The sequence below is a fragment of the Parasteatoda tepidariorum genome, chromosome 3, assembly GCF_043381705.1.
Source record: "Parasteatoda tepidariorum isolate YZ-2023 chromosome 3, CAS_Ptep_4.0, whole genome shotgun sequence".
NCBI lineage: Eukaryota > Metazoa > Arthropoda > Arachnida > Araneae > Theridiidae > Parasteatoda > Parasteatoda tepidariorum.
In genome coordinates, this window is record NC_092206.1 from 20,457,282 (window position 1) to 20,581,706 (window position 124,425).

Below are 124,425 nucleotides of genomic sequence, written 5' to 3' on the forward strand. Positions count from 1 at the left end.
GTTTTTATTGAATTATTAAGGTTCAAAAAAATTATTTAAGAAAATGAATCAGTTTTTGGGGTGTGTTGAAAATGACAATTTCAATTGTACCAAGTTTTTTCCCATTGCAGAGTTGTATGTTACCTGTTTCATAGCATGCTTAAAAAATAATTGTAGATACATAGTATCCAACTCACTAATTGCTTTTAAACCGATTATGGGATGTTATTTACTAGCAAATTTATTTACGTTATTTGATAATAATTAATATTAATATGGTAAATTCACTATTATTCTTTAAATGTAATTTAAATGGTATTTGCTGAGTAATTAATACCAAAAAAAGTCATTTGTTATTCAAAAATTTATCTTATTATTTTACCTATACTGTAAAAATTTCCGCATTTAACAGTATCGGCACTCAGGGTGCCGGCACTTTTTACCGTAAAATCCATTTTTTTCGGAACATTTTACGGAATATAACATGCTATAAGAGGTAATTTTTACAGCAATAATTACCGTAAAATCGATGAATCTCTCAAATTAAATAAATATTGCGATAAAAATTACGGTATGATATATTACAGAAAAAAAAAAGGATTTTACGGATGATGTTTTCAAAATACCGATACTTTATACCGTACTTCGATTTGTAATTTTTTACAGTGAACAGTATTAATTATTTACAGTTATAGTAGATTTTGCTGTGAATATAATGCTGCTTCTTTTCAATCTCAATTGTTTAAAAATACAAAATTTTAATAATACTAAAGTAAAGCTATTTTTTGACAGTTATTTCATACTGATTACGATAATAATTCTTAACTAAATTATTTTCCGTATTCCCGTAGTCAAAAATTAATTTCTGAAAATAAACCTCAATCTGTGTGTTCTGAAGTTATGACTAATTCTAAACTGCACTGTGCTTTATGTACTATATTGTAGTAGTAAAATATGCTAGTAAACACATAATTCATTTAAAAATACAGCTTTCTGTAACACAAATCTTTTTTTCTTTATTACTACTTATATTTATACTTTTAGATGCATTCAGATGCAATTTCGGGTTCCTTTTCCATATTTTGCTTCAATGCCGGAAACTCAACCTGCCAAAAGCAGGCTTTTAAGTGAACCGAGACAAAAATGTATTTGTTGTGAAAGCGCTTAAGTAGTAATAAAGCAATTCTCTCGAACATCAAGCGGGTCAGTAAATATTATTTATGTCTAAGAAATATTGCTTGAGCGTAACTTTTATGGGTTAATGTATTATTTTTATTATCTGGGCGAATGCAACGGTTGGGTCTTTTATTTATATTTCCGGCAGCAGGCGAAGTTTTAAGTTCTGAGGTTACGTTCGAAGTGTTAGATTACTTCTAAAAATGACACTAGCGTGTATGCACCATACTCGAACAATGGGTGATTTCACGTAAATGAATTGATACTCATACGCGTATTCTATTATGGCTGATACTTTCTGCTATATTACGGTGATGCAGTGTTCTGATGCATAAACAAGAAAAGTGCAGTAAGTTTCATTTAGTAATCGCGAATACTTTAGTTGAATTCAAGCTGCAGATTAATTACTAATTTTAAAAGATTGTAATTTTTTGGTTTGTATGAATGTAAGTAATGTATAAATGAATTTTGATAAAACGTGGAGTGCAATCAATGTATGCATAATATCGTGAAAAAAAATATTGCTTATAAAAAAATAGATTTGAAGGATTTCGGGAATATTCTAAGGTTGCTGCAGTTAGAATAAAAATCTATGAACATGATGAAAATGTTAATTCACAATTTAGTATTGCTTACTGAAATAATAGTATGTAAACCTTAAATTGTTATTTTTCATAGAGAAATAAATTTTTCATTGAAGTAAAATTATCGTTTTTTCTGCCAAAATAAAATTATGAATGTATGAAAATTTATTATTTTTTATTATTATTACGATTATTAGTATTTTTAAACTTTTCTTTAGTATTTTTTTTCAGTAATTTTATTAATTAATTAGTTACTTTTTTTCTGTTCTTCTCGTTGTACGCTATTTTGAATCTCCAAAACCGTTGGCGCAAAGGCTCTGAAATTTGGGTATCGAATACGAGGAACAGTTTTAGCTCCCAATCCAAAAAATCATTTAAAAATTTTAATTATTCCTTTAAACTGAAATGATTGAAAACTGATTTATTCGAATTAGTTTAACATTAGCCATGGTTATAAATGAAAATTGTTAACGATTCTAATTAAGTTTTTATCGCACGTTTTTTACAGCTTGAGTGGCATGTGAATTGATGTTGCATCACCAAATTAGCATTTCTAAAGTTATCTGAAGCCATGTGTTTAGTTTGTTTAGAGTTGTGTTATTAAAACGTGTTTCCGGGGGGGGGGGAAGGAATAAAGTGCAATTTTTTTCAAGAACTTAATGAATCTTAAGATTAAAACAAACTTAATGAATCTTAAGATGATTTTGTTTAAGTATAAAACAAAATATCTTGAAAACACCTCTACTTTTCCATGGTTCTGTACAAAAAAAGAAATAAATAAAATAATTTTAAGAAATAAAAACTTTTCCATGGTTCTGCACAAAAAAGTAAAATAAAATACTACTTGTAACTTATAAAAAGCGAGTTAAAATATGTTTCGGTTAATTCTCCAGGTATTTTGTTCATTTTATATAAAGTTCATCTTAAAGGTGTTTATCAAGGAAAATTTGTTTTTTATAAAATATAATTATTTTATTTAGATTACTACCTGCAGATCATTAGAAAAAAACTTGACGAGTGCAGCTGCACAAAAAAACAACATTAATTTAAACCACTAACAGATTTAGAAATTTATGCAAGTTTAAAAATCAGAGTAAATTAACAAATAGTAAATTAATATTTTTAAAAAAAATTGCATCATGAAGTATCGACCTTATATCGTATTGTTGCTCCCAGAACAACATGCTTAAAAATTAGCACTTAAAAGAATGCATTTGTCATTATTTCACGTATAGAAGTATCATTTAAATTAAAAGTTATGTATCATTAAGTCGTCTGATGCAGACATAAATATTGTAAAACTTATTACTAAAACGTAAAAAGTCCTCTGCCATAATTACTTTTCCAAAAAGGAACAAATTGCGATTCGTAAAGTCGGCAAGATTTGCCCACTAATGGAAGGTTTGGAAAGACTTGGGTAATGGGTCTACCGGTAAATGTAGAACAAAACAATAACCTTATACACAAGAAAATAATAAGAAAAAAAAAACCACTCTTATACGGTTGGAGCATTATTATTATTATTTATTTTCTTTTTGCCTTCATTCATCTTACGTGGGGTACAGGAATAGTTGGTTGCACATAGGCCTAGTTCAATTAGGCTTAATGGCTAAAGCTTTAAGATGTCTGGAGAGGGGTGGAAAGATCTTAGAATGTCACTTTCTCGCCTAGGTTTTTTTTATTTTTTTTTATGCCACTTGGCTTGTTTACTAAACGAAATGGCTTGTAGTTTGTGTTTAGAGAGGACAAGGGGAAAAAAAACATAGTGGGAATATGATATGATCAGATTTTTAAATTTTAAACTGTGATATTAGTTTAGAGCAAACAAAGAGAATTTTTAGGATTTCTTTGTTTTGGTAATAAATTTTTTTTAATAAGAAGTTTATAAATAATTTAACAGCAATATTTAAAAAAAATTTTTTTTTAAAGAAATGCTTGGTAGTATTTAGAGCGGACAAAATAATTCTTTAGGATAAGTTTTTATGGTAATTGCATTATTTATTTTTTACAAAANTATATATATATATATATATATATTATGTAGTGTGAAGTATCTATTTTCGATTGTTATACTATCATAGTTAAAAATAATGCATCGCATTAAATACTATTATTCTTTTTTTAAAAAATGTTTTCATTGCCATTATCAACTTTTTTTCCCCTTCCTAAAAACAAAACTTTCCAATGAACCATATCATGTGATTGAAAAAACAATAACAAGCTGTCTATTTAAAAACAAGTGTTATTTTGATTCAGCTTTCATGATTAACGGTTGTCGGAATAAAAGACAGAATATAAATAAAATACGATGAAACAACACAGAAGAGAACTAACTTAAAGAATAGAATTAATCCTATCATTATGGAAGATAATTTGAAGCTTCCCAAAATAGGATTTCCGATATTTGTAGCGATAACCTATTACTGGATAGCAAGAACAAGTAGAGCTGTTGCCATCAAAAAAAATAATATTAATGAAAGAAAGGGAATTTGATTGCAAGCTGCTAGGGAACGGTTGGGCTATCCGGTAGGGTGTTGGAGGACAATCAAAAATCTGGAATGGCACACACCTTCTTCGTTCTATTGCAACCGATAATCAAGAAAAAGAAGGCGGATTCGAAGTGAAGAGGAAAGGCGGGGAAAAAACAAAGTGAGTCAAAGTTATTCGATGCAAAAATATTGGCTTTTTATTTTTTTTAATTCCTGCTTGCTTTGCGTGGAATTATTAGCGTGATGTGTAATTAATGATGGATGAAATTCTGAAATGAAGTTTCCTTGATATTTGAAATAAAGTCGTTGCGAATGAAAGCTTATTTCTTTTATTATTATTTTTTTTGAGGAAAAGGGATGTGAACTTGGTAAAAAGTTAACGAGTTCATGATAAAATTTTTTTTAAGGCTATTCCTTGGGCAATATCGTATTACCAGAGTTAGAAACAGATTTAAATCCTTTTAAGGCGAAGAATCCTTAAAAGGAGGACCGTTACACGCATGCGTTTTGTAAAAAATTTTTTTTTTCAATCTTCTTTGTTTTCTGGGATACCTTTTAATCAAAGAAAATATTTTAAAGTCTAATATTAAGCGATCATCTAAAGACACTTCTGTGACGTGTGCATTGAAGTTCATCCCAAACGTTAGTCCTATAAGAAGGCATACCTGGATTATCTTTTAAGAATATGGATACTTTTCCACATTGAAACATAACGTAGTTCAACTTTATTACCATGTTAAAGGGAATCATTTTATCGTTGAAATTATTCTTGAACTAGATTGCATGCTATTATGGTTCATCCTCGACATAAATGCAATTTAATTTAACACCTTATTAAAATTGCATAAAGTTTGAACCATATTATGAAACAACGTTGAAATATATTATCCAAATTTAGAGCGACCTTAATACTGTGTCAAATTGAACCATATTATTGTGAAATTTAATCCTTCTTGAACTCGATTACATGATAATAAGATTTAGCCTCAACGGAAGCATAGTTTAATTTAAAACTTTATTAAGGTTGCATCAAGTTTACACAATGCTATAAAACCACTTGGAAACAGAATTTCGTTCAAATTTAGGGCAACCATTAATGTGTGCCAAATTAAACGACATTACAGTAAAAATTTATCCTTATTATGGTTCCACAGCAACGGAAACGGTAGTTTATTTTAACACCTTATTAAAGTTGCATCGAAGTTTCTCAATATTATGATTCAATGTTTTTTCTGTGGGCTTAGTTACAATGGAATTAAGGATTTCATGGATACCACGTGCCATTAGTACCTAGGATTTATGTCTTTCTTCAATATTTAAGACTAGCAATATTTTTACAATAGCGTCATTTATTAAAACGAAACATGCCTTTAGCAAATACAGCACGTTACGTTATAAGTTTGAGTTAAAGCACATTATTAAACTGTCTCTTTCGAATTAACGTTCTGTAATTTCATAAAACTGTTCCAAAAAATTGTAAATTCCAAACTTTGGTGCGTTTAAATGAGACTAAAAGTAAAGTGTTCGCTTAGGAGTTTGCCTCTGAAATTTTTTTCCAACATTTTAAACGAAGTTAACGATGTAATACCAGAAAGAAAAAAAACGAAATATCTGAAAATTAGTGGTCTACCCTGTCATATGGTTATGTTTCAAAATGTGTTTCGAAATGCGCCACAGTAAAATCTTTTCTTGAACGGTATAAAACGGTAGCTTTTCAATTAGGCTCTAGGTTCCCACTTTTTTGTGCAATGCTGGTGGTCGTTAGATAGGATGCTGTGAAAGATAGTCGTGAACACTAATGTAGATGGAGCACGCAAAATCTGTTGTAATATGTCAGTAGTTGATGTTTCGATGAGAATATCTTAACAGAGATAAGGTAATTGTTGAATGTTGACAATGTGGTTCGTGGTTACCAGTGAATCAAGCTTTTCGCAGCTTAATGATATAAGTATAATGGCAACAAATTTAATTTCCGAAATACATTTTCTAATCTAACTAAGGAGTGGACAGTTTGACCCAAGGGCTAAATTCGGTCCTGTATTGGCCACTGCGTTGCTCCCAGCTTACAACCATTAATTAGTATGAAGAATCTACATAACTAGTTTAAAAAATGTAATTATTTTTCCTAACTGATTTTATAAAATTTGAGAAAACATTAATACTCATGTTTAGCAATGAATTCAAAGAATACGTGAAGTATAAATATTTAAACTCTTAATCTTTTTTTGGACATTTTTTTAGCACTAGAACATGTTAATTACAAAAGTAGTTAAAAGAAATGTTTCAAAAGTTTAAAATGTAAGTAATTTATTCATGTAGGTACAATGAAAATGCATGAAATTAATTTTTTTCCTTAAGAAATTTCAAACTTCTTCCAATTTTTATTTTTGTTAAAAAAGCAATACGTAATTTAAACAGTTCTTCTCTAAATTCAAAATATTAAACTTGCGATACATTAATATTTTATATAAATTCCTGCAAATTTTCAAAAAAAAAAAAATAAATAAATAAAAAAAAATTGAAAAATTGCATTAGAATTTTTTAATAATAGAATTTTTTGTGGCCGAAAAAAGGTTTAAATTGGTAAATTGATTGATTGGTAATCGGATTTTCTGCTACTAACGATGGCTCTAGGTAGAATTTCTAAAAGTGCTTAAGACTTGAAACTGTGAGCTAAAAGAGCCAAATTGCTGTTACGAATTGCTTCAAAGTCAATTGCTTGTCTCTATTCCAAATAACTTTATATTTTGACTTCTGTTTGTCTCTTACTATTAGAAACCTCCTTTAGTGTGCAAAAGACACTGTTTTTGCAATTTATTTCTAATATGTATTTTAATTAATTAACGTAAGAAAAAATTGTACTCATTTACTTATTAACATAATTTTACCACATCTATCTAATTCAAATTCAAGAAATGTCCTTAAAATAGTTTAGTAAAGTTAAAAGAGTTATTCTGGTTTTAATTTATAAAATATAAGTGAATTAGATTAAAAACTCGCATTCAAGCGTTAATTCTTTAATATACTTTCAATGAACAGAAAACTGTCCTTATTACTTTCCTTCATTTAATTCCTTTCGAGAGCTTAGTTGCTGATCAATACTACATCCACTTCACTTTTCTTAAATTGAAAACTCTTGTAAATTACTAAAAGTTAATGTTTTCGTCTTGAATTTATCGCATTTTGTCTTTTGTGAACACTTAAATATTACATCACCAAATTTCGTTATATTTCCATGGCCAATCCCTTTTCATTTAAAGCCTTCTTCTTTAAAAGCAATCAAGCTGTGTATTTTTCTTTCCCCGTTTTACCAAGTCAATTAAAAGTCCGAAACTTTTACTTGGCAAATCTGCTAATAGCGTCAGAAACTTTGCGAATCTCACCTTAGAATGAAGAGTCTAACTTAATCCACTTCTGAGTCCTAATTGAATAAATAAATTCGAACGCGGCCCGGTCGGGCCCCATAATTAATAATGAGCCTCCTCCATTTCGTTTAGGGTTACGGAAAATTCACGAATTCGCTTTTAAGTTAGAAAATCCAAGAAAAGAAAGATTAAATGAATACAAATAGTAAGTCTGCTTCTTAAGTTTTGAAGGAAGAACTAAATTTCAAGATTAATGCTTCCAAGAATATAGCTGAGGCTTTAAGGCAATAATTGCTGCACTTTTAAAAGATGCCTACTAATATTTTATGAGGTACGGGCCTTTAAATTTCCTACGGCTGAAATTGCTAATTAAATTTACCCGGGCATGGTGCTAACCACAACCTTCTCATTAATGAATGATTTCTTGATGGTTGGGGAATGACCAACCATAAATCTTCCTTACAAAATGTTCGTTTTATGATTTCGTAAAGATTATGGCCGTTTGATGGTGGATTTTCGTAGAATATTTGCATTTATTTTGAATTATATTGGTTTTAGATTTACTTTTACTTGATGCTAAAACGTTTATGATATTGCGAATGAAATATTGGCTGAAGTAAATATTTAAAAAAAAAAAAACTTTAATCGTGAAATATAAAGGAGTTTAAATGATTTTAATTTTTGTAATGTATTTGCATGATCTGAATGCAAGAAAAATAAGTTTTATTTATTAAATACATTAACCTAGAATATGTAAACAAAACAAATTTACTATGAAGGGTTCAGAATGAGAAATATCTTTAAACAATCCATTATTTTATTTTTGAAATAGTCTAATTATTCACACTTTACTACGTAATATGCAACCAACCGTGTTTAAATCTGAGTTTTCCTTATCGAGTTAAAATGTTATGAATTTCTAAAGGTCCATACGTTAATATGTAGTTTCGTTGACAAAGTTGCTTTTTCTTGTAATGGAATTTTTCATACATTAATATGTAGTTCTGTTGACAAAATTGCTTTTTCTCGTAATGGAAATTTTCACACATTAATATGTAGTTCCGTTGGCAAAGTTGCTTTTTCTCGTAATGGAATTTTTCATACATTAATATGTAGTTCCATTGACAAAATTGCTTTTTCTCGTAATGGAATTTTTCATACATTAATATGTAGTTCCGTTGACAATTTGATTTTTCTTGTAATGGAATTTTTCAATGTTCTCTCAGAACTTCCAAATAGTTCCTTGCTCACCAGTTTTTGTTTTATTATTATAAAAAATGTTTACAGATATTTTTCGAAGTTTGTTTAATTTTAAATATATTTGTTTAATTAAATACCTTAATATATATTTTTTTAATACCTGAAGCGTGTTTTTCATAGAAATCTTTTTTAGATGAAATAAAAATTTAATGCCTAGGTACGTTATATTTTTATACGGTTAACATAACCATTTAAATTTATTTAAATACCTATAAACTACGTATTTGGGTGAAATTTTAATTAAAAGAATTAAAATTTGTTCTTAAAAAGCTTTTTATTTATCAATATTTGAAATCTAACTTTTGACTATAACTTAAAATCTAATTATCCTTTTACTTCCAAAACATCACACACAGACTTCTATTAATGCTTGCCAATATTTAGTTAAAAGTTAAAAATGATTGAATAAAAATTGCACTTTTTTTGTATTGAACATCCAGTGTCTCCTAAGCAATCAATAACTAATTTTACGTAGCCAATCGAAATAGATTAAATTTATTTACAAATATAACTTATTTTTTTCAGCCCTTATGCAAGAAAAACAAATTTAATGAAAATATATTTTATATGGCTTGTACACAAGAAAAATAAATTTGAATTTTTTGAGAGAGATATTTTATAACATATCATTTATCGAAGTTAATCAAAGGACCAAAATGCTTGTTTTGTCGCTAAAGCTTGCTAAACTTTACTATCTTTTAATTATACGGTATTCTTATTCTAAACCACATTATTGTAATTTTTAAACTTGATTACGCGATAACAAAATTTAATTTAAGCGAAAATGTGGTTCAATTTAATTTTTTTTCTTTTAAAAAAATATTCTGTTTTTACCATGTAATCTTTTTTTTTCTTCCTATGTTTTTATAAATTTTAATTATCGGCGTGCAGGTAATCGCAATCAAAAAAGTTTTGATAGTAATTCCTTATTTTTGGAGCAATTTTGACGGTATTTTATACTAATACCGAATTTATATAAAAAGAAATATTATACAATGACTTCTCCACCAACAAAACAATTTTCCTTGAATTTCAATATAAATTTCTGTATACTTACAAAGTGTATAAAGTAAAATTTTATTATTTTTCTGAACTGTTATTTTTAAAAATCAAAATTTTACAAGCTCTCGAAAATGAATCACATCATAAAAAATAAACTAAAATACATAAGCTATGTAAACAGCGATTTTCAATATAAATTATTTAAAAAGTCTGAATAATTCTGATTTAATGCACTAAAATAAATAGATATTTCTTATAAAGCTTACTTTTTTATGTATGTATTATTAAGCAATTGAATAAGAAAGTTCCAAATCCTTTATTGATCCTTTGCCAAACAAAACGAAAACGTTCAATATTTTATGAAAGCCTGCGTTTCAGTTTACTTACTTAAATTATTTCTAAAGCCTAATCTTTTCCAGCAAGTTATTTTTCCCGAGTAAAATAGAGAGTTAAAAATTCCAGGAATATTCCAGGAGTATTGAAAACTGGAGTAGAAGATGGCAAATTACGTTGTATACATTATGCAAACGATAATCACGGAGATCTTAGTGTAACAACGTGGACTCGCCTACGTTTCCGATTGTTTTGTCATGCATCGTCGAATATTATCGTCACGGAAGAATGACCCAGCCTTAGTGGGAAGGGATCATCTTAAAACATATCCGCCGATTTACGTTTTCTGGTTATTCGAAACGGCATTTAAATTTTAAATAACTGGATCTGTTTATTCGGTGAGTTTAATTTCAGCACGAGTTCGAATTTTAACTTCATGTTAATTTAGTGTATTCTTTATCACGAGTTAGTCCCATATTTTTCTTGAACGAAAAATAAAGGAGTTTTCAGATTTGTGGAAAATCTAGGTAACTTTTAAAAACAAATGTTTATTTAAGCCCTAATTGTGAGATTAAAAACTGCAACTGCAAAGGAAAACTAAACTAAATTAATAAGAATAAATAAATTAATTAAATTAATTAAAACTAAATTAATTAAAATTATTCTGGAATTTAAAAAAAATGGAGCATAAAAGTAATGAATCAAAAATTATTTTTATTATAGTGTAATTTTCTGAGCTTGGTCTTAAGTTTAATTACTGGTTTGGCTAAAAATGATAGATGATTTGAAAAATTGAAGAAAAATGAAAAGAGAACAATGTGTGGAATGACACGTTATTATTGCTAATTAATAAAACTGTGAAACACTTTTATAAATAACCTCCATTTACAGCAACAACTTGGTCTATAAACAACGCTAATAGATGTCCGTGTTTATATCTCAGTTAGAATGACATGCAACAGAAAATATAGTTTTATATTTTTTCCAGTCAACCAACTCCATCTGGTGGCGATCTTTGGAACTAAATTTAAAACTCCGTAAGAATAAATAGCTAGCTGTCTTTCTAAACTGAACTTTGTGAACTACAAAATTTTAGCTTCGTTTGTTTTTCTTTATTTTTGTGGTTGTTAGTAATTGTTGTCGTTTTTTTTCCCTTCCAGATATTCAGTATATTTTACTAAAATTTTATTTTCTATTACTTTTTATGAATAATATTTATTTTCATATATCATCTTCAATCATTGCATGGCTAGTTTAAGATCTTCTCCAAGAGTTTTCAAAATTTACGACTTGCTGGTTTTTATTTTTATTTTATTAGACTATCTTGTCTATGGTCGCTTTCTTGTTCGTTTGTTATCAAAAAGATATTTGTCCAAGATGTTTTTCAATTCTTCGAGCTATGTGGACACCCCTTAGACGTTTTAAGCGTTTAATTCGCGCATTCACACACCCCTTAGACGTTTTAAGCGTTTAATTCGCGCTTTCACATTGAAAATGCTGTTTTAAAAGAAGTTTACAGTTTTAAAAAGTCAGGAAAATAAGAGCTGTTACTTACTCGCACTACAGTCTGCAATTATAAATCTTTCTTTTAATCTTACGAAATTTCAAAATTTTGTTTTTAGATGTTTAAATCTTAGAATCTATATTTATTATTTTGTAATTAAAAATTCTTAATGATTTGTACAGTTTAATTATTTAATTATGTGAATTTAATTTGAAACAATCAATTTTACTCAGATCTTTTCTGATTATTCGATTTTCATATACTAGATCATACTAGTAACTGACCACAATTGTTTTGTTTTTTCGCATTTTCAAGAATAGTTTCAGGATACACGATACATAGTTTAACGTAAATGATGATCTTAATTGAAGGTAAAACTAAATTTATATTACGGAAAATTTAATAAATTTTATTAGCAGGCTAAAAATGATAAATTTAGTTCACTGTAATCGATAATGTAGTCATCGTTTTAGATTCAAATAGTTTCCGATCAAAACCTAATTCGATCGTAAATTTTTATATACTCCCGTATAAAGAACCATTAGAATTTTTTCTTTCTTTTCAACTAACATTAGCCATCTATTCTTATAGGTAACGAGTGAAGAAAGAACGAATGAAAAAAAAAAGGCTCTCTGAATTCAATTTGATAAAATGACAAGGCAATTGTTAAAAAAATGACATACGTTATCCATCTGATATTTCACTTACTTCGGACCCGTGCTGTTGGCACGATTTTATTTCTCGCCAATATTTTAAAAAAAGAAAACTAAAACTTTCGTATTTGTTGTAACATTATCTTCAAAAAGCAGACTACTAGTAAGTTGAAAAACGAACGTATTATTAATTCCAATATAGCAAATTTTGAATACTAAATGAATGAAGTTATTTTTATGCTATATTTGTTTTTCTTTTCATAATATATTTTTGTAGCTTTGAGGCTTCCCAATTATGAAACGAATATTTAGTTTAAAGACATTTTCAGTATTTGTTTTAGAGTTGAAAGTTCAGAGGTGAGAGGCGTAGGTGTTCTGAAAAAATTACGTAAGCAAATATATTTACTTTAGTTTACGGCTGTTTCTGCGCTAGATGTTCCAGTATTAGTTTTAAATGTCAAGGAAATTATTAAACAAATATTTTTTTTAATGAAAATTTTAAAAATTTCTTCATTATTTGACCTATTAATTATCTGTGTAAGTTAAAATTTATTCTAGGCAAAAATCTAATTAAGTCCTCACCATTAGTTACTAGAGCAATTAAAGTTTAAGTGGCATTCGATTTGGTGTAAAGTTAACAACTGAATATAAATTCTTGACCAATTTTAATCCACAATCTCACCTGAATTAAGTGAAATTGAATTTTAATAGCATAAAAGCTTTGAGCGGCAGTATTGTGTCGAACGCACCACATACTGAAAGTAATAAAATTAAACAGTGCAAGCTTTTCAAAAGTAAATTAGTTTCTTTGAGTTAACTGGAATTATTTCTGGATTTAAAATAAAAAGTTAACTCATGAAGAGAAAAGTCTCTTTGAAAATGTAAAATGATTTAGCTATATTGTCTATATCTATAACAGCAATCTATACATTACTTTAAATTTTTCTTAAACTTCATGATGATTTAGATATTCTATTGTCGACTACTTTTTGGCTGGGGAAATGCATTTTAGATACTTTTTTGTCAGACACAGTTTATAACATTTGATCATTGCTGTATTAAATTACCTAATACCAGGAACGTTTGGTATAGTACAACTGTTTCAAGCTTTTGTTTACTTAAATTCGACATTAACCTCTTGCTACAGAATGTGTTGCTGTTATCTATAACTTGGCAATACTGGTCGTTATCGAATTCCGAACAGAATTTAGAGTTTTTTTTCTTCCAAATTGAATAATCCTTTGCAATGCTATTAAAGACTGACTACGATGCTATTAAAGACTCTAGCACTGCTTACTACGCAGCTAGCTGGTTCTGGTTATATTTATGGAAATGTTCTTTTCGCTTGGATTGCCTGAGATCGAAGCAAATGATATAAACTAAAGCACATGGAATTTGTTAGGAGAAATAAACACACTTCCTTTGTGCATAAACCAAATAAACTGGAATAGTGAAAAATGTTATGTATAAAAATCTTTGCGAACGCTTTACAATACAATTGACGCTCAGTGAATGCATCCATCAAACTTTAAGAACGCTCCATTTACTAAATTCTGCAAGCATTCAACCGTAGGGGACAAAAAGAAGGGCAAAAGGAAGAGAAGATTTGAGATATGAGGGCCCATAAGTTAGGTATCCCTAATGATATCAATTGCCCATAAATAAAATGCCCCTTTTCTTTCTTTTATCTTACTTTTTGAATCCAGTAAACTTGTTTTCGAAACCGAATAAATTGAGCTGAATTATTCCAAATGGTTCCCTTTTTTTCAGAGTGAGTTGAGAAATTTGAATTGATAGTTCTGATAATTCACGAATGCTGGTAGAGGTCACAAAATAGAATGAATAGTGTGCTTCATTAAATGATGAAATGAAAGCTTTAATTTAAATCAAGAATAAATTTATTAGTATTTGCCTATTATGTTTGGAGCAGCGTTTTGTTATTTAGCATTTTGAGATGTTTGTTTATTGGTATTTTTTCGAAAAGAGTTGCATGTTTTATTTGTCAAAATATTTAGTTTGCGTCAAATAATTTCGGAATTTAGAGAGCGCATAAAATATTTGCTGAATTCGCGAGTGGATCTGACGATCTTGGAAGTCACAGATAGTAAAAATAGTTTTGCTTCATTAAATGATAAAATGAAAGCTTTAATTTAAATCTACATTTATGTCTGCTTTATTTATATTATTTATCTATTATATTTGTAACAGCGTTTTGTTATTTAGTATTTTGAGATAAAATATATTAATTGATATTTTTCAAAAAGAGTTGCATATTCTATTTGTTAAAATATTTAATTTGCATTAAACAATTTCTGAATTCGGTGATATTATAAAATATTTGCTGAATTCATGAATAAACCTCTTGCTAACGGAAGTCACAGATAGTATGATTAGTTTTGCTTTCTTAAATAAAATGGAAGCTTTCAATTAAATCTTTTAGAAAATCATTTTGTATGCCACTACCATTTCTGAATTTAGAGAAGTCACAAAAGATTTACTGAATCATGGAGAAATCATTTTAGAGTCTCCTGAACAAATAATTTCCTCACGACTCTGTTACATAATTGGCGCTTAAAGAATTTTATGGACCTATTGGCAGGAGCCAAAATATTTATAAAGAAGCGCTTTTATATTTTTACTATTTGAAGCGCTGCCTATTCGTTTTTACTTTAATTTGTGCGACCTAGGTATAATTGCAACCTCACTTAATTATCTGCAATAAGAAAATTAAAAAAATGTATGGTGATTCAAGACAAGTTTGCCCTACTACTTAATAGACCCTCAGATTTATTCACCCTCGGACATATCCATGCATTTCCTTTTGCTTAAATGGGAATTTCGTGATATAAGCTTTTCCTATTGGAGCAATAAATCGTTTCCTAATAAATCTTTCGTCAAAATCCCGGGATATGAATTAAAAGGGAAAGGAGGGACAGAGCTAGAGGTGATTATACCCTGGCATGCTGGTATGAACCCTCCTTCCACCCTTGCTGCAATTACTCCTCAAGTATTGCGTCTTGAGAATGATATCCCATTGCTACTAAGAAGCCGATGAGGCGTCCATCATGTTGGAGAACAAGACCATAAAAGTTTCCACTGAACGGGGCCCGCACGTCATGTTTAAAATTACTTTGGCGAGATATTCAGCGGTGATAAAATGTAAGGGTAATTAGAATTAACGCGATAAAATAAATTTATCACTTAGGAAGTTAAGGCGCTTCCACACGACATTCAAATTACGGCGCGACTCAGGCGCGTTTCTCGTCATCCTTCTTTGTAGAAATCATGCTTTATGTTGGCTTGACATTAAACATTGCATTTAAACGAGATTATAGGAGTTATGAAGAATGGAGACATTTGATGGTTCAGTTTGGAGTGTTCGATACTCAATTTCTTATCAAGCAGTAATGGTTGAAATTTGTAATGAATTGTCATAGTCTATTTTGCACTAGAAAGTTTCCTATGTTTATTATTTGCACACTATGATTTTATTCGTTTGTATATTAAACATTTCGTTGGACGTAATATTATATGTTTAAAACAAACTCCAATAGTCTCATTAAATTTATATTAAATGAAGATTGGTTTTTGGTTTAATTTAGAATGTTCGATAGTTATTTTCCTATCTAGCAGCAGAATTTTGAAAAATTGCATTGCTTTAGTCTGTTGGCATCAAAAACTATTCTATAATTATTTGTACGTAAGGATATTTTATGTTTGTATATATTAAATAATAAATTATATTATTCCTAAAGTAGATCGATTTTAGAATATGATTATTTATTTACTATAATTTAAGCTCCTATGCACAAATTTTATTTTGAATTCAAATTATGAAAATTAGTTTAACTAAGAGAATGGGAATTGAATATTTAATGTGAATTATTTTAACTGTAAATTTGATGAGAGCATTTATAAAAAATTGGAAATTTATTTAAAATGGGAATTTCTTTTATCTCTCCTAATAATAAATGAATCTATCTATGTATTGATTTGTGTTTAAACAGTGAATGTTAGAGCGTCAAGATAAAGATGTTAGATTTTTAAAATTTTCCATTCATGAAACTATTTTAACTAGTCAGTGAAAAATATTTCTTCACAAGTTTCGTAATTACGCAAAATAAAAAATGCTCTTTTTTAATGAAGTGTGATAAGACTCGTATTTTAAACTTAATACTAAAAAATTTTTCGAAAGTTAGTTGTTTTGATGTTTCTATTTATTTCGATAATTTTTCCTTTCACTGTTAAGAAAATATAATCGTTCTATTCACTGTTAAATTCAGTCAACTGGTATTTTTAGAGTCAGGATTATGCATTTCTAGCATTCAGTTGATGTGATGTTTCGTAAAGAAATATATCTTAATCTAATGTAAATGTCTCTTTAAAAAAATAAAATAGAACATCACAGTTTAAGCTTTTTCTTTTTTGAGATATGATTCTTTTTAAAAAAAATAGCTACGTCCCATTGGACTCACTTGTCGCAAAAACGCCTGCTAACTTTCATTCCGTACTTTTTTTTTTCAGGCGAGTCATATTTTTTCTGAGAAAGATGAAAAAAATGAGGAGAATAACTCATTATTATGCAAAAGAAGGAAATAATTCTTGGCGATAAGGAAAAAAAAATGTTAAGAGTATGAATCGGTTTTGGGAAAAAAAGTATTTCTAAGCGTAAAAAGATCCTGACTTTTTTTAAATTCAAAAAACAACTTGCGCTAAATAGAAAATAAGATATTTGCCGTTGTTTAAAATTCTAGTCGCGATACAAAATTGCTGAAAAAAAGTTGCTATATGTATATTTTAAACTTTGGTTTAATACTCTGACGACTACAGTATTTTTTTGTTTAGTTTATTCTCATTTTAAAAGTTTCTCGTACCGAAGCTCCCGGATGTAACTCCTACCGTTGCCATTTCAATAAAATGAAATAATACGAACAAAGGCAAATACTTATGATGCCAGCAGTAAAGGAGAAATAACGATATAAAGAATGTTGCCATACTTTTGTTCGTGAACATAATTTAATTCGTTTTCGTTTACTACAGCGAAAGAATTTCTGTTCTCTTTTTAAAAAATTCTAGAAAAATATATTGCTCAGTCTTTTAAACAGTCAGTGGCGACAAAGAAGGTATTTTTTTTTTCACCTTCATCCTGTTCTTGGAATGAATTTGTAGAAAATTACCATATTCACAGAGTTATCGTTTAAAGGCGAAAAATACGGCAATCGTATTTAAATTCCAGAAATAGTGAATTCTTTGTTGGCCACTCTAAGTTGGTTGAGTTGAAATTTATGATCTTTTCCCAGAAACTTTAATTCAATTTATCATTACTCAGAGGAAAATTTTCCGTTTAGATAGTTAATTAAATATTTAGAAAAATTGATTTTTGATTTTGATTTTAAATGTTTATATACAACTGTAATTCTAATCATTCTATGTTTAATAGATTGTTACTTCTAAAATTATTATTGTTATAAGTTCGTAGTAATTTATCAATTATTTTCGAATCTATTTTGACTATATTTTTGGTGTACTGCTTCATACTTCAAAATCTCCCTCTTTTTTTGATATATCAGCTGTATTTCTTGAGATTCAGTTTATCAGTTACTGATCTTTTACGAACTGTGCTGAATCTCGAAAATTTAAACAAATAGGGATATATATATTTTTCATTTTTGAAAGCAGCAGGACAATAGTAAAATAAAAATTCAAATTGTATTTTGAGTTATGTAATAATATGCATGCAATGCTACCAATTACATTTCATGTAATGCCACCAAATTATGTTTAGAGCTATGTAAGGACATGCGTGAAATACTCCTAAAATTATGTGTTGAGCTATGTACGTGGAATGCTACCAATTATGTGTTATGTAATGCTACCAAATTATATGTTAATTGATGTACTAACGTACATGGTACACCCTAAATTATATATTAAGGGATGGAATAATACACACGTGATACAACCAATTATATGTTGTGTAATAATATATGTTTATTACAACCCAAATTATTACTTGATTAAACACTTCATTAACTTAAAAAATAAGTAGATTAAAATAAAAGTCGAAATGTTTCAAATGTGCAAAACTTAGTGCCCATTCTCAAGACTTGCAAGATGTGAATGAGAAGAAACAATAATTTTGTTTTATCTTTTCTCATTCACATCTGGAAAGTCTTGAGAATGGGCACCTATTGTTGCGCGCTTGAAATCTGTTCACTTTTATTTCCATCTGCCTTTCTTTTTTTGAATTATTTCTAAAACAACCAAGTTTTGTTTATAGTTATGTAATCAATATACGTTTCTTGTTATTAAGTTGTATAGGGAGCTATGTTATAGTATAAATAATACAGTTCATTCGCCACAATTTCCATTGATTCATCGAGAGAAGGAGGTTGTTATTAGATTTTTCTTTGTTTACGTCGGTGTGTTTCCGTAACAATATTGATGTTTGCCTAACATTACTTGCCAATAAACAAATGCAACTGATTTATAACATTTACATTTAGCAACTACTCTAATGGAAAACATTGTTGCCAATAAATATTGGCAAATATATCCTTCCACTATTTTCATTCGATTTCCGTTTTCCATTTATATTATTCTAAATAGAAGGTTTATATAAATTCTTAGCATAAGATAAATATTTATCGAGCTACTCTTAAGTGTTATTTCGTATTCGTGGACCTGCTGACGGTTACACTATTCCAGAAAATCCCGGGAAAAACTTCCAGATCTGTTGACAAATTCCTCCAGATCACCCCCTCGCTCATACCCCCTCGAAGCTTTTTTTTCCGCTTCATTCAAACCTCTTTCCGCCATAACTGTCTCTCTCTTAGTATTTCTCGTGTTTATTTATGCCCTGCATTTGCGGATATGTTTTCACCCCCACCTATCACTGTTTTTGCTTACGTAAGATGTTCCCTAGTTCTTTTTCTGATATATGTGGAAACGATTTTTTTGTTGTTGTTGTTTGTTCTTAGAACAAAGGAATTTTCCTTCTATAAGTTTGCGGAATTTTTCCAGATTTGTTTTTGTATATGAATGTGTATATATGTATACGATTGTAGCGTTAAGATATGGCGATGTGAATTTTTTGTTGTTGTGTTTGTTTTGCGGATTTTTGTTTCTTAGTATTGCCTTCTGTATTTTGCTTCCGGGTAAAGAATTAGATTTCGTTCGAGTATCCAAACTATGTGCTGAATTATTCGAATATAAATGTTCTGTGTTTTATATTGTCTTTCTAAAAAGACGTGATAGTGAGCTCTGATTTACGTTCGGTAATTGCAAACAAATGAAAAAGTTTTTTTATTTATTATTATTTCACTTTATTAGTCCAAATTAATAGGAAATAAAGAGTTTTTTTTCTTTCATGTTTTTATCTCTACCGGGTTCCCCAAAATCTACCAATAAATGATAGATTTTGGTAGATCACTCTCTTAGGTTAAATTTTTTTGTTAGTGGAAGAACAATTTAAGGTGTGCTTTATGGTATTTGAAAAATTGCGTTTTAAAACTTACAAAAAGACGGAAAATGTTTATATACAACACATATTAACCAGTTGAAAACTGCTTAATTAAAGTGTTTAGTTGGATAAATTATTTTTTCTGCTTTCAGCAGCAGAAATTATAGCTTGTTACATATATTTTGAATTTTAAGTTTCTGGGTATAACTTAACGCATTCTTTCAATTGTGAATAAAAACTTTTATGCTATCATTTAGAATTCAATAAATATTCTATTTCATAAAAGATAAATTTACATACACAAAAATAATATTTTTATAATATTAATAAAAAAAGGTTTTTGCGAGTAGGATTATTTTTCATGACTTCGTATTAAAATCAGCGTTTCGAATGAACAGAAATAGAATTCAATAAATATTCTATTCATTTACAATTCAATGAATATTCTATTCATTTAGAATTCAATAAATATTCTATTCATTTAGAACTCAATAAATATTCTGTTCATTTAGAATTTAATAAACATTCTATTCATTTACAATTCAATAAATATTTTATTCATTTACAATTCAATAAATATTTTATTCATTAACAATTCAATAAATATTCTATTAATTTAGAACTCAATAAATATTCTATTAATTTAGAACTCAATAAATATTCTATTCATTTAGAACTCAATAAATATTCTATTCATTTACAATTCAATAAATATTCTATTCATTTACAATTCAATAAATATTCTGTTCTTTTAGAATTTAATAAACATTCTATTTTATGAAAGATGAATTTACATACACAAAAAATAGTATTTTTATTATACTAAGAAGAAAGGTATTTTCAAGTAAGATTCTTTTTCATGACTTCTTATTAACACCTGCGTTTTGAATAAACAAAAATCTAATTAAGAATAATGTCGATAGCGCTTGAAAGTAATAAACTTAAATATTAAAACAACAAAACTTATTATATAAATATTTCCATTTAACGACCGAGACTTTTTTTATAGTTTAGAAAGGAGTTATACTTTTATTGACTTTCTAAAATTCCATTATCGTCAAAAATGGATTTTTTATCAACTCCCTTTGGAAGCCACTTAAATTCTGTTGAAAGCTTCGAAGTAATTCACCATTAAAAGCATGTCGGTTAGAAATTTTTTTTGCCCTAAACTTTAGTTTTAGGACAACTTTTTCTTACATTTATTTACTATTTAAAAAGGGTACAACAATGAATTTGAAACATTATGAATAAAGCTAAGATAATTTAAAATTATTTAGCTATCATTTTTTTTTTATCAATTAAGCTATTGGCTCTTTGTTATTATTGCATTAGCTTTCATTTTTGTGAAGATTTAGTTTTTGCAATTTGAATATGTTAGATTGCGAAAAAGGATTAAAATTTATTAATTTGTTTCAAATAAGGATGTTAAAAGTTATTATGCATGAATTGTTTTAAAATTTGACACTTATACATAAAAAAATCGTTGAACAAAGGTTTAATCATCCTATTAAATTGAACAATTTGATAAGTATTATGTTGCATTGTAAGTATTTATTAATCCATAAGTGCAACATGGGCATTTATTTTTTGTTCGACAAGTCAAAGAACATTTTTCTATAAAGAAAAAGCGTGGAGAACTATTCTTTAAGTAGCTTCTTTTTCGGAAGAAGAATTGGCTCTAGAATTTTCTTCCAATTTAAAATATCGAACGGAAAAGAAAAACTTACTCGATAATCCATCAATTATTTTGCTTAGTGCTATAACTTTGAGTATCGGATTTGCTACTTTTCAAATGCAATTGGAAACTTTACTGATTACCTGATGTCTTACAGAAAGATTTTATTTGAAGGTTAAATAAAGGTCACTAAGATCGTTATTGCTAAGCCTTTTCGCTTGTTCCAATTGCTCGAAAGAGACAAATATAATAATTCCTGATTAGCCCTGGTGCCTCTGATCGCGCCATTTTTTATTAGTGTTGCCATTCATAGGTACAGAAATAAACTGGGAATAATGCATGTGTTGCTTCAAATGGTTATTTAATGATTAGGATGATTGGATAAAAGTGCTATTGAGTATGTCGTTGGAGTTAAGCCTATCTAATCTAACTTTTTTTTTCTAAACTGTTATTAATGCATTTCGATCCATCGCTTTTCGCTTTACTAAATGTATTAGTCTAGCTTAGGCACCATTAGCTGAATTTTCACGCGCACTAATGTAAAGATTATGAGCTTTTATAGGGAGAATTTTTGTTCTAAATGATTAATGTGATATCTATATAAAGGGTGCTATACTTAGAACGCGCCCGAAATGGAACGGGAGAAAAAAAAATGATCGAGCCATTTTGTTTCTTCTCTCGGCAACGTTACTGGAAATCGGATATCGGTTAGAATTCTTTGAGATATGGTTAACAGGTTCTTTTAACCGATCTTGGTTCAACCGGCTGCTCAGAGGAATTTTAAACGACTAACTCAATTGGTGGTTTGTGCTTCTCGCATTTCTGAGGTATATTTATTTATTTTTCTTGAAAGAACCGTTTTTTTTTTCTTTTTTAAAGTTATTTCGAACTTTGTTCTATCTTTTGAAAGCAATTTTGGTTACTTTGATCTTTTTTATGCTTTGTTATAAAAACATGTACCATCATAAATATCTTTCCTGATATTGACAAGAAATTTTTCTTCCGGGAGAGAAAAAAAATGTACCGCATACAAGCATGATCATAATAAAGGTACATCAGAAAAGTACTTGATGGTATCATGATTTGTTACCTTACGAGACAGAGGCCGCTTGTTCCTACAATACCACTTCATCAATCTGCAAATATATATCTTTGGCGCGGGTCAAAAATTGCTTGGAGTATCATTTATGCACATAGATTTGAAAAATAGATGTGTGGTAAATTTTTTTCCGGCTTTTTGTGCTTTTTTGTTGATTTTATACGATAAAAGCAGCTATGGTTTATTTGGGCCCATTCGTCATATGGTTGGTTCTCTGATTACTTAATTGCGAAACAAAATTGCAACAACTTCGAATACTAATTGCACTGGTAAGATAGAATATAATAGCAAAGGGTCATCTCTTTTGCATCTACGTGCATTTAAAAAAAATTGTGCAGTCTCTGCAACGAAGTCTCTCTACAACGAATCGTTCCCTGTAACTATTTTTAACAGGAACGCGTAACGTTTAAAATATTATCCATTTAACAGAGTAGTTGCTTCCCTATAAGGAATGTTTGTGATGTAAATTTTCTCAGTTTTCGTTATTTTTGAAATTTTTAATAATGTTTATCTATTCGAATTTTCACATTATTGAATAAAGTTGCAATTGAAAGTAGAAATTTTTGAACAATCAATTAAATTTTTGAATCGCCTACATTACTCATTTCAACAAAAGATAAGCAATAATTTCAATAATATGTATTACTTCACTTTTAATTTGAAGTCACAATTTTTCAGACTTATCACACTAACTGAAACTACAAAAATCTTTAACATAAACATTAGTTTCTAACTTAACATGGATTAAATGTTGAAATATTTACATTAAATGAATGAAAAATTAGATTCTTTCAGATTTCTTGGCGAAACTAAGAAGATTAGATTTTGAGCATAAATAGTAAAATTCATTAAAACTGTCCAGTAAATTATCTCAGAACTCAATAAATCTCACCCCAAATCAGATCACGTGCTGAATTGCGAAAATTAAAGAACAATTTGAACGATAAACTTTTTTTTTATTTATTTTTATTTAAAGCTTATGCTTAAGTGATCTGAACATTGCTTAAGAATTCAATGAATGCTTTCTATTCCAGATAATTTTAACTTAGCTCTAAATTCTAAACCTACTCGAATAATAATCGACCAGCTACGCTCACGACAAAAACTGTAATGTCCCTTTTTTGCTTCAATACGTGGAATGACTGCTTATGTAAGCTACTTCCATTAAAATACACTTACAACTTTTCACCTTTGAGATAAGAAATGAAGAATATATATATTGCGACCCCACATCGAGTTGCTTAGATAAAAAATATAAAATAAAAATAAATAAGCAACTTGTCTTACAAAGTAATGCTCCCCAAAGAATTTTTGAAGAAAAAAATGCGTAATACTTGCGATAAGCCTTTTTATGTTATCTTGAAACTTTTTTTTTTCTTGAGTCTCATTTCATTTGCATGTCTTTGTAATTTGAAAGAGGAATTTTTTTTATTCAGTTTCTTTTTTTTTNAAAATTAGAAGCACCTACATTCTACGGAATTAAAAAAAATGGAATATGCACATTAAAAAGGCATTTTCTATCCACAGTTTCAATTGCTTTTCAGCTTGAAAATTGCCCAACAAAACAATGGATTTTATCTCAGTGACTTGTGGTGTGAGATTAATTTTTACGCCTGAAATAAGCCGGAAAAAAAAGTCTGTTTCAACGAGAATATAGATTAAAAATAAAATTTACTTCAAGAGAGCGGAATTAAAGAAATATTGATGTTGTTATTAGTTTTGAAAGAGAAGATAAATTAGATTTAAGTATATATGATATATTATTAAAATATGACATATTATTGTTAGATTTACCCTTTGCTTACGGCCGGTACAATAAGTGGACCAGAATGTCTTCATCATGTTCCGTAAGCCAAAGGTTGTTTCAAGAGAGGGAATAAAGAGGTATGTCGAGAAAGATGTATTAAATATAAAATATATGTTTATTGATATCTTAAGTGTATAATTTGTTTTAAGAGAAGAGATAACATGGAGTTAAACATGTCGGGCTAATTATTGTAACCTATATCGAGATTAAATTCGTAAAAACTGAATAAGGGTTTTTTAAGCAAGTGAAAGGTGATTGTTAGAAAAATGATTGTCAATTTTAGTGCATTTTTATTATTAAATATGCTTTAATATATCTTATTCTTTCAGAAACGGAAATTTTACACGAAACGCTCATGATTCTTTAAATTTAAAATGCGTTTTTTTTTTTTTTTTTTTTTTTTTTTTTAACTTAAAGCTTCATATTACATACTATCCAGCTACCTCGAGAATAGCTCCTGTCTTAAATTCTTGGGTAAAAAACGATGCTGATACGTAAATAATATAATTTTTTAATATGGAATAATTTAACAAATAACATTACTCTGAAACTCAAAAACAGTTAAATCCACATCCTCAATCTAAGTAACTTATCTCTGTAATCAAAGTTACCGGCTGTAACCAGTACGCGATTCTGACATCTGGGGTAAATCAGACAGTAATATGTACAGTTTTATAACATCGTGTTTTTACTCAAGGGAATAACATCTCACTCTTAATTTGCCAATAAATAAGGTTGTTCACCAAGTGAAATCTGTAAAATAAGGCCCCTAATCCCAAACAGATTGCTTTTCATAGAGTTGTCTTTACTCAAAGATTTTCAAATTAAAAAAATTGTCACACCCAAAGAAAATTCAATCCCATGAATATCTGTAATAATTTCATCATTCGAAAAAAAATGCTGTGTTTCAGAATCTGAAGATATTGACAATGATTGTAAGCGATAGAATCTTTTGATGTTAGAATTATTTTCAACCGTTACCAAATTTACACCTTTTCCATTCCATGATCCGAAACTAATTCAAGTTCCAGTTCCCTTTATCTTAATTACGAGTCTGTCGTCTGGCGCTTATGCGAGAATTAATATGATTGGACTCTCGAATCACGAGCTGCGCGTGAAAAGTCTAACTTAGACTGACTGACAAGTTTTGGTCTAATTAGAGCACGGTGCGCTTACGAGGTACAAATTATTATGATTGATATCACTGCAGTTAAATTTGAAAATGCCCTTTTACGCTATAGTCGACGATTTTGAAATTCTCGCGTTAACGACTAAGTTAGTAGTAGTTAAGGAATCTATTTTAATAAGGTTTGTAATGGGTTTGTTGGATTCCTTGTAATTACGGGTTTTTATTTCTGTCTTGGCGAATTCTGGCGACGTTAAAGGGAGCTTAGACATTGTAAGGTGTAAAATGATTAAGTACCTAGAAGAGATTTCTTCATACAGAAAATGAATTCTGCTTCCTCTATATCAACCCATGGAGTTACAAGGGTGCAGAATATGTCCGATTGAGTTCGGAGTATATTCAGGCAGCTTAGGGCAAACCTTTAGATAAGAAAAAAAAACGACAATTTTTTTATTGTAATTACTGACAATTTTCAAAGCTTGTTACTAAAATAAAAATTGAGTATTTTAATTAATAAGGTATAAGAAGTATAGAAAAGTAAATCCTCATTTCCTTTTTTTTTTTTTTTTTTTCGCTGACCTGACAATTAATGCGTATGTTTTGCCCTTTCCAGTAATGTTACATTATTTGCTTTACCAAAACGCGTTTAAAAAGGGAAATTATTATTAATGAAAGAAAAAAACAACGTTTGGTTACGCATATTTTTTCTCAATACTAAATTACGATAATCAATAATGATCATGATCAGATCACGAAAAAAAAATTTTTTTTTAATTATAAAATTTAGTTGCATGTGTTGATTTTTTTTAAGCCTACAATTTCAAAATTTTGTAGTAAAACTGATTGAGGGAAAAATTAAAACAATATTTTGATGAAGCAACAGCAATACATGCAGAATAAAGTTTTTATTTATTTTAAACTGCATAACTTTTATGCAATAGCATATTTATTCTTTAAACTAACATTTTTTTGACTAGAGGAAAAAATTCCAATATTGTACATAATAATTAGGTTCTTGAAAAAAATAAAAATTAGTTATTCACATAAATTTTTGTTATTTCTGCAGTATTTAACCGAAACTTTTCTTAAATTAAATTAAGTTTCTTTTGATATTAGTATTGCATACTATAATTTTTACTATAATCTCATATTTTGTGCGAAAAAAAGTAATTCCATTTGTATGAAACTATTTAAGAATTTGCAACGCTGGTATGGAAAGATAAATTCTTAATCTCAGTTATGGAATGCAGTACTATTCGAATGCCACAGTTCCAAATCCAATTAGTGTTAGAGTACAAGTCGTATAACACTGCATTTTAATCGAATTTACTAGGAACTTTCTACTTTTCAGAAAAGGATCTGAAGTGAAAATAAACTAGGAAGAAGAAGGGAAAAAAAAAGGAAATCCTCAACAAATGCCATAACCGCTTAAATTAAAATAAACGAGGTAGAAATCCAGATAAAAGAAAGGTTAGCAAAAAGCACTTTTGGTAAAAGTTGCTTTTCAGGTAATGGGGTAAACGAAAATAAATGACTATTGAAAAGCGGCTATTTTTAAATGTTCGACCTTAGAACAGGGGAAAAAAATTAAATTAAACCTTATTTATCCAAATGCAAATTACGTTTTCCGGAATCATTATTCATTAAGCAGACGAGAAAATTCATTTTTAAGATTAAAATTTATGGCAACGGTCCGGAGAAATATATATCCCCGCTGACAGACAAAGATTATTAATGCTTCGCTAGTTTTGAAAGTATGATGTATAATTTAGAAGTTTTACAGACGAGAAATTAATAACTAAAATTTTTTTTTTACGATCGTTTTCTTTCTTTTACGGACATGTTTGAAATGGAATTTTAGATCTTTTAATTGTGATTTAAGACAGGAATAGCAATTTCCAATTCCACAAGAGTTATTGTCATATTTTGTTATAATTAAAATCTTTATTTAGAATTAATTTTGAGAACTGCTTTATTTTATAGAAAAGAAAAAAAAGATTCCACGTCTGAATATTTTCCGTTCAATTAAAACTTTTGAACTATCGTTTGATAAGAAATTTATTTCATTTGTAATCAATCATAGTTCGATAAAATACATTTCATGGAAAATTACGGAATGTACTTCCCAATATTTTCCCTTCGAAGTTTAAAAGAAAGTGTTGCGAATTCATTTGCGAACGCTGTGTGATGATTAAAAGGATCATTATATAGCAATTAGCGTCGACGATTTTTCTTCTTACTGTTAAAAAGAGTAAAAATGATGCTTTGTTAAAAATATTTGAATCAGCTAAAATAATATTTGGACCGGGAATAAAAATAATTTTTGATTATCTCCAAAGGGAAAAGCCGAAGCGAATTTTTCTTTTAAACTATTCGAAAATCATTACTAAAGAATTATTCACTGTGTATGAGCAGTGAACCGCGAGCTTCCAGCTTCCATATGCGGCCTCAAAAATCACAATAAAAAACAATTAGATTTAAATGTTGAGAGAAACTATCAGCCGCATTTATTAAATTATAATTACCTCCCAAGCATGAATTTAGTTATGATTTTTTTTATATATATAAAAGCTCGGTGAAAAATGGGCTTAGTAAAAATTGATTATTAATAATGTTGATCATCAAGATGTAATTTAAAATTTTTCGATTAAACACTCTTTGTTCTCCAATATTTTCAATAGCGGTTAAAACAATTAGAATTTAAGTTCATAAAACTTAATTTTTTTGTTGTTAAGCGCATTTATAAATAATTTAAGAAACTTTGATTGTTCTCAATGAAAAAAAAATTAAAGTTCAAAATTTCTAGAAGTCATTACGTTATAGGGTGAAAAATTTGCGGAACTGGTTTTCTTTTTTACGCGGACATAATTATTGTTTACTTTCATAAACACAAATGAGTTTAATATTATTTGAAAATGATTACCAGAAATGCGATATATAATTTTAATGCTAAGAAATGCATGCAAAAATTACATTAAATTCTTGAATAATAATGATAAACAATTTTTGCAGAAAATTATCTGAATAGAAAGAATTTTCATATAATTCTATACATATTTTTTTTATTTTACATGAAAATATTCGTAAATATCTAAAATACGGGTTAAAATAAACTAAAGTGTTCTTTTCTTCTTTTTTTTAGCGATTTAATTTTAAATTAAGCTATAATGGTAGCAAATAAATAATATGCGAAATAGGCAGTGTAAAAATGAAAAAAAGTTAGCATTCTACAAAGGAAGAAAAAAATTTTTAAATTAACGTTACACTAAAAATAAATAACTAAAGTTAATTAAATGATACATATCTTTCATTTTTTCCTGTTACTTAAATTATAATGCAATCCCGTATAAATGAATGAATTTATTTTTGAAAATTTCGATAAGTGCTACTTTTAACTCTTCCATTAGAACAAAATGTTCCAGTCACGAAGATTCATTCGCTAAAATGAAACCATCAAGCTTTTCGAAAACAAAAATATCTCGGCATTCGTGCAACTTCTAGTAACGCCAGAGAGGATTTATTTATTTATCCAAACGAATTATCTCGTTTCACTCTCGAAATTTTGTTTAATAGCACCTTTCCGGGAAATTGCAGAATTTCTAGTCTTCTTGGCAGTTATTGAAATTCGCAGATCAGCAAGCAGTTCCTTTTCCATGGTTTTAGCATATTTTACTATTTCTCTATTTTAACTGTTGCATCTTTAATTAAGTATGCTAATGCAAAAGCATTCATTCACATTTTACATTATTTTGTAAAATTCCATTTTCAAAAATTCTTTTAAAGTTACGTAAATAATTTCGGTATGATGAATTTTATTTGCTTATGCATTTTTATCAGAATATCTGTTTTCGGTTTATATTTATGCAGATGTTTGTTATTTGCTTAGAGTAAATGATTTCAAAATTATTAACGTTCCATTAGCTTTAAAAAAAAGGTTTGTATGCATTTTGCTTGCTGTATTTCATTTTCAGTGCTTCTTTGCTTGATAATTCTTTATATTGTATGCAAGCAAATGTTAAGATTTGTTAAATAAACACTGTTTAATTTGTCTAATTGTTAAAAAAGGTAAATAAAAAAATATGTCATACCTTTCTAAGAGCATTAGTGATATAAGCGAATCAAAAAAGGAATGATAAATAAATAAAATGGTTGATTTTCGTTCTAAAAGTTTCGTTATCCATGTCAAGATATTTAAGTTGTTTTATAAACCAAACGATTTTCTGTTAAACTGCTCTTTTTTTTAAATGTTATTTTCAAATAGAATATAGCTCTTTTCCAAAGATATAATTTTTACTTTGAAAACATAATTTCTCATTTTGTGCATTTAATTGTTTCTTGGGAATATACTTTTCTATTTTAGGAATTAGATTTCTTCGAAGGAATATATTTTTCATTTTTAAAAATATAGTACTTTAACAAAAAATTTTTTTTTTTGGAATTATGTAATTTTGTCCGACTTATAAGCTATATTATATTAGAATGTGTTGTAAGATTGTACCATTAAACTGCACTATATTTTTTTCATTTACATGTCAACATTGTAACTATAATTAAATACAAAAGATAATCTGCAGCACATGGAAATTTCATTAATTTCCAATTGTAGATTTAAACGAAAATCTAAAATTCCACAATTCAGTTTAAAATTACCAAAAACTAAGTACTTTTATCTTAAATCCGTTTCAATCTAATCGAACAAATTCAGTAAAATCATCATTCCATCTTGTGTCCCTACAACCTCATTAGCCCTTGGCAACGTAATTTTCAGCCGATCGATTCTTCTTGGCGCAGAATTTTATGCCAAATTCTAAATCCTTCGCATGCCTATCAATTAACATCTACTTTGAAAACCCCGATGCCTTGTATGTTAAAAGCTTTTGTTTCGCTTTTCGTCGGGGGTTTCTGCGCGAATCCAATTTCCCGTTGATACTCTTCAATATTACGGCTCCAGGAAAAGGGTACAAGAACACTCGGTAATTGGCGTTTGCAAGGGAAGCCAGTAATTTGACATAGAACATAATGAAACGGCAATTAACGACACGTGATTTTCATTACTTGGTCTCTCGTTGGGAGGAGTCCCCATCTTTTATGGCTTGGGCCCACATCTTAATTTGAGTCTCTGTCTCGGAAACCAACTGACACGGTGGCAGCCAATTTTTGATAACCTTTATTGATGGGTTCATTCATGGGAAAATGGCATTTTTCAAAAGAAGCTCTGGCCGTGATTGAAATTTTTAATTTCTCTATTATGAGATCACAGAGTTGTTCTTTCTTTTCGCGAAGAATATTTTTCATGTCTCTTTGAGTTTTAATTTGTGAAAGACTTTATCATCAAGCTCGATTTGATATGCTGACAAAGGTGAATGAAAGGTCTTCCACCAAGGAGGAAAATTTTGTCAAGCATTATTTATTCGAAGAATTTCATAATGATAATAAGGTGTAAAAAATAAGCCACGCAAAGTTGCTCAGCTAGGAAAAACTTCCATTTGTTTTATTTATCTGATTAATTATTTGTGAACTTTATACATAACGCTATGTTTTAATTTATTTCAAGTGGAAAAAGTCTACAGACAAAAAAATTCTGGTTTCGGATTAAATTATTGCCTAATTATTTATTCGGATTAAATTATTGGCTAATAATTTAAATTATCATAACCTAAAAATTCAATCCAGTTTATCTATCATACATTTCTTACATAGAATATCATATTTATTCATAAGTTGTCTTAAATCGAAAAAATGTTTTCTTATTAAATTAGTACCTAAAATTAACCCAGCTTTTTAGTTATCGTGCAACTTCTATAAATAAAAGAGAAGAAGTATTAGTACTTTGTACCCGCTAATGTATAATTATTATTCAGTACTTATTAGTTATTGCATTGCAAAAAATAAAAAATAAAAAAATCGTTTGTATTTTACAGCAAAAGTTGCTGTCACGGCGATTGTAGGTCAGTATTTAAAGCATCTGCCAGCAGGTGCTTTAAAGTTCACTACAAATTTGCTGTTTTGAATATTACACCAGACTGCTGTAAAATTTGCAACAAAGTTTCTGTTTTGAACATTATAGCAAACTGGTGTAAATTTCAGAAAATGCTGCAAATAATAGGTTGTTTCTGATAGTGTTGTGCACTGCCATTTACAGCACGTTGAGGAACTTACTTCAGTCTATTGAAATATTAACAACATTGTTTAAAACAGCAACTTAATAAATTTTACACCTGTTGCTGGCAACAAATTTTATGCATAGTATTTTTTTTTAAATTCTGTATATAAAATTAAATTAATCTTGTAGGCCTACATGCATAAAAATACGCAATCAATGCAATTAATATATATAACTAAGAGAAGAAAGACACAAAAAAAATTATTTCCATATATGCAGTATAATAATACTATAATAAGAAAATCTAATTGTATAAAGTTGCTTATGATAGATTACCAGACACATAATTATAAAAATTTCAACTTTGAAAAAAAAATTAAAGCATTTTTAACTAAAGTAACTTCTATTTAATTGATAATAAACTCGATAAAGCGGCAATTGGTATATCATTACTTCCGACTAATAATTAGTATAACCTAATTTAGAAATTGGTTCAAACCTTGCTCTTTGCCAGAATAATATAGTTCTTTTGATGGATAAGATTTTTTCAAATTACATTCTTCGCTTTTATTGACAGTAATTACTTAATCGTGCTTATTTCCGTTTATTTTTACTATCAATACAATGCAATATTCCATTCGAACGAAGGTAGCTTGTGAAGGCAATATACTAATGACTTGAAAGCCATCAATAAATCTCCTTTTTCCATTCTTTCAAAGAATGAAATGACTAGGTAAGCGTTTACTGAGCACAAACAGTTTTTTCTAACAATATCCCTAACTTATATAGACATTAACTTGCTGATATTTATCTTACAAAACAAGACTATTTAAAAAAAAATTGGAAGGAAAAATAATGGTAATTAACGTTCTTCTCAAATTTGTGATACGTTATTTGTAATTATTTCATTTTGTTTTGGGGAGAAAAAACTGCTTGATGTTATCATTCATGTCCTTAAGTGTTATGCTAACTTCAAAAAATTAGTTTATGAGATTTTTTTTAAAAATTATAATTTAAACTGGTTTATTCTCATTATGTTGAACAAAACCTGGAAAGGTGCGTAGCGTTTTTAAAAAGTGCTTAAAGGTGCTTTAAGATTTTCGCTCTTTAAAAGCCCTTAAAAGTGCTTTTTTCATTGGGTGTTTTAAAAAGTGCTTTTTTTCAAAATAAGATTTTTCCATTACCATGTTGATTTTTGCTACAAATTATGCAAAAAGACACAGTTCACATTGTTCTATTCAGCGTTTTCACAATTAACTCAAACCCAATCAATCTATTTCGGCGTATTGTCAGTCCGTAGCGTATGAAAATGAGATTCGTTTTACATGATTCAAAATTTCATAATTTTTTACAATTGTCAAAAGCAATGCCAAACGTGTTTTTTTGTTTCCGACATGACGGTTAAAACAACATAAAACCGTCAATTGTTAAAAACTTTCCAACCCTCTCTAATTATGATATTTTTTAGAGCTCTAAAAAATATTTTTTGAGTGCTTGAAAAGTGCTTAAAAGGTGCTTATTTTTTGTTGAACTATTTGGCTACGCACCCTACTGGAAGGTTTTGGCGATATTCCTGTAACGTGTATGGAGATTAGTTTAGCTCAAAAAAGTTTAGTCGATGCTTGACTGAAAGATTCTTTCAGAGCAAATCCAACAATACGGGGGCTATGAAAAAGAACAGTTATTGCCTTAAATACACTACAGAGATGTTTAAAAACATATAATAAAGTACTTTTATGACCCTTTATTTATATTACTGCTTACAGGGCATTAATTAACCAAAGTTGATTAAAGCTACAAGCATTAATATTCTATTCAACAACTGAATGTTTTATTTCTGAATAGGTATAATTTGATGAAGTCTTCAATGCTAATGTAAAATCAGCTATTTGCGAGAACGTGACGCTTTAAAGAGAAAGAAAATATGGATATATAATCATTTAGGAGGGAAAGGGGAGTCGAGTAAAAAGGACAAATATTGACATGATTAATTAACAACTCTTTGAAATTCTACCACTCTTCTGCGATATATATCATCTGATAGCATTGAATAATATGTTTCGTGCGTGTTGGTATTCCTGTTTTATTGCCGTTGTCAATTTCCAAGTTGAAAATGTCACAGTGGAAGAAAAGTGTCATTACGTAATTGTAAGTTTCAGTGAGTTATTTTGAATTATTATTTACCTGTTATTATTTTTTAGATATTTTGTTCATGCTGTTTCATATGACGTAACTTCCATTGTCGCTCATTTATATGACGTAATTTATTACCCAATCTTATTCATTCTCCAAAGCATTAAAATATTATACACTAAACTCCATAGTACATTACTTTACAGAGCTAAAATCATTGTATAAATTACTATATATATAGATATTTGGTGTTATAATATAAAAATAATTTCTTTGTTTTGTAAAATAAATCTTTTATAAAAACTAACTTAAAAAAAATTGAGTTACTCTTGCTACAATTTCTAATTTTGAATAGTTTTAGATATTATAGTCAGTTACAGGTTTTTTTTTAGAATATTAAACCCAGAAAAAGTCTTTAAAACGGAAAATACGATTTGTTTTGCATATATGCATCATTATGTCAGTATTCTCTCTCTGTTAGTCTAAATTTTATGGAATTATTAATATTATGTCTGTATAATTCCAGGTTAATAGATTACTGGAATGGGAAGAAATTTTTCTTTTCTTAGTTTATTGAATCGCATAATTTATGATTTTTATGTTATGGATAATCAACGTTGCATGAGTGAACTACAATTTTTAAAAAAAGTGGATCACCTAAGTGGAAACCTAGTTATTGAGTCTAATTACGCTATTTAAATATTTTTCTCGAACGTTTTAAATTAAGTTCTATTTTATACAAGTAGTTTTATTTTCGAATTTTATACACTAGTGTTCACTAACAATCTCATTGAACGGTAACCGTTATTCACTTCCTAACGCTTGAAGCACGAAATTATGATTTAACCATCTAATAATTACCCAATGAATATTCGATTTAACTTAACAAAATCCTCCTATTTACCTTCCTTGGCACAGACTCCAAGTGATTTCCATTTTCATTTGGAAGCCCTTAGTTCAAAACAATCCTTTATCCAGGGTAATCGATGTGTTTTGGAATAGGTTACCGTTATCTATTACCTAAAGAGGGTCAATTTGTTACAAATGGATTCTTCTTTTCTTCCATTATTCATTGTAAGTTGAATATATTTATATCAATTGAAGCTGCACGTGATCAACTGCTATAAATCAGCCATCACGATTCTTTCATCTGTGGGCACGATAAAGATATTACCATCCGAAGAGAACAACTTCAGTGATGTACCGCGATGTGGTGCACTTACATCATCCCAATATCGAACATCACGAAACTCCGCAAAAATCTCGCCAAGACATACAATTTAATGATCCGTGCTTTTGACCTCCTAAACCACACCGAGGCTACTTTGTCGAGCAGAGGGGGTGCTTAAATTCTCTGACCGAGAAAATCGAACATCTCGACTGTTTCGAACTAAAGGAATCAATATCCGGTTTAATCTTATGGACAAGAGTTCGTGCTTCTAAAACGTTCCTAAACGCGAGTGAATAGTGATTGTGTAGTGTAAGATTTATAGTATGTTGTCGACACGTATGGACGTGCAAGCATGGTGGGCGGTGTGACAGGTGCATGCTGTTGATAGTGATTCAGGAAAGATTTGTGACAGAGCTTTTGCAAATAACTTAGTTTCAGTATTGTTTCTGCTACCAACAACAAAGGCCACTTTGGGTAAGAACATGAAAAAAAAAAAAGCTTTTTCCGAAGTATGAATTGGTTCGACGATAGAAACTTAAACAATGGTTCTCTTGTCCGAAGTTAATTATAGCAATTGTCTTCTAGCTGGATATAGTTTTACTTGATTCTTTCAACTTTCTATTTTTTTTCCCTACCTCATTCCCGCGTGGAGAATTATTTTCTGTACCGATATTTTTATTTAAATATTTTCCTTCGATTAATTTAAATTTATTTCTGTCGAATTAAAAAAAAATACATTTTCGTTAACTTTAAAGCATTTTTATTAACATTAAATGGAGTTTCAAATATATTATATTTATTTAAGTTAATTTTAGTTTTGATTTTTATTTTGCAATGCAGAAGGTGTTATTAGTTTTGGATGACTAAATATTAACAAAAATTTAGGCCGTAATAAAAATTACACATTTAGACTGCTGGTCATATGGCGCCAATTTTGTTAAGATATTTTAATAAATATAATAATTTTATAATTTTAAGTTTATAAGTTTAATAATTTTAATAAATATATCGCTCTAGCAGTATTGCAATGCAACTGTACCTTTGATGCTTGCTGTAATTATAAATCTCATATATATAAATATCTCATTGTGCTTGCAGAAGAACACTTTGCCGCGTTAAAGGGACATTTCATCAAATTCAATGAAAAACAGTAGTGTTTTTTATCAGTTTCCCTTTAACGATGGAAAAGAATTGTTTAAAATAATGTTGAACTATATCTATTGTTAAAGATGCCTAATATTTGTTTAGTTTAAAAAAAAAAAATAAGAAAAAAAAAACGAATGGCTGTACTTCGGAATTTTTTAACTTATTCTGCAATATTAAGACTTATATGATACTAAAAATACTATGTTTTTTCGTTTTAAAGAAGTAATAGTCTTCACTACATCTCAACCTTCTCACTTTATTTTGCTATGTAAAATATACATTTGAAAGTATCATGACACTTTCCACATCGAATATGGAAAGTTATCCAAGTTACGTAAAATATTAGCTATCTCTATTGCTCGAGAAAGAGGAAGAGTCTTAACCTTTTGACATCGTTTCAACATTTCATATCAATGTAATGTCGCTGGATGGATGGTTTTCGTCTTGTGTAATATAGTACCGAGTGTCTTATCAAGAAAATATACGATGTCTAAGATAGTTTCATTGAACTTAAAAAAAAGTCTATGAGTATCTGTGAAAATAGACTACCTCCCACAATTGTGACTTTTCTTGCCAAAAACAACGATAACCTCTATGAAGATGATCTCCCACGTGATGGCATTGAAGAGAGCTCACTTTTCTCTCTGTTCTTATCTTTTTTAGTTTCTTCTTTATTTTTTGTTTTATTTCCGGAGAGACAATAGGGAGATTTATTCTCCTTATAATAGTATACTATTTCCTACATAAATATTCGAAATAATTACAATTAGTTTCTAATGTATGGGAGATTGTATGAGTAAGTAATACATGAATTGTAATTAATTTATTAATAGATCTGAGAATATGGTTTAAGTAAGGCTACAATAGTATACTATTTCCTACATAAATATTCGAAATGATTACAATTAGTTCATTTCTAATGTATGGGAGATTGTATGAGTAAGAAATACATGAATTCTAATTAATTTCTTAATAGATTTGAGAATATGGTTTAAGTAAGGCTACAATAGTATACTATTCCCTACATAAATATTCGAAATAATTATTATATCACATTTATAAATTATTTACATCTTAATATTTGGTAATCTTTATGTTCAGTTATATTTACTGCATGAAATTATATCAGAATAGAAAACATTTAAGAGCGCATTATTAGAGTTAATTAAAGCATAATTTAATCCCAGAAGTGCTGAATAAAAAATTTCAGACTATCATGCCGATGTAAGAAACTGTGTCTGACGCAAAAATAAGAACGAGGAAATAAAATGATACTCAACTTGACTGCACATTGGGGCCGTTGAATAAAAAAACAAACGATAACTTAACTAAATAACTAAAGATAACTAAACTAAATTTATTAATTATTAATTAGTTTTTCAACATTATTTATGTTCTATTAACATTTTATGGCAATTGCCAGAAAATGTATTTCTTTATTCATACAAATAAATACTGAAGCTTTAATTTTCTTATGCGCAAATTTGTTGACCAATGTTTGATTTTAGAATTAAATTCCCAAGTTTTTCGACGAAGTTCGAAGAATATTTTTAAAAAAGTTTTAAATAAATAAATTGTATCGTTCTTAACAGACAAAATAAAAATTTCTTCATCACTTTCATGAAAATAATGGGAAATAAAAACACTACAGAACAATTCAACAGTAAGAAATATAATTAAATCCATCATAAAATTCGAAAATGGGGAGAAAAAGTCATTAGGCATTCTAGTGTCATTTTTTAAGCATAAAAGCGAATACTTTAATAATAAATATTTATTTACTTGTTATGAATGTTAAACTCTTTTTTGTACCCTATTTACTATTTTTTTCCCTCTACATTGTTTGAACATCATTGTTGCCAATTGGAGATTAGTAAAATATTTCAAAATCATATGCAAATTTTTTTCCAATTCAAATTAATTTTTAATTGCTTTTTTTACGCTAGTAATCTTTTTAAAAATACAGCTTTATGGTTTAGAAACTAAATTTGTGTATTTTTTTTTTTTTTTTTTTTTTTTTTTTTTTTTTTTTTNTTTTTTCTTTTTTTTTTTTTTTTTTTTTTGCATTCTTTATGAAATATTTTGCTTATTTTAGCAAGGATTTTATGCGCCAAATAAACAAATGAATTTTTTAGTCAAAAGAATTTTTAAAAAAAATGAATAAATCATAACGTTTTGAAATGAAAGGTGGTATTTGAATAAATAAAATTCACTTAAATCTACGATAGCAATAAATGAAAAAAAATTAATCCTCTAGTGACAACACATCAGCGACCTTTTCAAAATACGGTTAGAATCAACTTTTTAAGCTGTGAACATAGAAAATATTCATTTCAAAATTTTCACTTTTTTCATTATGTTTCTCATAAAAAATTTTTTTTATCAAGAATATTTATAAGATCTTGGCAACAATTAATGAAAGAAGTTCTCTTTTATTATTTTTATTTATTTATTATTTTTTATTATTATTATTGGTTATGCTCACGTGTCTCAATGATAAACATTTATATATATATACATTGATAAACATTTATATAAACATTTATATACATGATAAACANTTTGAAACGCTCTTTATCAATATTATCAGTTCAATTCATGCATTGTAAGCGGAAGTAATTTATGTTGTCTTTTCTTAATATGCTGTTTCCAAACAGTTTTGTTTATATTCATAAGATCCAATTTTTTGCGTTTATCAGATTTTAAGTTTACTATATTTTTTTTATAAATGAGTGGATCATATGAATATCCTTTGAAATCAATCAGAATGATAACAAATCAATCAAGATGTGTATAAATCTGGCTTCGCTCTCAAGATAATAGTGCCAAAACATGAGAAGATCGTGATAAATTTCGGTTTTTTGTAAGAATATGAAGTAGGAAGTCGTAGATGTTTGATAAAAAGCTTAAAAAATTCTGCTTTGATCTATCCACGCTGTAAATTTCAGTATTTATATTATTTAATGGTCTATAGGTTTTGTTTTTTTAAGAAAAATTTGTTATTTCAGAAGGAATTTGAAATATTTTTTTTTTGCGAAATATAGACTTAAAAAGTAGCCTTCAAGTTTTCCTAAATTTTTTTTTTTTTAGAAAGCTTTAAAAATATGTTCTTATTACCTCCAAAATAAAAAATTAACAGATATTTTGCCCAAAAACTAAAATATTCAAAATTCTGATTTCTGGTACTTTTAATGTGGATTTGTAGGGCGCAAAGTCAGTAAAATCATATGCAACAAAGTTTCATTTTATGTAAATGTAAACAGCGCGTTGCTAGGACAACGTAACTTTAATTACAATCCCGACGTTCTATATATTGAGATATTAAAAAAATAATTTAGTTATTAAATGTAAATATTTCCCTCATTAATAATGTATCTAATAACTGGAATTACTTATGCGTATAACTAAATATTAATTTGTAAATAACTGTAGATATTAAATGTTATAATTTCATCAATTTACTTTGTATTTATTCATATAAAATCGCATACTATAGGAAGAATAAGCTCCTTCCTTTACAGATTACTAAATCCATATGCCACACTTTTCTGAATATCATTATATAGAATAAAAATGAGGAAATAGTAAAGGAAAATTTGATAAATTATATAAAGTGAATAAATTATAGATAAATATATTGAAACAATTTTCAGTTGAAAGTTAAGTTGTTAAAATTAAGATCAATGAACAAAACGATTGCAGCGAATTAAATCATGAATAAAGATGTCAAAAATCGGCGCTAAAGTTTTACAGAAAAAATCTCCATTGTTGCGTGGGATAGAATATCCGTTTCCGTTCAGCAAGAAATATCCATTTTAATTATTTGATACCATGTTTCATACATATGAAGGGCAATATAATAATAAGCCCCCTTTTTTTCCTTAGTATTATTTTCAGATAGGCACTTTACTAGTTTCTGGAATTTCTGCCAAATAGCAGAGAATAATATACAGAAGCATTTTGCTTTATGTGAATCGGTAAATTTTTGCCGTAGTGAAAGACACTGCTCTTAGCAATTTTTATTATTATCATTATATTACCTAAAGCCTTCCATTTGAAATTAGAAATTAACTTTATTCGTAGGTCATTTTTATCTAAGTATAATAATATATCGTTTATCATTTCATATGTCATTTTTATCTAAGTATAATTATATAATATTTGTATTATATAATTCTGTAGAATTTAGATATTTTACCGAAACATTTAAATATTCGGCTATAAGTTTTAACGTTGAGTCTCTTTTGAAATTGTATTAGAAAGTTATTTTTCGCAATTATACGTTTTTCAGTAGTTAAATATTAATGTACTTCATGTAGCAGCATATAGATGTTGCAAATGTCAATTTTTTAGAGCACATTTCTTTCTTTCATTTTTCCCCCTTAATTGAATTTTTTTCCTTCTTATTTTCTCAATGCTAGCATCGAAATACTGCGAGAACTTATTGATTTCAATCAAAATCGCTATTGGTTAATACATGTCGACATACTGTCGACAACAAAACTCAAACATATTTTACACTCATTAAATTCACGAATAAAAAAACTCATCTTAAACTCTTTTTCCAATTCTTTTTCTACATTCATGAAAAGAAATGATAATTCATTTAATTAATAATTTAATCGACATCAGTTTTATCAATAAATCACACATGAAATTATTCAAGCCTACATTTTGATAAATTATTCAATAATTCTTGGAATTAGCAATGCATCAAAAAATTTTAAGACTAATGAAACATTTGTGAAATAATTACTGTTTAACAAAAAATAAATCGTATTTTCTCAGATTTTATAATTAAATTTTCTATCATCGTCGGCAATTACTGACCCATGCAAAAGAATTTCAAACCTCATTATCAAATCATAGAATAGTTTTCTTTAAAATAAATCCTAGATGAAACGTGCTTAGTAATAATTTTTGAAGTTAAAAAAGAAAAAAAAAAAAAATGTCATCTCGTTTGCTTCAGTCCATCAGCTCCTAGAATTCTGCTTTACTTTTGCAAATTTTTTCTTGTGATTTAAATTAATAATATTTCTATGATGTTGAATAATGATTTCAATTTTATTTCGAATTTAAAAAGTTTTTTTTCTTCTTAAAATACTATTCATTGATATTCAGAGATATTTTAATTAATTAATTCACATTACTTTTTATGTGCTTCTTTACTAGGATTTCTTTAAATCATGTCGTTGTGACAGTTTCGAAAATTAGTTGACATAGTTATTTAAAGAAAAAATTAACATTCAAAGAATATCATTTATTAAATGATATTATTTACTTTGAGGTTTAGAGAAATATAAAGAGGGATATAATCTCGAATTTTTCTGATTGAATAATGAAAGCAACTGAATAAAACATGTAAATTCTTAGATTAAAATTTAGAGTAGTCAAAAAGTATTGAAATAGTTTCAAATTGTTACGATGTTTAATATGTATGCAAATAATACTATTAAAAATATAGTGCAATATTTGGAGTGAATAATCCCAAGAATATGATGCGGAAAGATGAAGGATGTTTCAAATCAGTACATTACCTTAACTCAATTACGTATGTAGATTCTTGAAAATATAAAAACTTCCATTTGCTTCAAAGATTATAAAAGATGGACAAAGTAGACATGCTCGAGGGCTCGATAATAAGCGCCCATTCTCAAGATTCACCAGACGTGAATGAGGAAATCAAAATAGATTTGAAAAAGGAAACGTCAAGTTGCTCGACGAAAAGAAAAAAAAATGTATCTAACGAGTTCCATTAGAGTTTTATTAAAAATTGAATTAACTATAAATGTGCTATCAGTAAAAAAATTAATAGTGTTATTTAGGATTTTTACTTTAGCAAGTGTCTACATTTGTAATGGAGATAAAGTAAAGGAATGTGTTGAAACAGAGTTTAGTCATCAACTAAATCAATAAAATGGGTTGATTTTTTCTTTTCTATTAATATCCCGCTATTATTACTTTTTCCAATTAACTGCCAATATACAGCTAATTCATACTGCTACTGTTCATACTGCCAATTCATAAAATGCAACGTTTGGTTGCTGTGTGTGCCTTCAGCAATTTAAATTCCTTAAGGTAAAAGGAAAAACGATGTAAAGCAGATTTGTGGTGCTATCATCCGCAACTATTGGCAATTGTTAATTGTTCGCGAGTATCCATTGTAAATTGAAAGTCTGTATTTTATGTATCGTAAATTTTAATTTATATTTATATACATAGTATAGTCGTACTTGTTTAAGGAATGGATTCTTACTGTTTATGCAAATAACTTTCGTAGAAAAAGATTTCAACAACTCCGTCCAAATTAGTTGATACAAATTGTCCCAAATACATTTCCCTATGAAATTAACATTTAGCATTGATGCAGCAATTCTTTATAGATATAATTTAAACTGTATTTTCTTCGAAAATCATGTATTTTCCTCTTTCTCGAATTAGCAATAAAATACGTCTTTTTCACGGAATTAGCTACTGTACGATATTAATTAGATTTGTTTCTAAGAGTCATTCCTGTAAGAGTCACTGATATTTGTCATTAGTTTACGAAGAATTAAGACAATTCAAAGTAGATTCAATGTATTACTCCGAATCACTCCAAAATATGTAAGTACCAAGAAGCTCCAAAAGTGCAAAATAGCTTCCTCGAAGCACTTTTCTTTAAGTGCATTAATCAACTCAAATGATCTTTTTCGCTTTTTGCATATTTACTGATTTTATTAGAAGAATTGTTTGCAAGTAATCTTTCACTTTATCTCATTCTTCATATTTCTATTATGACTCCTCAAAATCAAATTGATGAAGCTAGTTTCGCATCAATATCATCTTGAAACATTTTGTTTAATGAACAGTTCTCAGAAATAAACTCCAATTACCATTCATTTACTCATATTTCTAACCTAATGCTGTGATTAATCGATTTTAAAAACCGATAGTTCCACATGGCTACAAAATATGAAACTGCCTAGAAGCTCCAAAAGTGCAAAATAGCTTCTCCAAACAGCTTTTTATTTAGTATCATAACCAACTCAAATAACCTCTTTTACTTTTTGCATATCCACTGATTTTACTTGACGAATATTTTCGCAATAAATCTTTCATTCTTCAAATTTCCATAATGACTCCTCAAAATCAAATTGTTGAAGTTAGTTTCTCATCAGTTTCATCTTGAAGCATTATGTTTTATTGACAGCTCTCAAAAACCAACTTCAATCACCATTCATTAATTATTTCCGACCTCTTGCTGTGATAAATTGATTTTGAAAACAGATGGTTCCAATTGGCTACAAAATATTAAATTTCCTAGAAGCTACAAAAGTGCAAAATAGCTTCTCCAAACACTTTTTTTTTAATTTAGTGCCGTAATCAACTCTAAAAATTTTTTTTAGCTTTTTGCATAGCCACTGATTTAACTAGAAGAATTTTTTGCAATCAATACGACTTTCATTTTCTCTCATTCTTCAAATTTTCATCATGACTACTTAAAATCAAATTGATGAAGTTAGTTTCGCATCAGTGTCATCTCGAAACATTTTGTTTTATTGACAGTTCTCAGAAACCAACTTCCATCGCCATTCATTAGTTCTTCAAGTTTGTTTCCAACCTCTTGCCGTGATTAATCGATTTTGAAAACCGATGAGAAAGAAAGCTTCCTTTTGGTGTATCGATTAGCGGAATTGTGTCCGATTAATAGCTTTATCGATCGATTATTAACAGATGGGTGAGTAATTATCAGTTAATATACTCTCCCTAATCGATTACGCTGACCGTGAAAGCGATCTTCTTAATTAATGTTTCGGTCGTCTTTCGAAAATGTGGAATATTGTTTCGTGTTCCAACGACTTTACGGAATTCCTTTAAGTGTTCGCTTATAGCCGTGCTTAATCTGCTCTGTTTCCAGGCTAGAGCAATTAAAACTATCGAGTTTTAATTAAGCTTTGTGCAAAAGTATGTATTTGTTATTGGAAATGATAATTTAGATGTTTCATTTTGTTTATTTTTTGAAATATAGTTTTGATTGATTGCTGAAGTAATAGAGAAATGTTGTAAAAATAGCCTAAATGGTGCAAATGATTTTGTTGTAATAAAACAGAGGGGAAAATGGATAAAATGACTGTGAAAATTGTGTCAAGTGGTTCTGTAATGGGAAAAAAATGAAACCCCCTTTTTTTTATAAAACAATTTTACAATTTTATGAAATGTAGTTTTGATTGATTGCTGAAGTAATAGAGAAATATTGTAAAAATAGCCTAAATGGTGCAAATGATTTTGTTGTAATAAAACAGAGGGGAAAATGGATAAAATGACTGTGAAAATTGTGTCAAGTGGTTCTGTAATGGGAAAAAAATGAAACCCCCTTTTTTTTATAAAACAATTTTACAATTTTATGAAATGTAGTTTTGATTGATTGCTGAAGTAATAGAGAAATATTGTAAAAATAGCCTAAATGGTGCAAATGATTATGTTGTAATAAAACCGAGGGGAAAATGGATAAAATGACTGTGAAAATTGGGTCAAGTGCTTCTGTAATGGGGAAAAAAATGAAAACCCCCCTTTTTTTTATAAAACAATTTTACTATTTTATGAAATGTAGTTTTGATTGATTGCTGAAGTAATAGAGAAATGTAGTGAATTTAGACTAAAGAATGTATTTTGTAGTAATTAAAAATTGTAAAATTGTTTTGTAAAAAATAAGGGGTAAAATGATAACCAAAAATTGCGTAAATTGTTTTCGTAAGAAATAAAAACGTACTGCGGTTTTATAAAAAAAAAAAACAAGAAAAAAAAGATGTAAAAAAAATAGCTTCGTGAAAAAGGATACGAAATAATTTTGTAAAAATGAGGTAATATTATTTTGCAAAGAACTTTTACATTATTTTTAAAAAACGCAAAGTTAACACTTTCAATTTGAAGGTAAAATGTTACATTAAGAATAACTGAATATTTCGTCTCAAAAAAGAAGCTGAATAAAAATATCATTTTCGAATGAAAAAAAAAGGATGAATTTATTTTATTCCTTTCTGAAAAACGTTTGCCGCTATATTTGATAAAACTTCGAACTTAATTTTTTTCGAATGTAAATATTTTTGTTGTTGAATTAGTTCAATTTTGAATTATGATGATTTTAAGCTTCTCTGTGACTTGTAGACTCTGAATCTAAGCTTAAATATTACTAAAAAATAAACCTATATTCTCATTTTATTTTAAATTTATTAAGGTATGTATGATTAAATTAAGGGGTCTTTCGCAATCAACGTCATCGTCAGTCCCAATTTAGAATGGTTTATGGATTATTTTCAAACTCATAAAACCTTTCTAAAATTGCCTGTAAGGAGCATCAATTATCAAACAATCAATGGTTTATAATGTATAATCATGTTCGTAAATTAAAAAAAAATTTGGACCTCTGAAAAAATAAATAAAAACATTCTTGCTGCTATACCCCGTTGCATGCCAGGGGTTCATGGAGTCAAGGTTTCACAATTATGTGAATGAATGATCGTCGCAATCTAGACAGTATTGCGCACAGACTGCCTTTATTTTCCAGACAAGCTGGTATCCCCTGATCTGAAGCTGGGTGGGCATCAGGCGCCACTTAGGATCGAACCTCAGCTCTTCCACTATGTCAGTTCATTGCCTTAACCATCACTCCTCGAATCATCGCGACTCAAATCTGGACCACACTCACGCGTAAAAAATTCACGTCTCAACAATGATTTTTTCCCGAGTATTTAGGCACTTAAATAATTGCAGAAACAGTTCCTGGCAACCAAAAATGAGTAAACATGTAAAAGAATACATTACAAAACTTTAGCTTTGAGCAAACGTAGCTGTTGGGAATAGAAAAAGAAAGTAATAATGAACGCTTTTTGTTCTAATTGTTTTAAGTAATACTCAGATCCATGCTTAAAATATTTCTAATTTTTCCTTATCTTTATGATTTATTTCAGTATCTGACGATTTCATCTTTTTCTTTTGCATAGAATTTACGTGATAGGCCTAACTACAAATTATTTTTCATGTCTTCATTTCACTTCAAATTAGAGTGGGCACCTTTTCCATCTTCGCCTTTCAACGATTCTTAGAGCATTTTTATCAGATACATGCTTCAGTTGCTATATCACAATTTATCGTCTGACAAACTACTAGAACTTTTATTTGCCTCGAAAAAGAAATTATCAAAATAAAAAAATCTTTATTTCGGACCCCTCCACCCCTTTTTTTTATTATTACTTTTTTTCCACTTGGAATTTCTCGATGACTTTTGCAGATTAGTATGGATGGCAACGGATGAAACAGAAAATTATATCTTCTTCCCGCCAATTTTTTATTTTCTTCTGGAGGAAAGAGAAAATGAAGTCATTATGTTGTTCTTCTTATCGTTTCATCGTAATCGCCAAGGCGTGCAATGGCGGCAGAAATTAATGCTTTGAATGTCTTTCGTACAGAATAAATACACATGGAGACAAAACCGGTGTTCTATTACACATCAAATCTTCGCCCACTTGAGCGCAATGTGCGTCGACGTTCGGTTGCAGTTAATGTGTTTGTTATCGCTGCATGCTTCATGAAACACATGTGCAACAACTCGTTTGTATCGTATGCTAATTTTAATCTTAAAGCTAATTGGGATGGAGAAGCGCCGCGCTTCATTGATAAGTATATATATCCCAATGAATGATTAGGATTTCTTTTTAGAAACTTATCTTTTAAAAAAGCGGTGGACCTTCGCGCATTTTTTAATTTTCTTCAATAGGGTCAAGGATAATCGAATCAACGGTGAGTAGTGGATGCTTTTGTATTTCTTTCGTTTAGAAATACTTTGTATGAATTGAGNTTTTTTTTTTTTTTTTTTTTTTTTTTTTTTTTACCTGCGTGAACTTTGAAAATACAAAAGGTTGCGGAACTATGTTCTGTTCGAAGTCAATGGTTTCAGTTTTAAAAAAAAACTCGTCATTATTAAGTTTGGTTCAGCATAAGCTCAATGAATAACATAAATGAAATTAATACGCTATTAGAATATTCGGTTCAATGTTGATACATGTATGCTGCAATCTTAAAAAAAGGCGTTGAATCGAACCATGATTGTGTTCCAGTTAGAGCATAAACTTTGTTTTCGTTCCAAGTTGGACCATAATATCGTGTAATAAGAATTCGATATTGTGATTCAAGTCAATAGTTTCAGTTTCGTAAAATTAATTATCCAGTTTGATTCAGTTCGGTATTTACAGCATACATACATAGATAAACTCAGCGAATAATATGAATGAGATAAATGTACTATCAGAATATTCTGTACAACGTTGATCTATATATGCTATAACTTTCAAAAAGTGTTGACAATGAACAATGCTTCCATTCCAGTTGGACCATAAACTTAGGTTCCATTTAAGTTGGACCATAAACTTAGGTTCCATTTAAGTTGGACCATAATATCGTGTAATCAAACTCGATATTGTGGTTCAACGCGTTTAAAAATTTCTAATAGTCTACTTTGAACGCATTGTAGAGTTGGTCTGAAATTCCAAGGGAGGATAGTTTTTAAATTCCACGCTGATTCCGTATCCAAGAAATATTTCTTTGAGAACTTCATTTTAAAAAAAAGTACCTGGTGTTACTTAATATTTACTGGAGAAACTACTATGAATGCTTCTAAAATCTGCGATGTTTAAATCGAACCGCTCAGTAAGAAATTTAACGTATTTTTCTGTCTAAAATTAATGAGCTTGTTATATTTCACATGCTAATATTTCACACTAATTAAACTTTGTTACATTGTTGTATTTACATTTCGTTAACAAATATTGTTATATGTGTTAGTGATGAAATCATTTTTTTCTCCTAGGATTTATTCTTGACTGTTCTTTACAATAAATGTGATGGTCCATTCACTTCCAATTGACAAAGAATTAGTGAGTAAATTTTATTGTTCTTGTATATTTGTGTTTTGTAAGGTAGAGATAAATGTTAGCAAGAATCGGTTTCAATAGAAAATGAAAGCTTTTGAGAAAGTGAAAACTAAATATAATAATATCGTTAAGAATTTTTTTTTTTTAAATATGACTCGTATTTTAAGAGAAATAGCTTAAAAGCAAAAAATTAAATAGACTAAAATAAGGACAAGTACGATAAGATAATTTCACGTTAATAATTTCAAGTGAGTAATAGTGTATCCTAAATATCGTCGTGTATCCTAAATATCCAATGAATCCTAACATTGAACATTGTGAACGTTGAATAAATATTCCCCTCATATTTCAGAGCCCTTATGATGATTTTAAATTCATAATTCTTTCTTCACTTAAACCAGTTGAAACAAACTTACTCTGTATTTATACTTCGACTTTGTCTTTATTTCCCTGTCTTTCAACTGAATCAAAATTCTGGGTTATTTATCACTTATATAAAGAAAAACCGGAGTCTTAAGACTTTTTGAATTATTTAAAAGGAAGAATTCTATTGAGATTTGTCATAAACACTTCACTAACCGTTTGTGATTCTCATCTCACTAGCTCTATTCCATAAACGATAGAAATGGTGAATTATACCGCTGACTTTCAGAACAGAGAAGTTGTTCTTCATAAATGTTTCAACACAGGGTCGTGTTAAAGCTTTTATATATAGATACATAGAGCTGTAATCCATTGCGGCCACGTGATAAGTCTTACAACTCTTTACCCCGGGTACAAGGGAATAAAAAAGAGAGAGACCATTGGTCGCAGTCACGAATTTCGCCTATCGATCACTCCAGCACCGTCCTCATCTATGAAAGCGTGATTTTTATAGAAGGTCAAGGTGATTTTGACCGTAATTGATATGTGGTGATGTTTTTACTTTTTGTTCTTTGTGTTTGAGGAAGGGGGCGTTACCATATTTATTATGGGTATGTATACTTTAAGTAATCTTATTCATTCATAATTTGATTTTTTTTTTTTTACCAGCTTGACGACTTTCTGTTAATACGTACTATTTTAATGTTTAATGTACCGTTTATGCTTGAAGAAACATATTTAAGGATTAAACAGTTAATTTAGAACAAATATTGCAATAATCCCCTTGAAAAAAAATTTGATAAACTCTTAAAAAACGTCGCACCTTGTTTTTATTTTTTTTATATATATTCTCTACAATGAATATATGATTTGTCCTATATTTTTCTATAAACGCATATTTAATGTTATAGTATTTTATATTTTCAATATTATGGTAAATTTTTAATTCCATCTTTTACCACATACATTTAATCATTGGACAGTCGTCAATACAAATTAATAAACTAATGTTGATTTGTGTATTAGGATAAATTCTCGATAATAGTTTCAAGTAAGACTTACAACTTGTGGCAAAAGAATGTGAGGTTATACATATCAACAAGAAACGAAGCAAGTAAAACTTGTAGAGATACTTTTTTTTTAACACTTAAACAACTGTTAACTTTTTAACTCTTAAAACCTTAAAATATTTATAAAATTCTGCTTAATTTATTTCTTCAAAAAGTTAATTCCACTAGTGAAATAATTAAAAACTAAACCATTAAAATATTTACAATGTGCATTTATAATTTTGCTTAATAGAATGTTCTAATTTGAATGTTACATTTTTATAATTAAATATAAAGCGTTAAAATAATGTTTCTTGCATTATGAAATTTATTGCGTGGATTACATTACAGTACTTTGAATTTTCATAGCTGCTAAAACCATGATAGTAGTTAATTTCTGTAACTGTAATTGCCGGAAACCCAACAGTAGGCTAACCGTATCAATCAAACACTCATATAAAACACAGCGAGAATCATTATTCCTGCACTAATCTCTTTTATGGCCATTAAGATAATATACAGCTTGACCATAAAATAACGTGAGGTGTTTAGTGCTCCATTATTGGAAAATCCTTAGATTTGGCAACATTTGAATCCTCCTAAAAATTAGATCGCGGAAAGTAAATTTAAAATCGGAAGATTTATATAAAATTATTTAAGCATAAATTAAACAGAATGAATTTCACGTGGTTTTATAGAACGCAGTCTAAATTTAAACTTAGGAGCATTAATGCTTAGATCGTAATGGATATTACGTAAATACGTTATAAAATTACGCAAATACGTTCTCACCAAACACGTTTAATTTGGTACAAAAAAATTCATATTTAAATAATAATTTTAGAAGTTAATTTTACCATGATCAGCTACATACTTTTCTAGTAATTGAATTCTGAAAAATCGCTTACTAATTCTTGTAAGAATCTTATTGGTAGCTAAACTTTTAGACATATTTTTACTTGCTACTTTTTACCATAGTCCTCTAAACTTGCACTTTACTTTAAACTTGCACTCATAAATCTATCTAATAATTTCAAAAATTATTATTACCGTGATTAGCTACAAAGTTTTTTAGTAACTGGATTCTGAAAATTCATTTGTTACTAATTATATGAAACTTGCTGGCAATTGCGCATTTGGCTGTATCTTCACTTGATATTTTTCATAATTAAACCACAATTTGCATTTTCTTGAAGGAAAAATTTAAATTCGTGACTTAATTTTAGAAATTATTGTTACCGTAATTGGATTCTGAAAACTCATTTCTTTCCTTCTTGTTTTTTAAGAACAACCAACGCACATTATGAACGTATTCTGGGTATTCAAATTTATCCCTTCTAAGTTAAATTATAAATGGAGCTGAATGAATGCTTACAACATAAGACGAAACTTTAATTCATCTTTTCAAGTTAAAATCGTAATCTATATGGCAAGTGCCATACTTTTTAAAACTAAATAAATAATATTTGACAAGAAGAGCGCCAATTATCATGTAGAATATTAAGAAATTTATAGTCGCCATTATGCAACTTTTGCATTTATATTAATATTAGTCATTCAGTCTAAAGATTTGCAAGGGAAAAAAAAAAGAAATTCATATGTAGACTAGAGGAAGTCTGGCATTCTGGCAGTCATTGAAGTGCCATTTGCAATAAGTTTCCATCCTAATATACGATTCATTCTGTCCAAATCTGAGGTTATCATATATCATCAAAGCTTACATAAAAGGTTCAAACTTTTGCAAAATTAACTCGGGGCCAACTTGTGCCATCTTGAATCTGCTTTAGTAATGAGACAAAGCAAATACATCAATCATAATGCAGGAGGGTGTGGACACAGAAGAGAGAACCAGGATGGGAAGCCGGTCTGAAGTTGTCAGATAAAGCTGTCAGCAAGAATTTTACCCTGCACTGTTCTTGCAACGTTTTAAATACCTCCTACATGGAAGCTGAAGTGGGTGTAAATGAAAGCATTGAGAAGAATCGAAGTTTGTTTTGGATGATGCAATTCAAAGTTTTCCCTCTTTTGCATTGATTTTCCCTCAATGCTGTGGGCTTGGACTGGGATTAAGGTGCATTTATATTTGGAACGATTTTAGGGCGCGGCGAATTGATAATTAGAGGGATTTTTTGGATTCGCAAATTCTTTAGGTTTGTGGGTATAAAGCTAATTGCGATATAATGATTCTGAAGTTAGATCTATTTCGAAACAATTCAGTACAGTTTGGGTTTTTTTTTGATGTTATGTAACCAATGATTCAGTTACATGATTAAGTTAAGCATTTTTTTTTTATGTTTAACTCTTAATGTGCCTGATATTTATTTATAAGATAATGTCTGACTCTATTTAATGTTTCCTAATACTGATTTTACCAACACAATTAGCATTCATTATGTTAACTGATTGAAAACTTCATTCATTTGAAAAATAAACAAATAAAAAATAACTGTCCGAATGTTTCAGCCTCATCAAGAATAGACACCCATTTCCAAGTTTTGCCAGACCAAATCCTCCTAGCATATATAAGCCAGTTTTGGCTTATAAATTTCACTTTTTATGTCAAAATTTTTAAATATATAAAAGAGTCAAGAGAGATAAAAACTAATTCCAATTTTAGCTGTTATATGGTATAAGGTTACGTTATATATTGATACAATAATATTATGAGAAGTAAAATTACTTTACTTAATTTTTAAATTCAGTTAATTATTCATTTCTTTACGAGTGCAAAGCAATATTAACAAAATTGTTTTGCATAAAATTATAATAATTTCTCATTTTATAAGCAAAATTATATATATATATTTTTTTTTATTTTTTTATTTATTTATTTTTTTTTTTTAAATGTGAATGGGAAGCAACCACGTGGGTTGGCGAGCCCAGCCTCCTTGCAGTTAAATTATTTGTGCCATAATTAAATTTGACTAAACAAAACTTAATACTTTCAACTCGTATTGATTTACTTAAATTAAACAAAGTTAAGAGTAGCAGTTAATCATTTCATAATGTATGTTAATTTCCAAAAATAATACTCATTAATAATATTGAGCATTAAGAGGCAATATTATAAACGTGGAGAACAAAATATTGTGTAAACGTGGAGAACAAAATATTGTGTAAACAATACAATACTATTATAAACAGTGCGATGAAGTAGTATCAATAATTAAAGCAATTTCAATGTGTATTCCATCCCCTAGAATGAAAAACAAAACTCGAAAGGTGAAGTCCATTCAATAATCGTTTGCTTGTTGGGTCACGTCTGCTACTCTGTGTGCCCTGCCTCTTTATTATTAACTGACAACTCTCTGTTCGTCCCCTGTTCAATTCTTCCTGTCCACACCATCTCTCACATGTATCCCTCCCACCCACACAACTGTTTTCGGACGATACATATTTAATAAAGATTCCTTTATTTTCGAGTTTATGCACCTGCGACAGTATGGTTCTTGTTTCTGTTGTTTTGGAGAAAGAATATTACAAAATTTGTTAGGCAATGACTTTGCATTTCAATTTATCTTTTGAATTATGTAGGTCTTAAATGTACTATTGCTGTTTATTTTTGTTTGTGTATTATGCTGCCTTTATAATAATTGTCGCTAAAGAAAATTTAAATTTTAACAATCGACGCACATTTCATTTATATTCTGATTGATAATAGGATCACTCATCTTGAGACTGTGCTTGTTATTTTAACATAATATTTATCGTTAATAATGATTTAATGGAGTAATTTAAAATATTGGAAATTTAAAAATGTCGGCATTTAAAGTGTTTATTTGGAGCCAAAGCTTTTTTTCTTCTTTTTTTTTGTATTTTTATTGTGTTCAGCGTATATTTTTTGTTTGTATATATTTTACTTCAATTATATGTCGGTAAAATAATATTTTTCATTAATAATCATTTATTTGAAAATAAAATAAAGCATGTTTGGTTCCCAAGGGATTCATTTGTTTTTTATTTGTGCTGGCATGTTTTTTTTCTTCTTTATTTTGATAAATAACTTATTTCTATTATTTAATTTGTTATTAATTTATTGTTTGTCGTTCAGTCCATTCTAAGTTTGCAAAATTTTAAATTCATTATATGATCTTTTAGGTTTACTCTTACTTAAGGAATTTGGGGTTTTATCAAAAATTTAAATTTTTTTCAGTGATAAGAAGCTTTTTCACATCATTTTTTAATTTTTTTCTTCATACTTTTTGTAAATCAAAATGATACAGTTAAATTAAAAGACATATTACCAAGCTTATCATGTTTTATTGTACTGTTACATACCTATTCTAGTTATATACTTATTGTGTAATTTGATGTTCATATACTTACAATGTTTTGACTGTTATACTAATTTTTCGCACCAAAAATAAATGAAAGAACTCAAAAATAAAAACCTTTCATTTACGTTAATTTTTTAAAAAAAATTTCTTTCCAATTTATTGTAATTAGATCACCTTCTGATTAGCTTAACTACTTACAGAACATTTTATTATTAAACATTAGCTCAGCAATTTAAGCTAAAATTAATCGGCCCATTTTCTGTTTTAATTTATTATCAATAAAAGTTCAGAATACTGGTAAAGTTAATAGCCAATTTGGTATAGTTGTTGTAAGAGTCGTTGGGCTCAAGGGTTGATGGTACTTATCCGTTATTGTGAAGGGTTAGGGTCCGATTCTTAGTTCAGCCCACCCGACTTCAGATCGATGGATGCCATCTTGTCTGGAGGGTAAGGCCGGCATGTACGCAATGTTGACCATATTGCCCTACGCTTGCCTTTAATCTAGAATTTAAGGAGTCCTTAACTTCCATGACTTCTGGTCCACAACGGGCTATTGTGGGAATACTTAAAAGTTTTAATCCAGTTGTAAATATTTAAGTTTATTGATACACACAATTTTTAAAGGAAATGTCGAATGGATTGAAACTAATGATTTTTTTTCTTCCTGTCGTATAATTTAATCTAAAATAAAAACAAATCTCTATAATAAAATCAGATCAATAGCTAATAATTTTGCTGTTCGCCTCTCGAGTAGCCCAAGCGAAATGCCATTAATACACGATATACAAAGGACAAAAACATTCCCAAATACTGCGCATACATTCGAACATTAATGCAACATGGCCTCTTGATATTTATCCCTTCAAAGGTTCTGATGAGACGACGTTCGACACTACTGAGGCCAAACAAGCGTGCAAAATGAGGCTACCAACTCCCAGGCTACCCACAAAATCTGGAGTACTTCATTATAAAGGCTACGGACGGAATCAGTTGGCGAGCATTTTCATTAGAAGAGCATTCTTGTTGGTTCAATAGGCATGCTTCAAGAGAAAGAAGATAAGCTTGGCTGAATGTACGTGATTTTACGGCGACAATAAAATGATGGCGAATAACAATCCAGATGAGATGATTTCAGTGAAAGAAAGGGATAAATATGAATTAGTTGCAGAATTACGTGATCTACGCGCATATCAATAACGTTGTCAAGTTTTTTCTCTTGTTTTTATTTTAGTCATTATTTTAAGTGTTTTAGTTTATTTACAATGCAAAGAATGTTGCTGATATTTCTGGGAGTTAGTGTTTTCGGTTTATTAGAGAAAGGTAGCTTTGTTTTATGATTTCCATGGCGATGTTTTATGAACTGTATGATTCAAATAGGATAGTTGTAGATTTTTAAACAGAACCCTGATTTTGTTTATTTGTTTTAATTTTGGAGATTTTTTCTTTGTTTAACGTAGAGCTGTTTTCATAGAAGTTTCTGAATGAATAATGAATTTTGCGAAGCGAATTGATACAATGAATGGAGGCGAGTGATGTTAGATTAATTTGTTTGAGTTTGGTTTAAAACAAGTAACCCAAAGATGAACAAATTCAATAATTGTAATATTATAATGGAAAATAAATGTGCGAATTTAATGAATGCATGTTTCAAAACATATTAAACTCAATTCTTCGCAAAAGGAAGGGGGAAAAAAGTACGTATTCAACAATGACAAGTTGGTTGGTGGTTTATAGAGCGTTCGCCTTTCAATGAGATGAACCGGGTTCGATCCCGGCGATGGCTGGTCGATACGGCTTGCACCGACCACAGTACTGACGTGAAAGATCCTCTGTGGTAGATGGATCAAGGGTTTGAGTCCCCGTGCCGTCAGGCTAACCGTGGAAGTTTCTCGTGGTCTTCCTCTCCATGTAACACAAATACGGGTTAGTTCCATTAGAACGTCCTCCACGAAGGCAAATTTCTCCCAATACTTGATCCAGGAGTTCCCTTGTCTTCTGGATTGGGTTCAAAACTACAAGGCTACGGAATTGAATATTGGTAGTCGTAAACCCAAAAATTGGATCCGCTGTGCAACGACGGTTATAAAATAAAATAAAAAATTGGTTGGTCACGGATAAAAAGTTTAACTGCTAATTAGATGAGTTTATCGTTTTCTTTTCTTATTTTTAGTTGAACTTGAAGTTTTCTGTTATCATTTGATTATTTGTTTATTTTTGTTCTTTGAAATGCTTAGATGTTAATTCTTTAAGGACGCAGTTTGATTTTGTAGACAAAAGTACATTTTGTGAAGTAAATTACGATTTATTTTAATTATTTTAACTTCCTATTCTTCTTGTTCTAATATTAATTTTAATGATGAATTTAATACCTTTTAAGATGTATGGCATGCACCAGTATTCCTTTTTAAAAAAAAATGAAGGATTAAAAATGAACGAATTAATTAATGAAGATAATTTAGAACGAAAAGAAACTAATGTAGATCTTTTTGTCTTTCTTTGTTAAAAGTAGAATTTATTATATGACAGAATAGGAATAGACGGGAGTAAATAAAAATAAAAAACACTTTTTACGTATATTAGAGCTAAAATCTAAAATAAAAAATTTAAAACTAATTAGAAAATTTTATTTTTCTACGTAATTGCACAATGTAGCATATTTCAAAATACTAACCCAAGTCACAAAGTCATAAGTTATTTAACTGTAGAATTTTGTTGCATTAATTTTTAGCTGAAAATAAAGTAATACATTTTTGTAACAGCAATGCATTATTCATTTTAATAATGTTAGCCATTTAATAGGTATTTTTCCATTTCGCCAGGGCAAGCGATAAAGTCATGTAAAATTCAAGGCTTATGTAATTTCAATTTATTTTTAATTTTAGAATTTGGTGATGTCTATTAAAAAAATAACAAAATAAAAAAAAACTTAATTTACTTGCTCTGGCGAAATGGAAAATTCATTTTATTAAAATTTTTTTTTTTTTTTTGGAATAATATTTATCTAGTATAAGGAATTATTCCAGTTATTATAAAGCTCCAATTCTTAAAACATTCAATCTTTTCCAATCAATAATCATATTAGCCAAAATCAGTTAGGACTAAAATGAAAAATGACTACTGGTGATCTAAAGCTTTTTCTCATAAATGTTACACTAGTCTAATTTTCTTCGCTAATTCCTGACCGTTTTAAATTCGTGATTTTTCCTATAGACCACTTAAAACGCACATACTTCAGAAATTACATGCTGTAGAACGGAAATAAACTAATAGTTATTCAATACTTGAGACATTATCAAAGTAATCGATTATTTGCTATTTCCAACTGCAGTTAATTATCTCTTTTCGAATATGCCATGTCGCAAATGTGTCGCCAAAATGTTGCGGGCAAGTACTCTACGCTCGCCCATCAATATCGATGCGCACTTATGTACAAATGTACAGATTGTTTAAAAGTGAAACAGGATATTAACTATAAAAATATCGACTCGAACAATCTCTGCTTCGCTTAATGACCGTGGCATTTAATCAGAAAAGTTTTCGCTCTTAATGTCGCCAAAAATATTGGCGAAAAAGTTATGGGCGGGAAAAATTCGGAGTTTTTGCTTTTTTAGCCTCCTGTTTTGCTACTGACTCCGATAAGAGCGTTCCCAATGAAGATGAATCATTATCGGAAAAACTCGTGTCGTTCCTATCGCTTAAAGATATAATATTTCGATTCTTACGGGCTATTTACGGTCCTTCGATCGTTGTAGCTGCCGAAATACGGCGCGACAGGTGATTTTATTCCCGGAATTTCCAATCATTTGTGAAGTATATTATTTTAATACACATTTTCCGGATTTAACGATGAAGTAACGAGTTTTGGGGGGTTCTCATGGCTTAATAGATGCCATTTTTAAAATGAAATGACACGTTTTTCAAACGATAAAAAAGTGAATCCGTTTTTTTCTTAGGTTAAATAAATAATTTATTTACACCTAATGAGTCTTGTTTATATAAAAACTGATGTGTAAAGTTGCTAGTTTTAGATTTTTTATTTTGAAACTTCTAAATTAGATTATTGTAATAACTATTCATACTTTACTGAATTGATTAAGACTGTATTCAGTGCAAGTATAAAACTTCTGGTGGACTAACATTTTATTCCATTAAAAGTTAAATTTTAAAATTTGATTCCGTTTTGCCTGCTGCATAATAGTACTTAATTAATTGTAACAAAAAACTACCTACTTTGTTGAATTGATTAAAAGTATATTTAGATCAATTATAAAACTAATCGTAAATTCAATTTAAAAATTTAACTAATCGTAGATGAATAAATATTACGAAAACTATCTACCTTATTGGATAAATTAGGAGAAACATCAGTGTTTGGAGTAACGGGCAAATGTAAACCGGGGAGTGGTACTGAACCTTTAAAAAAATATATCAGTGTAGGGTGGGTATACCGGGCAGTGGCACTTACCTAGACCTAATATATATTTCTCGACATTTGCCAAAGCGACTATGTGATTGTCAACATTCACCGATGGAAGATCATCAACCAACTTCGGTCATTCACAGTAACATATACAGTAGTGAAGTGATAATTTTATTATTACTTTAAAAACAAATGAAGGAATAGTCGAAAATATCTATTAAAAATAGTTGCGGTAGCTAAGAGACAACACTGTTGTGTAACTAATATTTTTTTTAGTGTGAGCGCCAATCTTTTCACTATTTCATAGATCCGCACCTATACATTTTTATTGCTTTACAATAAAGGGTTTGCAAAAAGAATAACAGTCGAATCTAAGATAGAAAAAAAAGAAATATATAAGAAAAGAGGAAAAAAATTACATACGCTCCGCAAATAAAATTGGAACATTCATCTTCAAACTCCGAACAGAGAATGTGGAGAAAATTCTTTTTCCTGTATTATTTATTTACTTATTTGTGTTTTATTTCGCCCCTAGAACTTTCGAGGGATGATCCCTTGGGCAGTCTTTGCGCTGTTTTGGCCTGGGCTCCCCATATGTCAGCCCTAATGTTTCAGCCTTTGGGCTGATGGATACTCAATGTAACTTCAGAAGTTTCGAAGTAAAAGAACGCATATAGAACTTCTAACCATTTCTTTTTTTCGCCAAACATACATAGCAGATTTAGAAACTTATACTTTTCGAGTTATAATATTTTTTCTTCCCGTTTTAGTTAGGCGGGTGAAGTTTTAATCTCTAGGGTCAACTTTATGTGTAGATTCACGAATTTTTGAATCTCGCGTGGATTTAAATCGGATGAAAAATAGAATTTTTCTGGTTGGAAAAAATTTGTTTATGCATTTTAAATATTTTCCGAAGTGATGTTGTGTTTAAATGTCTGCTCGTTGCTGTTTTAAAATTTATTGTACTGTTTAGATTGATGTCACATATTGAATATTAATGTAATTTTTCAGTTCAGTTCAATATATATTATTACTGTAAAAATACGTTATCTAATAGGCTGCTTAAAATTGTAGAGTCGTTTTAGAAAACTGGAATGCCACAGAGTACACATCATGTTTGTGGTGATTTAATAATGTCAATAGAGAGATTTTGCATAGCACCTGTACTACGTTAACCGCAAAACTCACTTTATTTTCATCCCATAGCAAAACTTTTTTGGAGATTAAGAATGTGCTGTTAAGTTCAAATAGTGTTTGAGTTTTAGTAATAAAACATATTTTGTTACGAACGTGCGTCCCCTTCGTACAAAAAAATTTATTTCATTTTCTTAATTTATATCCTGTTTTTATTTCCTCTAACTAAACTGTAGAATCTCAATGCAGCGATGAAACTTTTAATCCAACTTTAACCTTCTAAATGTACTCCATATAATGAAAAGTTTTATCTCTCTATAACGAATTTTTCAGAAGTCTATTTTTTCTATTTTCGTCATTTTTGGATCTTTTCTGCTCCTAATTTGTGTGTAGAGTTGTAAATGCAAGTTTGTTTATTTTTTCGTGCAGTTTTCAGAAATGCCTGATTCTAAACTATAACGCATAACTATTGAACTACTCAATTTTTTTTTAAAATTAAAAGTCATTATTATAAATTTTAAAATTTATCACACCGACAATTTTGTAGTATTCACTTAAATAATTGTTAACCTCCATATAACGACATTTCCTTAATATTGAATTTTTAACGTGGAACCTATCGAATTGGTTATAGAGAAGATTCAGAGTAATACATTTCTAATTATAAGTTTTTATAAACTAGCCGAGAATCGCGATTTATGCTTTTTACTTGCTGTTGAAATTAATCTCCATTACACCCCTCTTCCTCCAAACAACAATAAGCTCAGTATAAAAATAGCAAAATAAAAGCTATCGTGATCCTTTAGCCAAACATTTTTTGTCATTCGCCAAAGGATGTTTCTGTCAGCAGTATTTGCTTCTACTATAAGATGACAAGCACAGACTTGAAAATAATTCCAATGACGTTGCACTCTGTGCTGCATTAGAAGAGGTGGGTGCCATTGATAAATAACATCGGTTTAGACATTTCTAGAAACACTTCATGGACTTATCCAAGTTAATCCTCATAAGCCAGAAACTGCATTATGAGTTGAGTTGCAAGACGACTGTCAGCTTGATGCATCGCCGCGGCTGACTAATTTTTTTTCTTCTTCTTGAGCAAAAAAAAATATAAAATAAAAACGTCGCACTAGGAAAATGTATGGCAAAGGAATTTTGACACTCGCAAAGACGGACAAATGAGTCAAAGTTATAGATTCCAGCTGTGTTCGAGATTATATATACGTCTCGAAGAAGCAGCACTTAATTTATTTTCGCGTATTGTGAACCGAATCTCTGACCTCTATCCTTGCCAGTGATGAACGGCTCACTAAAAGGCCCATTCTGAAAAGAGAACCTCTTGTTGAAATGGGGGTTGGAAATATGACTTTCACGAATTCTTGGAGCATGTTAAAAGACGTCGCCATTTTTCAAAAAGTCTCGTGGAACTTGTAAGCAATGCTTCACCGTTGGCGACAGCACCATTTTGCAATTGTCTCTTCAGAATACGAAATGGTCCTCGATAAGAATCGTTTGTTCGATTGTTTGCAAATTGGAATATCTTTGGGGATTAAGCCTAATTTATCGTTGGTGGCTATCGGAATAGAAATGGAAAATTAAAATCAAAGAGCAGCCTGAAAAAATTCAATTAGGCGAAAGGAAGTGATGTTGAAGCTGGAAACTCGTTGCGTTTGGAATACTTATCAATTATTTCTACAATTTGTAGATAAATCGTTTTATTTCCTCTTAGAAAAAAAAAAGAGAGACTTAGCAAAAGTAATAGTAAGAAGTAACTTTTTAGGTAATTCTCAAACTGTTTCAGCGAAACTTTTTACTTTTTGGATATATGTTTGTTGTTATTAAATTTACTACCATTGTTGGACTACCATGTTAAATTTTATTTATTTATTTTTTTTTTGAGTTAGTTAGAAAATGAGATTAAAATTTAATACGTATGCACGCAACACTTAATGATAGTTGAAAAATACTGAGACAAGGCAGCAAATTTTAGGTTATTGGTGGTTATTCTTTGCATACATTATGCATACTAATTTAATACATAATTCGAGTTCATTAATTTTTTCTTATACACCAATTATTCCGATGAAATCTATTGTTCATTAAAATTATTTAGAGTATAAATTTAAAAGTTAAAAAAGTAATGATGTTTATGTTAAATTGTGTTTTAAAAGTAATGATGTTTTCATCTAACTGTTTAAAGTAGCTAAATAAAAATTTAGTTCATATCCGGCGAAGGAAATGCTAACTGCAGTGTTAGCTTAGCAATTCTATTTCATTTAACATTTGCAAGTTAAGACATTTTCCGATGATTAGCTAGCTAAAAAAATGCTTATATTATATTTATGCATTCTATTGTTTTGTGGCACGTTTTTACAAGAGAAAAATAGTCCTGAAACAGTTAATTAAACCCTTTTTGGTTGATGAAGGAGTTTTACAATCTGCATGCTTTGCAGAAAATGGCCAAAACAAGGAGTTAAGTGCTCATTTAGCGACCCGGAAAATTTCTTTTGTTTTCTTAGATTTGAAGAGCAGGCAGGAAACATTTTGCTGATGCAGACATGGGTCCATTTAGAAATGATGCAGATTGCACTTCGCAAAGAAGTTATTCTTCCTTAGCAATTAGTACAGGATAACTTACTTAACTTACTTTTCTGTTTCCTAATGCATAATTTGTTTCTGTATAGCTCACAAAATCTTGTTTGGTAAATATTAATCTCTTAAGTATTGCGAAAAATAAAATTGTTATTTGAAAATGTCTTACGGTCTTATTCCATTCGAATAGTTTTTTTTTTTTATTTTTTTTATATTTTTTAGTTCTTTTTTACTTTTAATGATCTGAAGAAAAAAAAATTAAATTTTAATTAAAAATTTATTTTTATGTGTTGCGTTTTATTAATTACAAAGTAAAGTTAGCAAATCACATGGTAAATCAGTTTTTTAATTTGAAACAGTATAATTGAGTGCTTGCATCTCAAGAAGCGAAGTGATTAATCCTAACCATATGATTTAAATCAGATTTAATTCGATACCTGTAAGCGACGTCATGCATATGTGTCGTACCTGATTGGCTACTGAATCGACCAAGATTGATGACGTCAATTGCAGGCTCATTGTATAAATTCTTTTTTCTTTTTTTTTGTATTAGGTCCTGCTGCTCATTATTTAATTTTAGTTAAAATGAAATAATAAGCAATGGTATATTTCTAGAATTACTTCACAGCAATAAATTACCTCTTCATTATTTGAATAATTAGTTTTTAAAACAATGTAATTTTTTTTAACAGCAACCCTTTTATACTGTATTAAAAGTAGCATTTTTTCCGAACAGCTTTAAAGTTGTAGAATAAGCGTTAAAACACCATTATTTGAACTTAACTTTTTTCTAAACAAGTAGCCGAAAGCTGTACTCTTTTATTTATTATCCATGCAATTCCTTAGACAAATAAATATTCCTCCATAGATAATAAGGTTTAATTAAATGCTTAAATTTAAAAGTAACGATGTTTTTCACACAACAAACAAACAAAATTTTTAAGCAATTTATGCTTTATTAAAGTATACATATTTATTCAAAAATACAATTCACTGTATGTATTTACAAAAATTTTATTCAATGTTCCTGCATTTTTTCTACGTTTTCCACCTAAATACTTTAACACTTGTTCAAATATAAATAATTAAAGTCATACGCCTAAATATTGTTAAAGCTATTAAATGAATTAGAGCTTGAATATTATATGACAGGCTAAGGGAAGTAATAAAATATATATGAGTGATTTGAGGAAATAAAATGATTAAGCACAATTTCAAAAAGATTTTCGGGGAATGTTTTTGATGAGAAACATTTCTACGTAGGCAATGAGATGCTTCTGTGTATTGTGCTGATATCTCGCGGAACAACTCTTAAAAGTATCCAAATAGATATAATTCTGAGGATCAATTTGGTGTGGCATTGATCAGATATAATTCTGAGGATCAATTTGATGTGGCATTGACCTTGAATATTTTATGAATTTTGTATATGAAAGGTGGGAGCCTATATATTGATAGGACAGTTTTTCAAAAATGCGTGTTTTGGTGAGAAGCGTTATAATTTCCATGTTGGCAAATAGATGTTCTGAAAATTGTATTTACATCTCGTCAAGATTTCGGTAACTTGCAAAGCAACTATTTAGAAATTAATCTAAAGATCAGTTAGTTGTGGCTTATTACGACATTGCTCAAGCCGTTTTTTTTTTAAAATTCTTATAAATTTTCCGTAATTTTTTTCTTTCTGCAATATAATTTATCTAAATTATTAACATTTTCTTATCCGTTTACTTATACTTTTTTAGATAAGAACCTACATCTAGACTATCTTTAACGCATTTAAACTGGGTAAAAAATAATATGCAGCACGCTATAATTTTAAGCAGCGTTAATGGAATTTACCATCCATCAAAAGAAGCTGCATATTTACCATCTAGGCAAGCCGTTTTTATACTTAATCCTTTCAGCTGGTGATATTTTTCTTTCTCTCAAACCATTTCTTCTTTGAAAAGAAAAACCTCTTCCTATATAATCCAGACTATGCTGATATGAAAAATAGATTAGAAAAGATCCTTCAAGGGCCAAAATCGTGGACTGCGCGAAAACTCTCTATCTTGCAAGTGCATCGGTTTTTACTTCGATGAGAAGGAATACTGTCTTAGGCGTCGCCAAAGTTGGCGATACTATCTCATTCTTTTGGTGAAGAAAAAAAAATTCGCATTACGTTTCTATGCGTAAGGAGATAGGACTGTGCTACAAAAGGGCAAAATAAATTGATCGTGAGGGAACATATTCACGGAAAGAGATAAACGTGAGTCACGGAGAGGGGTATCCTGAGGGCTTAGGTGGACCCTATCGCATCGCCCTTTCGTCAGAATTACCGATAACGGGCCGTGTGTGTGTGCGATTTCGGTACTTAATGTAATGGTATGTAATCTTTTCTCGTAGGCGTTAAAAATAGATATTGTTTTCCTAAATATTGAGTTTTCGTGTTTTCAGAAACAAAAGTTTCGAATTAAGTGTTGAGAATTGATTCTTGTTGTTTAGATGGTATGGGTACTTGAAAGAAAGAACAATACGGTTGTTTAAATCAAAATGTTGAGCATCAAAATTCTTAAAAATAAATTTTGATATTAAACTTATTCGAAATTATTTTCGAAGCTGTTTTCGCCAAGGAAAGTAATAAGCCTTAACTAAGTGCCTTAAACTCCAAGTTAAACTTTAACGTTTAACTTTATTTATTAACTTGATGAGGAGAAGTATTTGGACTTAAGGACAAGTAGCTTGAATATTTAGTGAGACTTTTTGAAGATTGCCGAATGAAAATTACGTAAACAATATTTTGGCGATGTGATTTTTACAAAATGGGAATAGTAGTATATTTCGTTTTATTCTTATTTGGACAAAATAGTACAATAAAAAAATGTTTTTGAAGAAACATCCTTTACAGTAATTAAAAAATAAAATATATTGCTTTCTAAAAATGGTTTCATTTTTAGAATATTTTTGAGCAACCGAATTTTTTTCTTTTCTTCCTATTTTAATCAAATTGAGAAATAAGTCTGAATATATAAAAATTAAAACGATTCATTATTTTTGGGGCGAATGAAACAAATTAAGTAACTAAGTCTGTATCATGTTTAATATCTATTTTCACAGATCAATTTAATTTTGCAATAAATTATAATAACGTATTATAATAGACCACACACATAAGTAATTGATTTATATTTGTCAAGCTTTAAAAAAAAAAAAGAAGATGGATATAAAAATAGAAGTTCATTGCTGCTGTACTAGATGGCACCACAAGTCTTGAAGAAAGATTACGGCGGGGTCCCCACCTTCTGTAAAATATTTTTAAGTGGTAACAAAATTGAGATAAATCTTAATGTTTTAAGCTACAATAAATTTTTAATTTAATATAAATATATATGTGTGCAAAAAAATACCTCGGGAATAATTTCATAATCCTCAAAGCAAAATTTTAAGCTTTTTTCGGAAGTCTTGAAAAATCTTAGCTACCACTAATTTATTTTTTCCAGGTTGTGGAAACTCTGAATACTGTGTTCAAAATACTCATGTGACAAACTACACTAACTGAAATGTTTTTCATTATTAAATATAATTTCATAAAATATATTATTTTCGTCTTAAATTTTTTTAGCTAAAATAACGAAAGCCATTATCTCGTTATATAATTCAAATATTTTATTCATTATTTATTTAATTTTTTTACAAAAAAAATACGAATCTGATTTTGTTATAACTAAATCTTATTCAATATTTGTATGTCCAAATGAGGATAGGGCGTACTTAGCTTATTTACGTTGTTTTTCTTTCTTCAGTAATTATATGTTTGAAACATGAAATCGGAGCAGCAAATAGCTTGTCTCACTCCTTATTATAATTTAGCATTTACAGCATTATTTATTATTATTATTTACAGCATGTAACATAAAAACAATTCAGTAACATCGTTAGTTATTAATTTTTATTCACTAATAGTGCAGTAACTTTGCAGCAATATGAAATTACAGGGAAAAAAATACTATTTGTTTTGAATTTCAGCTTAATATCTGAGATATCTCTTTTTTCCTCTAATAGCTCTCATGGGAAATTAAAAATATCTCAATATTCGTCTGTGGCAGCGTTAAAAGCAATCTTTCACTTGCTCTAAATCATCAGTTCTAAAATAATAATTTAAATTATTATTTTAGAACTGATGATGATGACGACTGAACTGTTAATAATTTTTATTCAGTAATAGTACTGTAACTTTACAATAATATGAAAATTATTTGTTTTACTCTTCAGTTTTATATCTGAGCTATCCCTTTTTTTCCCTTCAATAGCTGTCATGGGAAAATAAAAGTATCTCATTAGTATCCGTCTGTGAAAGCGTTAAAAGCACTCGATCTGTAGCTGTAAATCATCATTTCTTATAACTTATCATTTGACCCCCAAGGTAAAGGCACCTTATTATAATAACTTGCCAAGAACTACTCTTTTTCGTTGACTGAATTTTCCTTGCGGCACTAGGAGCGAGTTATGCTAAGTTTGATGCATCTGGTGAAGAAGTTGATGGCACTACTAGAATATTTTAGGCAGTGGGTAGCGATCATTAGAAAAACATTCCTTCCCCCTTCATCTTTTCGTTCTATCCCAAACAATACGTTCAAAAAGTAACAGTGTAATTGGGTATTATTATAGAAAAACACGTGTGTTCTAAAATGAATTAAACGTGACTGGGTGGTTTGGTTTGATTGGTTTAGATGTCTTAATCAATGGCAGGTGAGCATGTTACACAATGGGAGCAAAAAGGGGGAAGTTTATTAAAAAATTACTTTTTTGTGTTTTTTCTTCTAATTTGATACAGTCTGAGTTGCAAAAAAAGTAACTCTTGAATATGTAACGGGCAAAATTATTGCACGCTTGTGGTAAAATTAAAATAATTTGGAAGCAAGTTTGGCCCAATTTTGTTCTCTGCAATCAGGTGAAACAATGATCTACTAGGCATTTGTACTGAAAACTGCCCGTAACAGATGTAGAGTTTAATGTTAAGTAGTATTTAATACCCGGATGAATATTTTACCCTCATCTATTTAATAGTTTTAAAAAATATGGAACGTTTATAGGGTTGGTTTAAATGTCTTAATCAGTGGCAGGTGACCATTTTATACAATAAAAAGAAATTTATTTATTTGAAAAAAAATTTTTTTTTTTTTACCAACTGTCTGTCTGGGTTTTTTTTCTTTTTCAAAATTGCGAAAATGTTTTGAGTAGTTAGAAGAAAAATAACTCATGAATACATAAAGGGCCAAATTGTTGCACGTGTGTGGTAAAATTAAAACAATTTGTAAGCAATTTTGTTCGCAGCAATCAGGCAGAACAATAGTCTACCAAGCATCTGTACTGAAAACTACCTATAACGAATGCAGATAAGTAGATCTGAAACTTATAGAGGCAGAATATCGGTGACTATACATCTATATGATGTCAGAAATCATGTATTGGTTTGAACAACAATATCGTCCAGCCTCTGCCAAGTTAACCATATCTATTTTATAAACCATATACATTACCATCAAAAAATGAACAATTATAACCCTAAATATTCTACTTTTTAATATTAGTGTTTGAAAAAGCTTGAAACATTGCTTCAAAATCATGTTGAAAATTTAGTCAAGTAGAGTATTGTTTTTTTTTTTCCTTTTTGAGGGGATTTTTTAATTAATATTGTTGATAAAACGAATTTTTAGTTTTAGTAGTATTGTCTTAGTATTGGAGATTTCAAATCTGAACTAGTTTTGCTCCTAGGAACTACAGATTTTTTAAATGGCATTTGGACTTTATTTATTTTTTGTCAAAATGTACAAGTTTAATAACGTTAGACATCGCTTAAATGTTAAGACAAACTTCTCGGAGAGTTAGAGCACATCATCAATATTGAAATTGCGTAGGAACCCAGGTCCGGAAATGTCTTACGCAGCTATTGGCACTTCCCTATTAAAGCCTGTTCGAAAACACATGAGGAAACAGTTCGTAATGGGAAATCACCCTTAGCAGCTTATGACGACATTTCTGGGTATAAGTTCTTAAGCAATTTTAATCCTGGTGATTCCCTTTTAAGTTTGTCGCCACTTTTATTCAACCCCTGTTATGTACAACATTTTTTTAAATTTATTTTCGACAAAAAATGAATTAATAATGTTATTAAAAAAATGGAACAGAAAGCAAAACTTAATTCCCCTGTTATGTACAACATTTTTTAAAAATTTGTTTTCAACAAAAATAAACTAATAATGTTATTAAAATAATGGAACAGAAAGCAAAACTAAATTCCTTCTCCTGCGCTATTCTTAAAATTTTATTGTGTGTGGACTAAATAAAAGAGGAGAAAAAACAGCATCACAATTAATCCAATTTTTTTTTTATTTTTTATAATGCTCCTAAAATTATTTGAAAAGTTTCACTAAATAATTCGTTACTTTCAAAATTTAAGAATGCAATGAATTAATTTTCTCTTATCTGATAGGAATTAATTAAAAATTAAAAAAAAATAATAAAAAAACTTTAAATTTATGCTAATTCCTTAAATAAGAATTTCTTAAACCCTATAATAATCATTATACAAAAAGGTATTATCCATTAAAATTATAAATTTTGGTTTGTTATAATGATTTTTTTTTATTGCATAATTTTTTGATGCGTTCTTAGTCATTTAAAATTCTGTCTGAATATTTGTATTTATAAATAAAAATGTGACTAATGACATTATATGTATTTATTTATTGAAAAGAGGAAGCAATATACAGCACGCGCTATTTTATGATTTCTTTACAACTGAGTAGTATTGAAGAAAGAAAAATTTCTGGAACAAAAAAAAAGAATAAAACAATTTCGCAAAAGAAATCGAAGGAAAAGTCATTAGGGCACAAAATCACAGCATTCCCGGGAAAATTCATAAAACTAGCTGCCCGATTACCCCTCAAGTTTATATATTTGTACCCAGATGGCCGGCTGTTGCATTCGACCCCAGCTCAAAATGTGTATAAAAAAAATGGAATTAAAGAAAAAAAGAACATTCCTTAGAACACCAAGAAGAATCATTTTTATGATTTATTCTGTCTAAAAGCGAATAGCTTTCATACCGGAGGTCATTGTTTCTGACTTCGCTCAAAAAGCGATTAATCACACGTGGAATTGTTGAGCACCGATCGTAATAATGGAGTCTTAAAGGACTTCATTAACTTCGAACAAAGACCAAAATAAAGAAAAAAAAATATTGGGGAGGGGATTGCTGTGTCGTAATTTATGTCCATATCTATATTCGATGTCCAGGTCAAACGACGCCGATCATAAGAAGATGTCTTAATTTCAAAATGGTGTATTCTTGCCGCAAGTGTCGACAACATGATGCAAGGTGGGATACTTAACAGCGTTGTCCGTCGGATGTAAATCACATCGAGTATGACGTCATTTTCGCCACTTTTGCTTAATGAAGATCATAGCTGTATTCTAATTCCTGGAAGCTAGGTTTAATTAACACTTTTGATTTAATGTTCTCATTGTTAATTCTCTGTGCAGTTCGGTCTGGCTGTGGCGAGAAAGTGGTGAAAATTTATGTTTAATGTATTCGATTCTGAATTTATGAAATCGTCTGAGCATGTGTTATTAAAATTGATACATTGTGTTGAAAAAAGTTCGACAGCAGAACCATGTGTTGAGTATATTTCATCTTTATTCATGTGTGATGTTTTTAGATTTTGTAATATTTATGGCGTAATTACGTATTACACGGGATCAGTAATTATGTTTTCTCCATTTAAAAAAATGCATATCCTGTATATATTTAAAAGTGTTTGCTCAAAATAGGTAGTTAATATGTGCTGTGTCTTTGAAGTTCCTACTATCTTGATTTTTAATTATGTTCGATTTCTTCTGATTAATTCTTTATTCTATTTAGTTTTTCTTTAGATTTCATAAAAATTCTTAGAATTTCCTTTTAGAATAATTATTAAATTGTAAAAAGTATAATTATTTTTAGGATAATTACAATAAATATTATAGAATTACTAACTATAAAGTTTTTAGAATGGTTATTTTTTTATGAATTTTTACCATAAGTATAGTTCTGAATTTTAACTGAATTTTTTTTTCTGAATTATTTGATCTGAATTTTTTTAACATTATTTATAAACGTTATAATAACTATTTTAAAATTAATTCGGATATCACATCCTATTTATCTATCAGAAAATATGTTATTAAAATGTCAAAATTAAGTATATGTCTAATATAAATGTAACATAACTAAAGTATTCATGTCAAGGGAAATTTTATAAAAATAATTAACCATGTGAAATAATTTAAATGAGCATGATTTTTCTTCAAATTTTAAGGTTCTACAAAGCTTATTTATTTTATCTCATAATTTTAAGATACAATTTAGTTTTTGAACCTGACTATTTTTCAGTGTTCGGGAGTTTTTAGATCTTTAAAACTGATTTTGTCGAATTCCATAATATGTCACTTCCATTCAATTTTTCAATAAAAACATTATAACCGAATCAATTTAAAATAAATAAAACCTTTTTTTTCATTTTTATTGATAAACCAAAAATTTATTAATCGTATTTAATAATACGATAAATAATATTTCATTTCAGCATTTTCGGATTTTTTCTGAGATTGTATCTTTCTGAACTGAATAAATATAAAAACATATGATTTATCTGAGGTTATATTTAAAAACATATTTCCTTAATTTATTTCTTAATAATATTTTTTTCTCATTCAAATAATTTTAATGCAATCATTTATTAGCCAAGTCTAGAATTGGTATGTACAAATCTTATTTGTTATATGTCACAATCTTAATATGCGATTTTTATTAATTTACTTTTTCCCCCTCCTTTTTTTTTTGAACTGGGCCATTTTTATAGCGGTGGTTCTGGAGTTTTTAGATTTTTAAACTGATTTTGTCAAAAAGTCATTTTTATTGAATTCTTCAATAAAAACATGACTGGACAGATTTAAAATAAATCAAACTTCTTTTTTTTCCGCACTTTTATTGGTAACCAGCAAGATCGTACATTATAATAAGATACATAATATTTCATTTCAACATTTTCGTATTTTTTCTGAGTTTTTATCTTCCAAGAAACTGAATGCATATATAAAAACATCTTTATCCAAGGTCATATTTAAAAACTGTATTTTATTTGTTTCTTAATGATATTTTTCTCTCGCACAAATAATTTTAATGCAATCATTTATAAAGCAAGTCTAGTATTGGGATATCCGTCTAATTAAATCCGACGTTTCTTGAGCAAAGGCAAATTAACTACCAGCGATTTCTAATTCCCCATGGTGGTACTCTCCTTGGATAATTAATCCGATTTCTAATAATTCATGCTCCTTCGCATATCTTGCTTCCCCTAAAACTACTTATATCACTCCAATTTGCGTAATTAGTGAGAAATATCGCTTCTAACTCAACAAGTAAACCCCGCAGTCTTGGTAAATGATAAACAAAACTCTGTGCTGACTACTAATTACCGAAAAATATAACGGGTGCCCCCTTTTTCGTTAATGAGCTCTGCCCGAATCCTTAACTGAAAAGAAAAAAATAGAAAAATAAAATTCTTTTTAGCGTTCTAATGTTATTGGGCGCCGACAGTGGAAAATTATGAGAATTGTAGTGTTAGATTGCAGTTATCGCCGGCAATTAGAAGCGTTTTGAGGAATGAAAAAATGAGAGAGAGAAAAAATGTTTTGCAAAAATTTAGTTGTCTCTTTGAACGAAGCAATTGTTTCAATTTAAGTTATTACAAATCTTATTGCTTGTTTTATTGAAGTGCCGCTGTGGTAATTGTTGCAAAGTAGGAATTTTCGTAATTGCAAGAAACTTCGGGGTTAGTTGAAGAGAAATGAGTATTTTGTAGCTTGGAGCTTTTTCGTCTATTTTAAAGTGGGGAATTTTTTATTGTTAATAATATTTTTATTGAAATAAATGTGTTTTTCTTTAATTAAAATTTTGTTTGCTTGTAAAAATTTGTGTTCGGAGAAACTGTTATTGAATTACTTAATATAAATGCTTATGACTGTTTTTGGAAGGCTCTGTTGTTATTTGAGATAACGTTTTTTAAAGAATTATACCCTAATTTCGTAACACTAAGTTTATAACATTTATTCACTGTTACATTTTGTCCATCTTTTACCCGTATCCCCTAATTATGAAAATGGCTTGAAACGTTAAAATAAAATAAATAAGCATGATATAATGCATGATATTGAAAAGTGACAGATCTAATTTATCACTGATTATCGATACGTTATATCATGGTAATGTCCAGTTAAAATCTATTCCTTTTCTTAAAAAAAATATAAGTGATTTTTTTCTTAACGGAAATAAGATTTGTTGAGTGTTCCTTACCCTTTCCCCAAAGCTTATTCTTAACACTAAAAAAAAATATTCGATTCCAAAGTTTTGAGTTAGACAATCCTTCTAGTTTTCAAATAGATCTTGGGGAAACGTCGTTACGTGACTTTATTTCATTCAAAGCATGACTTCCTTCTGTCCAGTTTTGGAATCCGTTTTTATTGAAATTGAATCGACTTCAGTGTTAGCGAATTCTATATTCCTTGGGGGTAGAAGTGTGAGCAATTCTTTTGACTATATTCGGTGACACGTTCTCTTTTTCAGAAGATCCAAATAGAATATCGTTATAATTCGTATTTTTTTTTATTTTTATGCAAGGCTTAAAAAGTTTTGGGGATCTTAGATTACTAAATGTGAAACTCAAATTTTAATTATAGTTTTTCATTAAAGAGTAAATTTTCATACTCGATTCTTAGGAAGTTACCAGCAACCAGAAGCTACTATAACTCTCAAAACGTTATTATAAAGTCATAAAATTTGTTTAAAACTTCATTATATAAGGATGAAATTTTTATATTCGCCCTCATGTGTGACAGAGCTTCTAAAACCACAATTTCCAGATTAGCAAGCGTTCACACAAAAAGTCTGTCGTTTTTCGAAGGCAGGAGAATCTTCAAGGTCTGCTCCAAATGTCAAACTGAGCAGGCTTCTCCCGAACACATCCTGGACTGTTTGGGACTTTCCAGAGAGGACATATATTTATCTCCCCCCCTTCTGGTCTCGATTTCCTTAGAGTTAACGATCTAATGGACCTTGTTTGACTTCGTCAGGCATTGGAGTATGAGTCGCAACAACAACAACTGGATAAAATTTAAATCATAGAGGGACTTATATAATTGATGAATAAAATTGATTTACTATTTTCGATTAGGATAAATATCTAAATGAGCTAAAAGTTATAAAGCTACTAATGGTTACTAGTTTCTCAAAGGCATACTGTTATTTATGTTAAGATACAATCTTCAAACATCTACCAAGGTTTCATACATTCAATGATATTCACAGAGCTTCACCTAATGATGAATCTAGGGCTAAAATATTTTAATGCGGGGGGGATCATCAATCCTGATTCTTTTAAAACGGGATATACGAAATGATGATTCATAACAGATAAGTCCATTGATTAATCACTAAGTTAGAGTAAATTGTATTAACTTATCTAGGATTTAAAATCTTTAACACATGCGGATTGTTAATCTTGATTTGCTTGATACAAGGAGAGTATATTAACTTTAATTCCTAATAGAATGAGTCCAATGGATTGAATAAAAAATACCAATCAATGGTTAAAAAATATTGAACACATGTGCATTCCTAAACAGCTTGTTTTTTTAAAGCCTTTGAAGAAATATTATTTTTATAAAACTAATATGATGATAGTATAATAAAAATATAGACACAAATATTTTTTAAATTTTATTTAGGCGACATTTAAAATTTTATATTACTTCTTATTTGCTTTTTAAATTTTTTTTTTTTTAATGGTGGGCACTTGGGATGTATTGTCCTCCCATTGGCCAAGAGTGCCGGAACTGCTACTCTCTCCTCGTTACCCAGTGGGCACCTATGGCGGAGCCACGGCAGTAGAGCAGCGTCGCCCACGCTTTTTTAAACATAGCTATGTTTTAATTCTTTTTATAAGTAGGCAGGGCAAAGACGCACAAATTGCTACAATTTCCAAAGAAAAAAAAAAGCTTTTAATAATTTAAATGTGTAACTTTACATAATACTTGAAAGTTTAAATGTGAAACTTGTGAAATACAGTATCAAGGAAACTGTGGATTTTTTTTTCAAACTATATTAATTAAGAAAATAATATATGTTTCATTCTTTGTTAAGTCAGGAAACTGTTTTGTAGCTATAAATAACGAGTGGTATCTTTTCTATTTTTTAAAAAGAATTCTACAGCATTGTAAGATATAAGAAAAACAAATTTCATTCATGAAATAAGAGTTATTTCGTTCCGCAATAATGAATGAAAAGATTTAAATGAAAAAGTAACGAAGCATTAAGGCTGTAGCTAGTAAATGGCCGTTCTTTAACCTTGTTTACTCCGCGTCTCCAAACACACAAACAGAACAAAATCGAACGCACAAAAGCAGAAATCTCGTTCCTGAATCTTGTAAAGTAATTAAAGTGTCTCTCTCATTATATAAAGAAACTATTTGTTGGCGGTTAAAATTCCATCAAATCTTTTGTGACTCAGTTTGGAATCGAGCCAAGCTACGAACAATTGCCTAGACGCTCAGGCAAACAAAAAGATTAAAAAACCACTTTTTAATCTCAAGCTTTCGAAAAAGAACGTTTAATTTGAAAAACCTTATTCCAACTGCTTACGGCTTCGGAAGAAGACAGCTTACTGTTTCCGCTTGTGGCAGAGATAAGTGAAAATTGCACCACCACCAAAACAAGAAAAGGTTAAAATAAAAAGGACGCGAGGTTTATAAAAATTTAGTTTCTAATAACAGTGCTATTATCTTATTACTCGAGCTTTTTTTTTAATTTTATTATTTCTAATTAAAAAATCGTAAAAAAAAGTATCCAATATTTCCCGAGAATTGGTGCATTTATGTTTATGAACCATTCAAATATTTAGGAAAATGTAACAATTTATGTTAATGGATAATTTGAAGATTCACGCTTAGGGATGTTTTTTAAAATGTTTACACGTAAATGTATAACTTAAATATTTCAGGGTTCTTGAAATTTTAAATGATTCATATAAAAGAATGGTTAATTGTTTCACAAATAATGAGCATTTGTTTACTTTATTGATACGTGAATTTATATTTTTGTTCCATTATACGATTAATGTTTTTGATTAGCTAAAGCTAATTACATTAAAAGTGAAAAGTTACATGGCATTATGCTATTCCATTTTATGTGGTTTAATATGGGGAAATACTGTTATAAATTTGTTAGGAGCTCTTTTAATAGTTATAATACAGTTGCAACCTATATACACAACCTATATATACAATACAAGGATAGGATTGAAAAGTATGGAAATTTTTACCATTTATACTAAAGGAAAAATGCGTTTATTTTTTTATTATTGTGTCATTTAAAAGTATATTCATTGGATTATTCGTTTTATAACAGTTATAAATAATATTGCTATAAACTTTCTGTATGTAGTACAAGGGTTTTTCAAACAATGACAAGCTACGAGAAAAAATAAAAAAATTTAAAAACTTTGTATTGAAATTGGCAAACACATTTAATTTTATATACTTAAAATATATTTTCAAATACTACCAGGTTATATTCCATAAAATATGCATAAAATAATTAAATCTATAAGACCTTTTACCGTCATTTTAAGATGGTGATTGATATACATTTTTAACTGTTCAAAGAAATCATTAAAAATTTGTGGTAAATACAATTTTGTTACTATTATTACCCATGTAATGCAATTTCTTTCATTATTCTACAATGCCTGGTATGCTAAAAGCAATATCTTTTTTCTTAAAAAAACTGTGGTTAATCATTGTTTCGCAATAGTTACCCTTACAATTATTACTCTTGTAATACCATTTCTTTTACCTATTCTACAATACCATGTATGCTAAAAGCATTTTCTTTTTTTTCTTTCTTTCTTAGATTTATTGTCAAGAAGGATCGTCCTGTCGTATGCCGTTCTAGCGGCAATTTTCACGTTGCCACCAGGGAGCCATCTGTCTCTATTTCGAGGTCCATTTCATACTCCAGTAGGCAGTGTGTGACCGAATAAGGCCTGGTATTCGAGAATTCTTCGCTCAATTGATTTACAGCATCTTCGAAATTAATGGGAAGCTTATGTAATGCTCACCTGAAAGTTCCAGCTGCAAATGAGCCAGAAATGTCCATGTGCTCCCAAAGTGACATCTGAGGAGGTATTTAGTTCAGCTGACAGATGTCCAAAAAGGAATTCTTGTACGGACACTTCGGGGAAGAGGAACCAACTGGTTAAATCCCCGTGGCCACCAATTGTCTGAAGCGGTCTTCTTTATCTTCTTCAAGGGTAGCTTCCAATTTGGTGATTAAGTTTGGGAGCTTTCAGAAACAATAGGATAAAAAGAAGTTTTTTAGAAGTTTCTTTTTCTTACCTGCAAAGTGATAGAAAAAAGCTTTTCGTTTTTGGAAACAGCTGAAATTTCTTTGAAAAGCCTTACATCTTAGTTTAGCAGAGGTATTCGATACAATTTTTTTACGTGCAGTATTGATGGGACTTCGAAGACTCGAGATAATTATTCTTTTCCTACTTTATGCGAAGCAAAAGAAAAAAGATTCTCGTCTTCTTCTAGTGTGATATGAAATATTTTTTCGTTACTGTGAAATAGAAATAAAGTTAGATATACTATTTAGAGAAACTATTTTTTCTCTCTTTGGACATAAAAGTATTATATATATAGGGCTGTTGATGGAAGTCAATTTGTATAAGATATTTATAGAAAGAAAGTGCTTCAGCTGCTGATTTTTGTTTAGTACTTCTACATATCACTTCGTCGAAATGAAGGACCAAATTAAAGTCGTAATACTCTTCCTAACTCTACTTTTGCATTTTAAACGGATATGTGCCATGAATTACATGGCACCTAGTGATTGCCAATGGACTACAATGAAAAGTAATACATTAGAGCCAAGTGTAATATTAACTTGTCACGTGAGCGGCGTAGGCACTTCAATAGACAGTACGAACTTGAGCCTTATACAGTCATCTCACACAACTGGGTTGACTATTATCTGTGATGATCGATACGTTGAAGGGCGCCTTACAAACAGTTCCTTAGCGCATCTCAAACAATTGCAGTCTCTGAGGTTTGAACGCTGCTCTTTTTCCGAATTAGCTGACGATGCTTTATATGGACTCACGTCACTTAAGAACTTAACGGTGCACACTGGAAAGCTTGAAGGAACTCGAACCACTTTGACCATCGGGCCGACCACCTTTATGAAAGTTCGAGAACTCGAGAACCTTGATCTTGCGAACAACAACATCATTATGCTTCCCGAATATCCATTCTGTGGCCTTATTAATCTTAAGCTTTTGAATCTCAGTGGAAATGGCTTGCAGGATGCAAAACTTCTTGGCCTGGAGGAACGCAAGCTGTTCCCTTGCATTCCAGAACTGCAGATGTTAGATTTATCCCACAACCGCTTGAAATATCTTACAGATGAAGTGCTTTCGTCCTTAAGAAGACTGAGAAATATATCTTTCAGTGACAATCATATTTCTCAAATGTCACCTTATGCTTTGATAGGACTACAAAGGCTCCAATTTATTGATCTGTCCAATAACAAACTAAGTGAATTCCATCCACACTTTTTCCACCATTCCACAGAACTCCGTGAAATATTACTCCGGAACAATTCCATAGCTGGTTTCCCCTCCGCTTTGTTCCGATCCCTGTCCCAACTCTCTCATCTAGATGTGTCCTATAACATTATTTTCGATTTACATTTCCTTCTAGACTCCTTCAAGAATCCTAATAAACTAAATGTGCTAAATCTTAGTTACAACAGAGTGAGAAGGATAGAAGGAACGCCATTTCAGACTCTTGTAAACTTGCATGTTCTAAATCTGAAAGATAATTACATAGAGTACATAGCGGAAAAAGCTTTGTCTCATTTAATAAGTCTTACAGACCTAGACTTAACTAATAACAAGCTTAGACTGATCGAGGCTGAAACATTTTATGGCTTACTAAATCTGAAACAGCTATTATTAACCAATAACCACATGGAACTAATTCATTCGGATGCATTCACGAATCTTACACATCTACATTCCTTAAGCCTAAAAAACAACAGTTTGACATCATTCCCAATCGCTATAAACAAGATGGAATTTCTACACGATTTAGATTTATCCATGAATTCTTTATCGAATGTTACCAATGATACTTTAGAAAATTTGAAGACCCTTCATACTTTAAACATGAAGAACAATTTCATCGGAAATTTAAGTCGGGGTACCCTTCGTGACCAATACTCGTTACGTGTGCTGGATCTTTCAAAAAACAGGATACAATCTTTGGAGCATGGTATATTTGATGATGCAATTGAGTTGGAACATATTGAATTAAATGATAATCTTCTAACTGACATAAATGGTTTATTTATGAACCTACAAAGTTTAAAGTCACTAAATGTCTCTCGAAATAACATAACATGGTTCGATTATGCACTGGTACCTACTGGTCTTATTACATTGGATATGCATTCTAATTTTATTGACAGTCTCGGTAATTACTTTGAAATGGAAAGTGTTCTTAAACTCAAATTCATGGATGCTTCTTTTAATAGAATACAAGAAATTAACGCAGCTTCTTTTCCAAATGCTTTGGAAATAGCTTCTTTGCGAAACAATTCTTTGAACATAATAAATTCTTTCACATTTATGAGCAAAACCAACTTGTCTTCGATGGATCTACGTAATAATAATATTCAAAACTTAGATATCAATGCTTTGCGACTACGAAGTGTTCCGATTCAGAAAATGTTGCCCGTATTTTATTTATCGGAAAATCCACTGCATTGCGACTGCACCATGGAATGGCTGCAGCGCATAAATAATCTGGATGAAATGAGGCAGTACCCCCATATCGCCGATTTAGATGATGTTTTGTGCTACATGACGTTTCCACGTCAAAATGTTTTGATTCCGATTACAAAAGCCAAGTCGAATGAATTCTTATGCAAATACAGAAGCCATTGTTTCGCCCTCTGCCACTGCTGTGAATTCGATGCTTGTGATTGTGAGATGGTTTGCCCTGAAAATTGCACTTGTTATTCTGATCAAACTTGGAATACTAATATTGTTGATTGTAGTTCCAGAAGGTACTCCCGCGTTCCAGCTCGAATCCCCATGGATGTGACGGATTTGTATTTAGATGGAAATGACATGAGCCAAGTTGGCAGTCATTCCTTTATCGGACGCAAGAACATGAAAGTGCTTCACATGAATGGCAGCAATATACATGCGATTCGAAATAGAACGTTTAACGGATTACAAAATTTGCAGTCCCTGCATCTGGAACACAATTACATATCGGTCATCCAAGGTCATGAATTCCTTAATCTCACAAAACTGCAAGAATTGTATCTGTCCTATAACCGTTTGTCAGTCATCAATAATTCCAGTTTTACACACATGAAATTCTTAAAAGTTCTATACCTGGATCACAACAATCTTGTTGATTTTCAGGTATGGAATCTCAACTTCAATCATCGTCTTTCTCAAGTGCAGCTTGGGCACAATAGTTGGACGTGCTCTTGCGACTATTTAGGAAATTTCCAGGACTGGCTCCTAGTTTCTGGATCTTTCGTACTAGATCGTGAAGATGTGAGATGCTACAAGAACCATTCGGCTGGCTTGTATGTGACGGAATTCAATTCCACCGCTTGTTCCAATCACAGTGCTTTAACCTATTACAAAGCTGAATTTTCGGGTGATTACATACCTGTCATGATATTAGCTCCATCCTTATTTATTCTACTAGTCTTCTGTTTGATTCTATTCTTCATCTACAACAGTGAGATGAAAATATGGTTTTACAGCCGTTACGGTATACGATTATTTCAGCGGAATAACTACCCCGCTGAGAATGAAAAACTATTCGACGCATTTTTGTCCTATTGCAAGAAAGATGAAGCTTTTGTGTCACAAATGCTTGCTCCTGAGCTTGAAGATGGTACTTATCCGCACAGACTGTGTTTACGATACAGAGATTTACCGATGGCTGAGTACGTTGCTGAAGCCATTTCGGAAGCAATTGAGTGCAGCCGCTGTACGGTTGCTGTAATATCTGAGCAATATCTGAAGAGTGAATGGTGCATATACGAGTTGAAAGCTGCACACCATGAGACTCAGATTAACCGGCGTCATCGAGTCATTGTGGTTCTTCTGGACAAAATCAGTTTCAAGCAGCTGGAACCGGATGTCCGGATCTGCTTGAGATCTGCTACGCTAGTTCATTGGGGTGATAGGAGGTTTTGGGAAAAGCTTCGGTTTGCAATGCCTGAAGCTAGACTTCACAAAGACAGTGTCAGTTGCAAGGATTTTAAAACTTCCTCGCTCCGAAGATCCTCGATTACGAATTCTGTAAAATTGGTGTGATGTGATGGGACCGTATAGGGTTCAACTTAACATGCCTGTGATATACATAAATGTAAGTATTACGATTTCTCTTTGTTACTAACATTTATTATGTTATTCATTTTGTTATTTATTATGTTATTCATTGCTTACAGTCATTGCAAAAATAGTCGTGTCAGTTATGGGAGGATAAAAAAATATGTAAGAAGAACACTCCTTTTCCCCACATGTAGATTGTTTAAGCCTGAAAATTTTGTCGATTTAAATATTTTTACTAAATATTACTAATATTGTAAGGAATTTCGTATATACTAATTGACGCGTTTTGAATTCTTTTTCCTTTAATTTCAATTCTTTAATAATACATAAAAAAGATTTTAGTACATTTATTTACCATTCCTTTAATTTCTTATATTTATTTAATTTTTATTTAAATTCCATTTGTTTAATAAAAATCAATATTTCAAGAAAAAAAAATTGAGTTTTATTTAAAATTAAGCTGTAATAATTATTTAAGAAAATGAATTGCAAAAAAATAAAAATTGAATACGTAGTCAATGCACTTTTACAAACTATAACACACTTTAAAAGAATTTAAAAAAATGTTAAAATTTTTTTCCTCACAATTCGAACACTCATTAAGCCTAGTTTATATACATAGTCTCTACTTATTCACACTTTAAAAACTGCTAAAAATAGATACTTCCACGTTTGAAACACAAAATTTCACTTTCAGTTGACGTAAAAAATTAGGCTCAACGCTTTCACAATCAAGATGGGGAAAAATAGAGAAAAAGCAGTGGAAAATCCATCCAATTTTCCCGAAATGCACGCAAAATTCAAATCCTGGTTGAAAGTAAAAGAGTCGTAAAAGTGAATTTTTTTGTTTCTTTTCATTTTCTTTCGAACCACCCCTGAAATGTTCGAAGGAACAAGCACAACTCGAAACAGGATGTTCTCCTGGTTAAAAACTATAGCAGAATGAATTATGTATGAACAGAAAGCTTTTATCACAAATTGCCTTCTTTGCTTCATACGTGAACGCAAAAAATGAAAAGCAAAAAAAAAATGTTAGTAACTCAAGTTAAAATGACTGAACAGTTATAGGGTACTTACGAGCTTTTGAACGTATATTTTAATACCCGGACGTTATTTTTCATTGACTGGAGATGTTATACACGCAAGATTTGATTTTTTTCCCCTTCCTTAAACAGTGAAACGCAAAAGTAGAATATTTTAAAGTGACGCATTTTTTTTTGTCTAAACTTACACGAATCAAAATAAGATTGCACATATTGTCTTTAAGTGACTTTTTTTTAAATTTTTTACAACTCTTATTAATAGCTTATCACGGACACAACACGATTTGATGTTAGCAATTTTTTAATAATTTTTTTTTGTTTCAATTCTTATAAGTATACCATTGAACCATTATAGAGTACTTTCAAGCTTTTGAATGCATATTTTTAAGCGATTTTTCCTTGATTTGCATGTTATTTCTTTGTAAGACTAATTTATTCGACATTGATAAAAATATCTGTGATCAGAAAGCAATGTAACTTCGAAACTTTTTTTAACATAATTATATATTATAGAATTGATACGCTTTTAATGTATGTACGTGCGTACATTAAATTAAATTTATACCTTCAATGCCCTATTTTTTTAACTACCCTCTATCAAAGTACAAGTAGACGTAAAACTTATTTATTCGACACTGTTTTCAGATATCACGTATAACTTCGAAACTTCTTTCTTTAATATGACATATTAGAGAGTTGATACTCTATTAATATGTGTATATGGGCACATTTTATTGAAAATATTTTTTGTTATACCCACAATGCCCTATTTCTTAGCTACCCTATATCAAAATACAAGTAGACGTAAAACTTATTTATTCGACACTGTTTTCTGATATCGCGTACAACTTCGAAACTTCTTTCTCTAATATAATGACATATTAGAGAGTTGATACTCTTTTAATGTGTGTACATGGGGACATCTAATTGAACACGGTTTATTAATTACCTACAATGCCCTATTTCTTAGCTACCTTCTATCAAAATACAAGTAGACGTAAAACTTATTTATTCGACACTGTTTTCTGATATCACGTATAACTAACTTCGAAACTTCTTTCTTTAATATGACTTATAAGAGAGTTGATACTCTTTTAATGTGTGAACATGGGCACATTTTATTAATACATACAATGCTCTATTTCTTAGTTACCCTCTATCAAAATACAAGTAGACGTAAAACTTATTTAGTCGACACTGTTTTCTGATATCACGTATAACTTCGAAACTTCTTTCTTTAATATGGCCTTCTTTCTTTAATATGGCATATTAGAGAGTTGATACTCTTTTAAATGTGTGTACATGGGCACATTTAATTGAATAAATTTTAATAATACCTACAATGCCCTATTTTTTAGCTACCGCGTATCAAAATAAATGCAGACGTAAAACTAATTTATTCAACACTGTTTTCTGATATCACATATATATTTTTTTCTCAATATACCTTCGAAACAAAAGTGCAAAGAGAAAATCCTTTCTAAGATAAATTTTCTTTTACTATTTTGCGAGAAAGGAAACTTTGAGACTAGTTTCCTTTACATATGAACAATAATACGGGAAAGCAGAGAAGGGCATTTTTTCTTGGAATTTTCCGGAATTTCAACAAGACGGAAATGTCGAAAAGTAATTGAATATTTATCCGAAAGTACTTGAGCACAGAACGAATTTTTATTTTTATTATTAATAGATACAAACAAAATAACTCTTTTTTTTTATTTTATTGAATTCTGCGCCTCGAGAAAAACTAAAATTATTCGAACATTCAATAAATGAAAAAGGGGTTCTCATGTTTGGAATGAAAGGCGGATATTAATTTTTTGAAAACCGAAACAAATATTTCGGTTTCCTGTTGTTTATATATTTCTTCAAATTAATAAAATAAAAACTGAATATTTTATACCATAAAAATTATTATTTTTTCCTACCTTGAAAAAACAATTTCAAACTAAGTTTCAAAATACCAATAACGCATACGGATCGGAACTTGAAATCTAATGCAATGAAACGTGGGTAAGTTGACCACATGCGGTGTATACATTGTAGGTCAACTTTGTGGGTGATCTCATTAAAATGAATGAGTTAGTGTTTTTATATCTTTTATCATTCGTTATCTTGTGTTATTTTTATAATATGTTATCAATGCATTTCTAATATTCTACAAAAAAGAAAAAAAAAAGATAAATGTAAATATTTTTAACATGATTTTAAGTTTTATTGAACTTAAAAACCTAGATTAATTCCCAAAATGAATTAAAATGTGTTAAAAAACTTAAATATTAAACACTGGTTAGTTTTTTAAAAAAAGAACAAGCAAATATGTATGCAAAAATGTATATTTTGTTAGTGGTCTTAAGAGATACTTATTATATTGTGTCTCTGATGACACTTGGATACTCCTAGCTAGCCATCCATTGGCTTTTCACTAATTAGGTCAGGAAGGTGCGCCTTTTGTTGTACAAGAAAACACCGCGAGGGTGAAAGTACGCGTTAGCTTAGAACCCCACGGATAAATGGCAGTATCACTCATTCGTAAGACCACATACGTAATTTAGACATAGATTGGAAGAGGAAGGAAATTTTCCTCTGATCCCTGTGTCCATGGTACTGCTTATCGACAGATCACATAACTTCCACAGATGTACTCAGTGGGTCTTAGCGGTGGTGGGGATTCTTCCTTGGTAGAATAAATCCGGTTCTTAGTTAAGGAGGTCAACTTAGATAGGTGGTCAACTTGACAGGGTTCTTAGTAGATTAATTGCTTACAGTTAAATATGCTTCATAAAACGTTCTTATAACACTAAGAGAATGCCAATATTAAAAATTTTTTTCAAGCGGAATAATAAATAGAAACAAAGGTTTTTAAAAAAATTGGAATAAATTTAACAATCAAATAATTCCGATTTGAAATTCGTTTTTTAAATATTTAATTAATTACTGATGAAGTGAAATAAGAAATTTAAAGAAAATATTTAAAGCATCCCAACCATTTCCCCGAAGACAGAAAGTGGAAAACATCTACATTATTTTCTAATTCCTTGACTTTCACATTCTTTTGCTACACGATTTACAAACCCCTGCGTGCCCTAAAGAAAAGAAAAAAACCTTGTTGGAGGTGATATTTCCAGTTTTGTAAAGCTTTTTTCCTTGCTCCAGTGGGTATTTTATTCCTTTACACTGAAAATAAGTGTCAGTGATGCATTTTGTATTACCGAGCTTTCTTTAGATTTACTGCATCCCAGGATCTCAGGAAAGAAAAATACTGATTTCCAGGAATCCGAGGATTCATAAAACACCTTTTATTGTTTCCTTTTTTACTCTAAGAAAGGTTTTTTTTTATGTTCATTGTGCATTCATTGAGAAAAAAAAAGTTAACATAGGAAACGCGAATAACCCAGGATACTCACATTAACGCTCAAATTTGTTAAATTTAATAAGAAAAAAATTTAATATGACGTTAACTATTGCCATTTGTATTTTGAATTTTTTTTATATTGCATTTATTTTTTTACTTAGTGTTTTTCCAATATCTCCATGATAAATAAAACTTTTTGTGTAAAAAAATAATTATAATTTAATAAAATTTAAATTAATTAAGTAAAATTTTAGTTAAAAAATTTAATTTTTTTTAACCAAAATAAAATAGCTTAGTAAACATATTTGTTTATAAATTTGTAGTCCACGAAACCATTAACGAACCCAAAGATTTAGTAACTAGATTTATTTAGAGATATTAAACATGGTGGTGAAAACTAATTTACTAAAATACATCCTATTTTCTTACTTTTTCTACCAATTTAAATTTTTTAAGGACCCTACGGTACTTGATACGGCAATAAGCATTAATGAAAAGTGGCCATCTCTCCTCAATTTCATGTGACCATCTCTCCTCAAGTTGATGAGAAGACTCTAGATTTAGATATTATTAACGAATCCAAAGATTTCGTAACTACATTTCTATCTTTCGAGATATTAAGCGTGGTTTTGAAAACTAATTTAATGAATATTAATGAAAAGTAGCCATCTCTCCTAAAGTTGATGATGAGATGACTCCCGATTTAGTTATTATTAACGAACCCAAGGATTTCGTAACTACATTTCTATCTTTCGAGATATTAAGCGTGGTTTTGAGAACTAATTTACTAAAATTCATCATATATTTGATACGTTAATAAGTATCAATGAAAAGTGACCACCTCTCCTAAAGTTAATGTTGAGATGACCACCGAATTTATAGCGTCACTCCAATATAATATTCCACTGCTTTTTTCTCTGGAGCAAAGATTGGATTATACATATTCTTTGAATGTTTAACTAGTTGAAAAAAAATATAACCTACGCATTGAAAAACAACAGAATACTAAATGCACGAAAAACATTTGACCCCTAATTGATAAACAAGTTAACTGCTTCCTGTGAAACTGCACCTGATGCAATATATATTTATATNAGCTGGATCTAGGAAAACATATAAGTATATATATATTATTCCACTGGCCATTTCTTCTCTATGGCCATCTAAACTAGACTTACCAAGAAGTAATCTATCAATACGCAATTATAGTCTCAAATTATATTTCTTTTAGAATCGAAGCGAGGGATTGGAATTGAAAATATAAAAATATGTAAGAATTATTTAATTATAATTGCATGCACTCAAATATAAATTTTTTAGTTTTTCAGAAGTTCTTGAACTTCTTAAACCAGAACCTCTGTTCAGACGCGATGCTATTGAAAATTTTTAACTGTTCCCTTTTCGAAAACGGAAACTTCTAACTTAAGTTTTCAAGTCTTAAATAACGGGTAATCTTTCAGTAAGCAATTATATTTCTAAGTTTCGTAACTTTTTTTTCTAAATTTGACACCCCTCTCAAGCGTTAAAATATGAAAATAAATCCAAAAAAATTTAAAAATGATTTAATAAACAAACGGTCTACATTAATATAAAATTTTGAGTTGTGAAGTTCTGGAAGTTTTCAAACCAAAAGCCCTGACTATAAACGACGCTATTTGAAGTTTACAATCGTTCGCTTTTTTCGAAAACGAAAACTTCGTATTTCAGTAAGCAAGCGAAGAAAAGAATTCTTCTGTTAACTCTTACATGTAATCTTTCAGCACGCAATTACAGTTCAAAGTTTCATTCTCTCAAAATCGAAACCTGAGATTGAAAATGAATTATCCGAAGAAAAAGAAGAAAAAAAAAAGCGAGGTTCAGCTGATCGAATAATAGAACTTTTTTTTCCTGCAATACAATGCCTTTGAAATTTCCCTCTTGTACTGCGCAGAAAGTTTTCTTTCAGGAAATATTCTAGTAGTATTTTTCATTTTTTGGCCATTTTGTCTTCTCTTTTCTTATTTCGTTCAGGAAACTATATAATATTTCCATTTTCTATTTTGTTTCGTTCATATTTTCCTTAAGAATGTATATATAACACGTCTTGTGCATTTGGAAAAGAATAAAAAGAATGAAAAAAAAAAAGAGGCATAAAAAAAAACAGGCACCCTCCAAATATTTCTAAGCGAAAGTAACCGCTGTTATTTCACTATTTTTGGAGAATTCACAAAAGGATTTTTCGTATGTAATCACAAGGAAGTATATACTAAAGAAAAAAATTCGAAAAAAAAACTGGTTGAAACTTTTTAGCTGTTTTTCTCATTTATTTAGTTTATTCAACGAAAGTAAAAGTGAGAAGTTTACTTTTTTTTCTGGTTTACCATCACTAACTCTATGCAAATAAAATATTTCAATAAATTATTCTATTTACTTTTCTTATAAATATTTGTTTGCGGTTGAACATTCTTTATGAAAAAACGTATTTTATATTTGTAAGAATAAGAAGTAAACCAGAAGAATATTAAGAAGTAATTGAATAGGGTGCGTAGCGTTTTTAAAAAGTGCTTAAACGTGCTTACTTTCGATTTTCATTTTTTAAAAGCCCTTAAAGGTGCTTTTTACGTTGGGTGTTTTTAAAAAGTGCTTAATTTTCCCTTTTTCAAAATGAGATTTTTCGTGTACCATGCTGATTTTCGCTGCAAATTATGCAAAAAGACACAGTTCACATTGTTCTATTCAACGTTTTCACAATTCATTCAACCACAATCTATTTCGGTGTATTGTCAGTCCGTAGCCATTCGTTTTACATGATTCAAAACTTTTTTTTTTTTTGCATGACGGTTAAAACAAGATAAAACAGTCAATTGTAAAAAACTTTCCAACCCTGCCAAATTATGATATTTTTTAAAGTGCTTAAAAGGTGCTTATTTTTGGTTGAATAATTTGGCTACGCACCCTGTTGAAACCAAGATTTTTTTTTAAATTGTAAATAAAGAACTAAAAAAAATTGTTTTTAGTGAAATAAAATCGTTAAAATGTTGACACGTATGCCTTTTTTTTCCTTCAAATTCACCGAATTATATGTACAATAAGATTTATGTTAATATTAAATTATAATTTTAATTTAAGTATTTAACTGCAGTTTCGAATTATAAAATTGTCAAAGCCCTTTAAATATTATTAATAAATTAAATGATAACAACAGCTGGATCTGGGAAAACGTATCCAAATAAAACGGAAAAATAATACAAACCAAGAGATATAAAATAAGAATTAATCTTATGCGCCAGTCAAAACAACTCTAGATTGTAAAAGTTTTGAGAAGCCATCAAAAACAGAACCTTAATTACCTTACCAAACATATGAAACACGAGACCGAATCCCATCAAAACTTCCCGAATTATTGAGCCAACACACCTTCAGTGAGAAAAACACCAGATGCTCAACCCCCATAAAATACTAAAGATCGAAGAAAATGACGCCTTGAGTGTGTACATTCGCTGTGACCGTTAAACATACACAAGACTACAAATCGCCACATTATTGCAAGGACAGAGTAATTATTTTACTGCATTAACCAATCACAGGGGTGATCGGAGGCTTTTTTTTTTCGGGCCTGAATCACGATGACTCCCTCTTAATCCTCAGAATAAATACATACCAAAACATTGTTCCATAAAAATAAAAGAACATTAGAACAAAAGATCGAACGTTGTGAGTGAGTATTAGGGTAGGCTAAAGGACAACGCCGATAATTAAGCATGCATAAGAAGGGGGAAAATAGCGGCTTCTACAAAAGGGACATTTTGAATCGGCTTTCTTCGTAGTAGGGGGAGGCAGGCCAACCCTGTAAATCTTTCGTAAGAAGAGATGGATAAAAAAAAAAGAAAGAAAGAGAACAGGGATGGTGAGTAATGTTCTTGATTCTTTCGAACTGAAAGAAAAAGGGGGCTCTTTTTGACGCCCTACGATTTGCAATTTGGTATGAGGGGGTAGGGCGTCAGGATTTATTCGCTTGCTCGTAGATGGAGTGGAGCTATACACGCAAAAGCCTATCCTTTTAAGAGTTGCCGCGGCTATTTTTTTCCTTTTTAATGATTAAAACAAAGAATTGGAAAGTTTTTTGCAGGAAAATAGATACTTCAGAATCAGTGCAACCTTTCGTAGGATTGTCATACAATTTTCTGGTCTATTGTGTATGTAATCTGTTTTGTCGCTTGGAGTATTAATGAGTTAAAAATAAAGAAAAATATACATGAACTGATTGAAATTATATTTTTAATTCATTTTAATTTGGACATTTCAATAAAATCGGCATTCATTAATGACATTAACATACAATAAAATGTAATTATAAACAATTATAGCTGTATTAAAGCCTTTGATGTTCTTTAGTCATGAAGTAATTCGGATTCTATTAGTTATTTACTTAATGATATCCTGAGCATCTAAAAATGTCTAAGCATCTAAAAATATTTTTTGTTTGTGTTAATTATTAACAGTATCTTAAATTTTAATGCTAGTTTTCTCACGTTTCATGAAATTCTGATAATAGTTTTGATAAACGCGTTCAATGAGTTGATGTTGTTCAAATGATTTAAGTTATTGCCAATATATATTTTAGGGATTTAAGAAATTTGAGACAAGAAACAACCAGCGTGAAGGGATACGATTAACTTGACTCTAATTGTATCTAAAACTTACGAATTAATCGATAACATGGCAGCGTATTATGATTGAAGAAATAACATCATGAATCAACGTGAAACAAAACTTTTAACAGTAAATAATTAGATTGTTTTTGGTCTTTTTGACTTAATGTGTTATCTTTAAAAAATGACTTTTTTTTTCCTTCTTTAATTTTGCAAAAAAATTCTTCCAGTTTTGCTGATAACCCATTTCTGGTTACCATGATAAATTTTGCTGTCTTCGCTTTCAATGACGTCGTCTTAGGGTTACAGCCACTTTTGTTTACTTTTATGCAATTGGTTCTTAGTTTATTTACGTATAGATTCGTTTATTTTCAAATCGCCAAAAATGAGAGGAGTTTTCTAACCACTTATTTCAAAAATACTATATTATTCGAAATATAAAAGTATTTGCTGCTAAAAATCCACGGAGTTTTAGAAACCTCTGTTCTTTCAATAAGTTAGAGCTAAAGTATATGTGTTTGTTATTGCGGTGGCTAATGTGCTGTCTAACTAAAATTTCCAGAAGGAATGGGTTAAAGAAGATGTGGATTTGTTGCCAAAATTATTTTTAACCAAAGTTATTACTCTTCTCCAGTCAAATTACGCGTTTAAACTTGCAATAAAATCATTAGCTAAGTTAGTTTAAGAATTATATTTTGTGATCTATAATCAGGATACCAATAAAGAACAAAACAACTGTTAGAAACTAAGCCTAACTTTGTTTGGAAATGGCTCTAATAAAAACAACGGTGCTATTTCTGTCTCCGCCGCAACGACAATATCGTTATTTTTTCTCTCGAAAATTACACTTCATATGCTCATAAAACGACATGCTTTTTACTTCTTCATGTATCTTTATTTATTTATCTTGATTTTCTTCTGTTTCTGGGTACCAATAAAAGAAAAAGGAACGAAAATTCGAAATGCCAACAATGTGTGTTTTACGCTCAGGGTTGAAAAAGTTCCATAGAAATAGACCTAATACATCACATTACAGAAAATGGTTATGTAGGTCGTTTAGGAAATGGACAAATCAGTTACTTTGGATTTCGTTCTTAAAGAAGAAATGGGCTCTTAGAATTGCTTTTGTCGTATCTGACTACCTTATCTTGATCTTTTTTGATAAGGCGAGAGAAAATGTTAGAGCAGAGCAAGCTTAAGTCAGTAAGATTCCGTCAATTTTACAAAACCCTACATCGCGTTCACAAAATTTCTTGTCAAATTATTGCTGCTCAGGTTAATTTTTTCTCTTTACCTAACAATGATTGAAACGTTTTATGAATTCAGGTTAATAAATTGAATTAGAGCATAATTTGTATCTGCTTTGTTGTCTTGTAATTTTTATGTCTTTAAACTTTAGAAAAGGACAATAGTTAAAAAAATGGAACAGGTGTCGAGTCGAGACTTTGTTGATATTCAACAAAACATTGAAGGAATTAATATCTTTGAATTGGATAGAAAACTCTAGATTTAACTATTGTTGTGAAAAAAATTATTGGAACAGCATCAAATGTGACAACGAATTTGTGTAAAATATTGTTCTTATTTTATTTCGTTCATGGTGAGAATTTTTTTTGTCAAATTTTCAGTAATAAAGCAATGGAACAATAATTGTAGAAATTATAGAATCAGATAAGTTTATTGTTGGTAATCAATTGTTTCATTCCGTATAATTTAGACTATTTGAAAGTAAGATTGACTTGTGGAGGAGTTTGTGAGAGATGTTCGTTGCCTCTGCTTGGGATTGAACCATGGAACTTTGGTTTGTTCGAATTCTACAATAGATTCACATTTAAGTTGAAAAGGAGCTGCTATCATGAGGTAGCAGAATTTTACTCGTTATGAGACTATTTGCAATGGTACAACACCGTAGCTAAAAGACTTACATAAATCGGTAAAGGAGACGACATATTTAGAACTGTTCCAGAATTTGCTGATTATAACAGTTTTTGTAAAGAGATGCTTTGTGGTTTACCCGAGACTAGAAAGTAAAGAAATTGGAACGCGTAATGTAGTCATCGCCTAGAGTATTTCCGCTGTTATAATTAGTTCTGATGTTATCGTCTGAAAAATAATCGGATACGTTATAGTCTTGTTTTTCATTAGAAAAAGGGAATTATTTTTTATTTAAATAAAGATTATTTTTCTTATATTACCTGGATTTTTAATTAAACACTCACTACAGCACATAACATTCTAAAATTATAATTTAGAACTTCTCAGAAACTAGCTCCATCATATTACCTGCTCTGCTACGGGTTTTGATTCACGTTGAACCATAAAATATTCTTAATTTACTGCAACTATATGGTGTTAAGTGGAACCATATTATCATTCTTTTTTAACTTTATTACACGATGCAATTGTATAACTTGACTATAAACTTGACTCAACTTAACTTCTCATTAAGATTACAGCTAATTGTGGTAGCGTTATTGTTGTTCAACGTTAAACTGATTTTTCTAATAATGTAGGAAGTTTGATGCATTACTTATAGTGAATTCTATTTCAACTAAAAATATTGAGCAGATACAGACGAGTAACGAAAAGATCAATGTACCACTTTACTATCAAAAGGACTGGGGAATATATGTAAATAAACTTACATTTTCCTTTTCCAATAACTCCATCTTGAATCGAATAGTTTTCTAGAATATTCTCAGATTTTTCTTGGAAAACTATTTACGTGGGCATACTGCGAATTTCACTACTTCTGAAGTAATACTAAAAGTAAAATATTGCTGTAGCTTTTATGATCTTATGGTTGAAAGCACACTATTATGTAGACAATGGGATCAATATTTCTGAACAGAAAGTCATATAAGGTTCACTTTCTTTAGTTGAAATGTATGTAAGATCGCATAATTTGAAATCATAATGTTGAATGAAAATTAAGCTTGACAGGAAATGCTATGAATCTATTTTAGTTTTTTTTAATTTTTTTTTTTTAAAGTGCTGAAAATTCTGCTCTCATATGCTTTATATTTTCTCTCGCTAGGATTTATCTATCAATTTATAATGACGGCATTATACGATTAATATACATGGAACATTTCTAAGGGTTACAATAATATATTATCGATTTATCGACATATTAATATATTATTATTATCGATCAAATATTACGATTCTGCTTAAGGTAATGAAAAAAACATATTTCGCACATTTTTTCAAACAATAACTTCTATGTTTCCTCTCACTAAAATTTATATATTACTTTATAATGACGTTATTTCCTGTATAAAATACATTTACTATAACATATTATAATTTTATTTCCTATTAATTTAAATAACGAGAATTTACTTATGATTTTTTTTAAAAAATAGTTGAAAAACTCATATGCACAGACATGTTTGCTCATTTTTAAGTATTTTTTTTTGTTATCTCACGATAGGGTTCATGTATTACTTTATAATGCCGATTTCATATAAATTATGTATTTGAGATAATTCTAAAAGTTATGATAACATATTGCTTTCTTAATTTTTAGAATTATATTTAATACCTGTTGTTACGTGCTTAAAGAATTGAAAAACATATTTCGCACATTTTTGTACACAATAACTTCTATGTTTTCTCATGCTAAGATTTATATAACAATTTATAGTGACGGTGTTCAATGATATACATGAGACATTTCTAACACGTACAATAAAATACTGAAATTTTTTTCAAAACTTAAGTTTAAGCAGAAATGTCATGATTGAAAGAACTCATGCATACAGATATGTTTGCAAATTTTTATATATTCATATAATATTTTTCATCATTCTAGTATTTATATATTAATTCATAATAATAGTGTGATACAAATGGTATATATGGGATACTTATAAAATGTTAATGCAGTGATCTTTACATTTATTAACAAAATCATGTTAACTATAAAATATTAAAAATCTATTTTTGAATATTGAAGATACGAAAAAAAAAGTATTTTAACTCATACAATTATTTTGACCAATTCTAATACCCTGCATTAGGTTAGGATTTATGTGTATTAAACTATAAAATCTTTGTTATAACATTAACAAATGCTTTAACTATAACCTAATCAGCATAGTTCACGCCAGAAGGGATCCGTACTTAATTTAATCTTAATTAAACTATAAAGATGGAAAGTAAGTGATGGGAATCCAATTATTGCTTGGCTTTAGTCAACTATAACCGGATGGTACCATATGCGACTTGAATCTGGACATTGCTTACCAAACGCTTAAGCGATCTAACGTGAAATATTATCCCCTTTATGACGCGTTAAAACATGTTTGGGAGTGAGATTTATAGATCTACCAAATACCTTAATTAACAAATAAATATCCGTAAGTACTACCTTAGACTTGTAATTATTTAATCAAACTTCTGATGTATATTGTCAAGATTAATAGCATCCTTCTCTAAAATTAATTAATATACTTTAAATAAGTTAATATTTCGTTAATATTTTTGCTGTTAATAATTAAAGGAAGTATATTTGCTTTAAAAAAATTCTTAACATAGATTAATGATATATACAGGCAAATTTATTGATGTTTTACTCTGAAAGTAATTAATAATGCGAAACAATAATTATTTTTTTAAATTTTGTTTTTTGAAGGATTTCTTACAGCGAATTAAGGGAAATATATTTGTTTTCGGTTAACTCTTAGGCGCAGATGGGACACAAGTAAGCTATATTTTGATTTAATCGCAAAGTCTTTTTTCATTGCTAATTTTTTAATTCAAGAATATATTTTTGTGAAAGCATCTCATTGTAGATTATTTTAATAAAATATGGCCCAGATTGCTATTTTTTTTTTTTTTTTTTNTTTTTTTTTTTTGCTCTAGAATTAATTGAAAAGAATTTAATCAATATTTAGGCTGTATTTTTACTAAATTTCTAAGTTTTTGATCTTGATAATTTTGTAACTAAAACATTTGTTTACGATTTAAAGCGTCTCATGCCGTAGAATATTTTAATTTATTAACCCTCATTTTATTCTCATATTTAATACTTATTTAATCAAATTTAAGGAATAATAAGTTTTTATTTTAGATTGTGTTAAAAAATTACATTTATAAATAGCGGTTATTTTAAATCTCTATTGATTTTATAATTGTTTCATGATGCTTTTTTGTTAACTTACAAAACCCGGATTAATTTTAATTAACAAGGCTTTTCACTCAAAATTAATTTTTCTTTAGGATATCTTTTACAAATTAAGATTTCAAATACGTGCAAATTCCTTCATTGACAAAAAAAAAATTAAAATTTGGCAGCGTTTTATAATTTAATTAAGTTAGATGGGTATTTCTAAAGTATTTTTGATTTAATTAGTTTTTATTTTTGGATTATTTTGAACTAATTTTGTTTTTATTTGAGATTATTTTTAAATGCTTAATCCGTTATAGGCAGTGTCTTTGAAGAAGCGAAGATTTAAAATGAAACAAAATATTAAGTTTAGAAATAAAACGAAGAAAAAAAGTTATAATTAATATAACTCTTTAATTTTTATTTTCGTATAGAATGTAACTTACTGGGAACGTTATTACTGTTTGACTAAAAATATATATAAAAAAAAGAAAATATTTATCAAGAAAACAATAATAAATGAATAAATTTGTGGATTTACCATAATCTTTAGTTAAATTAAATGTTATTTCTTAGAAAGTAAGAATATAGAGTTTTAGGAAGCGGCGATAAAAAATTATTAAAATTGATTTGGATTTATTTTTATTTACTTAAATCTCCATTTATTCAATGTTAAGTATATATTTTTACTTTGATTTTTTTTTTAATCAAACATTTCTTAATTGTGAGTATATGATATTTTCTTTAGATACTAGTTTAACTAATATTTTATTAGACAATTTGAGTCTATTTATCTAGGTAACTATATTTCGATTTCTATTTGTCGTAAGCTAACTGATAAAACCAGAAACATATGTGAGGCTAATTGGATATTCATTGAGTATTTTCCAGTATGTTTGTTGTTTTAAAACCTATTACAATAAGCCCATATTTCTTTAGACAACCTACAGAATGTGTAGTGGTGAGGGATCTGCCCTCATATCAGAAAGGTCCTGGATTCGAATCCTAGACAAAACATGTATGTTCTTTCATTCTCTGTACTATCTGTCCTTACCTGTGGGAGCAACGTTGGCCCACCTAATATGGTGCCCTTGAAAGAGTGGCCAACAAATCTGCCCTACTGTTACCTGAATGACATGTGTCAATCGGTATAGCTTCTGTGAACTTCTTGCGAATTTTCTGAAATGAAACAGGATAATTGAGCAGTGATGAAATATTTTTTAATAGCCTATAAGTACATTAACTCACTGCAATAAGCCTCAATTGGAGATTTTAATTAGCCTAGTGGTGGTGGTTGTTTGCAGAAAGCTTCGAAATGCTATATAACTTGATAGGCCTTTCAACTGATCGTATTCGGCACCTACTGCTAATTGTTAGAACTTGACAATTCTTGAAACAAGACAGAAAAAACATTCCTTTTTTACAAATTGGGTTTTCAATAGTTGTCCTGTTTCAGTACAGTAGTTTATCTATGAAATGTGTGTGAATTCTTAGAAGTTGACTTTCTTTGCACTTCTTAGGAATCCCGGAATTTATTTAAATTAAAAAATCGACTTAAAAAAACAAGCACCAGATAAACTAAAATACCAGATAATCGTTAAAATTAAAAATCAAAATGTATTTTTGAGAGCCTACATCTTAAATTAAGCTTTATGATATAACAATAAATCACAATTTTTTTTTTAATCTTCATGATTGAGTTATTTGTAAAACTATACTCGTGATTTATCGTGCATGCAATTTTTTACGATAGGTATCGAATTTTCTATAATTATAAAATACAGTAAAGTTACGACTTTTATCGACAACGATAATCATCGAATATGATCTGACATGAATATGATCTCATCCAATATACAGGGTAACAAAAAATTATAGGGATCATTTTTGAATGTTTTTATTTCCAAAATTTATTACATAAATTCAGCGATGTTTCTCAATATGTCGACCTCCGGCATAATAGATTTGTCTACAACGCTTCGGCCANCTTCTGCGCACTTTATGCCCTTCTGTTCCATCAAACAGCTTATTAAGAGGACCTTTAAGACCTGTGCTCATGAAGAACTTATCGACCGTACTTCTGCTGAGTCTTGGAGGGCTACCATCCTAAATTTGCGAAATGGCCCAAGACGAAGATCGGTGGCTGAATTCCGCTTGTCCACCGGTCATGACTGTCTGCGGAAACATCTGTCTAGATTTGGTATCTTTCCTTCCCCGGTATGCACTCTTTGCAGTTCTGGTGAGGACATTGGCTCCACGCACCTTCTCCGCTCTCTGCACTTTGCAGGAATTCTATCACTGAACGCTATTGGGAAGCTAGAGACATGTTGTGATTAATAGACTCTGTTACAGCATCTTTTGTTTCTGTTCTTATTTTTATTAGATGTTTATGTATGCTGTTACTGTCCTTAATCTGCCATTGGAAATAAAAAAAATAGTTTACTGTTTATCTAGTAAAGAATAAAATAGGCAGAACTAATCGTACAGGTATCTTGTACTGAAAAATCTCACCATGGCTCATTACATTCAATTTTTCTTTCTTCAACTAAACAGTTTGCCCACAAACCTTTTTCGTTGTTGTGGAAGGACCATTAGTAGTTAAAATGTGATACGCATCCTTCATTTCGAATTAATGGAATAGCGCGATTGTTTTGATTGACTTGCAACCGGATAGTACAACAATTTTCGAACGCTAACTGAAACAACTCTTCAAGAACTAATGACCTCTCAAAATCTTTTCTTTCCGTGTTTATTATTGACTCCCGCGAAAAAGCTCTCATCCCTTTTGCACGCGGGGGCGTGAACATCGTCATCAATCGAGCCTAAACCATCATTCGTCATCCAGATCCATCCTCCCACTTCAACATCATCTCAGTCTTAGCTTTTTTTTCTTCATCCTCATCACCTCAATACTCCGAAGTGTGAAGTCGTTTTTCGAATGTTAAATTCTTACGACGGATAAAGAATTATTAGTTCCGTTTTTGTTATTCTGTAGTAGTTGGGGGCGGTCGAAAAAGGGTGGAAACTATGAGAAACAGAGCGTTCCTTGGGAATCTCTTCCTGAATAAGTTGTTACTTTTCGAACGCTAGAATGGAAAATATATCATCTTCTTCTTGGAGGAGGAATTTTTCATGGAAAGTGCTTGCCCGGATTATTATTTGCTTGAGGTCGTGTTTTATCATCCGTTAAAGATTTGTAACGTTTGGCTTCCTTTAGAAGTAATGACATATAGGAACGTGTCATAGCCTTGATTTTAGTATTTAACCCTAAGTTTTCAGCGTACAAAAGGCATTTATAACGAATCATATTTTTTAACATTGTACATTTAGATAAAAATACCACAAAACGTCATAAGCTACGTGAGGGTATTTTACACATTCTCGAATGAATTCAGAACAATTCAGAATGATTTTACTATTTAACCCTAAGTTATCAGCGTACAAAAGGCATTAATAACGAATCATATTTTTTAACATTGTACATTTAGATAAAAATATCACAAAACTTCATAAGCTACGTGAGGGTATTTTACATTCTCGAATGAAATCGGAATATGTGCCATTAAGAAAATTGAATAAAATCTTAAAAAAAAAATAATAATAATAAAAAAATAAAATGAACTATGTACGCTCATAAGTTTCTTCTGTAAGTGAGTTTTAAAAAAAAGCCAGTCTGAATTATTATTTTTTTTTTCAGTTTTTACTTCAAAAATGTTTAAAATTATATTTGAAATAAAATATGCATAAATTTAAGTATTCACATTAGTTTTAAGTAAAACTTTCGGCAATATTTAACATTTAAAATTATTTCGTTATTTAAACTAAAACAACGCCAATTGAAGGTAAAAATGAGCTTTTAACTGTACTTTTCCTAAACCAAAAGAAACTAATGAATTTGCATTTATAATTAGGACGCCAAATTATTTGATAAACGCAGATTTATTATTATTGAAAAAAATGTTTGCTCATAAAAATAACATTGTCAAATACGTCAACTAATTTACAACCAGTCTTAATAATCTTAAAATAATTTATCAGTGACATTAGCTGATTTATAACAAGGTTTAATCATTTTCTTGTAAATGATGGTTCAAATATTATGAATTGTTACATACTTTAAAATTGGATCTTGGGTATGGAATTTTTGTTAAAAGAAAAATGTGCTTCATGCTTTCTAAACAACTTTTTCTTGATTTTAATTCATTATTTTTAAATCCTGAATCGGTAGTTTTGAATCGAAATAAATGTTCCCATTGTACCCAAATTCAATTTACTTAGCAATTTTTATTTTCGTAGTTTTGTTAACGGGTTTAACGATTCGTTTCGTAATAATCCATTCTTTAAACTGCATCGTTCGTAAAACTGGAGTTTAAACTCATCTTTATTAAAATCAGGTAACGAAGTGTGAAAGATACATTGTTTACTCGATTTAAAAATGATCGAATCCCTAATTTCCAGAAACCTCAAGCTTTTGCAATCATTTCGAGTCAAGTTTGTGGCTCATTAAGAAATCATTGTTTTGAATACGAACCTTTCTCATGAATAAGTTTGCAAAACGTTAATGAAGGTTATTCAGATTATCATCATTCATAATATTCACGAGATATTGGCTGTAAATTTGGCGGAAGTTTGCTAAACAGAGTGGAAACGTATGTTACTTGCATTACATACACTATTTTTCTGAATAGGTGTTCAAATTAACTGGAAATAACTTATATTTCCAGTTAATTTATTTTGAATTTATGTTTAGGATGTGTACAAGACTACATGTATGTTTAGATATGTTTAGGAGTTAAAGAATCGAAATTTGTAATAATCTGATTGTAATAATTTTACATATTTCATGATCAACCAAGTTTACTGTATTCTAATTGGTTGTTTGATCTGTCGATTATTGTTAAGGTTTGAGTATCATTCCTCAAGATCGCAATCTTTGCAAATCAATGTGTTTTTTTTTAAACAAATTGTTCATATGAAGTATTATTTTATTAAAAAAAATCGTACNAATAATAATACATATTTCATGATCAACCAAGTTTACTGTATTCTAATTGGTTGTTTGATCTGTCGATTATTGTTAAGGTTTGAGTATCATTCCTCAAGATCGCAATCTTTGCAAATCAATGTGTTTTTTTTTTAAACAAATTGTTCATATGAAGTATTATTTTATTTAAAAAAAATCGTACTGTTTTTCAAATTATTTTGAGTACTGTACCTCCTTCCATAATACTCATTTTAACTAGAATTTTCTTTTTTTGGGGGTAATTTTTTTTTCTTAATTTTTTTTTTCTCTTTTCTAAAGTATAGTTCTTCTAAATTTATACAAAATGTAGCAATAAAAAAATGAAAATTAAAAAATAATAACAGCTAAAATTGAATTTCCTGAGTTATTATTAAAAACAACCACGTCAGAATTAAATTATTTATTAAAATTTGAACTGTAGAATAATAGAGTACTCAAATTTATATTTTAAAATTCGGTTTAGTAAGAATATCTCAAAATTGGCCATTTTAACATGGGCTAGATAAAAAGTATTGATAATAGGTAAAAATAAATTAATGCTAAAGCAAAACAAAAAAAACTTGTTTACGTCAGCTAAAAAAAAACAAGCTTATTATCGATTTAATTTTATTTTAATTCTTGTAGGATTTTGTCAATTCGCATTAGCTTAATACTGGAATAAAATGGAATTCCTCTTCCTTTGGTATTCGAATCAATAACACTTCATCACGTTAAAGAATTTCGAATATTTATTCTAGCAACCATTCTTCGACCTTGCACGTTGCATTTGTTGAAACTGAATGAAGAATTTCAATTCAGACAGAATTCTTTCTTCTTCAGATTGATATTTAAATTTTGTCTCGAAAAATGTTCCTTTTTAACATGTGAATAGTAATTTCAATTATATCAACATTTATTTTTAGAAATAAAAAAAAAGGCGCGTTGGAATTCTTGAGTTTAATCTTTTTTCCTCAGAATATTTATTCTAATTTGAGTGAAATTACGGGAGAAAATTCGAGTTCTTTTTTGCTTCAACTTTATATTGTATTTGCCTTACGTGAATGGCATTAGCACTTTATTTATTTATTTATTTTTTTACTCTGCCGTCAGACGCTGTATTCTTAAATTTTAGCGAATTTAATTTTTATTTATTTTCTAACAAAACGTAACAAAACAAAAAATTTTTTTGTTTTGTTACATTTGTAAATCATTTGTGTTACATTAATAATTTTTAACTATATTTAAAAAAAATAATAACTGTATTTTTGATCTCTTACTCCCACAATTTTCCAGGGCTATATCTTTTAAAAACCATAATGGATATAAGATGTCCATAAACCATTTAATCCTGTCTGGCTCTGTGGTCATCACCTAATCTGATATCCCTTCGCCTAATTTCCATGCTATAAAAAAGGGAAATAATTGAGGCTATATATTTGAAGAATTTTTTGTCTTAGAAAGTCAAAAGAATTTGACAAAATTAACTTAGGTTGGAAAATCGTGAGTGATATTTTAGTGGACATGAGAAAACAAATGTAGAAATTTTTGAGTGATATTTTAAAGAAATTGAAATGTCCAGAATGGGCAGCTTTAGTAATATTTTTGCGAATTTGAGAAAATTGGCCATATAAGCAGAATGGCGTGTAAATGGCGGCAAGAATACTTTATAGTATTTTTTTTTCTCATTGATCTCAAAATTGTAATTTATTCAACTTTAATTTAATTTACAATAATCAACTATAAAGTATAGAATTTTAATTAAGTGTTTAATTATAACTGGGTATATAATTATTATAAATATATCGGATGTTAATTAAATTTGAAATATTACGTGACTGCTAAAGGTTAATTGATAAACATCTCGAGTGATAATTTAAAAATTTGAGATTAGTTTAACTCTTAATGGACAAATGCGGCCATATAAATGGCACGGCACTTTTGCTAACTGTGCTCAACACTGCGTAAATGGTGGCAATAAATTATTTTAGCGTTTTTTTCTCGTAATGATGTCAAATTTGTTATTTATTCAGTAATTAAATATATAATTATTATAAATATACTTGGTGGAAATTAAACTTGAAATACTTTCGGACTGCTAGGGGTTAATTGATGAATATCTTAGGTGATATCTTAGTGAATTTGAGAAAGTTAGCTTACATTAGTGTAAGAACATTTTTGAATGATATTTTAAAGAATTTGAGATAAATTTAATGGAGGAACTCCTTGTGTAATATTTTGTTGAATTTGAGAAGAATGGCCTACTGGAAAAATTATGTTGTGTGATATTTTAATGAGTTAATAATTATTTGAATGAATTAAATATCAGAACGCTTTTTTTTAAAAAAAAATCTGTATTAATAAAACTTTTTTTTTTATTGAAATCACAATTGTAGATCGTATCACATTCTGAAACATTGAAAACTAAATGTTCTTAAAATGCTTTATGCCATAATACCAATCCACCAATCTTTACACTCAAACCGAAATAGACGTTCTTTTTTCCGATTTTTTTATGATACTTATTGAAAATCTTTAATTATTTTTCGGGTAACAGCATCACAAAAAGCGTCTTTTAAAAAAAACGGTACTTTAAAAATAACCAAGCCTTGATTGCAATCGTGTCTACACATTTTCATTGGAATTTTTCCATATATATTTTTTTTTAATATCTTATTATTTTTTTAAAAAATAAAGTATTCATCATTTTCCCATTGCATTAAGCTAAAAGCATAATTTTTGTAAATGACAGAAATGTTTTCTCCTTACAAAATCCATTAAAATAATCTCAAAACTTTCATTACTGCATTTGACGCTCTTCTGATATTTTTTTCTTACCATTTTCTATAATTGAAAATGTCTTTACCTAAATTTTAATTTTCTTCCCAATTAAGAGGATATTTTTTACTATTGCATATGTAGTTGTAAATTGATATTGGGTATGCATAGATAAAAGCTCATTTTCAATATTCTATGAAATCAAATAAATAGTTTATGAATGATTAATATTTTTTCAAGACTTGTAGAATTTGCTTCCATGTTTCATAAAGAAAAATATAGTTAAAAAAATTATCTTTGGGTAATTTTAACTATAAATGAAATAAATTTAAATTAAAAAAATACTTACGGGTAAAAGATTAATTCCACTATGTATGTATTCTTACATATTCCCTAATAATATACAGAATTAAACTACTTTAACCTGTTTTATAATGTAGAAAAAAAGCTAGAACAGCTGTATTTGTTACAGGTAAATAAATAAAGAACTTATGAAATCGTTTAATATTAACCCATTCAGATGTAAAATCATTTTAATATTTGTTTTTTATTTGTTTACAATATTTTTGTTGTCTTCATAAAATTTTAAAACCCTTTCCGTGTACAAAAATTGAGTTTACCTTATTCTAGAACAACAGCTGTGTTTGTCAGAGTTGCCCAAATTAAGAAGAAATAAACTCCCATAATATTCTCGAACCCCCTTTTAAAATTTAATACATTTTTATTATTCGATATCCTCGAACCTCTTGACATTTTTTGATATCTTTCTGTTTTTAAGAGTTGTTCTAAGATAATATGAAATTCAAATATGTGCGGAGCCCACGAGGACCAATTACGTGGGGCGAAACCAATTATAAATATTATCACAGGGACATCGCTTGGGAGCAATAAAAGAAGCTTAACTGTATAATTATCCGCTCGTTCTGTTCTTAATAACCTTTATTAAAGAGCGCAGTTTCGAAAAATGCCTTCGCATTTTTAACGTAATATCGTCTATCTCCTAATTAAGTTCTTTATTGTAGAAGACAAGGCGCTTAAGAAAAAAAGATGAAAGTTAAAAACGGGTCTTTTACCGACTCCTTAAGAGAGTTAAGGGATATCTTATTGTTATAATTTTTTTTTGTTCTTTATGTTTTTAATACTTATGATGAAATTAAGAGTTTAATTTCAAATCATTGGGCGAGGAATGGCGTTAAGGTATTGTATGGATAAAATGAGGACTTTTGAGTGGTGCTTATTTTGAATGAAATAATTAAATTAAGATTTTAATTTTAATTCTTTTCAAAATGTTTACAGGCGATGATTTCATAATTGTTTTTAATGCACACTGAGAAAAAAAGTGATCAAAGCTACCAGAATATGGTAAAATTTACCGTGTTTCTGGCTCTAAGAGAATACTTAAAAAGCTAGGGAATTTTTACCGAAGCGCTTTGGTAAAATTGGCAGTAAAATTTGGTTTTATCATATGTTATAAAATTTTGTAAACGTGGTTAAATTTGATTATATTATCAGGGTATCTTAGAGCATGGCATAAAAACCATTTATTCGGTTAAATTTACTTTTCAGTTTCATTCTTTTTATTAAATGTGTGATAAGAACTATAATTTGAAAAGCAGAATTTCCAGTAAACCGGTAACATATGAACGAAAACATTATCAAATGAACTGTTTAAATACCGTATATTTTGCTTTTGGAACCAGAAATGACAGTACCATTCAGTACAGTAATTTTACCAAAATATTTTCTCCGTCTTGAAATTAAAATTTTTGCGTATTTTTTTATAAACAAGTTTTGGAACAAGTACTTAATGCACAAGGAACCGTAAAGGCTCAGTTGCTGAACGAACTGAGTCGCCATTGTGAAGAACTGAGGTTCGATTCCTAATGGCGGCATGAAGCACACCCAGCCTCATATCGACGGGTACAAGCCTGTAAGGGAAGTAAAGGCGGCATTATGCGCAGTACTGACCACATTGCTATAATTATGCCGTTGAGCATGAATTTGTCAAGTCTAAATCTGCATGAGCCCCACAGCCTCACTCACTCGTTTTTTAATGATGTCTGTTATTTCCTTTTCCATAAAAATGTATTAAAATGAATTCGATTTAGATATTGAAAAAAAAATCAACGAATTTAAATAAACTTAAAAATTCAATATCTAATTAATTATTTATTTATTTATTTATAATTTTGCTTTTTAAACATTTACAATACGCATCCTAACTCTTAAACTTTACCATAATCTATAATAGTATAATTATTTTCAACTCAAATTTTAGCCAGGATTTGAGTTGAACCTTGTTGGTAGTTTTCGAATATCTTTTTTCGCTTTTCAAATATTAACAATATGCATCTCTACTTTGAAACGCCACTATAAACTATTATCCATTAAGTAATTTCAGCTCGTAGTCTAAATTTGAGCTGAAAATACTGATTACAAAAGATTAAACTAAAACTTGCTTCCAATTTAAAAAAAAAAAAAAAAATTCGAACATTTAAAACGTGCATCCTAATTCTATACAAACCTCTTACAGAACTTTATTCATCAGAATTCTTACAAATTCGATATAGAAGGCACTCTTTTGGTAATTCAACCTTACATATCTCATTAGAACTATTCGACAGTAACATTTGGACTTTCTGTCCGAATCTATTGTTGTGATCGAACTGTTCTCTCTCTGTTGTCAGTATCTTCGTTTAATCCAATTTATTGTGGCAACTGAGAGTGGTGTTCTATCTCTTTGAGGAAGAAGGCTAAATTGAGTTAGACTCTGATTCTTTTCAGTGGGTGTGTGTGTTCTGAGCAAAGTTTTGAATTTCATAAAATGTCATTTCTATATTTATTTAGATTGCATATTAGAGTTTAGGTCTGTTTGATTAATTTCTTACTGAATAAATTATGATATTCCATAAAACAAAGATTGTTTGAGTTGTAAAATAGATTGGATATGAATAAGATTGTGATAATTATTAATGCCAAAGTGTGTTTATTGGATTTTCAGTATAACTAAAAATATTTTTCAGGGTGCAAATAATTTAAGGATGCAGATTTATTTGTTTGTGATGCAAGTAATAACTTAAGAAGAAAAATTTTTACATTTGAAATTTTAAACTGATTTATCCCACTTTTCAATTTAGTTACAATTGTTTACCACTTTAAAGTTAAAAAAGAAATGCATTTAAGATTACTTATCTAGAAACATTGAGTTTTCCGTAATTACTGCCCTTAATGTATAGTTTTAGATTTCTTGCCACAAATTAAGTAAATCAAAAAACTTCAGGGGTCATAAATTAATATTGATATGGAAAAACCGCTCTAGAAATGTAACGAATACGGAGGAAAACTGAAAGCAGAAAAACCAGTTTGATTACCTGTGGAATGCTTTTCATTTCTTCTCTGTTTCCTCTGCTTCTTAAATTTACGATTCTTTACAAAATTTCCTAGAAATATGCAGGGTACAAAAAATAGTTTCAGAAGCATGCCTTATAAATAGGTACTGATCTGGGTAGGACTTAGTGCCATATATCATTTCTGCAGCGATAGTTTTGTTCGTAAAGAATCTTGATTATCTATATGAGTTTTCTGATGAGAAAAATATATTTGGTTTAATAAAAATATTTTACTTTAAAATTTTTTGATATCAATTTAATTAAAAATACTTATTAATAAATATATAATGAAAAGTTCTTAATAATAACACAGTTATAAATATCAAACGAAAATTGCAGCTAAAATATTAGTTGAAGAAAAATAATCCAAAATATTTTTTTTTAAGAAAAGAAACCCTTAAAAACATTCTAGTAATCTTCCGTCTTTAAATTTACTCACTCACCAAATAATATAAGTAAAGAAACTGGATAGTTTAATTTTGAAAGCCGCATCCATTAGAGAATGGATATATTTTTTTTTCCTTCTTAAGTAGAAAAAGATAATAATAGCCGGACGAAAAAATATTAAAGAATGGAATTCAATATGTGTTCTCTTTCAAAAAGTACTGGTACGAACAAACATGAAAGATTGAAACTGCTACTCCCCCCTCCAGAATTTTTCTCTCCCACCCCCCTCGACTCCAAACAAAAGGCGAAAACATGGCATCAACTAAAACATAACGAAAACAAACAAAATGAAAAGAAACTCTACGTTTCTAGTTGATGACTTTTATTCGAACCAAATAGAAAAAAAAAATTCTAAACAGTACAAAATGAATTGGGAGGAAAAAAAATGGAACACGAAATGGGCGAAAAAACATTCTACTTCGACCGCAGTATGTTCTCTTCTGAAATGAGAATTGTACTCCAGAAAAAATCTTAAAAATATGAACCAACTAATAAAATATTGGGCCCAGGATATATCGATAAAGCCTGACTGTAGTTGAAATCCAATTATTTCTAGCCGACAGTGCTAAGTTTTAGTTGCTTCGATTAAATGCCCGGAGTTCAAAGTTCCAAATTGAAAAAGATGACAAACATATGTTTAATAGTTTCTTGGAAAACATGTCCTCCCTGCGAGTATAATTTCATTAGTTTTGGAAAGTAACGCGTGGGTCAAAATTAAATGTTTCTTTTCTATTTATCTTGCTTAAGCTATTTTTGTGAATTACAGTTATAGCTTTCGATCAGTTTAAATGGCTTCCGAATCTTTTGCGTTTGCTGTTTTTAGAATAAATGGCTCATATATACAAAATGAGCTCGATGGTTTATTGCTGAGGACCCACTGTTTGTTTTCGTTTCAGTGCTACGGCTTTTATTTCACTAAAAAAAATTGAAACTGACGCTATAATTCAAAAATTGAATTATTTGCTGCCATATTCATACATTTTGTTTATTATGCTAGTCCGTTTATTTGGACTGCGGGGTTACTTTAAAAATGACTTAGAAGCTTAAGTTTAATTTTATGATCCTATCACTGCTTGAGAAATAACTTATCTGGAAATATATTTTGCTTACTTTTCATATGTCATAGTAGGATTATATTATAAATGATATAATAAAAACATAAATCAATATGTCATTTTGAAATCGTTTATAAAAGTTTTTATAACTGTTCCACTTCAATTGTTATTTTCTCAATGAAAGTTTTGATACAAAGCTATACGCATTAAGTCCAGAACCAAATCAATGCCAATTTCTTTTAACGTAAATTTTTTTTAAAGCTTTGCGCTCTTTCGTTATCTAATATCCTATTGTTTACAAAAATTATCTTTTGATAGGTGAAATAATTTTTTCAACAGTTTTATTATTCTCTTGATTGATTAATTTTTTTTACTGTTTTATTACATTTGGAATTGAGAATTAATCTTTAATAATTTTACAAAAAAAAAATTCTGCTGTTTTACTATTTTTAATAAAGACAATTTTCTTGCTGTTTATTGCTTTATTATCATCACATATATGAACAACGGTTTTCTAGAGCACATGGTGCCAGTACTTTTTGCCGTAAAATCCATTTTAACCTTTAAATTTTATAAAATGAAAAGAAGAAGAAAAACTGATTTAACGCAATTTTTTGCAATATTTTTTGAAACACTGTTATTAAATAAATATTACTGTAAAAATTACGTTATAAAATTTTACAGCTTCGGAATTTTTTGGATTTTACCGATGCTGCAATCAGGGTGAAGATATTTTTAACGTAATTTTATCTGTAATTTAAGCAGTATAGCACTTATTACATACTGTATTATATTTGGATATTTGTTAATTCAATTATTTATATTTTTTTTTCTTTTCTTTTCAGAGAGAAGAACTGACCAGACTCTCTACCCGTGAAATTTCATAAGAAAAAATTGTTATTTTGTTTAGACTTCCAATTTTTGTTTTGTGTCAACTTTGTAAGATTGAATGTTTCCATAAAAAGGGTGTTTTTGTTTCTGCTTTTTCCGTAACTTTTTGTAATCCTTCCAATGGTGAACTTTAATACCTGTTCCCAGTTAAAAGAACTGGGTACTTTTTGTGGAACGCGTATTCAAATGAAATAGTTATATTGTAACTGGTATACTGCGTCTCTTCTTATAGGAAAGAAATTGTATAGCCTATTTATCCTAGAAATCGTCTGTGTATAATAAGCAAATGCGTATTATGAGAATTTTGTTTTATAAATAAAAATGTCATGAATAAAAATGCCACTGTTGTGATTTAATGTGTATGGTTTTATTTAATACATTGAGATTCTGGGGCAATGTTGTGACAAGTCACATTTTTCAAATTGTTCTAAAGATCATCAAATTCTTCTGGTTTAAAAAAAAAAAAAAAGAAAGAAAGAAAGAAAACGTTATTGGCATTCATAAAATGTTTCTCTGTATTGTGCTGACATCTAGCTGAAGTTTTGGAAACATTTAGAACAACTATCTGAAAACAATAGTAAGGATCAAATTAATGCATAAGTGTCACTTTTGGGGAAGAAAAGTGACTTATCACTTTATTGCCCCAAGCCTTTCATATTATCATAGTCTCCTTTGGCGACCAGATTAATCACCTTTCAAAATTATCTTGTACAACATATAAACCTAACATGGTTTTTCGAAGCTCTTTAGCCAAGAAAAAGAAAAAAAAAAGCAGCAGTTTAAGTGCCTTATGTTTGAAGCAAAGTGAAGAATTTAAACTATATTATCTTGCCTTGAAGATATATCTGGGCTTTAGAACAGACAAATAACTTAAATATTTTAAAAATTAAACTTTTTTTTCGCCAATTTGGCGACATTTTCTCACCTACAAGGAATTTATCAAAATCATTGTTTTATTCTCAGTTTTTGCAAATTTTCATGAGCTCAAATAATTCAGCATTAGAGTAAGTTTTTAAATATTAAAAATTTAAACCACAAATGTTTTTAATTTCTACAATAATGTGACGTTTTGCGCTATTTTCAGAATAAGCATAGACAACGCTGGTCATTGCAAACTCACATCAGTTATGAAAGTAGCTTATCCCTATGTCATGTAACAGCGGAACTTCCGAAAAACTATAGATGGCGAAAAATGCAAAAAGTAAAATTAACATTAACTGCTCTAAACTTTAGACAGTTCTCCTGATCAAACGATTGTGACCATATTTCTCAGTCTGCGATTATCCCATATAATTTGGGAGTCAGAAATCTGAAGGCGTCGTAACAGAAAAAAAAGTATGTTAGTACAGAAAAAAGTACGTTTTTGTGTCTGATTTCGTTAATTTAAAAGTAGTCTGCACTAATTACGATCATTAGATCAAAAGTTATGCTGAGTGGTCTAATGATATTTTCTATATTTTACTGTCCGTTTATATTTATCTAATAAGATTTTCATGTACTAGGACTAGATCTTAGTGGTTTGAGAGGATGACCTTAAATATGTTAAATAGATAGTGAAGATTACAAAATCTGACACAAATAAGTACTTTTTCAGAATAAGCGTACCTTTTTTTTTCGATTATGATTTCTAACCCCCAAAATATATAGATTTGCTACAATTTGGAAGTTCTCAATAGTTTGGTCAGGAGGGTGGTCTAAATTTTCGACCAATTAATTACTTTCTGCGTATTATTACTTTCTGCGAATTAAAAATGTTTTGCGCACAATTAAAAAATTCATTTATCCTAAGATAATTCCACACAAAAATAATTTTTAATGATTAATTATTGTTTGTCATTATTTAATACTAGTCGATAATATCTTGAATTGCAAAGCATCCAAATTTTTGCATTATTTTAGGGAAAGTAATTCTATATGGCAAAGTATCAAATTTGAATGAAATCGGTCGAATAATTCCTAAGAAATCAAATTTAAAATAAATCAGATATTGACAATTCGATTTCTCAAGAATTTTCCCATTCCATCTGACCATATAAAGTTGTATTCTTTAAAATGATACAAAGTCTTGTATGCTTTGAAATTCAAATTTTTTTCGACTATTAATAAATATTATAAAAAAATAATAATTATTCAAAATTATTTCTTATGTGGAACTATCTTTGAGTAGACGAATTTTATTATTGTGTGAAATATTTTTTTTTGGTTTGCTTAAAAAATTCCAAAGATATGGGGAAGTATGCAGTAAGTAAAATTAACATTAAGAGGTCCTAGTTTTGGACAGCTCTGTATTTTCTAATTATTGGCTACTACTTATTTTTTGAAGGTCAGAAACCATAATACATTAAAAAAAAGTATATTCATGCAGAAAAAATACAATTTTGTGTTTGCTGATTCTAAAATATCGTCTGCTTTAAAGAATTAGCATATTTGAGGTCACCCCCTCGAACCCCTAATACTAAACCTTACTGGGTGAAAATCCGATCATAAGAACAAAAGCTGTTCCTTTTTTTTACGCACTGAACATAATGCACTTTAAATTGCTGAAATAATATTTTTATTCTATAGGGAAGTAAAAGTAAAGATAAAATATTTTTAGTTGTAAGGATTAAAAGTAAAGATAAAATATTTTTAGTTATAAGGATTAAAAGGAAAGATAAAATATTTTTAGTAATTCAATTCTGCAGTAATATGAAAGTTCTGCAGTAATATAAAAAACAGGAAAAAAAGGAGTTTTCACCAGAAAGAATGCTCCATATAAATTCATATAACGAAAACGTATTTGTATAGAATGCCCTATATAAACATTTAATACTTTTTTCTTAAAAAAAAAAAGAGAAAAATTTTTCTTCTACAGATTAAAAAAATTCAGTTTTTCTGAAAGTTAAATAAAATGAAGTTTAATGTTATACCATTTTTTTTCTTCAAATAAAAAGCACCTAACTTAATTAAACTATTTCTTCATTGCATTGAACAAGAAAGAATGATTAAACTTTAATTATCTGATCAGATTTAAATTTAATTATAGAGCAAACGTTTAAATGTAGATTGTTTTGGACTTGAAAAGTAAAAAGAAAACGTTTTGGTATATATTCGCAAATTAAATTTTTTAATTGTTCTAATAGTTTGGAAATTTTAAATTTTTTTCTTTTGCTTGAATTTTCCCATGAAAAGGAAAGAAAAATGACCACTGCATTTCAAACCAGCCTCAAGAAAATGTAATTGAGGATAAAACTTTCTTGTTAACATTAAAAAAATAAGTTCTTCATAGAAATCAATATCACGTTTCGAATAATTTTTCAATCGTTCCTCTACCATATTATTCATAATAATTTCTTCTCATTCCTTAACATTATATCGTTTTCAGCAAATTATGAATGCAATTTTCCTACTTTTTCTATAAATTTTAACCATCACAATATCCTAAATTTATTATGTTTTAAATATTAAAAATGATTTAGTGAATCTTCAATTTATATTCAGTAATCTTGTAATGCACATTCTTTAATTTCTCAAACAATATCATTCTTTAAGCATTTTTTTAAAAAAACGTATTAACTTTGAAAGCTCATCTTTAATTAATGTTTTAAAGACAGTTAAAAAATAATTTATTTTAAAATCTAAAATTACAGAATTTAAAACAAATCTAAAAGATATGCATTTCTATTATTCGAAAACCTGTTTTAACGAAGGAAAACGAAAAGCTACAATTCTAAATCGGACATTATAAAGGTCTGAATAGGACATTCTAATACTATTCTAAATAAAACATTATACATTATTTCTTTAATTTAAGAAAAATTAAAAAAGAAAAAAAAGGAAACTAAATAGAAGCTACTGCATTCTTAGATGTAGCATATGAGGAATGATTTACGAAACACAATTTCCTAACTTTTTTTTAGAGTTATTTACCCCAAAAAGTTTTTTTTTTTTTATTCTTTAAAAATAATTTCTTATGGAATTATGCTGCACAAGAAATTTCATATGGATAAGATGCTTTAAATATTTACAATAATTCGATGGGATATAATTTTATGACTATTTTAATGTAAATAGTATCTTAAAAATTTCACAATTTGAAAGCAAAAGGTACAAAACTTAAAATATTATTAATAATTTATAATTATAGGAGTTATTTAGAGTAATATCTGGAAGAATATAATTTTTTTACAATAATTTTTATCAACATAGTGAAATAAATTTTAAGACACTTTCTGGTCTTCTTAAACAAGGTTGCAATTTATTTTTTATTTCATACTTTTCAAATAGTTTTCAATTATAATATAGTACAGTATCTAAATAAATAAACTTTTTTCAAAATAAAAATAAATCTTGTTTGCACCCTCTTTGCCTAAAAAAGATCATCTAAGATATGACCACATGTACCTAACTAGCTTAGAATTTTAAGAATGTTGCTATCTTTGTTGGCAGGGGAAAATTCCAACCCCATTAACCGAATGAGTTAATATTTTAGCAATTTGTGAACAAGCCTTCCTTTTGTGAGGTACTTTTACTGACGTTTTAAAAAAAAAGTCTATTAGGAAAATAATGATTTGTTTTTAACAATATCACATATATGATAAGCTTAACCACTGGGTATTAAGAAAATTTTAGAGCTATTTAAGTATTCAAATCAATTAGTCAAAAAAGTACGATGTTTAGAGAGATACTTTACGTAAGCTTAAAATTGAATAGATAGATTATATGTTATTTTCAAAATTTATTTTTTTATCTCTATTTGTTTTCGAAGAGGTATTTAATTACATTAAATTCGGGCACAACTGCTCGAATCGATTCGGCTCTTAAATTCATAAAAATGTAACAAGTTTCGTTCTTTTCCCGGTATTTCTTCTGCATTTATTCTTCCAGGTATTTCTTTACTCTTTTTTTTGTTTATTATTCAATATTCATATAATGCAACATTTTTGTTTGCATAAAATTATTTAAGTGTGCTAACATGTTCTTGTTTTTCAATTCAGAAATGTGCAATAGAAGTTTGAATATAGTGTTTTAAATAAAACGCGGCAAAGGTTGATTGTTTTGCAGTAATACATTAGGTGAAAAAGAATTATACATCTAAAAAAAAGATTGAAATAAGAAAAATAAAAATAACCACATCTGTCTAACTAGCTTAGTATCACAAGAATCTTAATAAGAATATTATTTACAACTGTCGTTGGTAGCGGAAAATGCTATAAATTCCGTCCCCACTAACCCAACGTACCTCTTTTATTACCTCAATATAATGACTAATTGTGGCTTCAGATAGTTTCTTGGCAAACGATGAAACAAACCCTCTCTTTGTGAGGTTTCTCCAAGAGTACTGAAGCAGACTTCCTAAGTTGGTTGCAATCGGCCCCGGCTTAACAGATTGACGAAGACAGATGCAAGCTTTGGTGCAAAAGTGACAACGATTCTTCACAAATGTGTCAGTGAGACGAAAAATGTGGTGTCGGTTTCATAGGGGTAAGGATGGCACGATACATGATACATCGGGACATATGATAAAGATGATGGGGAAAAAAACGGTACTCGTAGAGAGATTGGATTGGAAATTACCGGATACATCTGTTGCCTGTTGATATTTTAAGCTGTATATCAGGAACCATCATAAGGCATTAAGATGACAGTTGATAAATGGTTAATATCGTTAAAAACTCAACAGCAAAACTCAATTCAGCTGAGGAGGTTGAAGTTGATGGTGATGAATACTTTATTTTTTAGTTATGGATATTATTATATATTTGAACAGCTAAACACTATGAATTAAATTGACTAAATTTGATGAACATAATAATAGAGGTAATAGTTGTAGTTTGGATTAAACTTAGATTAGATGCGCATTAATGTGCAGAAGCAAGTACTTAGAGATAAGATCTCATTGAATTGTAGAAAGAAAAAAATGGTGGTGTAAATGAACACAATAACCGGAGAAGAAGATTTTACTTTAGTGCTTTTTAGACTCACTAGAACAAGAAAGCGGGGAGGGCCGCGGTTGAGCTGGGCTAACTCAGTGGAGATTGATTTTCTTCCAATTAATGAAAAAAATTGTAGATCAAAGATAAGTCGTTAAGGAGAAATCTTCAGAGGAAGGCATTGGCCCACATTGGGCTGTCTGGCTGACTATGATTTATATATATATATATATATATCAAACTCCTTTGTGCCTATCATCCATTTAAAAGGACAGTTGACAGTTTTTCAAAAACGAGAAAGTAGGCATTGCTAGATTAATTTCTCCAGAAGCAAGGTGTCATAACTTACTACCGTAATGCATTAATAAAATAAACATTTATAATTGTATCTGAAGTAAGATACGTTATTTTTTAAATGTTAAAGTGGTTGGTAACAGAAAAAAAATACCAACCTGGTCTGAACAGATATGTACTACCATTTTTTTTCAGACAGTTGTTTTACACATATAGACCTCTTTTATGTCTTAATAAATAAAATAATTTTGTGACATAATAAATAAAATAATTTTGGTAATTTTAATAAATAATAATATAAATATTTATAATTGTATCTGAAGTAAAATACGTTACTTTTCTAAAGTTAAAGTGGTTGATAACAGAAAGAAATATCCACTTTGTATGAACAAATGTGTACTACCACTTTTATCAGATATTGGTTTTTCAAATATAGTTCGCTTTTGTGTCGTAATAAACAAAACCTGTGCGTTAATAAATATCTAAAACTTACGTCTTAATAATTAAAATAACTTTAGTACTGAATAAATAAAACCTTTTTATTTGTGAAATCATTTCTTTTTTCTAAATTATCGCTTCTATAAACAAAAATTATTTGCGTAACTCATTTTCTAAAGCAAATGTCAATGGATTGAGCTTGTTTGTGTTTAATATGTAGGTTTAAAACAAAAATACAATTTCGAATAATTACAAAATGTGATCAGATAACAGATATGAACAATATATTTGAGAATATAATATTCTACAAAGTACAGTTTTATTTTTCAAAACACAACAGTTTCCGAAAAACTTATTTCTACAAACTAGTTTATTGTTTAGCTTGTAAACAGGAAATAAAACAATATTCTCTCAATGATACAATGCAGTTTAAAAATTCGTTAGACTCATGTTTTTTCAAACAAGGCATTTATATGAAAACAATTTCGCCAAACATTTCTTCTGTTTATTACGTGACTTCCAATTAATTTTCATTATTTTAAAGAAAGGAAAATCAGAAATAGAAAAATGTTTATACTTGTATTAATTTTCTCAATAAAGACAGTAATCTCTGTTCAAATATTTATTTTCGTGAGTTTATTTGTGAAATAATTTAGATTATCTTAAGTAAATGGCTAAGGTTGCGTTTGGAAATTGCAAATAAATAAATTTTGACTGGTTTATTTGTATGCAGTTATATCAAAAAACTTAAAATCGCGAATAAACTACTGTTTCGCAATACTTTAATTAGTTGCCTTTATCAAATCTTGCTAAGTTTTTTTTTACATTTTACTATAAGCTTATACGTGTGTTGGAAGCTATTACTTGTTGTATGATGTCAAATAAAAAGAATTTTAGGAATATTAATATAGAACGAGAAAAATAAAAGTGCTATTAAGTAAATAATTATAAATTGATATATATATTTCGGTATAATTAATGTCATATAATTTTTTTAAAAATTTGCAATGAGTATTATATTTCTAAAATTATATCTAAATGATTTGAAATATTATATATATATCAAATAAACGAATTATTATATATGTATATAATAAACGAAGTAAAATTTTAAAATCATTCAGATATTATTTTACAAATGCAAGTTTCGAAAAATTTATCTGACATTAATTTTACCGGATTATATACTCGTATATCCATTTATAATGTACTTAATAACACTTTTTTTTTCTTCGTCTAAATTATTATTCCTAAAATTATTTTTATTTGATATCATGGTCCCAAGAAATGTTTCTGAACAGGGCATAACAGGGAAGTGCTCCCAACCACATACGATGACATTTCGCTACGTATGGCATTCCATGCAATTTTAATCTGGCTGATGTGCCGTAAATCCCTTAGAAATTTGTACCTGCATTTATGCGACCACTGTATGTATGACGTTCTTGAACTTGTACAATGCGACGTAAAAAAGGATTGATTTTTTAGAAAAACTTTAGTGTTTGATGCAAAACTAATTTTTAGTTTTGAAATCCCCATACCCTAGTTAGGTAAGATCAAGTATTTGTATAAATGCAATAAAGAATTTCATCTGTAGTTCCCATTAAGCGTTTTTTTTAATTAGTATTTAATTTAACAATGTCTGTACATACCGCATAAAAATCCCACGCTGAATTTTCCATATTATTGTAATGATTTCGGTAATTCTTGATTTAAAATTAATGACCAAGAGGATATAATGACGCAGTAAACCGAAAGTTAATTTTAATTACTCAGTAACTTGATGAATAAAGTTAAATAACGTGGTTAAAAAAAGCAAATAATGCCGCATAATTAAACAGACTATGGTAATGCAGAACACTCAATGCACAATGTAGAACGCTCATCAGTGTATGAACTCAGACTTAAAGAGGGAAGCACAGTGATACAAACAAGTTATAAACGAGGAATCACCATTATAATGCTATCCAAATAATATAAGATGTTCATAGTTACAGAAAAACTAGATTCCGGCGTTACTTTTATATTTCTCGTTCTTTCTTTCCTTATTTTTTATGAAAAAAAAATTATTAAATTTACAACTACTTGAGAAGATATCTCGCAATCATTGGAAAGTGCGCAATAGGAGAGGGGAAAGAGGCTTGGACAGCATCCGCTCACCCATTGGTCAACTCCTCTCTTTTGTAACTTTTGTATGCAATTTCACTCTGCATCTCTGAGTTTCCTTCATTCAGTCTATGTTTTAATACTGATGAAGGGCTTTCATTATTTAACCGAAACTATAGTATTTCTGTTTATGTAGTATTATTTGTGCTTTTTTCACTTTCGTTACTTTTGTTTATATATATATAGTAAATTCTCCTGTTTCCCTTAGCCAGTAACTGAACAGTAACAGTTTGAAAAATTGTAGCTTAGATATTTCCTAACAATAGTTAGTATATAGACAGTCTTGTGTTGAGACACAATGCCTTGTTTTCTAAGACAGAAATTATATGAGGAAAGTGTTTTTTAACTAATATTTGTTTATAATTATCTATGGATAAAAGAATTATTATTTGCCAAATGTTTTCGATTTACTTAAAAATTTTGACGAGGTATGTATAGAGGAAAACGTAAACAGCTTGATTATCATTAAGGAGTCCAAACGTGTATCGTGCCATCCTTACCATCTCTATCGTGCCATCTTTACCGACAGTGTCATCTCTATGAAACCGACACCAGAGAAGTTAAGGAGTCCGACTTCTCTTCTGGAACCGTAATTTCGACTGCTGTTAATATAAGAGCCATAAAGATGAAATAATAATTTCATATTTTCAGCTCAATAAGTATTCTTTCATACTTTATGTTATAATATCTTCTTGGAAATTAATTGAAATCCTTATTTGGTTATAGGGACATCGTTAATTTTGAGTACGTATGGAAGAATAGCGTGTTTAACATTGAGGAGTCCGAACTTTCCACAGCTTTTCTGCTTTAACTATTGAAACCATAATTTCCAGATTGCAGTTAATATAGGAGCCATAAAGGTTTAAATAAATAGGTATAATCTATCATCCGCAGTTCTACAGATGTTGATGACACTTCATATTTGCAGCTCAATAAGTATTCTTTCATACTTTATGTTATAATATCTTCTCGGAAATTAATTGAAATCTTTATTTGGTTATAGGGACATAGTTAATTTTGAGTACGTATGGAAGAATATGCAAATAGCGTGTTTAACATTGAGGAGTCCGAACTTTCGACCGCTTTTCTGCTTTAACTATTTGGACCATAATTGCCAGATTGCAGTTAATATAAGAGCCATAAAGGTTAAATAAATAGGTATAATCTATCATCAGCAGTTCTACAGATGTTGACGGCATTTCATATTTTCAGATCAAAAAGTATTCTTTCATACTTTATGTTATAATATCTTCTTGGAAATTAATTGAAAGTCTTATTTGATTATAGGGACAGCTCCATCATATTTAATTTTGAGATACCGAGCTTTTAAATTCAATGAAAGTATTTTTTAGTTTGTTTTTCATTAGTTAAGCCATCTATTTAGCAACAGAAGTACACTGAAGATGTACTAGTTTTAAAATAAGATAGAAATGACTTGTAGGAACAAAATGAAAGATTTAGTTCCATTTTTTTTTAATAAATGGAGGGCCACTATTTAAATACTTTTTTATTATTGTTATAAATAATTATATCGTTTCTACTTGGTGATATAAAAGCTCCATTTGCTTCAAAAATTTAGAATCGTATGCTGTGAAATGTACTCGAAATTTTTTGTTTGCCTAAAATTATTCGCTTATTTTCAAAACTCGCCAGAAGTTAGGGAAACATAACAGATTTGAAGCAGAAAATATAAAGTTATAAACGAAGAAAATATTAAATAAGTGAAGGGGGAAAACGAAACCCCGATATCCGAGAGAGGCAAATTAGGTCTGCACTTCCAAGTGCTATAGAGCGGTAATGAGGAGCCCATGACGTTAACTAGGAAATAGGAATTCGTCTAAATGAAGGAAAAAAAATTGACAGTACCAAACCTGCCAGCATGTTTTATCCTTTTAATTTTTAAAGCAAAAGAAAGTTCTTATTTAATCAAGTATATCTTTTCACTTTAGTTTCTTGGAATTTTTCATTTAATAATTTCTTTTATTCAACCAAGTCAACTCTCTAATAACTAGCTTGGAATAAAGAATTTTTATTCAAAGCTATCTTTAAAAATAACAATTCAGCTTACCTCCAGCTTTTTGGCTTGTATTTTTATCATCCATAACTGAAGCTTTCCGTCAACATGAACTAAACTTCTTTCATAATTAGTTCGGTTTTAAAATTTTTACTCTTAAGTCTACCTATCTTTTTTCTCCAAAATAAAGGAATAGTATTATAAGTTACTCAACTCTATTTGCTTTCTTTACCCACAATTCAACTGGACTGAATTTATCTTGTAAAAAAGAAAAACGCAGACATGAAAAGAGATATATATCCCGGAATCAGCAAAATTGTCGGCAATAACAGCTACGTAAATAACGAGGAGGGGGAAAAAGAATTCCAGGACAACAAAATTGGAACGTTTTTATTCTACCTTTTATTCCGATATACTTTTCTTTTTCTTTCTTGTAAAAGTGTACTGATATCTTCGTAAAGGACAACACTACACAGAACTCGTATTTTAGTTTCTTTTTTTCGTTCTTTTCATCCTTTATCAGAAAAAGTCTTGAATAAAGTAAGTTTTTTTTATATCTTTTTTGAAGAAAATACTATGTAGTCAAGAAGATTGTATTAATTTGCCTCCCGAATTTATGTAAGCTTATTTTCCTTTAAATAACCCTTAACTTTTTATTTTTAGCTTTGCTTTTTTTTAAATGCAATCGTTCGGATGAACATTTTAAAATGTGTGCAGTTTTTGATACACCGTGAGACTTTGGACAAAGATATGTTTTAGAAACTTTCTCAAAAAATTTTAATTAGTGACAAAATAAGGAATTTAGCTTAAAAATGAATTTAAGTAGCAGCGAAAGTAAGTTTCTGGCAGAAATAGGAAAAAATCCTCAAATGGTCGCAGTTTTAAAATGGCAAATTTTTTTTCTTAGTGTGAATAACAAGATACACTCTAGGCTAACTGGGTGATTGGTAAATTTAAAAAAAGGAAAAGACCATTCAGGGTCCCAGAATCATGGAATCTGCAGAGCTGAAATCGACTATACTGCACAAATCACGTACTCAAAGCAAGAACTTCTAACAGCTTTATAAATTACTCAAAGACAAAGATATGTTTTAGATACCTTATCAAAAAAATTCTAATTAGTGGCAAAATAAGGGATTTTGTTTAAAAGTAAATTTAAAACACAAAGAAAATAAATTTTTTTTTGCAGAAATAGGAAATGATCCTGAAATGGTCGCAATTTTAAATTAGCAAATTTTTTTCTTAATATAAATGACAAGATATACTCTAGGCTATCTGGATGATTGTTAAACTTACAAGAAAAAAAAAAGAAAAAACCATTCAGTTTCCCAGAAACATAGAATCTGCAGAGCAGAGATTGGCTATACTGCGCCAATCACGTACTCAAAGCCAGAACTTCTAACAGCTTCATAAATTAAATTTCACTAAATAATTGCTGAACTAACTCAATGACTTAATAACCACTTTATTTTAAAATGATCAAATGGTATTGCTAGCAAAGTCTGTCGTGAAAAATAAAAAAATATATTAAAATCGTAAAACAATATAAGTAAATAAACTACTATATTAAATCCTACGTAAAAAAAGAAAGAAAGCATAAGGGGGGAAGAAAGAAATAAGATTATTATGGTACCATGGAGTTGTGAACCTTCTTTATCTTTTTTTTCTTCTTATTTTCCTAGAAAATTACTGCGTTTAAAATATAATAAAAAGCTTACGCTTTAAAGCAAAGCAAAAAAGGAAAACTAAAACTGCTATTAAATTATATGAATGTTTTATTTCCAATTATGCATGTAATTTTAATTTTATAGTTTTAAAAATTGTTCATTATCTTGTTTTTTCTTCCCCTTAAAGAAAATTAAAACAAAAATTAAACCCTCACTTTCTTATTTTTTCAATTATTTGCGTGTAGATTATACATGTCTAGTTTGGCCAATTAAAGTATTGTGTATATTTGAGATCTGGCTTTCACTGTAATGTAAAATCGAATAAAATTCAATATGAGCTTTGTTTTATACTGTATTAATTTTATAATGCAGAATAATACAGCAAAATAACAGCCTCTTTGGGACATAACGGAAAAATCCGTTTTCAAATTTGCACGATAGAGGAATGTATTGCAAAAAAAACCTGTAATTTACTCAAGATCCCAGTGAATTTACTTCAGTTTTTGCACTTATGCATAAAACTGAGTTCCGCGTTAACAGAGTGGCAGAAAATATCGGTTTGCCCCAATCCATTTCTCTAAAGGGGGAGGGAGAAGTGCCGAGTGTAGTATCTTCGACCGGGGTTCGTTCCCCGGCCAATCGGATTTTTTTTCTGTATTTTTTTGTCGGAATTTCCAGATTTTTGGTGCTTGGTCATTTTACATGAGTTTTGCTTAATAATTCCTGTAAATTCACTCGCAGTTTTTTTTTCTTTCGAAAACGGAAAATCACTTTTTTTCTCAAATTGTACAAAACATATATTATATAGATTGTTAAAATAATCATGTATTTTATACAAAGCGTCTCAGGCAGACAACTATATAACATAATATTTTCTATACTTTTTAATTTCCTGCATCTTTCTGTGTCATATGAAAATCCAACCGGGAATATACTGAATTATTATTAGTTCTATTCAGTATCATGCAGTATTAGTAATGCTCTATTTTCAGTATTAAACTGCACAAATGTTGCATAATCGCGTGGGCAGCGCTTCACAGAAACAGAAAACTACCCACGCATATGGAATTCAATATTATTCCTTCAATACTTTCCACTTTATTCCATTCTCATTCAAACTATGACCAGTATGAATAGATTGATAGATCAAGATAAATTGCTGTATGGAACAAATAGAAAGATCTAAATTCGCGTCAAAATGTGGATTTAGTTTTGAAATATATAAATGATTACGAATAATTAATTCAATACCAGAAAAAAATATTACTACATATAATAACAGTTCAATGTTAGTTGCAATTATTATTTCCTTCGATCTGGTAAATGAATTCTGATAACTACTATTAATGTTGAAGGGATCAAAGCCAAGTAGTGATAAGCCGCTCTTTTTTATTTTACAAATGTGATGTATGGCTGCACAAGACAGATTTTTTTTTTCAAACTCAAAAACAGCGCTCCTTGCCCATTTCATAAGGCATATATCAGGGGTGGCCAAGCTTCTTAATTGTCGAGCCATTCTTCAAAATTTGAAATTTTTCGCGAGCCGCAATTAAATACGTATTTAAATGGTATGCAAAAAAGGTATTAAAATTTTTTTTACAGAAATTATATTCATTGAAAACATAAAAATAAATGTTCAAAATATGTGTATTGAATTCAAATATTAAAAATTAAACGCATTCATTTTACTTCCTAATAATTCTGGAATAATTGGTAAATAATTGGTGATAATTGGTAAATAATTGATAAATAAATTTGGTGAATAATTGGTGAAAACACTTCTCATTGATTCTTTGAGATGCTGGTTAGTTAAGACAGATTGGTGTTTGGATTTCGCGAATTTTAATGTGGAATAAAATTATTCACATAAGTACGTTGCTTGTTCCGAATATTGAAATAATTTGACAGGCATCCTTTTTTAATTCAGGATACTCCGATTCTGGTATAAATTTCCAAACTTCGGAACATACGGAACGATAATAATTTTTTTAAATATAATAGTACAAAAATGAAAAGGGAACTCGGGTACATTTATCAAAAGCCGCAAATAATCTTTCAAAGCAAATCGTCTGCATGTGGTTCGCGAGCCGCAGGTTGGCCACCCCTGACATATATATTATTTTATTTCTCGATGACCTTTAATAGCAATCCCAACAATTATGATTGCTAGTAATCAATTACAAATAATTTTGATTCAAATGAAACAGAAAATTTTAAAATTCTCTCCTCAAAAAAAAATTCAGATATGAAACCAATGAAGATCTAGATTCCAAAATTTGGATAAGCAGTTATAGAAATTTAGAATCCATTTAGAACCGAAAATTATCTATATTTTGCTATATAAACAACTTCAACTAGAGATATTAATATATGATTTTGTAATTATTCATAATTGTGTATAATTTCACAATCTAGCAAAAATAATTCTTTTCGGCAGAATTTCGAAACCACAACACACAGATTCTTGCTGAAATCTTAAAAGAAATACTTTTGGTCGAGATTTAATCGAAACTACTATCAAATTCTTTTAAACTGCTGAAAATTTCTTTTCAAATTTTATTCTATAATCCTTTCTTGCAAAAGATTTTATTCGGTAAATTATCGATTTCTTTTTGAGGAATGAAAAGAAGTGAAAAAGAAAAAGAAAAAAAGTCTCTGCGCATGCTCCACTAAGTCTAGTCGATTTGCATGATGCTTTACTCTTCTTCAGTGTCAATATGCTTCTGAGTCAACTTTTGATGCGATCGACTCCAAAAGGTGGGAAAATAACTTTTCTTCGTCTTGACCCAGATACCATGAAAAGAAGTGTATCTGTAGAAGGTGGGAAGAAGAAGAAAAAAGAAAAGAAAGACGAAGAAGAGGGATGCTCCGAAAAGAATTTTCTCCTCTTCCTGAATCTTAAGAGTTTGGCGAGATTTCTGTGAAAGAAATGTTTGGTGTATTTTGTGATTAATATGCTTTAAGCATACATTAAGTTAAGGTCGCGTTATAGAGCGAAGTTTTCTGGCGGAAATGAAAGCATTTGAATACTGATTTTGATTTCAATAAGGTTGCTTTTGCTGATCCGGAAAAGGAAAGCTTATTGCTTATTATTTTTAAACCTATGTTTATAAAAATTTTGACAAAGAAAATCTGAACATTTTTTTTATAAATTTTAACCAATTTTTAGAATTTTTGTTTTTTAGTAAGTTTGCGACTTAGAGGGAGCTTTAGATTTAATATGCCATAAATTCAGATTTATTGGTTTACCTCTTGTTTCTTAAAGCATAAATTATCGTTTCTTTATTTAAAAATGTTTATTGATGCAATATTAAGTGCAAGTATTTGCAGTATATGTGTTATCATGATGATTGGATGAATAATGCACTTAATAAATGACATCTCTGTACTTAAAACATCGTAAGTGCTGCCTCTGTTTCGGGTGTTCAACTTAAAATGTTACATTTTCTTTAGCTGTTCACAATCTATAAAATTTAGAAACTTGAATCGACGAAAGTGAGTAAAAAAAAAAGGACATGGAATATAATACAAAAATTTAACATTTGATAATTAGTTTAAGAATTATCTTCTGTGAAACTTGCTGATTGATTGATTTGTTCATTTACGTCGCACTAGAGCTGCACAATGGGCTATTGGCGATGGTCTGGGAAACATCCCTGAGGATGACCCGAAGAGATGCCATCACAATTTTTATCCTCTGCAGAGGGGATGGCACCTCCGCTTTGGTAGCCCGACGACCTGCACGCGAAGTCGAGCACTTTACGGTAGAACAGTTTAACGAGGATCAATACCGCACATCCTCGGTCCCTATGCAGACTGATCCAAGTGGTCACCCACCCGCACACTGACCGCAGTCAGTGATGCTTGACTTCGGTGATCTGCTGGGAACCGTGTCTTAACGATCAGTCCACTGCGGGAC

At 29.3% G+C, this 124,425-nt stretch overlaps 1 protein-coding gene across 4 annotated transcripts; it reads left to right on the forward strand.

Annotated features, from left to right (window-relative positions):
• The first annotated feature begins 1,342 nt into the window (after positions 1-1,342).
• On the forward strand, positions 1,343-108,352 carry LOC107454132 (toll-like receptor Tollo). 4 transcript variants are annotated; one of them, XM_071178401.1, is made up of 4 exons: positions 1,343-1,536; positions 47,913-47,979; positions 75,799-80,348; positions 107,970-108,352. In XM_071178401.1, the coding sequence occupies exon 3, from the start codon at positions 76,688-76,690 to the stop codon at positions 80,294-80,296; it is 3,609 nt and encodes a 1,202-aa protein (XP_071034502.1). In that variant the 5' UTR covers positions 1,343-1,536; positions 47,913-47,979; positions 75,799-76,687; the 3' UTR covers positions 80,297-80,348; positions 107,970-108,352. The 4 variants fall into 4 exon arrangements, with proteins under 4 accessions (XP_071034502.1, XP_071034503.1, XP_042897082.1 ...); XM_071178402.1 differs by lacking the exon at positions 1,343-1,536 and adding an exon at positions 34,605-35,395; XM_043041148.2 differs by lacking the exon at positions 1,343-1,536 and adding an exon at positions 46,576-46,846.
• The last annotated feature ends 16,073 nt before the right edge of the window (positions 108,353-124,425 follow it).

Coding starts and splice junctions, on each gene's coding strand:
- LOC107454132 (XM_071178401.1), top strand. CDS start 76,688: ATGAAGGACCAAATTAAAGTCGTAATACTCTTCCTAACTCTACTTTTG.